Here is a 135953-nt window from a genome sequence, read left to right on the forward strand (position 1 = left end):
CATTTTCAATAATTGTTATGTCATAAAAGTGATATAGTAATATTGGGAATTACTGAATATTAATAAACGCAATTGTCAACATGAAAAGGTCACTGTATGACCTGACAGCTAGAATAATAGCAGCACAAGTTGCACAATCAACTTTCAGTCCAAAATGGCGGCGGTCCAGCTCAGCAGATGTCACGCAGCGTGTCCCTTCTTGGTATTATATACTCTACATCATGTGATGGGGGCGTTTCTGGAAGGCTTATACGTCATGACGCACCCCGCCGACATGCTACTTAATATCTGAGGCATGTTAAGAATTAATTATACTTTTGGAGCAGTTTCGTAAAGTGAACGTAGACTCCGGTGAGTAACAATGGCCGTGAATATAATGTTTGCTTACGTATGTTATGATGATGTTATGCTTAGTAGCCAATGTTATGCGCAAATTGTCTTACAGCCGCTCCAGGAAACGGCAAAGTTACACGTTGACAACCTTTTTTATTTTTTTTTATTTTTACAAAGGTCTCCATTCATAAACCTGTCTACCTGTATACTAGGCTACTAACCCGGATGGAACTGTTATATTTGGTTATAGCCTGCCGTTTCATATAATTGTGCTTACACTAATTCTTGAAGCCCACTGAAAATACGTAATTGCTGGTAGGCTATGAAGTTCCCTAGACAGCATGTGTTCAGCACTACAATAGGGAGAGATGTGTGCTAAACACGCTTGTGCACCAGGTAACGAGGTAAAGTGTCAGTGTAACTCTCATTTCAAAGACAAGATGAGATTGAAAAAAGGCAAATATATGTAAAAAAAAATGAAGAAAAAAACTGTGCAGAAAACCTATTGCACTGAACATTCCAACTAGCAACTGTGTCTGCGCAGGTTAATTAAAATTAAGAAGGCAAATATAAACTATTGAACAATAAAGTGTCTGTTCAGCAAGGGGGCGAAGGAGGGTCTGTCTCACCAGAGGAGGTCTGTCTGACCAGAGGAGGTCTGTCTGACTAGAGGAGGGTGTCTGACCAGAGGAGGTCTGTCTGACTAGAGGAGGTCTATCTGACCAGAGGAGGGTGTCTGACCAGAGGAGGGTGTCTGACCAGAGGAGGGTGTCTGACCAGGCTCTGTGCTGTGTTTGTTCTGCAGGGAGGAGTGAAGAGGCTGTTAGAGAGGGAGGGAGGGAGTGGAGGTGTGTGAGAGAGATGGAGAGAGAGCGTATGTGTGTCTCCAGAAGTTGGGGCATCACCCGATGGGCTCGTGTGTGTGTGTTTGTGTGTGTGTGTGTGTGTTTACAGTGTAACAGTGTGGGTCTGTGTTATTACAGGGAAGTGAGGGGCCGTGCCGTCGTGATGGCCGGAGAGGAGGACTGCTGCTCCTCAGCCAGCGAGGGGGTGGAGAGCGCCCCGCCCCTCCCCGTGGTCCTGGAGAGACGAGAGACGCCCGGCGAACCCTGGAGGACGGCGCTGGCGCGCAGGATGAGGAGGAGCTGCTCCTGCAGCCCGGAGAGGGCCAGGGAAGCCGTCCTGGGGTTCCTCCCCATCTTAAAATGGCTCCCTCACTACCGGCTGAGAGACTGGCTCCTTGGCGACGTCATGTCCGGGTTGATCGTGGGCGTCCTGCTGGTGCCCCAGTCCATCGCCTACTCCCTCCTGGCAGGGCAGGAGCCCATCTACGGCCTGTACACCTCCTTCTTCTCCTCCATCATCTACGCGCTCCTGGGCACCTCGCGCCACATCTCCGTGGGCATCTTCGGCGTGCTGTGCCTGCTGGTGGGCCAGGTGGTGGACCGCGAGATGGCGGCAGCAGGGTTCCTCTCAGAGGAGGGTGGTGGTGGGGGGAATGACACCGCTGCTGCTGTCCTATTGGCCAGCCTGGGGAATAATGACAGTGTGGGCGCCGGTCCCGTCTGTGATAAGAGCTGCTACGCCATCGTGGTGGCAGCTACCGTCACATTCACAGCTGGCGTCTACCAGGTGAGACTGAGAGGGATTTACAAGCGTTACAAGTACCGTTGAACTGTATTCAAGGATGCTTGTAACCGGTAAGCGTTTGATCCCTACTCTGCTTCCCCGGCCCAGGTTCTGATGGGGCTCCTCCAGGTGGGCTTCCTGTCCGTCTACCTCTCCGACTCCCTCCTGAGCGGCTTCGCCACCGGGGCCTCCCTCACCATCCTCACCTCCCAGCTGAAGTACCTCCTGGGTCTGAAGCTGCCGCGCGCCCAGGGCTGGTTCACCCTGGGGAAGACCTGGCTCAGCCTGCTGCAGAACCTGGCCCACACCAACCCGTGTGACCTGGTGACCAGCCTGCTCTGCCTGCTCGTCCTGGTCCCCGCGAAGGAACTGAACGAGCGCTTCAAGGCCAGGTGGGCGTAGTGTTGAGGGGCGTGGACAGATATTGTGCCACAAGATATCGCCATTTAAAAATGTGACGACGTGCTTTTAAATTTGTTTTACATAGGCCGAAATAAAGCGATTTGGGTGCCCAGAAAAGCGCTGTACAAACGTTACAAAATGGAACTATAGGGCAAATAACAGCATTGTTTTGTATATATTGCATCATTCATGTTTTGTTAAAAATATTGTTATAATATCGTATTGATATCGTGAACCCAATATCGTGTATTGTATCGTACAATTAGTGTACCGTCACACCCCTAGTAGTGCTGTATGTTAAATCGTCATAGTATCTACACACTTGATATCAATTGCAGGTGCACAAAATAGGAAATTATCAGTCATGAACTGAGAGAAAAAAGTGTTGATATTTGTTCATAGAGCCTAATAAAGTGTTGATATTTGTTCATAGAGCCTAATAAAGTGTTAATATTTGTTCATAGAGCCTAATAAAGTGTTGATATTTGTTCATAGAGCCTAATAAAGTGTTGATATTTGTTCATAGTCTACTAAAGTGTTGATATTTGTTCATAATAAAGCCGTCTGTTTGCCCGCAGACTGAAGGCGCCCGTCCCCTTTGAACTCTTTGTCGTCATCGCTGCGACACTTGCCTCTCACTTTGGGCGCTTCCAGGAGGTGTACGGTTCAGAGGTCGCCGGCGCCATCCCCACAGGCTTCCTGCCGCCCCAGCTGCCGTCCTGGTCGCTCATCCCCAGCGTGGCGGTCGACGCCTTCTCCATCGCGGTCGTGGGCTTCGCCATCACCGTCTCCCTCTCCGAAATGTTCGCCAAGAAGCACGGCTACCAGGTGGATGCCAACCAGGAGATGTACGCCATCGGGTTCTGTAACATCCTGCCGTCGTTCTTCAGGTGCTTTACCACGAGTGCGGCTCTGACGAAGACCCTGGTGAAGGAGTCGACGGGTTGCCAGACTCAGCTGTCCGGTCTGGTCACAGCTCTGGTACTTCTGCTGGTCCTGCTGCTCATAGCTCCACTCTTCTACTCGCTACAGAAGTAGGTCATTCATTCACTAGTTTATTCATTTAAACAATTTACTTTTATGCCGTATCTTTTCATTGGGTTGGTTCTGACAGCAAATTCTGTGTAGAACTATTGTGAACATTCTGTTTTGCTGTGGCTTTTATTTAAGAACTAAATATAATGATAGTATGGTGTTCAGTACCTGCTCAAAACTATGTGATTTTTATGTTTCATACTCCACATGCAGCTTGACAGCGTGAGCTGTTATTTACATGTTTGTTTATTTTCATACTCTTGAGTTGAGTTGCGTTTCCCTGTCCTGATTTGCAGGTGTGTTCTGGCGGTGATCATCATTGTGAACCTTCGAGGGGCGCTGCGCAAGTTCGCCGACGTCCCTCAGATGTGGCGCGTGAACCGCGTCGACGCCTGCGTCTGGCTGGTCACCGCGGCGACCTCGGCTCTCGTCAACACCGAGCTGGGTCTGCTGGTGGGGGTCCTGGTGGCGGCCTTCTGCGTCCTGGCTCGCACACAACGGGCCCGGGGCTTGGCGCTGGGCCGGGCCGGAACACGGGACCTGTACCAGGACCTGGCCCGCTACCGGGGGCTTCACACCCAGCCTGGCGTCGCCGTTTTCCGCTACGAAGCGCCCATCTACTACGCCAACCAGAGCCTGTTCAAGAAATGCCTCTACCTCCGGCTGGGCCTCGACCCCGTCAAGGAGAAGGCCTGCCGCAGGAAGTTAGAAACCAGGAAGAGGAAGCAGGAAGCGGAGACCACGTCAGGGGAGGGCGGGGCGGAGGGCAGGGCGAAGGCTACAGCAGCGGCGGAGCCCGCAAAAGTGTCCCTGGCTGTAAAAGCCAGTTTCCACAGTGTGGTGATCGACTGTAGTCCTGTGTTGTTTGTGGACACGGCGGGGGTGAACGCACTGAAAGAGGTACGTAAGGACTACCAGGATTTGGGCTTGCAGGTGCTTCTGGCGCAGTGTAACGAGTCGGTGCTGGAGTCGCTGCGGAGAGGGGGGTACTACCCAGAGAAGGGGGGAGAGGGGGAACAGCTGTTCTTCACCATCACTGACGCCGTCCATTATGCTCTTAAGAATTTCAGCTAAGAATGGGGACTGCGACACCTACTGTTAAGGGAACCGTCGTTCCTAAGGGAACCCTGGTTCCTAGGCGTTCCCATCTGCCTAGGAGAACGCCGGTAAAGATCTGATGCCTGCGCTAAAAGTCAAACAGCGCAGCAAAGGACTGACAGTGGAAACGGATGATTGTCCTGTAATACTGGTATCTCTTCACCGGAACATTCTACCGGGATGTGAAGGGAGTGTGTTCTTTGCTAGCCAACTATTGTGCTGAGTTCCAAAGATTATGCATTGATACGAACTTTGTATGTTTTTATATGTTCTGTAGTATATCTCACTCAATCTAAATGAAACCCAATGGTAGATGTGCCTTGAAGCAGAGGCTACTGAAAATCCAGAATTCACAAGTGATTTAATCTTTTGAATTGCATTGTGGAGTTTCTTAGCTCTGCCTGCCCTGAACTCAGTGTGAAACATGTCAGTGATAATTCTCTCCCTGTTCTGGCAGCAGTGAATGCTGCTTTCAGAAAATCTGTGATTTGTTGGCAAATACAAAATCACTTGGGAAATTATGGATTTTGGAAAGCCTTGTACCCAAAATAGCATTGCAAAATATTGTTTTCTTTTTGTTTTCTTTTTACAGATATGAATGTTAATCATGTTTTGCAGTTTGCAGGTACAATGTGTGTATATAGCTTTAAAGCTAAGATTATGAATATGTTTTAAACTCAGTTAACTGGCAGCATCGATGCACCAAAGGACAATTCCTGTTAGTTACATTTTAGAGAGAGCCTGATCCAGCTTTGACTGGGACCTTCTAAATATGCACATTCAACAAAACACAAAAACAAAGAAAAGTGCAAATGCTTTGTCCTTTAACTATATAACCAGAACCAAACTTTACACATAAGAAGAATGTACTTACTCCTGGTCATCATATCAAATCAAAAAAGCACAAATGTTGTGTTGTGTAACTTTGAAATTATTTATGCTTATTTTTATGCTTATTTATATTCATATCTTTTCATCTTGGAATGCTGTTGTGTGCTCTATTGGACTGTGTTATTTCCCCCCCAAAAAACGTCATTGTACTATTAGTCCTTTGTAGCTGTAGGAGTGTGTGAGTGTAGAAGGAGGAGTGGGTCGACACCAGGCCCACCGCCTGGTCCTAGTCCTCCAGGTCTGCTGCTCAGGGAGGTCCAGATGGTCCATCAGTGCCTGGGGGGTCCAGGGTGAATCGGGCCTTTTACAGACCAGTGTCTGAGGGGTCCAGGGTGCATCGGGCCTTTTACAGACCAGTGTCTGAGGGGTCCAGGGGTGAAGCAGACCCTTTACACACCAAAGTACAGCAGAGTCAGGAAGTTTACAATTACATTTTTATATTGTATGTAAAATTGCCATTTGTTGTGTATATACTCTTTCTTTTTCAAGTGAATGCATGCTTACACAAAGCCCAATTTGGACACTCATTGGAGTAGAGTTTACAAGGTATTTTATGATGAAAAAAAGGTTGTATTATGCCATTTCTGTTACTGGTAAGTTGGGCTTTTCTGTAAAATTGCATAATATGCAGCTATAATCGAGAGGGAATACAATTATATTACAGGTCAGAAAATGTCGTAAGGGACAAATCAAAATGCTGTTACCTCAAAAGCAAGTGCCTTTGTCTTCTGATCTTATCGTACAATATATCCTGAAGTGCCTCAAATGTCTCTCCAGCAAACGTACTCAAGAAATAAAAACGGACGTTGGCGCTGTCTGTCTTGTGTTGTTGTTTGTGTTGACCTAAGGCTCTCATGCAAATCAGTGGAAAGCATGGTCATATTAATAGCCTACTATTATGATGATGATGACTGATGATGATGATTATTATTAACCTATAATAATAATTATTATTATTATTATTATTATAAATGTTTATTCTTATTCTTATTCTTATTCTTATAATTATATAAGATTATTATTATATAATATAATTATTATTATTATTACCATATATATGATTGATTGATTTTATTTATTTTTAAGACAGGGACAAGGTACTGTAGACATTTACCCTATAGAATAGGGAGAGATGCACTGTACAAGGTTATAGCTAAACAGCTAATTTCCACCCGCAGTCCCTGGGCAAATAAATATACAGTCTTAAAATAGTGGGGCAAATAGTACACAGTAGGAAAGTTACATACATGCTGTAGATGGATATAATAGCCTTTCTCTCTGGGCGTGTTTTTTGGAGTGTGTGACTTTAGATCAAACTGTATTTCGGTGCGTCTTCTTCTAACCCGGCTGAGTCATGTCTTGCGCTCCGATGCGGTACCGCTGATCACTGCAGTGAAAAGCGTCCCGGCGACGTCCAGCACACACCCCTCCCCTCCCCTGCTCTGGGCCTCACTGCGGAACAAACACACCGCTTTAGCACCGTTCTAGGCGGAGGTCGAGGAACCACTTTTCATTCGGAGGAGGTAAGAGAGAATAACGTTACCGATCACCGGTAACTGTACCCAGGACATACGCATGTGTCCTCGCGATGTATCCCAACTTTGCTGCCTTATGTCACAAATTGTCTTTCGTATTTCGCATTAGATCATAGAGTTATCGTTTCAGTGGCTATTATTAGAAACGATTCTAGTAGAAATGTCATGAATGATCATTGCATGAAGTCGGGTTATCTATGGCGCAGATATTTGGACATCTGCCAAATCCGACTGGTCCTGCAGCTGTTTGGATGAGCGGCAGTATGCCCACACCCTTATTTTTTATTCATTTAACTTGCCTACCTAAATGTATATCACTTCCACTGACTGCCTATTGGAGATTGCATTTTAGAAACATTATGAAACATTTCTGCTTTGCAGTTCATTATGACTTCAGAAATGTTCTTGTCATTTATCTAGATTCTGTCTCTAGGGAAACTCTCCTTTGATTAGATATAGAATGTATTTGAAATGGATGAACTCATCATCACTGAAGCAAAATGTTCTAAACATGAGTGTGTTTTATCATCTTATTGGAATCAGCCCTCACTGTATCATTAGTACCACTTCTCATTGAGCTGTGACTCCTTCAGTACTCAGGGTTCTGTCCCCCGACCCGGCAACAACATGGGCATCGAGAGCCAGGACCCCCTCCCCCCGGCGGGGAACCTGTCCCCCGGGCAGGTGGGAACCTTCCAGAAGATGGAGCCCAAGACCCTGGGCGCCGTCCAGATCATCATCGGGTGTCTGCTGCTCTGCCTGAGCGCCTCTGTCCTCCAGCTCCACGAGGTCTACTTCACCGCCGACATCATGGTGTTCCTGGTGGTGGTGGTGCAGTCCGTCCTGTCGGGCTCCGTCCTCGTCCATAGCGGGCGGAGGCCGTCCCTCTGCTGGGTGAAGTGCACCCTGGTCCTGCACTTCGTCAGCGCCGCCTTCGCCACGGCCGCCCTGGGCCTGATGTCCAAGCACCTGCCCTACCGCACCGACTCCTACCACTGCCAGCACTGCCGGGGCCTCCCGCGGCACAACGTGCAGTTCTGCTTCCGCCGCTGCACCGAGCTGGTGGAGAAACAGTGCACCCTGATGGTCGACGGCATCCTGTGGACGCTGGTGATCTTCCTTGTGCTGGAGCTGCTGATCTGCATCACCGCCATGCTGTTCGGCCTCAGCGTGCTGGCCAGCGGGGGCGGGGGGGCGACCACCACGCCGGAGGGGGGGCGGCGTCCGGTCTACCCCCAGACCCGCCCCCCGGCCGCCGCCCCCCCCGCCGCCGTGCTGCTCCTCCAGCCGGCGGCCGGCGCCGAGCCTCAGCCCGACCAGGCCGACGACGACCCCACCCCTCCTACGGAGCCCCAGGTGGAGCCCATCCAGGTGGAGGTGGTGGTCAGTCAGGCCTAGCCGCTCTCTGGGGAGGCTGACCCCTGAGTCAGTCTTGTTTGTGTCCTCTCAGACGTATGATTTGCTAAGTATTGGAGCCTTTATAAGTATCACACTGATGGGAAATGTAGTAACTGTATGTAATCCTCAAAGCAAAATCCTCGAAGCCATATGATGTTTGAACACAGCCCAGGCCCGTAGCCAGGGGGGGGGGGGGGGGGGTCGGGTGGGTCCAACCAACCCCCCCTCACGACCAAAGGTCCCGAATTTAAGACCAAAGGTCCGCCCCCCGTCAACAACTCGCACGCCAATCAAAATAATCAGTCAGCACCCAATCCCCCCGTCAACAGTCAACAACTTGCCGAGCGACGGGATCTTCTAGAAAAATGCAATAAGGTCCGCTTGATCAAAACGAACCCCCTCTTCCACAAGGCTGCTACAGGCCTGCAGCTGCTGGATGTATTCAGGATGTTATTGAGGGTCTTCATGGGTGATAATGTAAATATTTACTGTATGTAGCTACTGTATAGCAGGTATAACAGGTGATAATGTAAATATTTACTGTATGTAGTCCAGCTATAGGATGTTAGGTCTCTTTCTTTGCAATGGTGGTATTACACATTTTGACACCAAATAAGCTTGTCTATATCACTATCAATGTCACAACTGTGCTCTCCTGAAGACTGCAGAACGCTTTTCACATCAAATCTTTAAAGCCCCATTATGTAGCGGTCCAGTCTTATGCACTTTAGCGGCCCCTAAAGGCCACTAGAGCCATTACAACCGCAGTACCATTGTCGTAAAACTCTGAGAGACGCCTGTTAAAACCTCTCACGTGTATTTGGTGACAACTGACAAGCTGAGGAAAACGGAGTCTGCCAGCAAATTGGAAGAGGAGAGCTAAAGGTAAAGCAGAACGTTCAAAACCCCTCTGTGGGAATGGAAGAGGTGCTGTTCTCGCTATAATAATCCAGCACACCAATAGATCGACTTTGAAACTGATATTTTAAGATGAAATCAACAACATAGTGGGGCTTTAAATGTCATGTTCTGTTTGTGCAGAAGGAGCTATTTTGAGGTGAATGTCATGCAAAGCACCGACCACATACAGTACCAAGCTAATGGACCAACTATGATACATGCATTGCTTTTTTATTACATCCCTGATCTGCATGGAAAGTACTTGTACTGAGCAAAGATTTCCAAAGAAAGCAAGGAATTAATGAATGTGGTGCTATTACAGACTGTTCTGTTGTATCATTATTACATAATGCTACTTTATGCACTTCATGCAGTGAGTGTTTGTGTTTGAACATCAGCTTGACACCCTTCCAGAGACCTCCGCTAGAAACACCGACAGTCTGCTACCTTCATACCTCTTACTCATTGTAAATAATTTCTTGCAGTAATGGGGTTTATTTTATACAATGTAGCATTTATTGGAAAATACACTTTTTTGATTTTCTTTTATATATATATAATTATGAGTGATGAGGTCTCTTTGAATGAAATATTCTGTCTGTCCTCTGCAATACTCTTTAAGTGATTGTCCCAATCGTTGATGCTTTTGCTCAGAATCAAATTGAAACATAATTGATTCTCGTTGCGACTCTACATCTGCCCTTACTCGTCACAATCCTCCTTATTGTTGTGTGAGAATTGTTCACGGTTCATGTAGCTGGTACATATGATGACAAATAATAAAGCACCTTGTATGAAACCATACCAGCTACAATCAGTCCAGTTATGCAGTGCTGTAATGAAATGCAGCCACTAGAGGGCATCATTAGTGAGAAGTGATGAAGTCCTAGAAGTGGAACTGGTTCAGTGTGTGTGATTGGCTGGGAAGTGGAACTGGTTCAGTGTGTTTGATTGGGTGGGAAGTGGAACTGGTTCAGTGTGTTTGATTGGCTGGGAAGTGGAACTGGTTCAGTGTGTGTGATTGGCTGTGAAGTGGAACTGGTTCAGTGTGTGTGATTGGCTGTGAAGTGGAACTGGTTCAGTGTGTGTGATTGGCTGGGAAGTTGATGTGTCTCAGTCCACAGATACATAAACCCAAACCCTATATATTTCTGTAACACCCAGTAACTACAGCTTGGTTGACTGCCTTGTCAAGTGTATTACGGATATAAATTTATGGATGTCACATAATTTCCTCCAATTAAACCAGGACAAAACAGAAGTAGCTTCACAATGTAACAGCCTTTTAATTTTGGCTTTACAACTACGTCAGTTTATTAAGTTTTCATATTTTTTCAGGTGAGAAAGTAACCATGTAGATTCCCCATGTGTGGTCAGTTTCTCTAAATTGCCGACCCTGCTGCAGTAACCAATAGCGACCAGCAGAGAACAGTAGCCTAAAGGAAAGATGATTGTGAACACTGTTCCACTACTAGACTAGACTACTGCTACACTGTTAGATGAACACTGTTCCACTACTAGACTACTGCACATCAGAGGCGTCATGCCTATAGAACTTGAGGGGGCACATGCCCCCTCAGATTTGGTTGTGTTATTATTTTTGAACATTTCTGTTATTGTTTGTTTACCATTACATTTTACAATGCATAGCTATGATTATTTTCTCTACTGAGCTGAATGTATTATTTTAATTATGTCATAGACCACCTCAAAAAGCCACCAAAACCTCTTTCAAAAAGCCAAACACCCTCTTTCCCGGTGGATTTGGTTTCTTCCAAATTAACACTGGACCTGGAAGCCCCCCCCCCCCCCCCTCGCCTCATCTCAGATAAACACATTTTCATGGTCTGCTTGCATACATTTAGATTAAGGTTGTCCTTAAGTGCTCAGGCCTCAGGCTGCAAGTGTGAGGGGGGGTGGTTTGCGCACTCAAGATTGGGATTCAGCTATAGGCAGTTCGGACCGGAAGTAATGAGTTTTTTTAAGAACTTCCTTTTACAAATTCTAAGCTGCTGAAGTCCAGACTCTCTCATCCGTAGAGAGTCTGGCTCCGAGACTACATGCTTTATAACTAAATGAATGACACAAATGAGTAGCATAGGCTAACGACTTCTAATAACTGAGTTCAAGAACAGATAGATCAGACAAACATTCAGATAGACATACAGAGACAGACAGACAGACATATAGATACTTTAATAATCCTTGTGGGGGGAAATTTAGTGTTTCAGCAGTGGAAGTACAGCGGAAAAGGATACAGAGAATATACATAATAGATTACATTAAATTACAAGAAATATATGCATACAGTATGCAGAAATATAGGATACATACACACTGTAAAACCCCAGGTAGAGAACAGTAAAACACAGTCCAGTCCAGAGCTATTACGCGCTGTGGTGCATTTATTCAAAAAAATACAAAAGAAAAAGATATAATGAAAACGGAAGTTATTGTTTGGGTCCGCTGGGCTTAAGATGGACCAGCAGGGATCCACGCTGCAGGAGGTTCGGGGCACAGCCTCAGCTTCTGTAGGCGAGAGGACAAAACATGAATATTCATCAACAGATGTAGTCAAACCGCACACACTGGCTCCCTACTCACTAGTCCATAGACTGCTGACTGCTTCCCCAGTTTGGCCTTTTGTGCCGGGGTGGGTCATTAGCTGATTGGCTGCAGCTGTTCGTTCTCCACGTGGCCTGAACTGAGCGATTGGTTGCAGCTGGGGGGGTAGGGTTGCCTTGGCAACAATGAAGGGCAGGTACACCCCGTTGAGCACCTGGCCACGCTGTCCGTGGTGCTGAAGTGCTGAGGAGGGTTTTGGGGCCACGCAGTGGGCAACCTCCCAGGGAGGCCACTGTCCATGGTGCTGAAAAGTGGATTTGGCCTCATTTATCATTGTGGATACACCCTTTTTCATTTACACCTGATTTTTGTACTTGCTTTTCTCCGCAAATAATGTGATGTATCATGACAAAACTCACTTTCTTGGCATGGGGATGTTTTCTGTTAGGACGTTACACAACATGACATCATCACAAAAGAGGCTAACGCCAGCTGTGTCAAACCCAGCTGCTAATAAACAGCAACGGTGATGCGCCATGAGCAGCTGCTGGTTTAACTATGAAAACTCTAAATTGTTTTGGGTCAGAGACATTAGGGTACGGACACTAAGAGGTGCGAAATGTCACAAATATAGTGGTGGTGCATCAAATTCTTTCAGTTGTGCGTAATGGGTAACCAATGGCTACAACAGTCCGTGCCCCCCAAGCAGTGTGTGGAGTCAACAACAACAACAACAGAGGAGGGCAGCCAACAGGCCGGCCAGCTCTCTCTCCCAGCGGTCGTCAGTTTCTGTGGACACGCTTGACCATTTCCAGGGTGGAATCCTGTCTTGTTGTGACGTCTTGCGCGAGTGACTCCTTCTTTTTCCCAGCAGCTGCAGTCGTGTTCCAAGCGCTGTCTGTGCCAAGTGTGCTAACTTCCTTTTCAGCGCTCCACCGCTACGCTAAATCTATGAAATTCTTGGCACACGTTTCAGCATGGTGCCTCTCTTCTGCCTTCATTACGCTCAGAGTGTGTGAATGCAGTTACTGGCAGTTACTGTTGTGCTAGTGAAGAGAGGAGGCCTATCTACCTAGGGGGGTCAGGGGTTTCTACCTCAAGAATATTTTGGACTCCATAGTAAAAATCTATGCATTTTTGTGAGTTTTGAGAGTAAAAAAAGCAGAAATCTGAGGTATAGAGACAGAGCCTGGGACCACACTGTCAAGGTGCTAGGGCTAGGCTAGACCACTGAACCTGGGACCACACTGTCAAGGTGCTAGGGCTAGGCTAGACCACTGAGCCTGGGACCACACTGTCAAGGTGCTAGGGCTAGGCTAGACCACTGAGCTTGGGACCACACTGTCAAGGTGCTAGGGCTAGGCTAGACCACTGAGCCTGGGACCACACTGTCAAGGTGCTAGGGCAAGGCTAGACCACTGAGCCTGGGACCACACTGTCAAGGTGCTAGGGCTAGGCTAGACCACTGAGCTTGGGACCACACTGTCAAGGTGCTAGGGCTAGGCTAGACCACTGAGCTTGGGACCACACTGTCAATGTGCCTAGGTGCTAGTGCCTTGCTTAACGATACCAGAGACTCAATTTACTTCGGTGATGAACAAAATCACCCTTGCAGTAGCTGCAAATAACTTTTAGGCTTTATATATACTGTAGGTTTTATCAAGACATGTAGCAGGGATTTGTAAGATTGGAAATATATTATTCTTGAAGTGATTTAATTTATTATTCATGATAAAAATGTCAATAATGTCACATCGGCCCTCTCCTGCGGTTTCGCTGTAGTGCTCCTCAGGAGGGTTCGTCCCCCCTCCTCTCCTGTGCTGTGGGGCGCCTGGTACACCCCATGCCTGGTAGACCCCATGCCTGGTAGACCCCATGCCTGGTAGACCCCATGCCTGGTAGACCCCATGCCTGGTAGACCCCATGCCTGCACATCGCCATCGGCCACGGATAACCTTTATCCATAAGGCCATTCTATGTAGACTCCCTGTTATTTATCTGTCAGTTGGACACCAACTGGGGCGGCTGTAGCTCAGTTGGTAGAGCGGGTCGTTCAGTGATCGAAAGGTCAGTGGTTCGAATCCCAGCTCTGACTGTCCACATGTTGAAGTGTCCTTGAGCAAGACACCTAACCCCAAATTGCTCCCAATGAGCAGGTTAGCACCTTGCATTGCAGCTGCTGTGAATGGGTGAATGAGAGGCCATTGTAAAGCGCTTTGAGTGCCGCTAAGGTGGAAAAGCGCTATATAAGTGCAGTCCATTTACCATTTACCAAGCAGATGGGGGCCCAGCTGTCCGAAATCACGACGAGTGGATATTTTGTCCGCCCTCGATTGTGTCCGTGTGGGCGGCTCGGTGACAGCATTGATTATCATGCGGCTGCTCGGCCTGCTGGAGTAGCGGTCGGGAGGGGGTGTAGTGCTTGACCATGGCCTGGAGGTACGAAGGAGCTGTTCCTTTCATTGCCCTGTAGGTTAGCGCCAGAGTTTTAAACTGGATGCGAGCCGCTACAGGGAGCCAGTGTAGAGAACGGAGAGGGGAGGTTGTGTGGGAGAACTTGGGGTGGTTGAACACCAGGCAGTAGTTGAACATAATTCTTGAATTTGTGAATTCTCTAAGGTGATTCTAATGAAATGCTTGACTTGTTCCAAGGAATCTGACCTCATCTGGTCTCAGGCTCCCTTCCCCTCGCTCATCCTTCTAATCCTGCAGAGGCTTCGTAGACTCACTCCCACTCTCACTCCAGAAACATGGACAGGCCCGGGGCTGTTGACCAATCATTTTCCAGGACGTTTGCATTCCACCCAATCCCTAGGCAGAGATCGTCGGTGAGGCATGGCCATTATACTTATCAGGCTCTGTAGGGGTGGTTGTGCAATGACGGATGACCCAGGTGCCATCAATTACATGGTTTATTTCACAATATATTTCACACTTTTCTTTTTCAATTTCACAAATAGCATTTCCCAGTTTTACATGAGTAAACTGACAATTATATCTAGGCCACTATCCAGAATAATCAAATAGAACAACTTAAAAAGGTTAACATAGTTAAACAGAACAATTTAAAAAGGTTAACATAGTCAAACAGAATAACTTGAAAAAGGTTAACATTACATTACAGGATGGTGGGAACAAGCAGTGGTACCACAAGCCGTTTCTACGTCTGTTGGACATCATCTCAAACGCTTCCCTCCTACCGGGACATCTCTCATCACTGGACAGCGGGAAGCCATGACTCACAAGGCTTTCCAGGAGGAGCTCGTTTCACAGCTGGCGTCTCCCAAAGATGGTTTCTTCACGGGCTACTTTTGATCATATGCCTACACAGGACACGTTTGATCATGTGTCTGTGCCCACGGCCATTGAGACTCTGACTGTCGACAAATTGGCTTCTGTTGGTCACCTGAAGTGTGGATTCTGCCTCATGGCGGTGGGCCACAGTAGAAGTGGCAGGTTTGTGATGTTCTCCTGCGTCTAGTCGACAAGAAACTGTTTTGAGAAGTGGCACCAAAGTCTGTGAAAGCAAACATTGTTGGTTATAGTGAGTTTATTTTCTCATTATATATATATATAATACATAAGGCCTGCAAAACATCAGAGACCGAGAGAGCAGAAAGGTTCAAATCAAGTCCAAGGTGGCCCTGAGGGATTACTGTTGAGCCTGGGATCATGAGACTGTGTTTGTTCATCAAATAAATGTCCAGCCTTTTTAAAATGAGCATTGAAGGCATTGGTCATCTCCTTTTTTCTTTTTTAATCTGTGATGACAAAGTGACTGACCCTCATCTTTTGAAGGGGGGGGGGGGGGGGGGGGGGCAGCTTTCTTATTTGCTTTATCAGAAACACTCTCTCAGTATGGTGAACTATATTCTCAACGTTTGTGACCACTGATATAATCGCACATATGGTAATGGTGATTAATCAATTTGATTAGCAATGCGCACATCAACAGCAGCATGTGTATAGATTTGAATGGGTGCTTAGCCCCAACTTCCCACCCATTAGTTTGATATAAGTAATAGGTCACAGTATTGATTAACCCCGGGGGAAACATTCCACCCTCCGTTTGCCCCGACTCTACAGGCCTCAGACACAAATAGAGTTATACCCCATCGGCCAACAGAAACCACAGGCAAAATCCAACCAACTCATTACAAACATACTTTTAGGTCGCATATGCAAAAAATATCAATAAGCAGACTGGTAGTTTGAGATTATAGGTTTACCCAGCAGGTTCTTAAAGCTAATATTGCTGAGACTGGTTCGCCCAAATTTTGCCCTCAATATATTTTTTTCATTCTTTATTTAAACAGATTAGTCGATTGAGACACACAGTAGAACTCCTTCACAAAAACCCCATGAATAACAGTATAAAACAAATAACAAGACATAAAAGAAACATTTCTACAAAAGTAATAACAAAAGAAACACTAAATCAAGAAAGCATGCATATAATAGTGAGTTAAAAGCCTTTACAGGAAGCAGGAATCTAGTTTGAGCTGCTCCTGAAGGCCGTTCAGGAAGGACAGAGCCAGAACACTGAAGGCTATTCCCTCTAGAGTAGCTGAAAGAGGAATTTCTAAAACCAACCTGCCCTTCGACTGTGTATGGTGTTCTGTGGTTCTGCGTTCTGTGTATGGTGTTCTGTGGTTCTGCGTTCTGTGTATGGTGTTCTGTGGTTCTGCGTTCTGTGTATGGTGTTCTGTGGTTCTGCGTTCTGTGTATGGTGGTCTGTGGTTCTGCGTTCTGTGTATGGTGGTCTGTGGTTCTGCGTTCTGTGCATGGTGTTCTGTGTTCCTCTGTAGCAGTGAATTGAGGTAGGAGGGCAGCGAGTGGAGGAGAGCCTTGAAGGGGTAGTTCAGAGTTTTGGACACAGGGCCTCATTTATGACTTTCTCATAATGTTGTTGATTGATGGAGATGATTTCTAGCTGCGCAAGACCAGACTGGGGCACTTCTGCTGGATGAACCACTCATGTGCGTTGTCCTGAGGTCCTTGCGCTCGTATGTTTTCTCAATAAACCAGACTTAACCTTTTTGAGCGAATCTTGGCAAATCCTTTTTGACTAGATCAGTTAAAAATCTTCTACAATCCCTGCTCCCTGCTGTCAGCCCACTCCTAGCACTACATAACCAGGCCTCTGAGTAACAGGAGGGCTGATCATCTGTTTGTCCCTTTCTCTCTCTCTCTCTCTCTCTCTCTCTCTCTCACTCACTCTCTCTCTCACTCTCTCTCTCTTTTCTACCCCCCCTCCTCATCTCACTCTCACTCTCTCTCTTTTCTACCCCCCCTCCTCATCTCACTCTCACTCTCTCTCTCTCATTTCTACCCCCCCTCCTCATCTCTCTCTCTCACTCTCTCTCTTTTCTACCTCCCCCTCCTCATCTCTCTCTCTCACTCTCTCTCTCTTTTCTACCTCCCCTCCTCATCTCTCTCTCTCACTCTCTCTCTCTTTTCTACCCCCCCCCCCCTCCTCATCTCTCTGTCTCACTCCCCCCCAGAGGCTTAATAATCAAGTTAGATCTCTCATTCTGGAGGCAGCCTGGACGCACCATCAGGACCAGCAGATAAAGATGGATGCTGGGTTGGATCTATGCCTGTGGAAATCAGCCACGTCAGAGAATGCGTCATTTATGAGCCATCCTCACATCTAATCTTACAAGCAGACATGGTTGATTTGAAAGCAGTTACTATGGGGGAAAGAGAGATGAACCATCAGGTGGGGTGAACATATAACAATAAGTAGCAATTTCCATGGAATGAAAAGCTGCTAAAATATTATTATAGTTTGGTTGAACAACTCAAACCCAATCAAACAGGGATCGGAGGGTTTCGCCCCTCCCTGCAGGGTTGGTCGGATCACGTGATAGGGTCAAACGGATCAAATGCATATATCCACAAAACAAGTAAATATTTAATGTTACCGGTGTATAATGATCATCAATGCTTATTTGAGAAGTCTCATCTGAATTCAACATTGTCATGATTCGTTTGACCCCGCTCTCCCCTACTACCACCATCCTCCATCTGCACCTATTGTATATTGTATATTGTATATTGTAATTGTAATTGTAATTGTTGATGGGCTTGTTGCTGTAAATGTTGATGGGCTCGTTGCTGCGCTCACTCGTTGCTGCGTGTGCTCATTGTAGCTCTCATTCGCTGCTGCATGCGCTCGTTGCTGTGTGCATTTGTTGCGGCGTGCGGTCGTTGCAGCGTGGTCGTTGCAGCGTGGTCGTTGCAGTGTGGTCGTTGCAGCGCGGTCGTTGCAGCGTGGTCGTTGCAGGTCGGTTGAAGCTTGACCCCGTATAGCCACTTTGCAGATTTAATTTTAGTTTGCTATTCTTGCATTTTGCCTTCAGCACTAGATTATGCTCTTAGTCACTTGGTTTAGAAAGGAGATGCACTTGTGAGTTCTGGCAAGTAGTACATTGCCTACGTAAAATACAATTATTGTAAGTTACTTTGGATAAAAGTGTCAGTTAAATGACTGTAATGTAATGTACTTGTTATTATTGCCAGAGGCAAACCAATCTAATGCTTGGATATAGACATCTGTTTTACATTACGTAGTCACAGGGAAAAATTGATTTAGAAATGATTTGACTGTGCGGCCACCAGCAAAGCCATTGTCCTCACAGGGACAGAACTGGAGCACACGCATCACCTTTAAGAAAACTTACATGGTGCACAAGATCACTAGCGTTTCGACAAGTGTCCTCTTCAGAGTGGATGACACCATCGTACAGGCTATTTCATTCTCATAAACAGTTTCATTTCTTTAATTACTGGCCTTTTCGTTAAGTAAATTGATTGATTCATTGATTTAAAACAAATAACAAACAAAGTATCAAGTCTCATTTCAGTTTTCTATAAAATCATTGATGTGTCAAAAGCATGGCGTGCAAACAGAGAGGTGCTGGAATAGCAGAGTTGCGTTCTCCCTGGCGTGACTTTGACAGAGAACCCTGAGAGATGGTAAGGTACATTAGAGAACCCTGAGAGATGTTCCAGAAGAGAACCCTGAGAGATGGTCCAGTAGAGAACCCTGAGAGATGGTCCAGTAGAGAACCCTGAGAGATGTTCTAGTAGAGAACCCTGAGAGATGGTAAGGTACATTAGAGAACCCTGAGAGATGGTCCAGTAGAGAATCCTGAGAGATGGTCCAGTAGAGAACCCTGAGAGATGTTCTAGTAGAGAACCCTGAGAGATGGTCCAGTAGAGAACCCTGAGAGATGTTCTAGTAGAGAACCCTGAGAGATGGTCCAGTAGAGAACCCTGAGAGATGTTCTAGTAGAGAACCCTGAGAGATGTCCAGTAGAGAACCCTGAGAGATGTTCTAGTAGAGAACCCTGAGAGATGGTCCAGTAGAGATCCCTGAGAGATGTTCTAGTAGAGAACCCTGAGAGATGTCCAGTAGAGAACCCTGAGAGATGTTCTAGTACAGAACCCTGAGAGATGTTCTAGTAGAGAACCCTGAGAGATGGTAAGGTCCAGTAACTGGAGGAAATCTGTTGTCATATATGTGGTCACATAACCCCTCACCCACAAGCAGAGCTTGGTTAGGCTCTTTCTTCTACTGTTGGTTGTGTCTCTGCTGTGATTGGTCATTGGTACCAGAGAGGAAGTGATGTCCTCTTCTCCCCCCTGGGTGCCTCTGTGGTGCATGGAGAGGACAGGGCCTTCAGGGACTCCCGAGTGTGTCACACGGGGGGAGGGGAAGTGACAGGGGCAGAGCAGCCCTTTGACAGCCATCAGTCCTGACAGAAGGCCCTGGGGGGGGGTGGGGTGGGGGGGGGCGGTCCGCTACAGCCTGACGATAAGCAGCCCTGACGGGCCGGACGGTGCTAACGCAAGCTCTCCCCGCGCTGCGCAACCTGGCCTGGCAACACCAGAACGTTGGCGTCTGAACGCAGTCTGAACGCAGTCTGAACGCAGTCTGCCACAGGACAGGACAGGATGGAGTGGGCTGTCTTTGTGACGGGGTTCATTCCATGTGTTAACATTTAGGCAACACTCAGAGGGAATTCAGAACGCAAGGAACAGTCAACAGAACATTTTTGGCCTGCTTGATGTCACGATTCACCAGCACATCATCAAATGTTATCTTTCTTTTTACAAAGAGCTCTTTCACGAGCGGCTGATGACTCTAGGATGACTTGAGTATATGCCGGAGGGAAAATGATACTTTCAAGGAGAAATGCGTTTCACAACAAGATCATCCACAGTTCGTGGGAAAATATTAGTGGTTTGTATTTTATCTGTCCTTCAGCTCATCTGGTTAAACTACAGGATATGTACCCTGGGCTGACCTTGACCCCCCCTCAACCTCCACACTTTCACTCTCCCACTGAGAAGAGCTATTTTGGTCCAAACAACCCCTTCCCACGATTTGACCCTGTAGTCAGTCACAGATCGGAGAGGCCTGGGATAGTTTTAAACCCATCGTCTCTCCACCATGATGCTTCAACCAGTGATTTTCAGGTTAACTTTGACTCACTGTGTCAGTGCTTGTGTGGGTGGGTCTCTGATGGGCCTACAAACGGACCAACTGTGACATAAGAAGACCCAATCAGTCTTTTGTGGGCAACTAATTCTGAAAAGGTGATTCAACAAGCCATTCAGATTTGCCTCCAGCTCCGACATCAGGACAGGACTCATTAGAGTTCTACTGCCCCCCATCTGAAAAAAAAAGAAGTTAACTAGCCATTCAAAAAAAATAGTTAATTAGCCATTCACAAACATCCTGCAGCATTTACATTGTTTGTTTGAACTTCTGGAGGCGTGGGCAGAGTGGTGCTGAGGAGAGCAGCTCGTTTAGATTTAAAGATACAGACACAGAAATGGCCCCAGAACAGGACTGGAACAGAGGCGTATGGAGGCGTTCTATAAATGCTTCATCAGTGACATTTCCAGCAAAAACATTGTTTTGGGGATGAAAGAGAAACATGTTTTGGGGACCCAAGAGACCTTTTTTTTTTTTTTAAAGGACCTTAAAAGGCACCTTTACAAGCCTCTTAAGGAGTTTCTCCCAGTCTGGGCTGTCTCCTAGTCTGACTCCACCCTCCACTGCACATTAGCTGCACACACAGTCAGTGGCCTCGCTGGGCTGATCAGAAAGCAGCTGTATTGTCCGTGGTTCAGGGAGAGGACAAACAAACAAGGCCCTGTGTTTCTGAGGGTTGGCGTCAGGTGAGCTGGACTTACTGGAAGACGCTGGTGTTACGCATGAACGTGTTTGTTTGCTTCCTGTCTGACTCCCCCAGATTTGACTCATTAACTTCCAAACAAGTAGCAGCCCCTCTGTCCCATGCCTGTCCTAGGCCTCTCCCTGGTCTGGGTCTCTCCCTGGTCTGGGTCTCTCCCTGGTTTGAGTCTCTCCCTGGTCTGGGTCTCTCCCTGGTCTGGGTCGTATGTGTTGGGCTAAGTGCGTATGTGTTGGGCTAAGTGCGTATGTGTTGGGCTAAGTGCGTATGTGTTGGGCTAAGTGCGTATGTGTTGGGCTAAGTGCGTATGTGTTGGGCTAAGTGCGTATGTGTTGGGCTAAGTGCGTATGTGTTGGGCTAAGTGCGTATGTGTTGGGCTAAGTGCGTATGTGTTGGGCTAAGTGCGTATGTGTTGGGCTAAGTGCGTATGTGTTGGGCTAAGTGCGTATGTGTTTATTAAACAGCTGCATGTTTACCATGGAGAGGTTGAGTCTGTGCACCCCGGCGGCATCTCTATCCGTTATTAAACTTCCCCCCTAATCACCAGAGATGCGTTGGGCTTGTATCTCCCCCCCTAATCACCAGAGACGGTTGGGCTTGTATCTCCCCCCCTAATCACCAGAGACGCGTTGGGCTTGTATCTCCCCCCCTAATCACCAGAGACGCGTTGGGCTTGTATCTCCCCCCCTAATCACCAGAGAAGCGTTGGGCTTGTATCTCCCCCCCTAATCACCAGAGACGCGTTGGGCTTGTATCTCCCCCCCTAATCACCAGAGACGCGTTGGGCTTGTATCTCCCCCCCTAATCACCAGAGACGCGTTGGGCTTGTATCTCCCCCCCTTATCACCAGAGACGCGTTGGGCTTGTATCTCCCCCCCTAATCACCAGAGACGCGTTGGGCTTGTATCTCCCCCCCCTAATCACCAGAGACGCGTTGGGCTTGTATCTCCCCCCCTTATCACCAGAGACGCGTTGGGCTTGTATCTCCCCCCCTAATCACCAGAGACGCGTTGGGCTTGTATCTCCCCCCCTTATCACCAGAGACGCGTTGGGCTTGTATCTCCCCCCCTAATCACCAGAGACGCGTTGGGCTTGTATCAGAGATGAATGTTCTGCCGCCAGCCACATGATTAATGTTGGCTCTTTAACAGTAAACACCAAATGTTCACAGCTTTTCAATCTTCTGTGGCGTCCCTGACGATAGCTATTAATCTCTGCCTGAACTCTGCCATATTCTGTTCCCTCAGCCCGAGGATAAACCTTCCAACTGCTGGTTTGAAAAATAGTAGTACCCGTAGAATTGTACGCTGATTCTCCGAGTTACATCTGCGTATCTTTCTTGTGAATAACTGACCCAATGAGTAAGGCAATGGAGTAAAATATACAAAGCAGCATTTTGTAACTAATTAAATTATATTGGGAATCCTGGAGAACATTTCAGAAGATTTGTGTTCCAAATGGGACCGTCAGCTCAGCTTCCATCAGAGGGGAACAGATCAGGACTGCGTTTCCCAGAGGCATCGTAGCACTACGTTCACCCTAGCGGTATGACGAACATAGCACTACGATGCATCTGGGAAACTCAGCTCAGTTCATTAATGCAATGAATGCTCGGGGTGATGCACAGAACATGGCAAAAATAGAAATGTGCCTGTTTAGAGGCTGGAGGACAGCCTGGTTCAATCCTATTAACACTACTGTACTGCTATTTCAAGAGTAGCACAGGTCAGAGAAAGGGATATAGGACACCCCTGCCAAGGTGGGGTGGCACGTACAGTAGCTCGGGAGGTAGAGCGGCCGGCGGCAGATTGGAAGGTCCCCGGTTCGACCCCAGCAGTGTGTCGAAGTGTCCTTGAGCAAGAGTTTCCGCCATAAAGAGCCCAATACGAAAAACATGCAAAAGAACAGATCTCTAACGCTGTCCGTCCGTGACGAAGACGGACAGGAGCACTTGGATTGGTCCCAGCCCAAGTTCTTTGTCTCCCAGACCGCCATCATGCAGCACAACCAACAGGCTTCCTACAGCAAACATGACATTGCGTTAATAAAAGGTATGTTGATGGTATAAGAAACACAAATCAATGTGTCTGTCTGTCAGTTATTGGTTAAGGGGTGTATAGTACAGAATATATGTTAATAGGCACAAATGAAAGGAGTGTCTAAGTCTTTGTGTGAGCTGCTGTTAGGCATCCATCACTATAAGTAGGCTTGTGTCTGTGTGTCCTCACTTAAACCCTCCTCTGTCAGACTCATTCCCCCTATGAAGCACAATGAGACCCAGCCCTTAGAGCAGTCAGAGAGACCGCTGGAGAGAGCACAGTGAACCAGCCCTAAGAGCAGTCAGAGAGACCGCTGGAGAGAGCAGAAGTGAACCAGCCCTAAGAGCAGTCAGAGAGACCGCTGGAGAGAGCAGAAGTGAACCAGCCCTAAGAGCAGTCAGAGAGACCGCTGGAGAGAGCAGAAGTGCACTCTGATGTCAGACTGATGTCAGCTCCTTGACATTTAGGCCTCGTCATTTTCCTCACTTTCTCTGCAATCTTAAGTAACACGAGAAGCGTCTGTCCTGAGAATCTCTCTCCTAAATGTCATGCCTGAGGAATGATGAAAAGGAGGCCCTCTCCTCTCCTAATGGCAAATCCACTCCATGAGGTATACAGCCCGGCAGGACCAGGGTATAGCCTGGAGAGAGAGGGACCGGAAGAGTATCTTTCTCAATCACGGCTCTGTGGTCGTCCCAAAACCACGGGCAGCACACATCATGTCACCTCTCTCTCTGTTCAGACATGAGGCTTACAGCATACTTATGAGGGAGAATGACCAGTGACGTCCAGGGAGTATGACACAAAGCTGTACTGTACGACCTTATTATTTCTCTCTCTCTCTCATCCTCTCTCTGTCTCTCTCTGGGGGAGAGAGAGAGAGGTATAGAGGCACTTAGCACCCTGCTCTTTTCACTTCAGTTCCACTGAGACGTGCAGACATGTTCAGCTAGCTGACTGGCATGAAGGTAGAGCAGACCCTCCACATCACTGACCTTTTGACCCTGTGAACTATGAATAGACATGCCTGTAGGAACAGCAATACATTAATGTTTCCATTTGCACTGGGTGATGGTAGTGTGTGTGTGTGTGTGTGTGTGTGTGTGTGTGTGTGTGTGTGTGTGTGTGTGTGTGTAGAGGGACACAGGGGAGGGGGGCACTGATGTACTACTCTGACAGGGACACAACCACAAAGCCTTAGGGGCTGTTAGTGTAAGATTTGACCTGGACTCGACTTCCCCAGAGCCTCTCTCTCTGCCTACGCTCCGCTAGAAACGAAACGCTCAGATGTGCTTACAAGGCTTTGAGTTAGAGGACGTGGGGAAAAGTGATCCTTAACCAATCTATTCTCAATTGAAGTATTTTAGAACCATTGTAGAGACATTCAATAATAATCTTTACTTAGAGACACCTGAATATGAAAGATACAAGATAAGACAAATATAAGGTAACATAGAGGCTGTGTTTATGAGCTAGTTATACAGTCTGTCATCTGAAGTTCAAATCTTTGTTGACGTATAAAAGAAAAAATTCTGTTGCATTTCGATAACCAGACTGCTGACCACAGATGGTGTTTACACAGAAATTATAGTGAAAAAGGAAGAAAAAATAAGAAAATAAATGAAATGTTGAGTGCTTCACCAAGTGAAATATCAAGTTGGAGTCTGGAGAAACACAGGGAAGAGATATTGAAAGGAAGCCGTCACCACACTATTCTCTATCAACTCAGTGAATATGAGGTGCACTTGAGCATCTGCTCCTTGTCAAACTCAAACATTTCCCCCTGCAGTTCATGATTGCAAAATGATTGCCTCTAGGTACAACAATATTTGTAGAACTGGAAAAATGAAGAAACCTAAAGAGAGGACTGTAACCAAATCCACTTGAAAATACCAGAAGGTACAAGAGGCTGAAATTGCACGGAGGACTTTAAGAAAAACCTAGTGGAGTAGAAAATAGATTCTTTGTAACATAGACGCTAATAGAAAGATTGGTTGGGCCATATGGTAAGAAGCATCCACATTCCACACAAGGTGAAGAAGTGAATGTTTTTTTATAGCATACAGACATAGCATGCAGCATTAAGACAAGTGCATCCGGGGAGACGAACAGGATAGCACAGCCATGGGACTTTGATACAGTCCAGTCAAGCTGGATGCTCCCCTCTTATCAAGACAAATTAGCCCCCCTGATTCGTCTGCACCTGAGCTGATGGGTCCCTGGAGGGTGTTTACATAGAGACGCCCTCGTCTCCTCCCACATCCATCACCACAGGCCATCTGCACTTTGTCAATACAAATACAGTACATAGACAAATTCCTCAATAAGAAACTGGGTCTGGTGTTGCAGGCTTTATACACACACACACACACACACACACACACACACGCACACATACACACTCACTTACACAAACATACGCACACAGACGCACACACACACTCACGCACACATGACACACATTCACACACACACACACACACACACACACACACACACACACACACACACACACACACACACACATACACACACACACACACACACACACACACACACACACACACACACACACACACACACCAGCACTCTAATGCCCCTGCTGTCTGAGTGTAGAAGGACTTGATCAGTGGTGTCAGTTGGTTTACACCTCAGCCTGCATGTGCCAGCATTTCCAACGGGAGACTGGACCAGCGTCTGCACCAACACAGCGCCTATTGATGTAAAGACACGCGCCGTTGGACATAGATTTCCAGATGCTCAGTCCAGATAACCTGGCGTTTACTGTAGGTTAGGCTACACTTTGCATGATGGACGAACTGGTTTATAAGCCGTGACACACGGAGACGCCGATGGACTTGATACAAAATCAACACAACTCTGATGTGTTGATTCAGTTACCCTGTTCAGCAAACAGCAGGGCTGAGTTTCCCAGAGGCATCGTAGCGCTACGTTCATCTTAAGCTACGGCGTTCATGATAGCGCTACGATGAACGTAGCGCTACGATGCCTCTGGGAAACTCAGCCCAGGTCTGTCTGCAAAAGTATCCAAGAGCTACAGGCCAGGGGACTCAACAGAGCATTGGCCTTATAGATCAAGAGCTACAGGCCAGGGGACTCAAATGGTAAATGGTAAATGGATGGTTCAAATCCCGCCTCCTCCAGTCCACATGTCGAAGTGTTGTTGGGCAAGACACCTAACCCACCTAAATTGCTCCCAATGAGCAGGTTAGCACCTTGCATGGCAGCTGCCGCCATTGGTGTGTGAATGTGTGTGTGGATGGGTGAATGAGAGGCCATTGTAAGCGCTTTGAGTGCCGCTAAGATGGAAAAGCGCTATATAAATGCAGTCCACTTACCATTTACCATTCAGTACTGCAGACTGTCATCATCTAATGTATTCTTCACAAATACTTCTGCACACAATCCTGCACACTGCCCTAAAGCAGCATCTGTAGCTCTTGGTCTCAGTGATCATAATAGCAACCAAGGGAAGTGAGGATGTGAGAATCACTAATGGTCAAAGCTGTGTCATGAGGAGGACCTGGATTTTACACCATATTTGTGAGATTATTCATCCAAATTGCTGACAAACATGCATCTAACAACCATAATGGCAAAATGTGCACCATGGATAAGTAGTGATTTAAAAAGTCTAATGATGTAATGAAATGAGGCGAAAAAAGTGGTTGAAACATCTGGATTAGCATCAGGTAGAGAAGGCTCCTGCAAATGAATAAATCAGATGACCGAACTGACTAGAAGTAAACTGAAAAAACATTACCAGAGTCAAATCAAGGACTCTAGAGATGATGGGGAAAAAAATATGGAGAACATTGAATGAAATAATGGGAAGGTTTATTATTCATTTATAGAAACTACCATTGCCAATTATTTCAATAATTGTTTCAGGAGAACTGATAATCAAATAATCTGCCAGCCACATACGGCTCCTCCTTATGAACGCTGATTGAGAACGCTATAATGAAAGATAAAAACTGTAATTTAGATTGTGTGCAGGGTGACAGCTCTGATGCTGATTGGGTGTAGCTGTCTCTGGCTAATGAGGAGCCGGCTGGTACAGATTATCTACTGTAGATGACAAACTGTTACAAAAAGCTTCTGCTCACATACAGTATCTACTTCAGTGTGTTACATGTTTAATGGATGTTTAATGTACAGGGTTTGCCTTAAAATCGGTCACAAGTGCACAATAAAGGGTTTATTAACCTTAATAAAGCACTGCAAAATGCATAGTACATTGCATAAGACGACATAGTCCTCCACGGGGCAGATGTTTCCAGTGTGCTCCCCCTTGAGGATAGGAGTGGTGGTGCAGTCCGTGCCTTACCCCGGTAGCACAGACAGATACAGAGATAAACATCTGTAGTAAAAGTCTTCTGCAGGGTCAGGTCAGGCTGGTGTGTGTATTCACTCCCATAAAACTTTGATCAAACTGCCATTACTGAGGCCATTAGCGGTGTTTACCCATGCTGTCGCCTGGCTGGTGGTCTGCTGGGTGTATGACTGTGCTCTGGCCTCTGGGTTTCACCCTGTGAACATCACATCAGTGAGCAGTGGGCGGCGGGGGGGTGTTTATGTGTGCAAATAAACTGTTTGGGTGGACAGTTGTCGACTGTTGATCTATTGATGTTGGTATGATAGCTTTGATGTGTCTGTGGGTGGTGTTGGCCCGAGCAGCCAGCGGGGTGCTGGCTGAGGAAAGGCCTTCCAGATAGATCCAGACAGAGAGAGAGAGAGAGAGAGAGAGAGAGAGAGAGAGAGAGAGAGAGAGATGGACAGAAACGCACAACTTCTACAACCAAAAGATGAACATGGCCCACTGGACAGAGAGATAACAAGCTAATCAATATCAATAGGCTCTGTCGACAAAAGGACCCGGAAAGCTCTCTCTAATAACCACCCAGGGTGATGTGCAATTATGAACAACGCAGCCTGCTTGCACATACAGGAATGGACGATTGACCTCAACACTGCAGCTGTAACACGCTTACCTTCAAAATGTAAGACAGTGTTTCACATAACTGTACGCCGATGTACACTGTTGCTATTCAAGCAATCATAATGCAATTGATACGTTATAATATAAGTGAGTAACGAGTGTGGAGGAGTCTCTGAGGTGACCGGCGAAGTGGGCTTATTAAAAACTATTGCTTTCCAGAAAAGTTGGTATCAGTTACTCACCGGCGGTCTGTTATGTAATCCTACAGACATGTCGAGACACGTTCCAGCCTGACTTTGACTTGTTTATGTAAGCTACTGTACTGTTGGTGTCAAGTCATTAGCTTAACCAGTGATATGGGCAGTAAATGGGAGTGCTGACCTCTTGAACGCAGGGCAGATATGGTGCTACTGTCTCCCTGTTCACAGCACAACCTGCTCAACCCTACTGTACCTAACCATGGTCTAATGTCCACTCACAACCTGCTCAACCTGCTGATGTAACATGTAACATGTTTTTGAATGATTTTTCATGGTGCCCACCCACATCCATTGTATGACCAAAACGGTGGTAGAGCAATATCAGACTTTCTCAAAAATGCTAGTTTTGTCAACGTTTTGATCTGAACCATTGTTTATGATCATAAGTAACCTTAAAACAGGGCTAAACATGCATGTTCCCTTTACTACTCCTTTAAGGTCAAGATAGTTATTAAACCTTACATTGAGACTTGGTCAAATATCAGTGCACAGTTCCTGTCTGAAACCTCCTGGTTTAATAAATATAGTTGACAGAACTGTTCCTACTTAAACGTTCCAGCGGCCGTGCCAGGTGTGGGTATTAAAGACCAGCGGTGAGCGGGGAGATGGTGTGGCTCTGGCCATCTGGCTCAGGTGAGGGCTGGTCCCAAGGTATGGCACTGGCCAGTGGGCAGAGATCGGTGTCTAGTAGCACTTGCTCTACAGCAACCGTGTTCATAACAGGATTCTATGGGAATACTTGCTCAGTCAGATCCAATATATTCCATATCTGTTGTGAATTACACTGACAGACGGAATTCCCATTTCGTTTCGCTTCATTATTCATTCTGAACAAGCTCCCATTGCAGCCTTCATCACTGAAGAGGGAGTTCTCAGTGATTCGTTCATCACCTAACCAATCATGTCGCACAGTTTAACACGCGTTGTGATTGGACACTGATTGGCCTGGTTGGAATTCCAACCGAGAAATCACTGTGGACGAGAGCGTTTCCAGACCCTCAATCGCATAGGAAAAGTGATATTCTAAAGAACACAGTAGTGTCTGCAAGAGTACACTGTCAAGAGCAAATGTGACACACAGATAGGCAGAGTGCAAGGAGAGAAATTACAAACACGAAATGACCCATACAGAGGAATACATGTATGCATTGATATGGCCTTCAAATATAGCCTTCATATATAGCCTTCAGATATAGCCTTCAGATATAGCCTTCACAACAGGACTTTTCAGAAGGTGTTTTTGTGGCCATCTTCTTCACTACACGCACACGCAACTAAGAGAAATATGAGGGTCAAGTGGAGATCCAGAGGATTGTGAGTTTCTGAGTGCCCCTTTCCTGGTCAAACCATGCCCTAGAAAAACACATGCAAGCAACACCTGAGGAAGGGCCAAGAGCATCATTGGTAGGATGCCTTGTACAGTATGTATATATAGATACAGTATACAGTTTATTACATTACACTCATTTAGCACTTTTACACTTTTATCCAAAGCAACTTACAGTAACTGCATTTAACATTAGTGTACTATTATTCACCAGAACTCACAAGTGCATCTTTTTTCTAAACAAGTGTCTAAGAGCATAATTTATTGCTTAAGGCAAAGTGCTAGAGTAGCAAACTAAAAATACAATAGGGGTTGGTAACATCATATACTGTATATACTAGATACACTGCATTTAACATGCATCCACATATTCTGGAGTATGGTGTCGTATAACTTGAACTCTTCAGAGACAGACAGAGAGAGAGAGAACAGGAGAAAGAAAGAGAGAGAGAGAGAGAGAGAGAGAGAGAACAGGAGAAAGAGAGAGAGAGAGAACAGGAGAAAGAGAGAGAGAGAGAGAGAAACAAAGAGAGTGAATGGGATGGAAACAGTCAGCAGGACAGAGAGAGATGGACAGAGAGAGAGACAGAGAGAGAGAGAAAGGGAGAGAGAGAGAGAGAGAGAGAGACACCAAGAGTACAATCAAGTCTCCAGGAGGATTAGATTAAAATAGCATGACACGATTGAAATGACTGACAACAAGAATACATTTGCATGGAAAGCAGATCTGATATGAAAGATAATTGTACGTTCATAGTTCTCTCACGAACATACTGGCAGGCTTCCATTTTTATGAATGAGTTTGATGTATCTGAGCCAGAAAGACCCCCTGTAGCTGTGCTGACGGTGTGTGGATAGGTGAGATGAGTTCAGACACACTAGAATGACTAAGACTGTGTAGGAGAGAGAATATCGGGCCGGGAAGGAATGACAGAAGGAAAGTGGTGGAGGAAAACTGAGACAGGTGAAATAAGATAAGAACAAAGAGCTAGAGTCTAATATAATATCACCAACAGCCTCTAACACATCAGCCATCTAATACATCACCACTCTAATATAACATCACCTATCTAATATAACATCACTAATCTAATACATTATCACTAATCTAATATATTATCACTGATCTAATACATTATCACCAATCTAATATATTATCACCAATCTAATATATTATCACCAATCTAATACATCACCAATCTAAAACAACATCACCGATCTAATACATTATCACTAATATAATACATTATCAACAATCTAATTCAACATCACCAATCTAATACATCACAGATCTAATACATGATCACCAATCAAATACATCACAAATCTAATACATCACCACCCTAATACATTATCACCAATCTAATATATTATCACCGATCTAATACATCACCAATCTAATACATTATCATCAATTTAATATATTATCACAATTTAATACATTATCGCCAATCTAATACATCACCAATATAATACATTATCATCAATTTAATATAGTATCACTAATCTAATATATTTTCACCAATCTAATACAATGGTGACTTAAGGGGAAAGGTTTTTTTTCTAATACAGTCTGGGTGAGTTTAGATAGCACTGAATTAGCATGCATTAAAGTTCCTCAGAGATCATTGAGCAGCTGGCATGTTAAACGTAAAACCATTCGCTCTTCGTGTGTGATAGCCTAATCCAGACCATTTTCTATGTGAGATTGAAGTTGGATTTACTAGCCTACATCTGACAGTTGGACGACGGAGATGCTTTTAGCACATCGTTACTGTGCGAGTCGAGAGGAGGGACTTCACGGCAGAGCTCGGTAGGAACGGGTCCGTTCTGTCACTCTCTAGTCTCCGCTCCGGTCCACCGCGCCGCAGAGCCGGGGTCCCCACGCGCGCCACGGAGAGCCTGTCCTTCGCGGTGCGCGCGCTCTTCCCGCCGTCACACGTCACTCGAGGCTCGCGGAACACAACCGCTTTTCATGAACGTTAGTCTAACCGTTTTTCAAAAACCTTAACCGTTTTTCAAAAACCTTATTGACTGACACGAATTTATTCACTATCTAGAACAGCATTCTGTTACAAGTCGAGGTGCTGGTTTCTCTCATGGGGATATCCTAACATGGTTTTGGGACCCGGCGTCTCCACTTGGAAATGGTAAGACAATTATTATTCGCATACTGTTCGTGGGGTACAACCAATTGTATGTCCTCTAAGTAGTGAGTGGGAAATTAATCCTCAAATTATCCCCTAGAAGACCTTGAATGAAAGTGAAACCTATAGGAACCGATATAGGTTGACACAAAGCAAGGAAGTCGTCCTCAACTTTTAGCCTGCATTTCTGTGGTATCCCAGTGTATTAATATTAATGTGTTTTGGAATACACGTGATGTGACGACTATTGGAGATTACCTCAAAACTGATTATATTCTGCTGTTAAATTCTGATTCCCATCACTTTTTATTGACCATATTGATTTACAGTAGGCTACGTGGGCTTGTGTTGATAATTATATTCTAACAGGAGGCTATATATAGTCTACTTTATTCATATTATTCACATCATTCAGATTATGTAACCACACTCTGGAATTCATAGAGCAATCAAGGTTAGAGGATGTACTTTGCTCAATGGCACAGTAGGCTACATCAGCAATAACTAACTTGGCTCTGATAAAATCCCGATGGTCACATACGTCTTCTTTCAGTAGTTCAAGTCTAACTTGACTTGTTTAATGTTCTTACAAAGCGTATGCTTTCATGTAGGCCTAGCATCTAACAGCTGGAAATCGATCTAGGCCCTAATTAATTTGATTAGCCCAGAAACTTTGTGAGTTTTGAAGGTCGTTGAAGAGAATTGCAGAAGTCATTTGCCATGTTGATCACATTTGCATTTGCTAGCTTGTTTAGGCTAAGTTTATTTCTTCTCATCCTTGTAAATCGAAAATCCTGTGTATCCTAGCCTACAGAGGGATATAAGAAGGGAATCATGTGTATATCCTGGGATATAATAAGGAAGTCATATGTAACCTATAACCTGGGATATAAGAAGGGAATTATGTGTATAACCTACAGAGGGACATACGAAGGACATCGTTTGTAAACCAGAGAGACATATCGGCTATGAAGGAATTCAGCAACAAATATTTTGGCACAAGAGTTACAGCTGTGGATTTAAGAATCCTATCTGTCATGTGTTGCACACTTGCAACATCTATTTAGGCCTTATAAACAGCATACTGTAGAATAGCTTTATTTAAAACAAAAGGTCAGTGCGGGCCGGCTGACATTGACCTCTCCCCCGCCACCAGCCGAGCGGCTGCCCTCTGCCTGGTTAGAGAGGAGCTTACGCAACCCTCCCCGGAGCTGCCGGTCAATGCGCCAGGCGCCCCGGGCAGCGCAGAGAGCCGGCGTTGGGATGGATGTCCTGGAATGGAGTCAGTGTCCTTCTCAAGGGATCAATTGACTCACACTGCATTAGTAACATCACTGAGCATCACCATACTCAAACACACACACACACACACACACACACACACACACACACACACACACACACATGCAGTACACACACAAACACATGCATTGATGTACACACACGCACACACACACACACACACACACACACACACACACACACACACACACACACACACACACACACACACACACACACACACACACACACACACACACACACAAAACAGAGTAATCACACCTGAGGATATTCCGAACTGCAGCTCCTGGCATCAGGATAGGCTGCCCAGATAGATAGCGGATGTGTAATGATTCTGGGCCATATATGGGCCCAAGGGCCAGATCTGACCTGTATATGGCCCAGATCCGCTTGCTATCTGGGTGTGACGAGCACAGTGCTGCTGTGGCCGTGGTCGGGCTCGGGGCTGTTTCAGGTCTCTGTGATGTGGATGACTTGCTAAGATAGAGCTCAGCTGGTAGGAACAGCCCCGTATGCTCTCTGTTCTCAGAGCTGTTCCAGGGTCAGCTGGTAGGAACAGCCCTGTGTGCTCTCTGTTCTCAGGGCTGTTCCAGGGTCAGCTGGTAGGAACAGCCCCATATGCTCTCTGTTCTCAGGGCTGTTCCAGGGTCAGCTGGTAGGAACAGCCCTGTGTGCTCTCTGTTCTCAGGGCTGTTCCAGGGTCAGCTGGTAGGAACAGCCCCGTGTGCTCTCTGTTCTCAGGGCTGTTCCAGGGTCAGCTGGTAGGAACAGCCCCGTGTGCTCTCTGTTCTCAGGGCTGTTCCAGGGTCAGCTGGTAGGAACAGCCCCTTGTGCTCTCTGTTCTCAGAATTATAAGATATCATATGAATACTCCAAATCAGAGCACATAATATCATAAAGAGAGTAAAGACCAAGCCCACGATGATCCTGAGAAACCCCCTTCATGGGCACACCAAGCCCACGGTGCTCCTGAGAAACCCCCCTTATGGGCACACCAAGCCCACGATGATCCTGAGAAACCCCCCTTATGGGCACACCAAGCCCACGATGATCCTGAGAAACCCCCCTTATGGGCACACCAAGCCCACGATGATCCTGAGAAACCCCCCTTATGGGCACACCAAGCCCACGATGATCCTGAGAAACCCCCCTTATGGGCACACCAAGCCCACGGTGATCCTGAGAAACCCCCCTTATGGGCACTCTAGGTTCCGGGCATTAGAGAACAAACTGCCCTCCGGCCCACAGGGGGGCCTCAGTGAGCATGAGGCGCTGTTGAGATGGCAGACTGGGATTGTGCTGGAGAGCAGGCGAACACAACAACAGCGAAGGCTGGCGCATGGCAAGAAGACAAGTCAGGTGTACACACGGCAAGAATAGACAAGAAAGATATCAGAGTCCGACCGTAAACTAGCGTTAGCCCTTGCTTATCAGGTTAAGGCTTACGAAATGGGTCAAGGGCTACATCCTGTATCTAGCCTACTTGTGAATCAGCTACCCTCTCAATGGCCTGGCTTGTCATTGTAAATCTACAAAAGCACTTCATGTCTAGCCTAATCTTCATTTGCATTAGGCTAGAACTGCCCTCTGTTGCCTGTTACGACATTCAGAGTATAGCTACATATATTTTTAAGGCTTAGGTTCCTTTTCTAAAACATAGTTCAGTGCCATACAAAATGCTATAGGGAATAATGTTGGTACCATTTGGGCATAATGTTGGTACCATTCTCTTTACAGTTAAAAATCAAGTGTTTTCACTGTGTGTCATTATTGTCCTGTCTAGGCTGTAGGCCATGTCATGTATCTAGGTGTGAATAAATCACTTGCATTCAGTAAATGAATCAGATTCAGGTTTTATTCATCACATGTATATAGTACAATGTACAGTGAAATGTTACTGCTGGCTCCATGATGTGCTCTAAAAATATTACAAATAATTACAAATGACACCATTTACAAATTATACAGAGCTATACAAATAAAGGTACCGGCATGGATGTATTATGTACATGCGATGAATATGAATAGGCCTGGCGCTACCGTGGTCAGTGGCCATGGCTGTCTGAATGAAAATGATTAGCCTACAAGTGTTCCAGATGTTTTGGGAATGTGTCAGAGCAGCGGTACCGTCTGCCCCTTCCTGCTCCTCCCCCTCCTCCTGGGTGAAAGACCCACCGGATGCTGATTGGCTCCCCCTCCTCCTGGGTGAAAGATCCACCGTATGCTGATTGGCTCCCCCTCCTCCTGGGTGAAAGATCCACAGTATGCTGATTGGCTCATTTTCCTCTCAAAGTCCCAACATGTCGGGAGCTGAAGCCACCAAGCCTTACCCCCACACGGTTAGATGCCCCACCAAGTCTTACCCCCACACGGTTAGATGCCCCACCAAGTCTTACCCCCTCACGGTTAGATGCCCCACCAAGTCTTACCCCCACACGGTTAGATGCCCCACCAAGCCTTACCCCCACACGGTTAGATGCCCCACCAAGCCTTACCCCCCCACGGTTAGATGCCCCACCAAGCCTTACCCCCCCACGGTTAGATGCCCACCAAGTCTTACCCCCATGGTTAGATGCCCACCAAGTCTTACCCCCATGGTTAGATCCCCACCAAGCCTTACCCCCCCACGGTTAGATGCCCCACCAAGTCTTACCCCCATGGTTAGATGCCCACCAAGTCTTACCCCCATGGTTAGATCCCCACCAAGCCAAAGCTCCCCACACTAAGATCCCCCTCACAGGGGCGGTGCATGCTCTTGGCATACAAGGCAACTGCCGAGGGCGCCGAGGCACTAGGGGCGCACAAATCTCCGCCAGCACTCAATAAATCTTCCGACAATTGGAATGGTCCACTAGCCCCCCCCCCCCTCCCCCCGCTCAACAGATCCTCCGACAATCACAAATGTCCGCTAGCACCCCCCAGCCGCTCAACAACTTGTCGGGGGCGCACTGTCGTTAGTTTGCCTAGGGCGGCCAATCGCCTTCGGCCGGGCCTGCCCCCACACTTAGATCCCCCACCAAGCCATAGCACCCCACGGTTAGACCCCCACCAAGCCATAGCTCCCCACACTTAGATCCCCCACCAAGCCATAGCTCCCCACACTTAGATCCCCCACCAAGCCATAGCACCCCACGGTTAGACCCCCACCAAGCCATAGCTCCCCACACTTAGATCCCCCACCAAGCCATAGCTCTCCACGGTTAGATCCCCCACCAAGCCATAGCACCCCACGGTTAGACCCCCACCAAGCCATAGCTCCCCACACTTAGATCCCCCACCAAGCCATAGCTCTCCACGGTTAGAGCCCCACTGTGTTCATCGGACTGAACCATAAACAATGTCTCACGATGACTGTGCACTGGGGCCAAAGAGATCCCACTGAAACATTAATCATGAGAGAACGTTTTTTCTACTCTTCCTAATAGCTCTAACTGTACAGTATGAATCATTTTTAATAATACATTGCTCTCTCTCTGTTTTGCGTGTCTAATATTTGTCACAGGAGAAAAGACCAAGTGCTCTCTGTTGACATGTTTTTGTAGAGAATCCTCATAAACCTCAGGCAAGCAAACAAACAAACGCATTAGGCTCAATCCACGCCAGGAAAACCTCTTATTTAGAGATGTTTGTACAAAGGAGACATAATGGCAGATAAATACACATAGACGCCATGCTCTTTAAGCTGTGCTGTCACCGTGATTCATTTATTTTCATACGGTCTACATAGCATCAGATTGATTTACTTAGTTCCTGCATTTAAAATGCTGGAATCCTCAATAAAAATAATAAATTGGGGACTTTTCAACAAGGCTGTATTTACACATCCAGAAAAAAAAGCATTATTAGTTAATCTGAACAGCAGACTGGAGTTAGCACATCTGAACAGCAGACTGGAGTTAGCAGGGGTGTGAATGTGTCTCATAAGAGGAGGTCAACTATGAACAAGGAACTAAGTCCAGTATAGATCAGCAGTATAGATCATATCCAGTATACCATGCCCAGTATAGATCATACCCAGTATACCATGCCCAGTATAGATCATACCCAGTATACCATGCCCAGTATAGATCATACCCAGTATACCATGCCCAGTATAGAACATACCCAGTATACCATGCCCAGTATAGATCATACCCAGTATACCATGCCCAGTATAGATCATACCCAGTATACAATGCCCAGTATAGATCATACCCAGTATACCATGCCCAGTATAAACCGCGTCTGGAATAAGAAATACAATTCTCTCAGAGCACCATGAAATGATTCCTGAAATCTGCAGGACGACTTGTGAAAATGCCTTTTAGTTGAGGAGCGGTCAGGGCTGGAATGGGGGACATATTTGGAATGGGGGACATATTTGGAATGGGGGACATATTTGGAATGGGGGACATATTTGGAATCGGGGACATATTTGGTAGCAGCCAGACAGACCGATTGTTTATCCAAACCTCCGGGGCCAAGAGGCCTGGTGATGTTTGTTTTTCTATGTGTGACTAATGGAAATCAATGACAACAGATGTGTAAAAACAAAACAGCCATTTTAGATTACGATATTGCTCTTTCCCTGAATATGTGTAAGTGCTTGTGGGGTGGATTTTAATGTATTTGTGTAATGGACTGAGGAATTTGCCACTTAGGATTGTGTTCACAGAGAAACTTTAGTCCTGATTACTTGCAGCCAGTACAGTTGAAGTGGCAGACCTCAGACTTCTAACCACACTGTGGGTTCACTTGAACTAGTTTACACTCCGCATGACGGCCAGGTGTGACTTTTCTGTACTGGTATGTCAATGTTCAACAAAGATGTCTGCAATTGAAACATGTTGTAGCTTTAATAAATAATGATAAAGATCCCCTTCCTCAAACACAACGCGTACTCTGCTGAGAGAGAAAGCAGCGAGGAGATTCTGATTCAGATATTTATGTGTCACATGCAAACGTACAGAGTACAATCACATGTTACTGACGGCTCTGTGATGTGCTAAAAAATGACAGGTAATCACAACTACACCAAAAATGCAATCAGGCTAAAGCTATAGATGAGGTGAGGAGAGTGACAGAGAGCAGTCAGGTTATAGATGTCAGATAATAGATGAGGTGAGGAGAGTGACAGAGAGCAGTCAGGTTATAGATGAGGTGAGGAGAGTGACAGAGAGCAGTCAGGTTATAGATGAGGTGAGGAGAGTGACAGAGAGCAGTCAGGTTATAGATGTCAGGTTATAGATGAGGTGAGGAGAGTGACAGAGAGGCTCAGTCAGGCTCAGTCAGTCCAGAGGACAGAGATGGAATCCAGGAAGCTGCTGCTGCTTCCACATCGATCCCAGCAAGTCTGGCCCTGCATAAACTCAGACAGTCCTCAGTCTGCACACGCACACACACACACACACACACACACACACACACACACACACACACACACACACACACACACACACACACACACAACATACACACACAGTCCTCAGCCTGCGCACACACACACACACCCCCACACACACAAAAACACACATACAAAGACACACACACGCATCCACTCGCATACACACACTCAAGGCGATGCTTTCATCTCCATATTTATTGTGCTCCATCTGAACTAGGCTCAACTAAACAAATCTCCACTTTATAATAGCGTGTGGAATGTTAAGGCGTTCCTGATGTTAACAGGAGAGCAAATCAACTCATCTGCCACTTCCAGGATGTAAAGTACAGCACCGACATTCATACAACCGCAGTGCTACGGCTGGACTGGAGCTAAATACAAGTGTCAATCACAACCAGCCAGCTGTTCTCATTCGGGACGTGAAGTAGAGGAAAATTAACACACAGTACTTCATATTTCCTGAGTCGCACCAGTTTTCTTAATGAATATTCATAGAACACCACAGCTGATTGGGAGAAAGGATCCCCAGACACCATGATGATTGTGCCCTGTGAACTGTGTGTGCAGTATAATCATCTTCTTTGTGCATTACACAATTGTTGCTAGGTAACCCATTTTTATATTGGCTAGTTTCTAACGATCTGTGTTCAATGCCGCCGGTTTCACAGTGCTGACATTATTTTCTGTCTAGACGGTTCTGGAGACGGAAGCGATCTTGGAGCTCCAGAGTGTAACTTTAGGAAACCGGACCCTCGTGCATTTCTAGACATAATCTGTACTTGTCATCACAAGTGCTTGGCACAGAGCACTGTCGCCTGGCACATGTGCACCAGTGAACCAGCTGCCCCTAGCCACACACACACACACACACACACACACACACACACACACACACACACACACACACACACACACACACACACACACACACACACACACAGCCGCCCCCGGCTCCCTCCAACGGCCTGGTCCTTTACTTTACCCCCTGTGGGCGAGATCTCCCCGCTGTTTGCTTTTCTGTGCTTCTGAGACTGGACCTTCACACTCAGAGAGGAAGAGACTGGGCCTTCACACTCAGAGAGGAAGAGGAAGAGACTGGGCCTCCACACTCAGAGAGGAAGAGACTGGGCCTCCACACTCAGAGAGGAAGAGGAAGAGACTGGACCTTCACACTCAGAGAGGAAGAGACTGGGCCTCCACACTCAGAGAGGAAGAGGAAGAGACTGGGCCTCCACACTCAGAGAGGAAGAGGAAGAGACTGGATCTCCACACTCAGAGAGGAAGAGACTGGGCCTCCACACTCAGAGAGGCTGGGCCTCCACACTCAGAGAGGAAGAGACTGGACCTTCACACTCAGAGAGGAAGAGACTGGGCCTCCACACTCAGAGAGGAAGAGGAAGAGACTGGACCTTCACACTCAGAGAGGAAGAGGAAGAGACTGGGCCTCCACACTCAGAGAGGAAGAGGAAGAGACTGAGACTGGGCCTCCACACTCAGAGAGGAAGAGGAAGAGACTGGGCCTCCACACTCAGAGAGGAAGAGGAAGAGGAAGAGACTGGGCCTCCACACTCAGAGAGGAAGAGGAAGAGACTGGGTCTTCACACTCAAGAGAGGAAGAGACTGGACCTTCACACTCAGAGAGGAAGAGGAAGAGACTGGGCCTTCACACTGAGGGAGGAAGAGGAAGAGACTGGGTCTTCACACTCAGAGAGGCCGGGGTGGAGGTGAAGAGACTGGGCCTTCACACTCAGAGAGGCCGGGGTGGAGGTGAAGAGACTGGGGCCTCACACGGCCCAGGCAGGGAAGCCTCCCGACGGCCCCTCACAGCCCCGCGCCCCGGTGGCACGGTCCGTCCACGTTTGCACAGGAGGCTGAGGGCAGAGCGGAGGGGATGGAGGGAGAGGTCTGCCCCCCTCTCCCCTCCATCCAGCACGCAGACACGGGTGCAGCCCAGACAACCAACCGGGAGGCTGTTTACCCACCGGGCGAGTGAGAAATCACCCCTGCTGACCCTGGCAGGGGTGGAGAAGCTCTCTACTACACCAGTATGAGATGGCAGCCCGGCCTGGCCCAGACAACCCTAACATGGCCTGGGCCAGACAACCCTAACATGGCCTGGCCCAGACAACCCTAACATGGCCTGGCCCAGACAACCCTAACATGGCCTGGCCCAGACAACCCTAACATGGCCTGGCCCAGACAACCCTAACATGGCCTGGCCCAGACAACCCTAACATGGCCTGGCCCAGACAACCCTAACATGGCCTGGCCCAGACAACCCTAACATGGCCCAGACAACCCTAACATGGCCTGGGCCAGACAACCTTAACATGGCCTGGCCCAGACAACCCTAACATGGCCTGGCCCAGACAACCCTAACATGGCCTGGCCCAGACAACCCTAACATGGCCTGGCCCAGACAACCCTAACATGGCCTGGCCCAGACAACCCTAACATGGCCTGGCCCAGACAACCCTAACATGGCCTGGCCCAGACAACCCTAACATGGCCTGGCCCAGACAACCTTAACATGGCCTGGCGCAGACAACCCTAACATGGCCTGGCCCAGACAACCCTAACATGGCCTGGCCCAGACAACCCTAACATGGCCTGGCCCAGACAACCCTAACATGGCCTGGCCCAGACAACCCTAACATGGCCTGGGCCAGACAACCCTAACATGGCCTGGCCCAGACAACCCTAACATGGCCTGGCCCAGACAACCCTAACATGGCCCAGACAACCCTAACATGGCCCAGACAACCCTAACATGGACAGAGAAAACACTCGCCTGGGAACTTCATTTCCCTCCAAACATTTGCCCCTGTGAGTCGAGTCCATGAAAGAAGTGTTCAAACGGGCTTATTTTTTAGTAAAATGTCATCCAGTATGATTGAAGATGATAGTGTCTGTCCTCACAAATGGAAGATATGACTGTTTACTCTCCCCATTAAGATGGATGTGAAGATACGGGGGGAGACTGTTCAAAATCTGTCTGGCCTCCTCGGATCTGGTGCATGACTCATGAGGCCTGATCACAACTGCACCTGAGAAAGTCCTTGATGTCCTGTAACATGTTCTTCAAAGTCATGATATATATTTTAATTGGTAAGTTTTAACAAGCTAAACTAAACTCATTATTTCAGTTTTTCAGACACTTAACAGTAAATGTTGATTTACATAAAATGTCACTTTGGATACAAATCAGTTTCATCAGTTATTATCTGGTTGACTCCAATTTAATCTGCTTTGCAAACTGATTTTCAACACTGATTAGTAGAGCAAAGAGAGAGAAACCAAATGTTATTTAGTCCTTTCATGTAACCACCAGGATAGCCTATTATCTGTTCAGGTTCAGCCCCCATCTGCACCACGGGGCCAGGGGTGTTCTCATCTTTCATTAGGCTGCTGGTCCAAGTTTCCAGTGCCGTGATGGATGGTTTTAAGATCTTTTGGTCATTATTGCTAGGTCTTTAACTACAAGAGCTTTTAGGGTAATGGAATGGAATAGAGCAGAATAAAACAGATTACCTGGACGGACAGGATATGAAATGGGAACATAATGAGCATTCCTTTGTGTTAGGACTGTATGATTCACCACTTCATGAAGGTGTTTCCTTTATATATACAACTCCCTGTATCAATAAAGGATAATATATCCATTTACCCCTCATATTATTTAGATCTTAGTACGTTATCTATACTATACACTTTCCCCTCATAGTATTTACATTTTAGTAATTTATCTAGAATCTACATTTACCTCATATTATTTACATTTTATTATTATTATCATGAATTGGATTTTATATAGCGCCCTTCATGATACCCAGAGCGCTTTACAGAGTCCAGTATTCATTCAGACACAGTCATACCGGTGGTGGTAAGCTACATCTGTAGCCACAGCTGCCCTGGGGCAGACTGACAGAAGCGTGGCTGCCAATCAGCCCCCTCCGACCACCACCAACATTCATTCACATTCATACGTTGCATGTCGCTACACTTCATTCATGGGTTGCTAGGCTGGTCAGGTTTGGCATTAGTTGTAGCTTTAGCTGTGTTTATTGTTATGGAATAGCAGGTCGTATCCAGGGGTGGTAAACTTGCTGAAAGAAAAAAGGTAACGGACACTTTCCATTTCACTTACGGTTCCAAATCCATGTTAACTATTGGATGTCATCGCTGTCCCTCCAAGGAATATGATATACCATTTGTAATTCCATAGCAACGTGATTTAGCACAGAGGAACTATAATGAAAGTCAACAGTGAGCAAAGCATGAATAACATATTTCTTTATATTTTAACAGAAAATGTGAGTAAAATGTGGCAAGTTTTTGGTCTTTGGCAAGCTGCCGCGGTATCAGTCGGATAATACACTCATAGGTGCGCTGTTATTGAAAAATAATGCACTTCGCGGTGGCAAGTGCATTAATTAGCAGCATTATGTTTCAATAACAGCGCACCTCTGGCTGTATTATCCCTTACATAAAGCACACGAGCGTACAGGGCAGCCCGTGGACTCTGCTTGGAAGCGAGCCCAGACTGTGGGTAATGGGTTGTAAAATTGTAGGGGGTGTTAGGTGGTAAAATATCACATCCATTAAATGAGGTGTGAGACAGGAATATGTGTTGTTGTACTTTACAAGGCCTCCGTGCCTCTGCTGGGTGTGTTGGGTCTGTTAAGTTGCCACGGGGCTTGATAACACCTGTGAGTCAACCCTCAACCATGTTGACCGGCTGTCACAGTGGCGCTGTGTGGTGTAACAGTACAGCTCAAGGAAATAGCTATTTCCTTTCATGGTCTTACTGACAGAGATGATCTCATCTTCACAATCAGAATTAGTTTTATTGCCATTGTAGTTTTTCAGCTTACTAGGAATTTGCTTCCGGGCGTGTTGCTCAACATGGAGACAACATTGGACTGGGTGCGGGAACGAGACAGGACAGGGCAAAGACAGGACAGGGCAAAGACAGGACAGGGCAAAGACAGGACAGGGCAAAGAGCGAGTACAAAATACTAGTGCAAAATAAGATAAGTTAAAAAACAATATTCAAAGTGTAGTGTGGTCAGTAGAGTGAGTGTGTGTAAAGTGTAATGTGTGTGTGAGCGTGTGTATATGGTGTGTGTGGTGTGATAGTGTGTGAGTGGGGTGAGCGTGTGTATATGGTGTGTGTGGTGTGATAGTGTGTGAGCGGGGTGAGTGTGTGTATATGGTGTGTGTGGTGTGATAGTGTGTGAGCGTGTGTATATGGTGTGTGTGGTGTGATAGTGTGTGAGCGTGTGTATATGGTGTGTGTGGTGTGATAGTGTGTGAGCGTGTGTATATGGTGTGTGTGGTGTGATAGTGTGTGAGCGTGTGTATATGGTGTGTGTGGTGTGATAGTGTGTGAGCGGGGTGAGCGTGTGTATATGGTGTGTGTGGTGTGATAGTGTGTGAGTGGGGTGAGCGTGTGTATATGGTGTGTGTGGTGTGATAGTGTGTGAGCGGGACGAGCGTGTGTATATGGTGTGTGTGGTGTGATAGTGTGTGAGCGTGTGTATATGGTGTGTGTGGTGTGATAGTGTGTGAGCGGGCTGAGCGTGTGTATAGGGTGTGTGTGGTGTGATAGTGTGTGAGCGTGTGTATAGGGTGTGTGTGGTGTGATAGTGTGTGTGTGTGTGTGTGTGTGTGTGTGGTGTGATAGTGTGTGAGCGGGGTGCGTCCTGTGTACTGTGCTTTCAGTGGTCAATGGCACGTGTCTCAGCGGAAAGGGGAAATAGCATTTAAAATGAAAATGACTATAGTGCACGTTTCCTCTCCTCCTCTACGCGTTGGACATAATAAGGAATATTATACATGGTCAATGAATATGAAAGGCCCTACTCAAGCCTTACATCCCAGATGCATGTTTTGCCATTTGATACTGTAGTCTTTCTGATTCCTTTACAGTATGGGTGGCGTCAAGAATGTTATCAACACATACATAATTAATACACTGACAGAATAAAGTGAGTTCCAAACCACTTGCATGAACTTCACAAGATGTCTGTGTTGGACCTGTTAAATCTCTGAATGAGTGGACTCCTAGGTGCGAGGTCTTAATGGTTTATCAGTGTATATTGATTGTTGATCTGTTATACAGTATCACCATCTCCAGGGGCCTGTTTGCTGTAGCAACGACTTTTACCATCATACTGCTTATGACACACAACACACATGTGCAATGGGAAGTGACACACAACCACACACACACACACACACACACACACACACACACACACACACACACAGGTACAATGATAACTGCACAGCACCCGAAACTGTAGAAACACAACTTTCTTGAGCAACCAACTATTGATCTGACTGTAGCTTTAAGATTTACAGAGCTGTTCAGAACACACTGGACTTTGTGTCCCGGCCATAATTTCTATTCAGAATAGATTTTCAATTACTTCTGTGATATGGAAAACATCCAACAGACTCCTGCCAAGACCTGCACCTGGGATTTCCATCTAGTCAATGGATGTGTTACTACTACTACTACTACTACCACATGAGTCCTGCCAGAGACTAGAAAGCCCAAATCTTACCCTCTGATCACAAGGAAGCTCCTCTAAATGGGGTCGGTACGTAACACAGTCACAGATAGAGACACAGCACTGCCGGATGGCTGCACACTGCAACCACATGGCGTGCGTTAGTCATGACGTGCACTAGCAGATTGCTCTCAGTACTCTGCATCCGTTCCTCTGAGCCCAGCTGAAGGCAGTGATGCCAAGCAAGCCAAGAGTCGTCGCTAATTAAAAGAGGGAGCTGGGGGGGGGGTCTTCACTAAGCAAGAGCATGAGGACCCCCCCGACCATCATCAAATTCAAATTAGCATTTAAATGAAATTCAAAATCCATTCAGGGTGCACGTGTGTGTGTGTGTGTGTGCGCGCGTGTGTGTGTGCGCGTGCGTGTGTAGTCTCCCAGGGAGAGAGGAGTGGTGGTCTCAGGGAGAGACTTGGACTTGTGACAAAACAATTGGTGACTTTAATTGGACTTGCCCCTCAAAGACTTGACTTAGACTCTAGTTCAAAGACTTAAGACCTGACTTGGACTTCCACAAAAAGACGTATGTGCATCCTGGAGGCGAGATTACTTTTCGCAACCCAGTTTAGCAAGAACCCCATAGAGTTTAGGGTTAGGGTTAAGGTTAGGGTTAGGGTGAGGGTGAGGGTCAGGTTTAGGGTTAGGGTTAGGGTTAAGGTTAGGGTTAAGGTTAGGGTTGGGGTCTTCCTTAACCCTAAACTCAATAGTGTTATCGCTAAACTGGGCTGTGAAACGCGTAGATGCATCCTGGAGACATTGGTGAGATTCTTGGTCAGAGAAACAAATACCTTGTAGCACTGTTAAAGCAAACAGTCCCATAACACAGTGATGGGATCCTAGAATAATGCTGCAAGGCTTTCTCTCACCATCTCATTCTGTCCATTTGTCAAAACATGTTAACCTTAGGACATGTCTAGACATGACATCAGTTCAGCACCATTTCTGCACCAATGCAAAGCGGGCTCTCCAGAGATGACATTCCTGTCCAGAACTTATTTTATCATGACAGCGTTTATGCGTGATGAAAACGAGAGCAAGCGTCTGGTTTGCTGTGAGGCTGCAGACCAGACCTCATGTGACCTACTGTACCTGTCCTCCTTCTCTCCAGCTTCCAGACAGTCCCGCTCACACACACTCTGTTGACGGCCGTAGGGTTCGGGTCTGTTGACGGCCGTAGGGTTCGGGTCTGTTGACGGCCGTAGGGTTCGGGTCTGTTGACGGCCGTAGGGTTCGGGTCTGTTGACGGCCGTAGGGTTAGGGTCTGTTGACGGCCGTAGGGTTCGGGTCTGTTGACGGCCGTAGGGTTCGGGTCTGTTGACGGCCGTAGGGTTCGGGTCTGTTGACGGCCGTAGGGTTAGGGTCTGTTGACGGCCGTAGGGTTCGGGTCTGTTGACGGCCGTAGGGTTCGGGTCTGTTGACGGCCGTAGGGTTAGGGTCTGTTGACGGCCGTAGGGTTCGGGTCTGTTGACGGCCGTAGGGTTTGGGTCTGTTGACGGCCGTAGGGTTCGGGTCTGTTGACGGCCGTAGGGTTCGGGTCTGTTGACGGCCGTAGGGTTAGGGTCTGACGCAGTGTGACACAACTCTGGCCCAGACCTGAAATACACAGTAACCTCAAATGGACACATCACATTCCAGATTTACCACAGTGAGCGCGACGACGTGCAGGTGAAGACTAATGTTAATTTGCCACTTGAGGAAGTAGGCTATTGGCTGGCTATTCTCCGTCTGTAGGCTACACTCACGGCTCACATTCTCTACGCTACGATCGGCTTCCATTATATTCTAAGTCATCTTCTATATCCTCAAAATCTGATAAATATTCAGCCATATTGCACACAATATTCCAGGCACCAACAAGCCGATCGTAGCGTAGAGAATGTGAGCCGCGAGTGTAGCCTACAGACGGAGAATAGCCAGTCTGCGCGCTGTGCGCATACGTGCTGGAGCAAGTGGGGAAGCTTTATGTCGTTTCTAAAGACGTTTCTAAAGATCATATTACAGAGGCATGTGAAAACCACAACACGCCCTCACTCTATGTAAGCACAACTATCGATTCATAAAAACAGATTGTTGAAAACAACCGTTTCGCGGCAGAAAATAGATTTTTTAGAAGCTGCATTCTCAGTGCCCTGTCCGCCGCCATTACATGGATATACTTGGCTTGTGCTGGATTTTACATTTGTTCTACAGGCCTCCGAATTACACCAAAGTTATCTCGGTGAGTCAAACGTCTTATAATATGCTGTAAATAAGGTCCAGATTATCAAAAACGAACATTCTCCTTTAAGCCTCGGAGCACCACTTAACGCCTACTTCACTCCGGGGAAGATGACTCAGTGCCAGGGGAGCAAAGGTTCTTGCAGTAGCAGAGTTTCTCAGCAGAAAATACTTTTTCCCATTCTTCTGACTGGATTTAGCAAAAGTTTGATTTATGTTTTGTTACGCTGATTGGCTGAGGGAATTAATCTGTCAAGGCAAGTACTCCAGCACTCAAATTATTCGGGGCAGCTGGAAGTCTAGACTCTATCGTGAAAACTACTTTTGGGGATGAGTCTGTCTTCCAGGCACACAGCTCTCTCTCTCTAGCTAGCAGAGGGCCAGCCCAGGCGCACCGTCACTCAGCTTGCATTCATGCAGGTTTTAAAATAGTATTTTCTCAAAGAGTCAGGCTCACCGGCCAATTGTCTGTTTGCTGTATAACAATGGTTCAGCAGGCAGATGAATCCAAGCTTCCTCTGGTAACCTCACAGCTTCCTCTGGTAACCTCACAGCTTCCTCTGGTAACCTCACAGCTTCCTCTGGTAACCTCACAGCCTCCTCTGGTAACCTCACAGCTTCCTCTGGTAACCTCACAGTCTCCTCTGGTAACCTCACAGCCTCCTCTGGTAACCTCACAGCTTCCTCTGGTAACCTCACAGCTTCCTCTGGTAACCTCACAGCTTCCTCTGGTAACCTCACAGTCTCCTCTGGTAACCTCACAGCTTCCTCTGGTAACCTCACAGCTTCCTCTGGTAACCTCACAGCTTCCTCTGGTAACCTCACAGCTTCCTCTGGTAACATCACAGTCTCCTCTGGTAACCTCACAGCTTCCTCTGGTAACCTCACAGCTTCCTCTGGTAACCTCACAGCTTCCTCTGGTAACCTCACAGCTTCCTCTGGTAACCTCACAGCCTCCTCTGGTAACCTCACAGCCTCCTCAGCACTGCGCACGTGGCCTGGCTTATGGTGGCGCACACGCACTCCACTAAAGGTTCAAGTTCCAATGAATGTTGGTGTGTGTGTTTCAGCGTTGCCGCCTCTCTGTGTTTCACTGCATGACAATGAAGATGTTTGTTGCTGTCGTGTATGTTGACACATTCAAATTCATTCTTCTCATTCTGGTCTGGATATCCATCGATTCAAAATGACCAATTAAGTGTTGTGGCGTCGCGTCCCACTACTAACACCCCTGTTCTTTCAGTGACTTGACTTCTCCCTCCCCTCTGTGTGTGAGTGACTCACTCCTGTATCTGTGCTTGCTTCTGCAGGGCGTTTCTGTATTTATGGGTACATGAATATCAGCTGGGGAGGCCAGATGCTGGTGATGGAGGAGGTCGACATCAGTGAAAGGTGAGTTTAGTCTCACCCTAACCCTAACCCTACAAATGAATTAAAGGGGTCCACGTTTGCAAAATGAACTTTTTCATTGTTTTTGCATGTATATTTAAGTGTCTGGTGGGCCTACTAACACACATAGTATGAAGTGAAACAACCCAGTCATTTTGTTGTGGTCAGCCGAAAGCCATTTAAATCTGTCACTTTACGTCACAGTCTAGCATAATGTCTTCGCACGGAAATTGCTCTGTTCTTGGATGTACTAAGCAGCACATATCGTCTCCCAAGCTCAAAGAACAGCAGAGCCGGTGGATACATTTTATTTTTGATGGCAACGTTCCCGCTGAAATTGACAAAACAATGGCAGTGTGTGCTAGACATTTTTTGCCCGATTGCTTTTCCAAACTCGGTCAGTACAATGCTGGATTTTCCTATAAACTCTTTCTGAATGATCAAGCAATACCACCTGTCCGTGGAAATTATGTAGAAACTGTAAGTAATTATGCTGTGTGTTTGTTTGCATATAGTACTAACGCTAGCTAGCTAACACAAACAAACTCCCCTTTTGCCTCAACCCGAATGCTCGTCTCATCATATGTTAGAGTAACATTAGTGTAATGAAATTGGTATAATTCTAGTTCATCGAACCGTCATTAAAAATGATCAAATGTTAAGAAGTGGACATTATTGGATTCCCCTTGGCCTACAGAATCTAACGTAGCTAGAGGTAACAGCATGCAACCGTGGAGATAATAACCTGGGCACTAACACTATCATGTTTAGTCAGGGAGAGAGGACAATGAAATGTGTCACAGTGGCATCGAGTGTGGATGGTCCAGGCTAGCAGCTATATTTGAGGTAGCATAGCGCCGTCAACAGCCCTCGTTCTCTAGCCTGCCAGCTTGCTCTTAGCTGAGCTCATTTGCATGTGAAAAAGCGCTCAATCTGATCTCAACGGAGGGGTATAGAGGCATGCTAGAATGCTTATTCTGAGTGGTATTTTCAGCAAAAATACTCAAAGACATGTTTTGGGGACCCCAAAGACTTACATGAAAGTGTTGAAAATTAGCATAATAGTACACCTTTAATGAACAAACAAAGAAGAATGAGTGAGTGAGCAAATTCATTTAAGCCTATATATTTTAACTAACTAATTTAAGCTTGTGGGCCCTATTTCTGTGCTAGCGCTAAGTGGCGTTCTGTTTTGTCCGTCACAAACACAACATTTTTCATTCACCCAGTTTGGCAACATTGGGTGCTCTGCAAGTCTGGTGTGAAATGATGGGTTGTATTAGAATGTGTTCATGGCAACGGAAGCAGAGGTCTGCTCTCCTGGACTCTCTCTTCTCAGATCCCATATCTGCTTCACCTCTTCCTGGGATTGGCTCTGCTGTCCTGTGATAGGCAGTTCTTTGTATCCTGAAGATAGATGAAAGAAAACAGCCTCATACTGGTGTCAAAAAACCTTGACCCTGAATGGAGAGTTCAGTCACAAATAAGCTTGCCTGATAAACTTGATCTGATATTAATTCTGTTCGTATGACTGATGTGATTGGGGTTTCCAGCTGGTTCCAAGCACATTAATCATTCCAGCAGGTATAGAGACGTCGTTGTGCTCTCTGGATTATTAAGCAGTTTACACTTCATGGTTGTTGCTAGTTTTTTACACTGGCAAACTGAGAGAACTGATTGCATATTCACTAGGCTCCTCCAGCTCATCATCACAACACGGCGTCCTGGTAATGTTTCTTCACTTGATAGAGTACATCTTGAAAAATGTCTAAGAACATAAACCAGCAACAATGGAAAGTCTGGCAGCGATCCAGCCTGCGGCGCATCTGTAAACAGTACTAATGCTGCCCGACAAAGCTGTCACCATCTCTACTGATAAAACCCATGACCCTTGAACCTTGCAGACAATTATCCATGTGTTTTCAGCAAACGCACGGAGCCGGCAAAGCATTCCTTCATATTTTTATTTTTCTCCACATGTTTTATTCATTCGAGTGTCATAATGTGTCATAGGTATTAGAACCCAGTCACTTGCTTTCACAACAGGATTCGCCAAAGAGGCTTTTGAAAGTATGAAGAGCGTATGCCCTGGTGTGCCACTGGCAATTTCTAACGCAGTAGAAGGAATAATGGCTTAAAAAGCTTCGAGGAGGGATGAAAATCTTCATTGTTTTGTGGAAAAACTAAATGGGGAATTTTCCATCTCAACGTAGGAACATCCTAACATCTGGTGAGAGGGGAGGTTAAGAGATGCTTGAGGAGGAGGAGGAGGAGGAGGAGGAGGAGGAGGAGGAGGAGAAGGAGGAGGAGGAGGAGGAGGAGGACTAGAGGAGGAGGACTAGAGGAGGAGAAGGACTCAGAGGAGGAGGAGGAGGAGGAGGAGGAGGAGGAGGAGGAGGAGGACTCAGGAGGAGGAGGAGGACTCAGGAGGAGGAGGAGGAGGAGGAGGACTCAGGATGACGAGGAGGACTCAGGAGGAGGAGGAGGAGGAGGAGGACTCAGGATGACGAGGAGGACTCAGGAGGAGGAGGAGGAGGAGGAGGACTCAGGATGACGAGGAGGACTCAGGAGGAGGAGGAGGACTCAGGAGGAGGACTCAGGAGGAGGAGGAGGACTCAGGAGGAGGACTCAGGAGGAGGAGGAGGACTCAGGAGGAGGAGGAGGACTAGAGGAGGAGGAGGAGGACTCAGGAGGAGGACTCAGGAGGAGGAGGAGGACTAGAGGAGGAGAAGGAGGACTAGAGGAGGAGGAGGAGGAGGAGGAGGAGGAGGACTCAGGAGGAGGAGGAGCGCCACCGTGCGATAGAAGATAGTCCTGTCGTTGGTCTATCTGCATTTTAATATCTATAGAATATACATGGAGATGAAGAGAGCACCTTTGCCTTTTGTCGCTGCATGTCTGTCCCCTGCGTGTCTGTCCCCATGTCCCTGTGTGTGTAGAAATGAAGAGGCCTGAAGTGTCTGTCCCTGTGTCCCCGTGTCCCCGTGTCCCTGTGTGTGTAGAGATGAAGAGGCCTGGAGTGTCTGTCCCTGTGTCCCCGTGTCCCCGTGTCCCTGTGTGTGTAGAAATGAAGAGGCCTGGAGTGTCTGTCCCCGTGTCCCTGTGTCCCCGTGTCCCTGTGTCCCTGTGTGTGTAGAAATGAAGAGGCCTGAAGTGTCTGTCCCTGTGTCCCCGTGTCCCCGTGTCCCTGTGTGTGTAGAGATGAAGAGGCCTGAAGTGTCTGTCCCTGTGTCCCCGTGTCCCTGTGTGTGTAGAGATGAAGAGGTCTGGAGTGTCTGCAGCGCTGCAGGGATTTCGGTCCTGAGGGGGACAGATTTACTGAGGTGGTCGGAGGCTGAGCTCTTCAACTTCCTGTTGGCTGGGTTGTGTTTACAGCTCACTGCTGCTCGCTCCTTCTGATTTCCTCAGCTGGAAAAACGTTTGGACTAAAGCATATGTTCCATTACCCAAAATGCATCACCTCATCAGAAGATAATGCATAAAAAAAAACACATAGTAATGCATTCAGATATGTTTTCTCCATTGTACAGATCTTTGTTTTTGGAGTATTTTGCCTGTATTTGGAGAGGAGATTAGTGAAAGTGAGTTGAATGATTCAAACAAAATTAATATGCGAGTTCAGGAAGCTGGGTCTTCTGTTTCAGGGACTGTGATGATATTGTATAGGTGCACAGATGCTTATTTAAAGACTCATCCTGTCATATCATCTTTCGTCTTCTACTGATTTTGGCATTGGTAAAATGTGTAATGCGCTGTAATTCTCACTGAAAGCTAGAATGACCGGCTCTATTAATTCATATCTGGCAAACAAGCAAGCTGGCAAAAGCAAGTGATCTTTGTTATGTCACTACTCTTAGGAGTTGTTTGTCTTGGACCCAGTGGACCAACTCGGGAGACGGGAGAAAATTGCGAAAACCCAGCGGGCAGTTTAATAATAAGAGAAATATGAATAGTGAAAGCAGTAGTCCAGCTGGGAGCTGGGTGTGGGTCCAGCTGGGAGCTGCGTCCAGGCGTCTGGCAGACAAGCTCAGCTCTGCTGGGAAGCCAGGGGTCTGGAGGCACGGAGGAGAGAGACGAGGCCAGGATGAGTACCATGCTAAATCACCGTGGAGGGTGGGGGCCAGGACCGTGGAGGGTGGGGGCCAGGGCCGTGGAGGGTGGGGGGCAGGACCGTGGAGGGTGGGGGCCAGGACCGTGGAGGGTGGGGGCCAGGGCCGTGGAGGGTGGGGGGCAGGACCGTGGAGGGTGGGGGCCAGGACCGTGGAGGGTGGGGGCCAGGGCCGTGGAGGGTGGGGGCCAGGGCCGTGGAGGGTGGGGGCCAGGACCGTGGAGGGTGGGGGGCAGGACCGTGGAGGGTGGGGGCCAGGGCCGTGGAGGGTGGGGGCCAGGGCCGTGGAGGGTGGGGGGCAGGACCGTGGAGGGTGGGGGGCAGGACCGTGGAGGGTGGGGGCCAGGGCCGTGGAGGGTGGGGGCCAGGGCCGTGGAGGGTGGGGGCCAGGGCCGTGGAGGGTGGGGGCCCTCCTCCTCAGAGCCCTGGCTCCTCCCCTCCTCCTCAGAGCCCCGGCTCCTTCCCTCCTCCTCAGAGCACTGGCTCCTCCCCTTCTCCCCTGGCTCCTCCCCGTCTCCTCAGAGCCCTGGCTCCTCCCCTTCTCCTCAGAACCCCGGCTCCTTCCCTGCCAGAATCGTCGCCCCAGTGTGAGGAATATGTTACATTTCATAAGCTCATTTATAAAGCCAGCAAGGGGGTGCTTCATTTGGAATATTTGGAATAGGTTATCAGGGCGACAGTCTTTGCAGGGAACAAACCGTCTTTCTCAACATTCTCTCTCTCTCTCTCTCTCTCTCTCTCTCTCTCTCTCTCTCTCTCACACACACACACACACACACACACACAACCCTACCTGCTGCTACCGTTCATCCACCAGTTTATTTTTTTAATTCTTAAAATAAAAGTGACATAAAATGTCTCTATTACTGGAACATTTTATTTATCCAGCTGAAACGGACATTTGAGATCATCTAACTTAATGTCTGGTCTCATCCCGCACATGCTCCGTTGGCCCGGTCCCAACTTCTCTGGTGGGAACGCAAGAAAACCGGAGGCATTAACAAGCTAGTTCACCCTCGCTTCGTCTCCGGCTCTCTCATCTTACAAACTTTCACTTTTTGTGTTTGGAAACACTGCATGTGGCATATACTATGTATTGGGACATGCTACACCAGTTTTTGTTATACTATGTAATATGAAAGTACACGATTCGGAACACAGCCCAGTTGAAGTTAGAGCATGATAGACGGTGATGGACAGGTGGTTCATCCAATTACCTGTCAAGTTGTTTTGAAAGTGCCTGCCCTTTTCCAAACAGTTTCCAATAAAGAGCTTCCAGATGGTTATGCGAAGCAGTAAGCTTTGAGAACATTATTCCAATTTAGAAGGAGAGAAAGGGGAAAATGCCATTTTATCTGTCTGCCCTTTGCCAAGGTGTGGAGGTATCCAAGCAACAGAGAGGTAGCCCCCGTCTATGATATGGCAGAGCTGGCAAACTCTCCAGAACTCAATTACCCAGCAGCCCTAATAGGGTTGTCTGAGGACAGGACATTTACATGAGGGAAAAAGAAGAAGAAGGAAGCTTTATTAGTCACCCAACACGCATGCAATGGGCCGACGCAGGCGACATTACTCACACACACTTTGAGCAAATTATGGGTAAAATTCATGGTGCCGACCATGGTGCTAAAATAGCCTATCAGCAGTTATGTTGCTTACATATCAGCAGGCCACCATTTATTGATAAATACACAGCACTGTCCATGGTGCTGAAATAGAACACCTAATTGTAATCTGCATTTCTTTCCATTCCGCCCATGTAAATTTCCGCTTGGATCTGTCTTGCATCTCCATACAGCCTATAGGGGCCCACTCTGAAGTCCCCGCCCCCTCTGCAATGAACCATTAGCTCCGCCCCTGCACTGGATGTGTGCTGATGATCGGAGTCATCATGCCCTTCATTCATAATAGATATTGTCTCGCTGTTACATTCACATTTTACCATTCATGCAAGTACAATTGCAGAAATCACCTTCCTCCCCAAACGTTTCTGCGTTGATAACAACTGAGACGTCTCTTCACAGGGAGAGAAAGGGTTCTGTCTCACATGTTGTGATCCCAAGTGTTTCCACCTGCTGCAGTCACCCTGGCAGAACCATGCTTTCCAGGAGGTTGCTAATCTCTGTCACAGATCATTAGCCCCGCCCACCACCCCGGGAGGGTGATAGTGCAGATCATTAGCCCCGCCCACCACCCCGGGAGGGTGATAGTGCAGATCATTAGCCCCGCCCACCACCCCGGTAGGGTGATAGTGCAGATCCTCAGTCGCCCCCACCAATCCACACCGCCACATGCTGCCTGACAGCAGGAGGATGGGGTGGTCACATGACCTGCCGCTCTGTCGGTCCGCGTGGGGGCCTCATGCACCGTGATCTGCGTAGGCCCTAGCTGGCACAAAGCCACGGTCAGATCCATCAGCTGCTGTGTGAGCAAACTCAAGACTTGAGCCACAGAATGGAAAACAATTGAATCGGTGTCTTTGCTGTGTCCTGAGCAGGGTTTGGGTGGCCTGCCTAGAGCAACATGTTATACTCAGAATAATCAAGTTTGACATGAATTCGTTTTGGATAATATTCATATCATATTGTTGTGTTAGTAGTTGGTGAAAAGAACATGTTCGCAAAAACCTAATTTGTCCGTTCATCTAAAGCTATGCTACCTAGCTAGATAGCACTAGCTACCGTCATTCGTGACTGGATGGCTATAGCCCTATATTGCGACAGGCAGTCAAATTAACGTAGTATGTAATGCTATCAAACAAGCTTAATATGTATTTGGAAACACTAGTATAAGGTTTGTTGGCATCGTTTTGATACCTGATCCGTTTATATGTTGCACTGCAAACAAGCAGAACAGTATCTTTCATGGCTGGCTAGCTAGATAGCTGGGTCTAGTCTTGCATGTTTTGGCTGTAGCTGATTAGCTTGTATTCCTGCCTCTGTTGCTTGGCAACTATTCACTGCTTGTGGAACTATATTGCTTGGCGGAAGAATCATAGACGGATCATGAGAAAATGTGCCCCTGGGCCTGTACGAGTAGAGGGCCCCCCCTCCCTACCAGCTCCCCCCCACCCCCCACTACAGCCCCCCCCTCCCTACCAGCTCAAGAACTGCAAAGGGCCCCCTGAGGTCTTGGGCCCCTGAGCCTGGGCCCGGTAATATGTCTTTGGGAAGAATGGTGTTTTGTTTTCAATAAATTATCGCATTTCATGTTGCTGTGCGTTTATTTTGTGAGATCTTACCATTTTAGTAGCCGTTGTATAAAAGCAATAAACCACCTCAGGCCGTGGGCTTGGCCTACAGTGATTTTAGAACAGCCAGGGAGGCTCTAAAATCAGACAGCCTCAAGTTGTTTATTACCTAAATATAGAAGAAAATGCGCACGGAACACAAGTGCCAGGACACACACACACTCACTCACTCTTAACCCAAAACGTAATGTGTGTGTGTGTGTGTGTGTGTGTGATATGTGAGTGCGGTGCGTCTATACAAGCCGCCAGTCTGAGCAAAGAAATGTTGCATCAGCCGGCCTACGCAGCTGTAAAGGAATACATTTCAACTCACAGACCACCAAGGTGGCAACCAATCAGCAAGTGAAACCTGCCTTTTATATTTCCAATCAGTCGTAGAGCACTCCTGGGCCTGAGCGTGGAGGGCCGTCACCTGACACCGCGGCAGGTCAAGCGGCCGGGCCGGTCGGGGGTCCCCAGACGCACGCCGTCTGTCTGGCAGGCTTGATTGAGTCGGCTAAGTGCTGATTGCAGTGCGGTGTTCAACTCAATTGCAGGTCAGGGGTCAAATATCTCTGACGACATCGGGGTACGGACGGAGAGACTTCCAGCCCAGCTGGATGTGTAGCCGTGAGAAGGCGGTAGCACTGCGGGTTTCCAGCCCAGCTGGTGGGCTGGAGTTTGACACTTTTGCAACATGATTCGATTCACAGAACTGTACGGTAGCCGCAGCTGTTTGGAAATTCAGTGGAGCAGGAGGGTGAACTTAAGATGGATCCCGTGCTGTGTGTCGTATCGCTACATGTATTGGAACCGATCAATGACTTTTGTCAAATCGGTAACTTTATGGAGATACTCCCTCTCCCTCCGGCATGACCACCAGAAACCCACTACACCTCCCATCTGCCCTCCTACAGTACCTCCTCCACTACACCTCCCATCTGCCCTCCTACCTCCTCCACTACACCTCCCATCTGCCCTCCTACCTCCTCCACTACACCTCCCATCTGCCCTCCTACCTCCTCCACTACACCTCCCATCTGCCCTCCTACCTCCTCCACTACACCTCCCATCTGCCCTCCTACCAGGGAGATGGTGGTGGACTTCAGCCTAGTGCTGTAGCAGCTAGGAGAGAACAAGCTAGTGATAGCCCCCCCTTCCACCCTTCCACCCTTTGAGTCAAACCACAGAGGGTTACAGAAATGTTTTGCTAATATCGAACATTCAAATGTATACTGCTCCTTCTCAGAGCTTGGCAGCTTCACAGCTCTTCTGGGTTCGCCTGCCTGCCCACTCAACCATGTTACCATGGGGATATATCCTAGAGAGAAATAGCTTGTTCAAGTTCAAAGTTGCATTTGCTCCAAGCACCATCATTCTAGTGAATGTGCCGTGAAATGTTCGCGTCTAGTTCCTCAGTGCTCAAAAACTCTCTGGTGAGGAGGTAGTCGCTCCTCCTGATCCTCTCTGAGCTGGTGAGGAGGTAGACGCTCCTCCTGAACCTCTCTGAGCTGGTGAGGAGGTAGTCGCTCCTCCTGATCCTCTCTGAGCTGGTGAGGAGGTAGACGCTCCTCCTGAACCTCTCTGAGCTGGTGAGGAGGTAGACGCTCCTCCAGACCCTCTCTGAGCTGGTGAGGAGGTAGACGCTCCTCCTGACCCTCTCTGAGCTGGTAGTCGCTCCTCCTGACCCTCTCTGAGCTGGTAGTCACTCCTCCAGACCCTCTCTGAGCTGGTAGACGCTCCTCCAGACCCTCTCTGAGCTGGTAGACGCTCCTCCAGACCCTCTCTGAGCTGGTAGACGCTCCTCCAGACCCTCTCTGAGCTGGTAGACGCTCCTCCTGACCCTCTCTGAGCTGGTAGTCGCTCCTCCTGACCCTCTCTGAGCTGGTAGTCGCTCCTCCTGACCCTCTCTGAGCTGGTGAGGAGGTAGTCGCTCCTCCTGATCCTCTCTGAGATGGTGAGGAGGTAGTCGCTCCTCCTGACCCTCTCTGAGCTGGTGAGGAGGTAGTCGCTCCTCCTGATCCTCTCTGAGCTGGTGAGGAGGTAGACGCTCCTCCTGACCCTCTCTGAGCTGGTAGTCGCTCCTCATGACCTGACCCTCTCTGAGCTGGTGAGGAGGAAGACGCTCCTCCTGACCCTCTCTGAGCTGGTGAGGAGGTAGTCGCTCCTCCTGACCCTCTCTGAGCTGGTAGTCGCTCAGTCAAGCGGGCAATAGTGTGGAAGCTGGGAACCTCTGATGCAGACACGTTAGAATGAGCTTAAACCAAAAAAACGGTCCACTGACGTGTGGGCCGCCCTCCTGTCTCCACAGCGACGGCATGCCGAAGAGGATCGCTCTCATCTGCTTCCTGTCTCTGGTCATGCTGATGAGCGTCCTGGGTAACCTGCTGGTCATGGTGGCCGTCTGTAGGGACAGACAGCTCAGGTGAGGACATGTGTGTGTGTGTGTGTGTCTGTGTGTGTGTGCGTCTGTGTGTGTGTGTGTGTGTGTGTGTGTGTGTCCATGGATAAAGGAGTGGGTCTACTGTGGGTCCATGGATGAAGGCATCGTGTCTCCTGGTCTTCCCACAGTCTAAACTAGGGCTCAGGGCTGACTGGGTCTCTCTATCAGGTCTGCCCCCTCCAGTGATTCCTTCATGTCAAGGTTCAAAACATCCTTTCGTTCTCTAGCGTTTTGTTCCTCCAGATGTGGAAGATGTGGAATTTTAAATGTGCCTATGTGTTTAGTACCTGTGTGCTGTGTGTGTGTATGCGTATGTGTTTTCTGTGGTGGTTTTTATTATGATTTTACTGCCTGTTCTCATATGTACAAATCTTTGGTCAACGTGAGTTCTTTTTAAATGTGCTTTAAAAAGAAACATGACGTAACGTTGATTTCTCAGCGAGCCATTTTTAGCGATCGAGCGAGCTCGTGAGTGGTTCGAGACTTTTATTAGTCATTAATGGAGTGCCCAGGGCTCTGGTCTTCTTCAAACTGTCACACACATACACACACACACACACACACACACACACACACACACACACACACAGAGACGCACACACATACACACACACACAAAACACACACACGTACGCACGCACACACACACACACACACACACACACACACACACACACACACACATACATAACCGCTAGAGGGCTTACCCAGTGGCTTCAAATCATTGACTGTGTGTGCATCTGTGAGACTGTGTCTATCTTTCTGTCTGTCTCAAACAAACAAACAAACAAGCAAACAAACAAGCCAACAGTATGTACACCATTTCTGGTATTTGTAGTTCTTTGCCAGAGTGCTGTGTGGATGTTCACAGCATGGCCCCATAACACGCCTGTCTGCTCCCCATGCAGGAAGATCAAGACCAACTACTTCATCGTGTCGCTGGCGTTCGCGGACCTGCTGGTCTCGGTTCTGGTGATGCCCTTCGGCGCCATCGAGCTGATCCACCAGAACTGGAACTACGGGGAAACGTTCTGTCTGGTGCGGACGTCTCTGGACGTCCTGCTGACCACCGCCTCTATCCTGCACCTCTGCTGCATCGCCCTGGACAGGTGAGCCTGTTCACACGCTATTACCGCCCTGGACAGGTGAGCCTGTTCACACGCTATTACCGCCCTGGACAGGTGAGCCTGTTCACACGCTATGACCGCTGTTATGACAGGACTAGGACGCGTGATAGACAGGACTAGGACGCGTGATGGACATGACTAGGACGCGTGATAGACAGGACTAGGACGCGTGATGGACAGGACTAGGACACGTGATAGACAGGACTAGGACACGTGATAGACAGGACTAGGACGCGTGATAGACAGGACTAGGACGCGTGATAGACAGGACTAGGACGCGTGATAGACAGGACTAGGACGCGTGATGGTCATGACTGGGACGTGTGATAGACATGACTAGGACGCGTGATGGACATGACTAGGACGCGTGATAGACAGGACTAGGACGCGTGATAGACAGGACTAGGACGCGTGATAGACAGGACTAGGACACGTGATAGACAGGACTAGGACGCGTGATAGACAGGACTAGGACGCGTGATAGACAGGACTAGGACGCGTGATAGACAGGACTAGGACACGTGATAGACAGGACTAGGACGCGTGATGGTCCTAGCGCGTTGAAGTAACACATTATCTTGTATGCCGACGACGTGTTGACATGGTTGGAACGATGATGGTGAGCAAATCGTCCCCCTAGCTAGCTAGATAGCAGCAGACAGGGTAATCAAGCATAAATTGGTGCATAAAAATTCAGCAGAATGCAGGAGATGGGAGGACCCTCAACCCCTCCCCCCACCATCGACCCTGGAAAGATATCTAAGGGGAAACCCTGCCTTAATTATGAGGCTCAAATATGTTTTGCGGCTCCAGTCAGATTTTATCTTTATTTTTTGGCCAAAAATTTATTTTTTGACAGTAAAGGTTGCTGACCGCTGCCGTAGACCAATCAGCAGGTTGGTGTCACTGTGGCGGCGCGTTATGAGACGATTGTGACAGAAACCCAGCGTGAAGCCTGTCTTTAGCTGTGACGTGAAGCCTGTCATTAGCTGTGACGCGTTGTCCCCTCGGCTGGGACGAACGCTGCTCCCTCTGTCATGAAAAGCAGAATGTTGAGATATGACACCTGATGACAGGTTGTTGCTAGCTTTCATAATGACCCCTGTCAAAAGCAGCAGCTGCAGCAGCTCCGCCCAATCACTTAAGTCGAAAAGACACCATTCACAGGCGACCGGGAACCCAGGAGAAAATGGTATGGAATTAAACCATCACCACATTCCGCTATTTATTCTTTCTGATGGCAGCTGCTATAATTGACTATAAATGATAGATTATTGACTTGCAATGTGCTGTGGAACATGACAGCAGTCCCATTGTGTGTGATACGCTAGCATGTTAGTCTCGGTGTGTGTGAGCTAGTTGAGAACCCAGTCTATGACACTGTACTGTAGTACACAACCTCACTTTGTTTTGCTCAGCTGAGCGATGGGCTTGAGGAAGTGTCATCACTCTGCACTTCCTGTTCAGGGTTGTGAACGCCTGACATGACAAGCCATGAGAGTAACAGTATACTGAACATTTTCTTTACACTCACAAATGGATTTGGATGCATAAAAAAATGTCCCCAAAAAAAATTTCCTAAAAAAATTCAACATAGAATCGTTGAAAGTTGTTGACTTCACCTGTTTTCCATGGTGGGTTACGGTGTGTTGTGCATCCTCTTGGTGGTTTGTGGTGGCCAGCGTGTGTGAGGCTAGCCAGGTGAAACAGAGGTCGTGTGGTTTCTGGGGGCCAGCGTGTGTGAGGCTAGCCAGGTGAAACAGAGGTCGTGTGGTTTCTGGGGGCCAGCGTGTGTGAGGCTAGCCAGGTGAAACAGAGGTCGTGTGGTTTCTGGGGGCCAGCGTGTGTGAGGCTAGCCAGGTGAAACAGAGGTCGTGTGGTTTCTGGGGGCCAGCGTGTGTGAGGCTAGCCAGGTGAAACAGAGGTCGTGTGGTTTCTGGGGGCCAGCGTGTGTGAGGCTAGCCAGGTGAAACAGAGGTCGTGTGGTTTCTGGGGAGCAGCGTGTGTGAGGCTAGCCAGGTGAAACAGAGGTCGTGTGGTTTCTGGAGGCCAGCGTGTGTGAGGCTAGCCAGGTGAAACAGAGGTCGTGTGGTTTCTGGAGGCCAGCGTGTGTGAGGCTAGCCAGGTGAAACAGAGGTTTTGTGGTTTCTGGGGGCCAGCGTGTGTGAGGCTAGCCAGGTGAAACAGAGGTTGTGAGGTTTCTGGGGGCCAGCGTGTGTGAGGCTAGCCAGGTGAAACAGAGGTCGTGTGGTTTCTGGGGGCCAGCGTGTGTGAGGCTAGCCAGGTGAAACAGAGGTCGTGGGTTGGCCTCCTGACAGCTGCAGTACTGACGCTGCTCCTGGGCCTCCTGGCGCCGTGACACACATTTGGTGAGGTGAGACGAAAAGCAGCAGCATTTTTCATGGCGCACACACACACAGACACACACACACACACACACACACACACACACACACACACACACACACACACACACACACACACAGAGCAATGCCTCATGTAACCTAGATTCACAAACATATTTTATGAATACATTCATGCTGTTTCACAGCCAAATTGCACTCATTAACTCGGGAGAAACAGCCATAAAACTGTGATGGATGAGAACATCCGGGGGACAGATGTATAAACGTGCTTTGTTCCAGACAGGTGACATGACTAAGGGACTGTTCTCTCCCTCAGGCGTGACAGTGCTGGACGCGAGTCAGTCCAGAGGTCTGGTTATTTATTTATCTCTCTGCCAGTCGATAGATAGTTCTACCGAAATTAAATATTAAATGACCTCACCAGCCACCGCACCTCATCAAGTCATAGAGAGAGCTGACAGAGGGTGAGGGGGTCAACGTCAGATCAACCAGGAGTCCGGCCAGTGGGCGGAGAGCTGGGGAGTGAGACTGACCTGTGGGCTGTAGTGGCTCACAGCCTGGCCCCCGTCCCCTTGACTCCTGCTCCCTCAGCCTGTCCCCTGGATTTCTGCTCCCTCAGCCAGGCCCCTGGACTCCTGCTCCCTCAGCCTGGCCCCTGGACTCCTGCTCCCTCAGCCTGGCCCCTGGACTCCTGTTCCCTCAGCCTGGCCCCTCGACTCCTGCTCCCTCAGCCTGGCCCCTCGACTCCTGCTCCCTCAGCCAGGCCCCTGGACTCCTGCTCCCTCAGCCAGGCCCCTGGACTCCTGCTCCCTCAGCCTGTCCCGTGGACTCCTGCTCCCTCAGCCTGGCCCCTCGACTCCTGCTCCCTCAGCCTGTCCCCTGGACTCCTGCTCCCTCAGCCTGGCCCCTGGACTCCTGCTCCCTCAGCCAGGCCCCTGGACTCCTGCTCCCTCAGCCTGGCCCCTGGACTCCTGCTCCCTCAGCCTGGCCCCTGGACTCCTGCTCCCTCAGCCTGGCCCCTGGACTCCTGCTCCCTCAGCCTGGGTAGAGCTAGGAGGAGTGGAGAGCTGCAGATGAACACCGGGACCAGGGGAGTGACAGATCTGGGTCAGTAGGGAGAGAGACAGAGAGAGAGAGAGAGAGAGAGAGAGAGAGAGACTGAAGGCTGCCCTGCTGGGATGGATGGAGGGAGGTCTGAGTGGATTCATGGAGAGAGAGCCTGCTGTGTAGAGCTATGGTGCTTTAAAATGATTTAGAACCCCACCAGGTTTCCTGTGGGATAGGAAGGAACTGACGACCACTGGGATACGAGTCAGCCTCTCCCCTCCAGGCTGCCTCCACCCTACTGTGTCTGTAGACCGGGGAGGAGCAGGTCTACCTCAGTGTCTGTAGACTGGGGAGGAGGTCTACCTCAGTGTCTGTAGACTGGGGAGGAGGTCTACCTCAGTGTCTGTAGACTGGGGAGGAGGTCTACCTCAGTGTCTGTAGACTGGGGAGGAGGTCTACCTCAGTGTCTGTAGATTGGGGAGGAGGTCTACCTCAGTGTCTGTAGACCGGGGAGGAGGTCTACCTCAGTGTCTGTAGACTGGGGAGGAGGTCTACCTCAGTGTCTGTGGACTGGGGAGGAGGTCTACCTCAGTGTCTGTAGACTGGGGAGGAGGTCTTCCTCAGTGTCTGTAGACTGGGGAGGAGGTCTACCTCAGTGTCTGTAGACTGGGGAGGAGGAGGTCTACCTCAGTGTCTGTAGACTGGGGAGGAGGTCTACCTCAGTGTCTGTAGACTGGGGAGGAGGTCTTCCTCAGTGTCTGTAGACTGGGGAGGAGGTCTACCTCAGTGTCTGTAGACTGGGGAGGAGGAGGTCTACCTCAGTGTCTGTAGACTGGGGAGGAGGAGGTCTACCTTAGTGTCTGTAGACTGGGGAGGAGGAGGTCTACCTTAGTGTTTGTTTGTTTTATTAGGATCCCCATTCGCTGCCAATTTAATGCCAGCTAGTCTTCCTGGGGTCCGCACAACAAAGCAACTCAATACAAGTGTCTGTAGACTGGGGAGGAGGTCTACCTCAATACAAGGGTCTGTAGACTGGGATGGAGGTCTGGATTTTCCTTTGTCACAATCTTGAGGTTTCATGTTAACCCAACTTCATTCAGAACTCACATACTGGTGGTGAAGATTCTCACAGAATCGCCCTTTTCCTGAGGTGGAGAGGGGCTGCTACCTGGATTGTTATTCTAGCAATGTTCATTGAAGCTATTATGCACAATTTCAACATCTGGCACTGTGCCGGAATGGGATTGAGTGAAAATGTCAGGCCTTACCCTCGACAGTTAACTGTCACATAAACCACTTTAAGGTGACAACAAGGGCCTTCACCTGGCTCTGCTGTGGACCTGTCACCATGGCAACCGTTTGTCCATCTATAACTCAGAACGCCCGGGCGTATTCTGGGATGGCGGGGAGACTGGAGCCCTGACTGCCTGAGCCAGGGGGCCACACAGCAACAAAGAGCCGGCGCCACTTAAACGATGTATCTAGTAACTAATGTATTTACTAACAATATTGTTACAAATGATGCAAACACATGTTCCACTGTCCATATTCATTCCCTGCTATTTGTGTAAAAAGGGTCCCAAACACAAATGTTGTCTAATATGAGTTGCATTTTATCATTCAAGCTTTTTCATTAAATGATCTTTTGTGTGTGTTCCCAGGTACTACGCCATCTGCTGCCAGCCGCTGGTCTACAGGAACAAGATGACCCCAGCCAGAGTGGCTCTGATGATGGGGGGCTGCTGGGTCATTCCCACCTTCATATCCTTCCTGCCCATCATGCAGGGATGGAACAGCATCGGAATAGATCACCTGGTGAGTCCTCACAACCACCGTGTGTGTGTGTGTGTGTGTGTGTGTGTGTGTGTGTGTGGAATAGATCACCTGGTGAGTCCTCACAACCACCGTGTGTGTGTGTGTGTGTGTGTGTGTGTGTGTGGAATAGATCACCTGGTGAGTCCTCACAACCACCGTGTGTGTGTGTGTGTGTGTGTGTGTGTGTGTGTGTGTGTGTGTGTGTGTGTGTGTGTGTGGAATAGATCACCTGGTGAGTCCTCACAACCACCATGTGTGTGTGTGTGCGCGCACATGCGTGTTTGTGTGTCGCGAGTGTGTGTGTTTTGTGTTGTGTTTTGTTTGTGTTAAATAAAATGATATTGCTCCGTGCAGGACATGATACTATAATTAGCAGAGACTCCTACTCCCATGATGCACCACCTGCCTTCCTCTGCTGCTTTTTAGAGTACAGTCATGTCAGGAGGAAGCTCCGTGGTTGATATGACGTCTGGCTCAGATGAAGAAGCGAGGGTGATGAGTTGAACTGGCAGATGACCGCACACAGAACCAGCTGGCCTGAGGGCTGATGAAATGACAGATGACCGCACACAGAACCAGCTGGCCTGAGGGTTAATGGAATGACAGATGACCGCACACAGAACCAGCTGGCCTGAGGGCTGATGAAATGACAAACACAATTTAGAGAGTGAGGCGCTTCATTGGTTTGTGTTAACGGCCCAGTCCTTAATATCAGAAGGATAGAAGATAACAGGAAGAGACTCATGAGCATTCCTCTGCCCTCCAGCAGTCCTTCTGAGGGGTGAACACAACATTTACTCTGTGACTAATGATGTGAGAAACCCTTCCAGCAAGTGGTCATGAGGATGTTCCTCTGATGTCCACGGACGTCATGTAATGAACCCTGAGACATTATGAGGCCCACAGTATTTATTCATCTACAATGTTGAAGGTGTTTGATGCTGGAGACCTTTTAAGACAAGACAACATCATCTGATTTAATTCGACACAAGGAGACAGCCACAATACAATAAAATAAAAAAACAGAAGGGCACAACTCTACTGAAATAAATCTCCAATTTATTGCCTGACAAAATATCATAGATACAGCAACGCTATACACATTGAGACATTTAGCATTCATCAATTTAATTCAAATTCAAACAAATAAAGTGCACAATAAACATGTACCACACCAATGATGAAGTGTCCCTTTGTGTCAGTGAATCAGTGGAAGCAAGTGTAAGAAGCTTAATTCTGTTGATAATACTGTGATGAGTTAATTTAACTTCAAACAACCGAGGTTTCCCTCATTTACTTCAGTGACGACGAGCTTTGATAAAAACTAAGACACGGAAATCAAATACATTCAATAAACAAAATGAATTGGACTAAACAACAGAAGTCAGTTAAAACTCCCGCTCACAGGTTGGTCCAGTCCAGTCATGAACGCCAGGCTACAGGGAACGGACAGACATCAACACTGTTAGGGCCTCCATGCTTTGGAACCAGACGCACGACTCAGGAGAACGGGAAAGAGCTCAAAACCCCAGGGGGGCAATTTAATAACAAAAAGGTAGACAAGAAAATGAGCAGCGCAACAACACGGGCAACAAATGCTGGAGCTGGTGAGGCTGCAGCACGGCTCTGCCAGCCTGTAAACAAGCGAGGTTACTGTACATGAAGAAGAGGTTCAACCAGTGAGACGCAGGGCCTTTCCTGATACTCCTCCTAATATCAATCAATCAATCATCAATCAAAGCTTTATTTATATAGCGCATTTCATACCCAGAGGCAACACAATGCGCTTTACAGAGAACAAGGGAGGTGGGCATACGACCCACCCCTACATATTCCAGAGGGAAGCAAAAAAACAGTTCGGTTATCTTATCTCTGAAGTATGCTGCAAATTCCTCACATTTGGAGGTAGAGAGCAGGTTGATAAACGGTTTGTGTTCATTATTACTCTAAAACTATCAGCCACTGCAGAGGTAAGATAATGTTTCTTGACAATGCGTTCAGTACTACGTTTGACTTACGATACCAGTGCTGTGAATAAATTGTCGTGACCATACCAGGACATGTTCTGAACGTCCGTTTGAGGACCCAAGATAAATATTATAGTGTTCTCAGGACGTTTTCAGAATGGCCCTAAAATAACGTCTTGCTCAAACCCTAAAATATAAATCCTGGTTTGTTAGGATGTTCAGATGATTGTAGATTAGATTATTAGGAGATTAGGAGGTAGATTATTAGGACCGAATGTGTTCATTCTAAACAGCCTCCAAGCCCCATGTCCCACAACCACTATAAAGACCTAAAGAATTAAGTCCTAATCGGACTTAATAAAGTCCATTCGAATTCTTTCCAGCTCTTAACTCTGCCGTACTACCTGATGAGTAGGAGGTGATTATGTTCATGTAAGTATCTATTCTGGACCACAAGTAAACAACACGTCTCTAGTCTGCCCACCAGGAGAGGAGCCAGAAGATCTGACGTTGTTCTCTGAGGAGCTCATTAGCGTTTCATATTGAACACAGCTAGCATGACGCCAACCAGGGCTGCCATGCTACCAGCTACTGATGTGCTCTTTAAAGACAAAGTGTATGTATCTATCTGTCTAATCGATTGATGCTTTGTTTCCAAAAACGATCCCTTTGCCTCCTCACAGCTGTGATGGTGAACTAGAAGCCGGGAGGATTAGCAGTAGTAGACAGGGATCAATGATCATTTTTCAAGCTTTTTTCTAAACCTTTTTCTTTAGTCTATGGAAATTCAACGGAATTCAGTTTGGTCAGTACTGTAAATTGTTTGTCGTTAACAGAGTGCAGTAAAGCTGTACAGCGGTGTGTGTGTGTGTGTGTGTGTGTGTGGTTTTATCTGATTCTCTCTAACTCCTCCCCTTCCCCCGTGCAGATAGAGGCGAGGAAGCACAGTGGCGAGGGCAGCAACTCCACGTCGTGCGTCTTCATGGTCAACAAGCCGTACGCCCTCACCTGCTCCGTGGTGGCCTTCTACATCCCGCTGGGCCTCATGGTGCTGGCCTACCAGCGCATCTACGTCACGGCGCGCGCCCACGCGCAACAGATCAGCATGCTGCAGCGGGCGGGGGGCGGGGCCAGCGCCGACCACCAGCGCAACCACCGCATGCGGACGGAGACCAAGGCGGCCAAGACCCTGTGTATAATCATGGGCTGCTTCTGCCTGTGCTGGGCGCCATTCTTCGTCACCAACGTGGTGGACCCCTTCATAGACTACAGCGTCCCGGACAAGCTGTGGGCGGCGTGTCTGTGGCTGGGCTACATCAACTCCATGCTCAACCCCATCCTCTACGCCTTCCTCAACAAGTCCTTCAGACGTGCCTTCCTCATCATCCTCTGCTGTGGCCGGAGGCGTTACAGGAGGCCCTCCATCTTGGGGCCCAGGGCCCCCTGCAACGCCACGCAGATCAACGGCTCCACGCACGTGCTCAAGTAAGTAGTAAGCAGTAGTAAGGGTCCACGCACGTTCTCAAGTAAGTAGTGAGCAGTAGTAAGGGTCCACGCACGTGCTCAAGTAAGTAGTGAGCAATAGTAAGGGTCCACGCACGTGCTCAAGTAAGTAGTGAGCAGTAGTAAGGGTCCACGCACGTGCTCAAGTAAGTAGTGAGCAATAGTAAGGGTCCACGCACGTGCTCAAGTAAGTAGTGAGCAGTAGTAAGGGTCCACGCACGTTCTCAAGTAAGTAGTGAGCAGTAGTAAGGGTCCACGCACGTTCTCAAGTAAGTAGTGAGCAGTAGTAAGGGTCCCATGGTTCAGAAGTGCTCTGACCAACACTGCTCTGCTATCCGATTCAGAGTTCATTCAGAGTCGTCTTGAGATAATGGTCCTCACTCGATGAATATAAGATCGTACAGCGTGGGGGCGGTTGTAGCTCAGTCGGTAGAGCGGGTCGTTCAGTTATCGAAGGGTCAGTGGTTCGAATCCCAACTCCGACTGTCCACATGTCGAAGTCTCCTCGAGCAAGACACCTAACCCCAAATTGCTCTGTACTATGAAGCAGTACTACCAGTACTACCAGTACTAAGCAGTACTACCAGTACTTCAATACATTGCTCTAGCATACTTCAGAGATTAGATAACCGATATTAGGAGGAGTATCACCCAGGAAAGGCCAAACCCAGCGTGGCAAAGTCAGGGGGGAAGCTGTACTGACAAGTAACACAGTGACACCTGTGCCAGTCGCAGTCAAATTAGATATCCAATATACGTTGTAAATGTTTAATAGCTTTGATACAATGTTGTCACAGTGCTATTTTTGAAAGGGTTGAGAATGTGTTCTAGCAGTATCTAATTGAAAACATGCAACTTTACTGTTCAGCAAATACCTCCCTTCCTCTGGAGTCTTTCGTGTAAACAGTACAGAGTTTAAAATACCTTCAGATTACACTATATAAATGACCCTGAAAGCTCTTAAAAACCTCCCACAATTCTCTGTTTTCTGCCGCCCTGCAGTAACATAAATGGTGGAACTATTTCCAAATGGCAGAACTGTCAGCATGTTCCACTAGGCCATAAACATGGGACTGAAGCATGCTGGGATGTGTAGGCAGCTGCACTCGACACACAGTTGATCCGTAGAGGGTGTAGGAGATAGGGTGGAGTCGGTGATAAGGTGAAGGAGATAGGAGTCAGTGATAGAGTGTAGTTGATAGGAGTCAGTGATAGGAGGTAGGAGACAGGAGTCAGTGATAGAGTGTAGGAGATAGGAGGTAGTGATAGGAGGTAGGAGATAGGAGTCAGTGATAAGGAGGTGACATGAGGGGGAATGCAGGCCATGTCCCCATTTGGAGGTACAGTAGGAGGCATGAGGTAGTAGATGGGAGATAAGATATGCTATACTGTAGGTTCCAGGCTCTGGAGGTTTGAAGCAGGCGTCTGGGAGTTAATGGTGTGAAGATAAGAAGCAACGCCTTGGAGATAGATAGGGTGTAGGGAACAGCTGATCTTCTGGAGGAGTTATCAGGTGTTGTTACATGTTGCTGTAAATGATATTATTAGCTTCTGCAGGAACAACTGATAATAGCCCCAACTAAACCTAAATGTTTCAACCCTAGATGGGCAATAACGCCTGACTGGGAACGGATATATTGCTTTCAAGGGGGCGAGTTGCAGGTAGAGAAGGACATCGTTGCATAATTCAAACTAATAGTTTGGAAATATTGTGGCTTCTTCTTTTCATTTATTATTTACTTTTATTCATCCAGGGGAGCCCATTGAGATTAAGGTCTGATTTCCCATGGTGGCCTGATTACCCAGTATACACCAGAGGCTCGATTGAGATAGAGGTGGACAGTCTGCACTGAGCTAACAAGCTAGCTACCGGTCCTCCTCTGCTCAAACAAACGCTACAGTTCACATAGGCTATTGCAGCAGAATCGAACCCGGGTCCGCCGCGCGAAGGACTAGACTTCATATGGGACGCGCCTTACCCAGTGAGCTACCGGGGCGCCCCGCTCATACAGTATTTGACTGTTCTCCCCCCTCCCGAATATTTTTTACAATATTCGTACGAATTTACTATTCGGGAAAAAGCTACTATTTGTGTTCATCCGAATACCGTATTTGTATTCGGGCACACCCCTAACACGCATACACACACACGCACATACACATGCATACACGCACACACATACACACTTGCATACACACACGCACACAGACACACATACACACACATGCATACACACACACACACACATAAAAACCTTCCTGGCAGTGACAGTGTGCAGCAATGCTAAGACAGACGATACGGTCCGTCTCAGAGGCATGGGGCTGCTGCCAGTGAGTGTGTGTGTGTGTGTGTGTGTGTGTGTGTGTGTGTACTGTCAGTGAGTGCAATGTTGCATTGGACATCAGATAAGTTTCTTTGTTGGGTATAATTCAGGCCCTGTTTGTCAGAGATATCCCAGGACTATACATCTTCCTCCTCACAGGCTCATCTGTCACACAGGCTGTCAAATAACAGACGATGGAAAGATTTAGACACTTAGATTTACAGAGATTAGCCTCAGCTGCCGGAACCCTCTTGTATTTGCCAATCTTCTTCTTCTACTACTTCTTCCTAGAAAGTCTGACTTCCCACGCATGAAAAATCACCAAAATGTGCACACAGGTCCAGCCCTATGCCAGAGGTCCTCAGATGGTCTTGTGGGCCAATAGTCCTGAAGATGGCGCTACAGCAACCGTCTAAAGTTTAAAACTTCAAAAAAATCATAACAAATCAGCCGTACATGCCGTCACTTTACAACCACCACCAACCTGTAGGTCCAAGTGAGCAGAAACTTCCAGATGTTTTGAGCTGGCAGGAATTATGAAGTCCATCACTCTGTTTTTCTCAAAAACTGTAAAACCTATCAAACTCTACTCCTATTTTTTGGTCAATTGACACCCCAATTGATACACAACACCTTCAGACTGTCCTCCCCAAACGGTCTTCACAGACTTTTGAAATATAAAAAATTTTGCCCAGAGTGCATAAAAATGTTTTACAGTACTGTATGCAGCTACTGCAAATACTTGCTCAATAAATCTTCCATGTTCATGAAAATGACCAAATGTTATTGACATAGTAGTAGTGTGAAATTTTTCTGAAAGTTTCCTCCAAAACTGTATTTTTTACAATATTTTGAAGTCTGTCCCCTAAAAACTACTGCTGTTCATATTATACATTATAAGACCAGAGACCCGCATGTATCTGTCTCCTTCTCCTTCTTCCTCTCCTCCGCAAAAGCATTTGTGCCCTGACCTGACCCAGCGCTGCATAGCAGCTGTTTCTTTCTTTCTTTCTTTCTTTCTTTCTTTCTTTCTTTCTTTCTTTCTTTCTTTCTTTCTTTCTTTCTTTCTTTCTTTCTTTCTTTCTTTCTTTCTTTCTTTCTTGCTGTCTTGCTTTCTTGCTGTCATGCTCAACATAGAGCATATGCAGTCAGTATAAAGAACTTCCTGTTCTCACTCAGTCTAGCAGGGATGTTTGGTTCTACTATAATGAACCAGAAACAATGCAACTCACGTGTGTGTGTGTGTGTGTGTGTGTGTGTGTGTGTGTGTGTGTGTTAGAGAGGGAAATAGAGAGAGAGAGAGAGAGAGAGAGAGAGAGAGAGAGAGAGAGAGAGAGAGGAGAGAGAGTGTCTGGAGTGTGTTGTCAGTAGAAGATAAACAAAATCAGCAACAACAAAACAGGAAAGATAGGAACCGGGGAAATAACCAGACGCTGGTATAAATCTGTCAGCTGCACAGCAACAGCATAGAATAGAATAGAATAGAATAGAATAGAGAGTCAGAGAGAGTGAGAGAATCAGGACCATCACCTGTGTGTATCTAGTGGCTGCATGCGTTCTCTGTGTGCTGCTCTCTTTTTTTTCTCTTTTTTTCTTTTCAAAGGTCTACTGTAGTTATCCCTGGGTGCTCTTTCTCAGTAGATATCTTAGTCATCCCAGAGCGTCTGATTTCATTACTTCCTGCTGGGGGAGGTTTTCTGTGCCTCAGCGTAATGTCTCTCTCCATGTGAGTGACCATCAGTCATCTAAGCAAGTTGAGATGAATGTCCTCTTGAAACACCATGTGGTTCTAACCTCCTCCTGCTGCTGTCTGTCTGTCTGTCTGTCTGTCTGTCTGCCTGTCTGTCTGTCTGTCTGTCTGTCTGTCTGTCTGTCTGTCTGTCTGTCTGCCTGTCTGCCTGTCTGTCTCTGTCTGCCTGCCTGTCTGCTGTGGACGTCACTGTTGAATGAGTCACCTGAATCTCGATTAACCATCTCTCTCTCTCTCTCTCTCTCTGTCTCTCGCCCTCCCTCTTTTCCTCATGTTTCTACCTGTTTATCATTCCTCTTCTCACCATCTCCCCTTCTTCCTCCCTCTGCCTCTTCTCTATTCCTCCTGCTCTCTCCTGTCCTCCACACCCTCCTACCTTCCTCTCTCTCTCTCTGCTGCCTTGTCTCTCTCTCTCTGATCCTCTCTCTGTCTCTCTGCTGCCTCATCTCTCTCTCTCTCTGCTCATCTCTCTCTCTCTGCTCCTCTCTCTCTCTCTCTGCTCCTCTCTCTCTCTGCTCGTCTCTCTCTCTTTCTCTGCTGCCTCCTCTCTCTCTGCTACCTCATCTCTCTCTCTCTGCTCCTCTCACTCTCTATCTCTGCTGCCCCCATCTCTCTCTCTCTCTGCTCCTCTCTCTCTCTGCTGCCCCCATCTCTCTCTCTCTCTCTCTCTCTCTCTCTCTCTCTGCTGCCCCCTCCCCTTTCTTTTGTCTCCCTGCTATCTGGACCTCTGCTGCCCTCTGTTTCCTGCTGTCTGGACCTCTGTTTCCTGCTGTCTGGCCCTCTGTTTCCTGCTGTCTGGACCTCTGTTTCCTGCTGTCTGGACCTCTGTTTCCTGCTGTCTGGACCTCTGTTTCCTGCTGTCTGGACCTCTGTTTCCTGCTGTCTGGACCTCTGTTTCCTGCTGTCTGGACCTCTGTTTCCTGCTGTCTGGACCTCTGTTTCCTGCTGTCTGGACCTCTGTTTCCTGCTGTCTGGATGTGTGTTTCCTGCTGGTGACCAGTGGCTGCTCTGCTGTCTCCAAACTGCTCCTCTGGTTCTGCAACACTCGGCCCGTTCACGTCTAACGCTGCTCAACCACCGCTCCCAGTGAGTCTGTTACACCCCAACACTAACCCTCTATCAACCCTAACCCTAACCACCCAACACTAACCCTCTATCAACCCTAACCCTAACCACCCAACACTAACCCTCTCTCAACCCTAACCACCCAACACTAACCTTCTCTCAACCCTAACCACCCAACACTAACCCTCTATCAACCCTAACCCTAACCCTAACCACCCAACACTAACCCTCTATCAACCCTAACCCTAACCCTAACCACCCAACACTAACCTTCTCTCAACCCTAACCACCCAACACTAACCCTCTCTCAACCCTAACCACCCAACACTAACCTTCTCTCAACCCTAACCACCCAACACTAACCCTCTCTCAACCCTAGGCCTAACCACCCAACACTAACCCTCTCTCAACCCTAACCCTAACCACCCAACATTTTTTATTTTTTATTTAAATCCATTGTCACAGCTATATCAAAGATACCTATGCGTTCGTTGAGAAACTGAAATCTATACAGGTCCCTACAGGTTCTAGGCTTCTCTCTATAGACATAGACTCTCTTCATACTGATATTGAGACCGCGCTGGGTCTTAAGATCAGACCAGGATGGTCTCACCAGGCTACAGAGACCGGCGGGTGAATTCAGATTCCTTTTCTATCCTCATTAGCACAACCGTCAGAACCTAGTGGGGGAGTTAACATAACCATAGAAAAAAAATATGAAACCGACTTTCTTTTTGCAAAATTAAAATGAACTAAGATTTGGTTGATTTTGGCTCTGTGCTTCTAACGTGCCCTGCCTGGAGAAGGGGGACTTACCCAGCCCAAGACCCTGCATGGTGCAGATCGCAGCGCCATTTCCAGAGCTATAAGCATCATGGTTGTCATAGCTCTTTGAATGGTACTGCCATATGTACTCAACTACCAGCTTCCTCTCAGCAGCAGAGAACACCAGGAGGTCCTCGATCTGAGTTCATATGACACCCTAAGCATGGCCATTATAAAGTGGATTACAGTAATCATCATGAGTGATTTCTGTTCTGGGGCTGGAGAGATGAGTAGACTGGGTAGATGGCAGGCTTAATCTGGATGTACGGTAATACGAAGGCATACATGCGTGTGTTTTGTGGGAAATGTCATTTGAATAATTTGGGTGAAAGTACGAATCTTTTCCGGGAGCTGCACCCTCACCGTCTCATGTTCATCAGAAACATCCCGTTACCTCGTCATCACGTGCCGCGGTCCGGGTTTGACTGCCATTCCAGTGCATTTTCACACGTAGAAGGTTGGAAAAACACGGTTACGAGTTTCCTGGAACGCGGCAATAGTCTAGACCTGGCTGGGATGTGTATGCACTTAGATTATCTCAGCTGTTACAGACGGACATGACCCTAACGAGCAACATGACCCTAACGAGCAACAAGACCCTAACGAGCGACAAGACCCTAACGAGCAGCATAACCCTAACAAGCAGCATGACCTTAACGAGCAGCGTGACCCTAACGAGCAACATGACCCTAACAAGCAACATGACCCTAATGAGCAACATGACCCTAACAAGCAACATGACCCTAATGAGCAACATGACCCTAACAAGCAGCATGACCTTAACGAGCAGCCTGACCCTAACAAGCAACATGACCCTAATGAGCAACATGACCCTAACAAGCAACATGACCCTAACGAGCAGCCTGACCCTAACGAGCAGCCTGACCCTAACGAGCAACATGACCCTAACGAGCAGCCTGACCCTAACGAGCAACATAACCGAGCAACATGACCCTAACGAGCAGCATGACCCTAACAAGCAGCGTGGGATGTGTGTGGAAATCTATCGGGGACAGAAACCCCATTAATGACCACGCCCTTTTGAGGGGGAGACACTATACAGGTTAAATAAAGCTTAAAGATATCCTCATGAATTTCTACCAGTTTAATCTGCACATAAAGCTAAATACTAAAAATTTAAAAATTTAAAAATTTTGTATTATACTTAGTCCTAAAAAAAATAAGTGTCTCTCCTTAAAAAGGGCGTGGTTATTTTCAGTAGGGTCCGTAGGGTCATATTAGTCCATAACAGTGGAGATATTCACTTAAAATCTAAGCCAGGTCCTAGACTATTAAGACAAGCCAAGAGAGCTGCTTTACGATACAGAGTGATGTCTGTACATGTGTGTGTTCACTGAATGTGTGTGTTTGTTGGGGATGGTATATGGTGTGTGTGTGTGTTTGTTGGGGATGGTATATGGTGTGTGTGTGTGTGTGTGTGTTTGTTCGGGATGGTATACGGTGTGTGTATTTGTGTGTGTTGGGGATGGTATATGGTGTGTGTGTGTGTGTGTGTGTTTGTTGGGGAAGGTATACGGTGTGTGGATTTGTGTGTGTTTGTTGGGGATGGTATATGGTGTGTGTGTGTGTGTGTGTGTGTGTTGGGGATGGTATACGGTGTGTGTATTTGTGTGTGTTGGGGATGGTATATGGTGTGTGGATTTGTGTGTGTTTGTTGGGGATGGTATATGGTGTGTGTGTGTGTGTTTGTTGGGGATGGTATACGGTGTGTGTATTTGTGTGTGTTGGGGATGGTATATGGTGTGTGTGTATGTTTGTTGGGGATGGTATACGGTGTGTGTATTTGTGTGTGTTGGGGATGGTATATTGTGTGTTGAAATAAGGACTTCCTTATTACTGTCCTCACATGAACTTTGGCCAGTGATTATCAGCTTCTGAACATTTATGGGTTTTTATCTGGCTCATATGAAGGAGATTTACTGCACACTCAGTAGGCCTCCTCTCTCCTGCTCCTCGTGTGTTTTTAGGGGGTCGCTGGGGGAGGTGGAGAGACCTCCTTATGGCTCCTTCACCCAGGCGCCACAGGTCAGGATTTTTCCCTGTACAAGTACAAGTATACAGACATGTACAAAAACACAATTTCCCATTACATCCTGCCGAACTTCACGGTAATTTATGAACATCATTATGTTTTTATTTAGCATTAGGCCATTTTCTCTCCTGCACTGTTACCAAGGATTTTCTTGGATTAATCAATACTTCAGGTGATCTTCTGAAAGTCTCCAGGTCTTCACATACGTATGAGTCATCAGTTAACTTCTTCAAATATGAGTCATCAGTTAACTTCTTCAAATATGAGTCCTCACTTAACTTCTTCGAATATGAGTCCTCACTTAACTTCTTCGAATATGAGTCCTCACTTAACTTCTTCAAATATGAGTCCTCACTTAACTTCTTCAAATATGAGTCCTCACTTAACTTCTTCAAATATGAGTCATCACTTAACTTATTCAGTTCACATGCTTTTTTCAGGAGTTTAGACTAACAATAGTCTCATTTAGAGATGTAACTGCCCCACTACCTGAGCTTCTCGAGTTAAAAAGTCTTGAGATTCTTCTTCATGGTTTCGACACCATTGTTGGTTGTCATGGAAACATTAATTGCATCAAGAGCATGAGCTCTGCACCAGTTCTTAAAAGGAACCAGAAAAAAAACGTAATTCTGTCTAATAATTAGATCTAGTCTCCCTGTCCTCTCTGTCTCAGGATGGTCTTCTCTAGAGCCCTGTCTCCCTGTCCTCTCTGTCTCAGGCTGGTCTTCTCTACAGCCCTGTCTCCCTGTCCTCTGTCTCAGGATGGTCTTCTCTAGAGCCCTGTCTCCCTGTCCTCTGTCTCAGGATGGTCTTCTCTAGAGCCCTGTCTCCCTGTCCTCTGTCTCAGGATGGTCTTCTCTAGAGCCCTGTCTCCCCATCCTCTCTGTCTCAGGATGGTCTTCTCTAGAGCCCTGTCTCCCTGTCCTCTCTGTCTCAGGATGGTCTTCTCTAGAGCCCTGTCTCCCTGTCCTCTGTCTCAGGATGGTCTTCTCTAGAGCCCTGTCTCCCTGTCCTCTGTCTCAGGATGGTCTTCTCTAGAGCCCTGTCTCCCTGTCCTCTGTCTCAGGATGGTCTTCTCTAGAGCCCTGTCTCCCTGTCCTCTCTGTCTCAGGATGGTCTTCTCTAGAGCCCTGTCTCCCTGTCCTCTGTCTCAGGATGGTCTTCTCTAGAGCCCTGTCTCCCTGTCCTCTCTGTCTCAGGCTGGTCTTCTCTAGAGCCCTGTCTCCCTGTCCTCTCTGTCTCAGGCTGGTCTTCTCTAGAGCCCTGTCTCCCTGTCCTCTCTGTCTCAGGATGGTCTTCTCTAGAGCCCTGTCTCCCTGTCCTCTCTGTCTCAGGATGGTCTTCTCTAGAGCCCTGTCTCCCTGTCCTCTGTCTCAGGATGGTCTTCTCTAGAGCCCTGTCTCCCTGTCCTTTGTCTCAGGATGGTCTTCTCTAGAGCCCTGTCTCCCTGTCCTCTGTCTCAGGATGGTCTTCTCTAGAGCCCTGTCTCCCTGTCCTCTGTCTCAGGATGGTCTTCTCTAGAGCCCTGTCTCCCTGTCCTCTCTGTCTCAGGATGGTCTTCTCTAGAGCCCTGTCTCCCTGTCCTCTCTGTCTCAGGATGGTCTTCTCTAGAGCCCTGTCTCCCTGTCCCCTCTGTCTCAGGATGGTCTTCTCTAGAGCCCTGTCTCCCTGTCCTCTGTCTCAGGATGGTCTTCTCTAGAGCCCTGTCTCCCTGTCCTCTGTCTCAGGATGGTCTTCTCTAGAGCCCTGTCTCCCTGTCCTCTGTCTCAGGATGGTCTTCACGCCTCACAGCCATCCGGCCACAAGTGGCTCATTGTTGTCTTAAACGCTGCAATGTGGCAGCAATTTTGGGTTCTGCTCCATTTAGGGGCTCGAGCACACGTCCTTGATAAAGTCCCGGGACATTAGGGTTTTCAAAAGGGTTTTCAAGGTAAATTTCATGGCCAATTTCTCTGCAGGAATTGCATTGGGTTTGCTTGTTTATGTGAAGAGCTCGTAATGGTTTTGGTGAGAGGCAAGGCTCTCGTGTTCTGTACCACATACTACACACATCTTTGAATGTAAGAATATAGTATTACTCTCCAGTGAGTCCTGCTGGGATTCCTGGGCTCTCTGTTGAAGCAGGGATGGCATTAGGCACGGGGGGGGGGGGGGGGGGGGGGGTGCTGAAATAAAACATGATTGGGGATGGTAGGACTGATGGTGTAGGACTATAGGACTGATGGTGTAGGACTATAGGGCTGATGGTGTAGGACTATAGGGCTGATGGTGTAGGACTGTAGGGCTGATGGTGTAGGACTGTAGGGCTGATGGTGTAGGACTATAGGGCTGATGGTGTAGGACTGTAGGGCTGATGGTGTAGGACTGATGGTGTAGGACTATAGGGCTGATGGTGTAGGACTATAGGGCTGATGGTGTAGGACTGTAGGGCTGATGGTGTAGGACTATAGGGCTGATGGTGTAGGACTGTAGGGCTGATGGTGTAGGACTGATGGTGTAGGACTATAGGGCTGATGGTGTAGGACTATAGGGCTGATGGTGTAGGACTGTAGGGCTGATGGTGTAGGACTATAGGGCTGATGGTGTAGGACTATAGGGCTGATGGTGTAGGACTGTAGGGCTGATGGTGTAGGACTATAGGGCTGATGGTGTAGGACTATAGGGCTGATGGTGTAGGACTATAGGGCTGATGGTGTAGGACTGTAGGGCTGATGGTGTAGGACTATAGGGCTGATGGTGTAGGACTGTAGGGCTGATGGTGTAGGACTGATGGTGTAGGACTATAGGGCTGATGGTGTAGGACTATAGGGCTGATGGTGTAGGACTGTAGGGCTGATGGTGTAGGACTGTAGGGCTGATGGTGTAGGACTGTAGGGCTGATGGTGTAGGACTATAGGGCTGATGGTGTAGGACTGTAGGGCTGATGGTGTAGGACTGATGGTGTAGGACTATAGGGCTGATGGTGTAGGACTATAGGGCTGATGGTGTAGGACTGTAGGGCTGATGGTGTAGGACTATAGGGCTGATGGTGTAGGACTAAAGGGCTGATGGTGGTTCTTATTACTGTTCTTATTCTGTGGTTTCCAGGCCATCATGAAATAGGCCATTTAATATCTAATCTAAAAACAACATTCCAACTTTTATGTTTTTGGACATAAAATCCCATCTGAGGAGCTGTTTAAAACACATGTAATTGGTCCCAGAGCCAGGAAGAGTTCAGAGGTTTTAAAGGGTCGTCCCAGCCAGATAATAAGTGGTTTTCATCTGACAGCAACGATAGTAAACACTTCTAACCCCCCAAATCCCCAATCCCCCTGCCCTGTGGTTTCATCTAGCGATGAAAACAAGCAATATCCAACTTCTAGCTCACTTTAGCCAGTCAGCAGACAAAGTTATGAGGATATGGAGCATAAACATTCATCATGTATTTGAGATTTTAAACATTGAGCTATGTAGATGCATTTGTGTATTGCCATGACAGTTGCTGTCACATATGCAGCGGTTTGCGGGGCTAATCGAATCAAACACAAACAAACAAACATGTTTATTGATCACACAGTGAGACCCACACACTTCAACGCCGAAACGCCCATCTCTTCGTCCTTCCCCCAAGGGCTGCTGGGAAGAGACAGTAGGCCGCGTGCACGAGCCCGGGGACCAAGCAAATGCTCAGACAGCGTTGTTTTTCATATTGGGTTCTTTTTGGCAGGAAACCCTTGCGAACACGGGGAGAATATGCAAATTTTATTTGGCAGGGACGTGCACTGGATGTTAGAGGGGCCAAAGTTTATAAAAGGACACTAGATTGTGTGGCATGTGAAGCACATTTTTAACTTAATTAGCAAAATATGTAAATGAATAAACAGAGTAGGCTACTACTAGCCATGAATAGCTGGCAAACTACCTCCCTGCATATCCTATGTTGCTGTGATTGATATTAGCCTATAGCTTAGATATATATAGCCTATACATTAGTCATTTAGCAGAGACTTTTATCCAAAGTGACTTAAATGTTGGTCAGTGCTACTACTTGCCAGAACTCACAAGTGCATCTCCCTCCTGCAACGCTCTGCTGTGTTCTAACTCTCTGCTGTGTTCTAACGTTCTGCTGTGTTCTAACTCTCTGCTGTGTTCTAACTCTCTGCTGTGTTCTAACTCTCTGCTGTGTTCTAACTCTCTGCTGTGTTCTAACTCTCTGCTGTGTTCTAACTCTCTGCTGTGTTCTAACGCTCTGCTGTGTTCTAACGTTCTGCTGTGTTCTAACTCTCTGCTGTGTTCTAACGCTCTGCTGTGTTCTAACGCTCTGCTGTGTTCTAACTCTCTGCTGTGTTCTAACTCTCTGCTGTGTTCTAACTCTCTGCTGTGTTCTAACTCTCTGCTGTGTTCTAACTCTCTGCTGTGTTCTAACGCTCTGCTGTGTTCTAACGTTCTGCTGTGTTCTAACTCTCTGCTGTGTTCTAACGTTCTGCTGTGTTCTAACTCTCTGCTGTGTTCTAACTCCCTGCTGTGTTCTAACTCTCTGCTGTGTTCTAACGCTCTGCTGTGTTCTAACTCTCTGCTGTGTTCTAACGTTCTGCTGTGTTCTAACGTTCTGCTGTGTTCTAACTCTCTGCTGTGTTCTAATGCTCTGCTGTGTTCTAACTCTCTGCTGTGTTCTAACTCTCTGCTGTGTTCTAACTCTCTGCTGTGTTCTAACTCTCTGCTGTGTTCTAACGCTCTGCTGTGTTCTAGCTCTCTGCTGTGTTCTAACGCTCTGCTGTGTTCTAACGTTCTGCTCCCCGCCCGCCAGGTACTCAGTCCTGCACAACGGAACCCACGCTGAGCCGGAGAAACAGTCCCTGCAGAACGACACAGAGTCTCAGGAGTCGTGCTTCTGACCGTGACCGAGCGGAGCTCCCCCACAGCAGGCTGGAGAGGGCCGCCCGGCCCCTGGACCCGGACCCCGGACCCGGACCCAGACCGGTCCAGACACGCCGAGGCCGCGGTCCGGCCCCTCCGGCAGTGAGACAGACAGCTAAAGAACATCTCTGGATTGTAATTCAAAGCCGCAGAGAGAGAGTTCATGACTGTGGGAATGGTTGAGCTGAATTAATGTTGCCAAAGCTGTTTGATATTATATTATTATGAACTTATTATAAAGATGTAATGTCCCTTTTTGCTTTGCTTAGAGGAAGAAAACACATACAAACCCTGTTCCCCTTCTGGAAGGACACTCCGAAAAGATGATCACTAAACGCCACCAAAATAAACCTTTGAATAAGCTTTACTGATCAAAGGTCAAAGGTCGTGCACAGACACAGGATTCCCATGCTCCATCCATTGATTAAGGAGCATCACGCTGCAACGATGACCTTGCCCTGTCTCCCTAGCAGAACAGACCCTGGACTCCTCTGGGAGGAATTGCACAATTTTCTGAGCTGAACGTAGAGACTAACTGAATAGATCTGTTCTGATAGGATAGGAGGAAACGCTTGACCAATATGAAGTGCATTATGAGCTGCTACGCTGCGTCGATCACTCCGCCCCCTTCCATACCCACCCTGACACAACGCAACCACACCGATAAGACGGATTGAGCAACAGTTCACCGATGCTGTGCTGATGCTCTTAGTGTGTGTGTGTGTGTGTGTGTGTGTGTGTGTGTGTGTGTGTGTGCGTACGTGTGCATGTGTGTGCGTGTGTGCGTGGCCAGTTTCAACTCTTAAATTGAAATAGCAATTCAATTCAATTCATGCTAATTATTTGAAATGCTTTTGGATAAGACTGATCTAAAGAAGCTTTTTACATGATATCATCTCAAGTCCTGAAGTGACTTAATTGAAATGTAATTGACCCCATACCCTGGCGTTTGTGTGTGTTTGTATGTGTGTGTGTGTGCGCGTGTGTGTGTGTGGGTGTGTGTGCACGTGTGCGTGTGTGTGTGTGTGTACTTACGTGGGAGTATAATGGAGTCTCCCTATCTCGTGTCCACACTGGGTTTTTCTCATCTGAAGTGACATCCCATTTTGTTCTCAGATCACCTCTCGCCTCAATAACCATGTGCCAGAATGTAATACAGTGTTCTTAGTGATTCAGATTCATAGACAATCCCAAGTTGTCCTTGAGATGTGGGCCGAAGCCCTTGAGCCAGATTTATAGCTTCACCTCCAAGTAAACGTTGGCTTTTTCACACGGTCTCATTGCTGCCTCAGCAAACCACTTTCTGGATATTGAAGTATCAATGACTTACTACACATAGCTCAGAGGGGGGGAAGGCAATGCAAACCAAATACTAGTGTGGTAGTGCTATTACAGTAGTACACTACAGTTAGGTACTATTACAGTAGTACACTACAGTTGGGTACTATTACAGGATGTCTTCAGTCAGAAGAACCACAACAGTTTCCATTTGAAGAAAAGCGTATAGACCATAGCCATGTATATCATTTTGTGGTCGTTATATGGGCCTGTATGAAGTTATACATTTGAAACTGCTCGCAACTATTTGTAGTCAAATTTTGAATAAAACCTGCATTGTATAGATTTGCACAGTTTAGCCTCGTACTGTATCTTGTGTAGATACATACAGGCACATACACAGTCAAGCTGGGCCATGGGTCAGGTTGAGTCTATCACACAGTGTTGAGGGCAAGGTTGAGTCCATCACACAGTGTTCAGGGCAAGGTTGAGTCTATCACACAGTGTTCAGGGCAAGGTTGAGTCCATCACACAGTGTTCAGGGCAAGGTTGAGTCTATCACACAGTGTTCAGGGCAAGGTTGAGTCCATCACACAGTGTTCAGGGCAAGGTTGAGTCTATCACACAGTGTTCAGGGCAAGGTTGAGTCTATCACACAGTGTTCAGGGCAAGGTTGAGTCTATCACACAGTGTTCAGGGCAAGGTTGAGTCCATCACACAGTGTTCAGGGCAAGGTTGAGTCTATCACACAGTGTTCAGGGCAAGGTTGAGTCCATCACACAGTGTTGAGCGATGTCCAGTGTTTAAGCCATAACTCATTTCATTGTCACTTCCTCACTCCAAAGTCTTGGATGTCAGAAACTCTTTTCCTCCCTCCTTCCCTATCTCCCCCCCCCCCCCACCCCTCTCTCTCTCTCTCTCTCTCTCTCTCTCTCACACGCAGTAATAACCTTACTGTACCTTAAATGAGTCGTTATTTCATGATGTTCATGAAATACCAGGGAGATTCTTTACAGAATGTTTTGGTACAATTTTTTTTCCCCAGAAACAGAAGGAGAAATGTATTTGGAATACACCAAAGCACCTCCTATAGATATAGATCAAATGTTGTTCGTTTATGGTCTTTGATTGGGTTCCTTAATGGTCTTTTTCCATTTACTTTCCAACTGTGAGCTCCTCTCATAATTGAAGCACTAGCACTTTTGTAATGTATTGATTTGAGAGATTAGACCATTGTCTTCTGGGCATGTCATAATGAGAGGTGTGATGTCATAATGAGAGGTGTGATGTCATAATGAGAGGTGTGATGTCATAATGAGAGGTGTGATGTTAATCTGTGAATTGAACCTTTTTGAACATCTGCTTCCCTTCTCTTCCATCCGTAGGTTTACCTTCCAGAATGATTAGATCATGAATGATCTGTGATGATGCTACCAAACGATTTCCATAAAATGTTCATTTGTATTATATTTCCTTACCTATGTGCTGTTTTGTAGCAATGCAAAGTGAAATGTAGATGAAGAAATCTTGAAACTGAATCTGTATTCCGTGCCCATTTTTATTTGTCAACTTGAATTCATTCCATTCAGCAAGTGATGATTTGTAATTAAAGTATTATATGAGGCCTATTCTGCTATGGCTATAAAGCGTACATAATGGTATATTTTTCTGCAAAGAGTACTCAAGAAGTATGTACTGTAATATGCATCTGTGTCTCTCCAATGGACTTAAATACGTAATTGCTTGAACTCCTTTCTCTTCTCTTCGTTTTAAATCTAACCTTTCCAGCAAAGTACAGAATCAAGATGAAGGTGAAAAAATAAATATGCTTAAAATATGCCAGGCAGGTATGCTATACAGGTGTGCCATGCAGGTATGCCATACAGGTGTGCCTAGAATCATAAAACAGTTGTTAGGTTCCTTAGATATTCAATATGAATGGACTGCACTTATATAGCACTTTTATCCAAAGTGCTTCACAATGGCCTCTCATTTACACACACATTCACACTCAAACCCAAGGACACTGGGAACGGATCTGCCAACCCTGAGGTCGTTGGACCAACCACTTGATCTTGAGCCACTGCCACTTCCATGAAACGAGTATGATCTCAGCTTGGGAAATATCTACTCACCAGCTATATATTCAGATTGTATTTGTCTCATGTATATAGAGTAGTACAGTGTACAATGCACAGTGAAATGTTACTGCTGGCTCCATGATGTGCTCTAAAAGAAAAATGACATATAATTACAAATCACACAGACTATCCAGACACCTTATGCCATAGATAGTTGCAAACCCTCCCTGTAAAAACACCTCTAGATTCTGCTAGTTTTATGCTGAGTGGGAGGCTATTCCACAGAGAGATCCCTGTGCAGAAGAAGGAGCTCTGAGCTACAGTGTTAACTTGTGACACCTTACAGGAGCGAACACTGGCCCTAAAGTTTTGGCAGCAATAGGTTCACCAGAGAGACTGATCTAGTTTAGCACTTTCTAGCATGTCCTAATGTGTTAGTGAGAGCGCTCTCTATCTCTGTAACATCCAGGCACCAGCAGTGCAGAATCATCGGCATATAATAGGAGCTTACACCGTACAGCCGCGGGTACGTCATTTACATATATTAAAAACACAAATGGGCCCAAAATGGAACCCTGAGGCACCCCACATACAATATCCAGGGGTTCTGACCTAACTCCTTCTACGTCACAGACTTGACCTCTCCTTCTACGTCACCGACTTGAGTCCTCCCTGTGAGCTAGGAAGTAAACCATTTGACGGCTGTCTCACTGAAACCCATGCATTGATGTTTTGACAACAGTATGGCATGATTCACTGTATCAAAGGCTTTCTGCAAATCAAGCAAAATCATGCCAACAAACTTTCCATCATTAATATTCTGTTTCATAACATCAAACGGATGAGTCAGGCAGGTTTCAGTAGAGTGTGCTGCTCTGAACCCTGACTGATGCTCATATACTCGATTATTTTTTTGCCAAATATTCCTCAACCTGTTCATACACCAGACGTTCAAAGACCTTAGACATGGTCTGTAGCTGACTTGATTTCTAAAATAAATAAACTTTTCACGGTCCGTAGACAGTTTTGACATCTTAAACTTACTGAAATAAAAATCACGTTTTCAGAAGACTAAGAATCTCAGAGGTCATCCACTTAGCGCTTCTCTGCTTAATTCCACTCTCACTATGCTTAAAAATGGAGTGGCCTGTTCTAAAAACATGCTGCATTTATGGGGTGGGGGGCTTTTGATTACTTAGACTACTTCTGGACTATTAAATCTAGATAAATCAAATAGACTTCAAATCATTTAATACAGCTAAACTGCTTCTATGAAATGTATAATTCAATCTGACATCAGCTTAATTAATTATGCTTTGAAGCTTTATGTCACTGACAGACGCAAGCATGAGACAGTTTACTTGTAGTTCAAAACATGTCAATCAGTCTGACTCGCCACTACTGTAATAGGCCTATCCATCCGAGTGTGTGTGTGTGTGTGTGTGTGTGCGTGTATTACAGGCATGTCAGGCAGGGGCATACTTTTAATCATTTTATGCCTATTTTGTTTTGTTTATTCACTGCTAGTGGTCCTATATAAAACCACTATGAACGTAATGTCTGGAGACCTAGTGTGAGATATCGCGGTACAAAACCAACAACCCATGAACGGACAGTAACGTTAGGTCTATAGCACTGTTCACACACAAAGTAGACCTAATCATACAGCACCCCCTAGTGGATTTCATGTTTTCTATAAAACCAGACTTGGTCATGAAGTTGGCTTGTGAAATAGGGCTATAGCACCACTGACAGGACTGCCTACTCTCACGCATTCACCATGACACACACAACTAACTGATCATTCACCATGACACACACACACACACAACTAATTCTGATCATTCACCATGACACACACACACACAACTAACTGATCATTCACCATGACACACACACACACACAACTAACTCTGATCATTCACCATGAGACACATGCATCACAAACAAACAATGAATATACATACACATAAACATACACACACACAATATACACTCAAATATCATTTCTTGCTGCTGTAAGGCCAACCAGTAGCCAACGCCGCTGCTGATATTACTCTTTTGTTAAAAACAACAACAACAACCACATTGTTTTTCCTAACAACTTTACTTGGTCACTTTCACTACTCTATCTGTGAGCCCCAGCCCTCTGGTGGTACAGGATACAACCGGAGTTTCCGGTGTGACAGCTTTTAAGTGTAGCCTACAACACGTTCGTTCATTGGTTTGTTTTCTTCTATGTGCCCGTTTATGATAGGCTGTGGTATTTTGTACCAGCTATGAAAACACTCCGTGCAACAACATAAAACGTTGAAAAACTTCCTCATGCGCATATGGATTTATAAACACAACAGCACTTTGGATGACATATTATCTCATTATTTATACACCCAAAGGCTATTTCCTCTCGAGAATAAATCAGACATGGACAAATACGCAATGTCGCCTGAACTGTATTTTGTGAAACGGAACTTTTATCAGTTGGATCGCTGCCTCATATCGGAAGGTAAAGGACAGGACACTGTGCTGTCATGGTTGACGGTGGCGTTTGAAAGAAGTCGAAGTTAGTGAAGTCCCCTGTGGTTCTAAAATGAGAGGCTTCAACACATTTCTCGGCACATGTCTGCTGATGTTTCCTCAGCTGACCTCCGTGAGAGGAGACATTACAGACGGCAACACTGAGCACCTGAAACGGGAGCACTCGCTCATGAAACCCTACCAAGGTAGCAAGCTAATGCTAGCTAGCTAACGTTAGGCTATCATATATCATATATAGCCATATATGTTTAGTTGTGTTTCTAGTCTGTCCGTTGTAGATGTGTGTAAGATATGTTTGATGATACAAACCAAAGTCCACGAAATGAAGTGATGGTCATGATGTTTGGTTTTGATTTCACGTTAGCGGCTAGCTAGCTCCTAGCGTATTAGCTAACTGTTCACTAGCCTAGCTAGCTAGCAGCAAACGTTACCTTGACATATTTTGATAAGTTAACTCTAGCTAGCGGATATGTATATAATAACGCCCGCACTCGGGAGTGGTCGTGGTCGTGAGGAGACTGATTTCTGGGCTTGTAGCGACATTTTAAACTGCAATGGGGAAGTAAACGACTCTCCTACAATAACATATCATAGAGAGTCTACCTTCATACTTTCAGCTTGTTATGTGCATATTTAGTTATATAAAAACGACCCCAAATCATCACTATGAATTCTGTGAAGTGTCCGAAAATATTGCTAGGCGACGCCCTGTGCACCAGCTCCACTACTTCCTGAAAGTCACTTGGCATCTTTATTTCCTGTTCTATATGATTGGATTAATTAATAAATCAGGTGTGAGGCAGACCCAGCGCACACCTGATTAATCACTTAATCCAATCATATAGGACAGGAAATAAAGAAGCCAAGTGACTTTCAGGAAGTAGTGGAGCTGGTGCACAGAGCCTATTCCATATTACTGTTATTCTGAGTGGTAGAGCTGCGGGTGTTACACCACATTCTGTTGAGCCAGGAATTACAGGGCTATTGTCAAACTCAGTAAAAAAACAACATAACGCCGTAGAAGCTAGCCCAACTTGTGATATTCCCACTATTTCTTTCTTTCTTTCTTTCTTTCTTTCTTTCTTTCTTTCTTTCTTTCTTTCTTTCTTTCTTATAGTTCTCCCCAATTTTTTGAACCTTAACTTGTTCTTCATACTTTGTGCTAGAAACTTCATTCAAACTTTAAAATGTTCATGATGTTTAGACAATTCAGGGATACATTCAGATTTTTTATTTTTTATTATTTTTATAGTTTTGTAGTAATTCAACTTTTAAAACTATTTTTTGTCTCATTGAAACGGCTTGAAACTGCTTTTGGAATGTTCAGAAACTTTGTTTTTAGAGTGGTGGTAGCTGTTGCTTTGAAAATATTCACACATTTTGTAAACTGCTGGCACTCCTACAGTTTTTAACACACATATTATATATTAAAATGTTCACACAACTGTGCTGATTCATACAATGTAAGTATCAAAGCTGTGTGACTTATAGTTTTCGCTGTGTGCTGATTTGTTCGGCAACTGCGCTCCTCATTGAAACGTATGCAGAGTGAGTCAGCAAATTCTGTGTTCTGTGCTTTGGTGCTGTAGAGCTGTGCTGCTGCGCTGTGGTTGCTATGGTGACAGTTCACTCAGACCCAACATCTGCCCTCAACACCTCTACAGCTGTTTTGTGGTTATTACCTTGCAAACAGCTCTGTCTTCTTGTATGTAAGCTCTTTGATGAAAAGGAAAGCTAATATAGTTATATTTAGCTGCTACAATTTCAAAATGAATTTTCCATCGTTTTACACTGAAGTAGGCCTGTTGCGCACATGATCTCCACCCTCTCCAGCTAATGAGTTAAGTTAGCCCCACTAATTATTGGCTGCTGTAACTACTAGCTAGCTAAATGGTTTGCCTTCATCTCAGTAGGAGAAAGTATTGAATTAGAAGAAGTCACTCTTTGTGGGACTGCATAGCAAGTTGACCGTCGCAGACAGCTAACTGATATTGGCAGGACGGATGACATACCTGACTTTCACGGACTGATGTGAGCTGTATTTTGCTACCAGCCATCTCTCTCACTCATACTTGGCTTTTATGTAGCGTGACATTGAAAGAGATTGGCCCCCTCATGTGTTTTCCAGGAGTTGGGACCAGCTCGTCTAGTCAGTGGGATTTCTGGGGAAGCACCTTGGTCACCAGCCAGTATGTCAGACTGACACCAGATGAAAGAAGCAAACAAGGATCCATCTGGAACACTGTGGTGAGGACCCACTGTTATAAACTATTAATAAACAAGGCTCTACCTGGAACACGGGTGAAGGCCCACTGTTATAAACTGTTAATAAATAAGGTTCCATCTGGAACACGGTGGTGTGTCCCAGACATGCATTAGCCCAAACCTAATCAGACTTAAAAACACTCTTACTGGAGATTGAGACCCTCTATTGAAAACAATATTCAGTAAACCAGCACCTACTATGATACAAATGCAGGATACAGAATGTGTGTACAGCCCTTCATGAGTAAAGGTCATGTTACTGTAAATGTTCTGCTCTCTGTGCAGCCCTGTTTCCTGAAAGACTGGGAAATGCACGTGCAGTTCAAAGTTCACGGGTCAGGGAAGAAAAATCTCCACGGTGACGGCATCGCCATCTGGTACACCAAAGAAAGACTGCACCCAGGTAACGCTGCAGGGTTCTCTCAGAACCGAGCCAGAACCACCGCCATTCCATCTCGGAGCTGGGCCAGCCTCAGCTACCAGCTCACCCTGCGCTGCATGTCTGCTTCCATTCAGGCCCTGTCTTTGGGAATCAAGACCTTTTTGCTGGCCTGGCTTTATTTGTGGATACCTTCCGCAATGACCTCCATGGGATGGATGTAAGTGTCTGTGCTGAGTAGCTCCGTGACTCATGTGGTTCTTTCATTGCAGGGCCTGTGTTTAGCAGCAATGCTAATTTCCATGGGCTGGCCATATTTATAGACACATACCCTAATGATGAAGCCTCTGACGTGAGTTTATGGACCGGACTGGATTATCAATAATTAGCATTTAATTTCAGCATGTAAGGATTGGAATGTATGGTTTTGTTTTGTGGCGTTTGACACTATAAGAATGTGTTTTTTATACTTGACATTTATGTTATTTCAACCCTTGAACACCAAGGCAGAATGTGATGACATTCTGTTAACTAACCTGCTCCCTCTCCAAACACACACACACACACACACACACACACACACACACTTGTATTTCAGCGGTCCTTCCCTTATATCTCAGCCATGGTTAATAATGGTACCATGCCGTACGACCATGGGAAGGATGGCCGTAACGCCGAGCTGGGAGGCTGCTCCGCCGAGATCAGGAACAAGGACCACGACACCTACCTGGCCATCCGCTACTCCCGAGGCAGACTCACCGTGAGAACCCTCTCATCATCAGCTCACCATAATCACCGTGTGTTAGGAACGGGACGCAGACTGGTGGTCTGAGCAGGACTGACGTCTTCAAACCGCTGCTTTTGTGCTGCGGCAGCCCACTATTTCTGCTTGTTATTGTTCTATCTTCTGTGCCTGCGGCATTCTGGGAAAATCTCCCCACAGTGCTCTTGTGCCAGCAGGATCCTTGGGCGGACACGGCCCTCGAATGCAGCTGCAGCATTTATTTCAAATAATTTAAAGAGTTAGCCCGCACATAACAGCCCACTTGACAAGCAATCAGTTGATTGTAATTGACTATAGCTACAGTTAATGCAGTGTCATGTGAGCAGAAAGAGTAATGTGTCTGTATTCATAACTACCTTTCCTGAATGGTTCCTCTCTGTCTCCCCAGGTGATGGTGGATATCGATGACAAGAATGAGTGGAAGGAATGCATCGACATCGGGGGAGTCCGCCTGCCCACTGGATATTACTTTGGGGCCTCTGCTGCTACAGGGGATCTGTCAGGTAGGCTACACTATATAGACCATATAGACCATATAGACCATAGGTCTGTCAGGTAGGCTACCCTATATAGACTATATAGACCTTAAGCCTGTCAGGTAGATTACACTATATAGACCTTAGGTTATAGATCAGTTTTGTTATAGCTCTATACTATGATCTAGACTTGAGTTATAGATCACTTATAGCTCTATACTATGATCTAGACTGAGTTATAGATCAGTTTTGCTATAGCTCTAGACTATGATCTAGACTGAGTTCTTGCTGTGTTGCAGACCATCATGACATCATCTCTATGAAGATGTACCAGCTGATGGTAGAACACACTGCTGAGGACGACAGTCTGGACTGGACCAAGATCGAGCCCAGCGTCAGCCTGCTCAAGTCCCCCAAAGGTAGGGCCCAGCGTCAGCCTGCTCAAGTCCCCCAAAGGTAGGGCCCAGCGTCAGCCTGCTCAAGTCCCCCAAAGGTAGGGCCCAGCGTCAGCCTGCTCAAGTCCCCCAAAGATAGGGCCACATAGAATCACTACTGTTACACATTCAATCACTTCACACCTTGGGCAAGCCTTGACATATTTCACTTGGTATGATTGCTCTTATGTGAAACCAATTAAAGTGCAAATCCTATTTGACCCAGCTCTACTCCTGTTCAGCGTTAGTTGACTGTTTGACCCTGGAGCAGGGAGGGGGGTGATTGAGAGGGGGTGACAGGATTGATTACTTATTTATTTATTGTTATAGAGAGGTGATAGGATTTATTAATTGTTCTAAATGGTTATTTATTGTTCTAGAGAGGGGGGTGATTTGATTTATTAATTGTTCTAAATGTTTATTAATTGTTCTAGAGAAGGCATGATAGGATTTATTTTCTCTCTGTCTTCCTTTTTAGACAACATTGATGATCCAACTGGAAACTTCCGGAGCACACCTCTAACTGGCTGGAAGGTCTTCCTGCTTCTCCTGTGTGCGCTGTTGGGAATCGTAGTTTGTGCTGTTGTTGGTGCTGTAGTCTTTCAGAAGCGACAAGAAAGAAATAAGAGGTTTTACTGAGAAAAGTGAGAGATATTCCTTGAATTAACTTTTAGAGAATACAGATTCAATGTGAATTTTCTAAGGATTGTACAAATGTTTATATTATTGAAGCACTGCAATGTAAACTAAAGGTAACTTCAACAGAAGACCATGTGTGATTCCTGGTCACCATGTACAGTAAATTACTTTGATGGAGGGTTGTTGTTTATTTTCTATTCCTGTTCCCAATCTTTTTTTTTGCTAAAAAAAATAACTTAGTAATAAATTGCTGAGGAGTTGCTTTCTGTTTTGAATGTTAACACATTAACTCAAATTCTCCCCCAAAAATGTCAACAGATTATTTTCAGACACTGTTAATGCTGTACAAAGATTATATATTTTACCTCTATTTTAAACTTTTGTATCTCTGGCTTCTGATCAGGCTAGTTTACATATGTATAGATTTTGATTGTTTCTTTTTGAAACTGCTCTTTGGGTTGAACAAGGTTGTTGGATTTCTTACTTTCATATGCTGGGAATTCATGAAGATTTAGCGTTTAGTTTGGTTTTGTTTTTGCTGACCCATGTGGACTGACTGACAGTGAGGATGTGGTCTGTTGGAGGACCACCACGGACCCACAGTCCACAGCATTCACATGAAGAACTGCTGAGCATATCCAGTTACATGTTAAATGTTGATGATGGAAAGCTGCAGGTTCTCTGTCTAGTTCTGTGAGCACCTGTAGGGTGCCTGGTTCAACTGACTCCGTCTCTGGGGTCCCCAGAACATATCTGAATATTTTTGCAGAAAATGTCACTCAGACGAAGCATCCTAGCACGCCTCTATACCCCTCTGTTTCAATCCTGTTCTGGATGTTTCTGTGTCTGTAGCTTTAAAGGACAAGCTCACTATTTTGGACTTAAGTGCCTATTTTTGTTCTGTCTTGCTTGAACCTGACGTGACTATAATTTTGCTGTTCGCCTCAGTATTAAGATACACTATATTGCCAAAAGTATTAGCTCATCTGCCTTTACATGCATATGAACTTAAGTGACATCCCATTCTTAATCCATAGGGTTTAATATGATGTCGGCCCACCCTTTGCAGCTATAACAGCTTCAACTCTTCTGGGAAGGCTTTCCACAAGGTTTAGGAGTGTGTTTATGGGAATTCTTCCAGAAGTGTATTTATGAGGTCAGACACTGATGTTGGACGAGAAGGCCTGGCTTGCAGTCTCCGCTCTAATTCATCCCAAAGGTGTTCTATTGGGTTGAGGTCAGGACTCTGTGCAGGCCAGTCAAGTTCTTCCACACCAAACTCGCTCATCCATGTCTTTATGGACCTTGCTTTGTGCACTGGTGCGCAGTCATGTTGGAACAGGAATGGAAGGAAAATTCCCATAAACACTCGTAAACCTTGTGGAAAGCCTTCCCAGAAGAGTTGAAGCTGTTATAGCCGCAAAGGGTGGGCCGACATCATATTAAACCCTATGGATTAAGAATGGGATGTCACTTAAGTTCATATGCATGTAAAAGCAGATGAGCTAATACTTTTGGCAATATAGTGTAGCTACAGTTGTTCTGCAGGCGCACACTTGGCTACAATGGATGTCAAGGGGGATAAAATCTAATGTGTCCTGTTCTGACATCAGAACAGGAAGGAAATCTGATTGGTTTGTTAGATCACATGTTTTCAGAATTTGTCTGGCTTCAAAAAACAAAAAGCAAATTCTTAGTGTGGCCCAAAGGGCACTGGAATGTCTCATTTAAAAAAGACATCACCTTTTCTTTTCCTTGAGTGGAATGTGATAATTCTGCATCAATGTTTTTGGGTGGGAATGTCCCGAAAATGAGTTACTTACAGCTCAGTCAAGTTTCATGCTGTACTGGTAATGACAAAATAAACAGCTTTCCCCAGGTTCATACTTGCTAGTTGAAATTAATTGACATGACTGTTCCAGTGGGCCATATTAACCTCATGAGACCATCCTGATTTCACGAGCTCACATTCTGTTTCTCTCGCAAATCAGTCTGGATACTCTCCATAGGGATCCATTTGTGCCAGATGACACTGGTAAGACAGTGGTTCAGCCCCCTTAGTTCTTTTGAAGGGAAATGTTAATGCTTCAGCTTACCATAACATTTTGGACAATTCTATGCTTCCAACCTCATGGGAACAGTTTTGGGAAGGCCCTTTTCTGTTCCAGCTGGATTAGTTAGTTAGTTTCTGTTCCGACTGTGCCCCAGTGCACAATGCAATGTCCATAAAGGAATTGGTTCGGTGAGGTTGGTGTGGAAGAACTTGACTGGCCCGCACAGAGCCCTGACCTCAACCCCATCAAACACCTTTGGGATGAACTAGAATGGAGATTGCGCGCTAGGCCTTCTCGTCCAACATGAATGGGCAAGAATTCCCCCACACACTCCAAAATCCTGTAGAAAGCCTTCCCAGAAGAGTGGAAGCTGTTATTGCTGCAAAGGAGGGACCAACTCCATATGATGCCTATTCATTTAGAATGGGATGACATAAAAGCTCCTGTAGGCTACTGTAGGTGTCCCAATACCTTTGTCCATATAGTGTATATTGCCCCCTGCACACAGTGAATGAGCTAGTGCACACCAGAGAAATGATACCTGGAACCATGAAGACTGGCAAGGTGAGGTAATAGAACTACAGTACCCACAAGCCGGATGCAAACTCTGATTGGACGATGTGCTGGCGAAAGGTTACGTGGCACTGCTGACTTGAGCATGCGCAGTTCCCCCAGCTTGGTCTTCACCGGCAGGAAGTCAAGATGGCGGCCGTGAAACTGCAGCCTTGTTTCTGGTCACTTCTACTTTTGAACGTTTTCTATAGTTGCGTGTCCTCCCTGTACTTCCACATCGGGGAGACGGAGAAGAAATGTTTCATAGAGGAGATTCCGGATGAGACGATGATCATTGGTATGTATATATGAGTCTGTCCGGGCAGGAGCTAACGTTAGCTTGCTAGCTAGGATAAGCTAGGCTCTGGCTCTTGTGTGCGAGGCTGTTGCTTAATCACATTTCCCTCAGAATAGAGGGGCTTAGTTCAATTGCATGACAAATGTGGCATTAGGGTATCGTTAAGGTGAGACCTTCAGGAAGTGACCTAGCTAGCTAGAGGCTAGCGAGACAGATTAAAGGCAGCTAACAGCCTCCTAACACGTCACTTATGTCAAACTGTCCTCAGCCTACTTCCTGTGTGTGTGCGTGTGCGTGTGCGTGTGCGTGTGCGTGTGTGTGTGTGTGTGTGTGCGCGCGCGCTATGATAGAAGTAACGTTTGATCAACAAATAACGATTGATTGATTGATTGATTGATTGATTGAACGTTGCTCTGTTTTGGAGGCCTAGCCTCTTGATTCACCTGTGTACATCACATCACATCACCACCGTTTTTCAGTTGTGTGCATGTTCTCTCTGGTAAAAAGAAAAGAAAAAGAAGGCAATGTCAATATTTCCACGCTCTTGTGCTGCAGGAAATTACCGCACTCAGCTGTATGACAAACAGAAGGAGGAGTACCTGCCGGCCACCCAGGGGCTTGGCATGTTCGTTGAGGTGAAAGATCCCGATGAGAAGGTGAGGAGGGGTTATCGTAAGACACCATTTTGTTCTTGTTCAGAGGCTGCGTTCGTTCAACCGTCGTCGTTGACTCCGCATCATTAATGGGTGCTGAAGTGATTGGCCCAGAACGCCTGCCGGGTGTTGATATTGATGTGGGTCTGTGTGTGTGTGCGTGCGTGTGTGTCCTGGTCCCCAGGTCATCCTGTCGCGTCAGTACGGCTCTGAGGGAAGGTTCACCTTCACCTCCCACACCCCCGGAGAGCACCAGATCTGCCTGCACTCCAACTCCTCCAAGTTTGCGCTCTTTGCCGGAGGAATGCTAGTAAGTGGCCCTGTGATTCCAGCTCCTTCTTTCTCCTCCTCTCCTCTCCTCTCCTCTCCTCTCCTCTCCTCTCCTCTCCTCTCCTCTCCTCTCCTCCACTCCTCTCCTCAGTTACCTGCTTGTCTCCTAACAGAGGGTCCACCTGGACATCCAGTCCTCAGTTACCTGCTTGTCTCCTAACAGAGGGTGCACCTGGACATCCAGGTGGGGGAGCACACCAACAACTACGCAGAGATCGCAGCCAAGGACAAGCTGACGGAGCTGCAGCTGCGGGTCAGACAGCTGGTGGAGCAGGTCGACCAGGTCCAGAAGGAGCAGAACTACCAGAGGGTGAGGCGGGCTGTGATTGGTCCGATAACAGGGGGGGGGTCTCTGATTGGTCTGATAACAGAGGGCTCTGATTGGTCTGATAACAGAGGGCTCTGATTGGTCTGATAACAGAGGGCTCTGATTGGTCTGATAACAGAGGGCTCTGATTGGTCTGATAACAGAGGGCTCTGATTGGTCTGATAACAGAGGGCTCTGATTGGTCTGATAACGGAGGGCTCTGATTGGTCTGATAATGGAGGGCTCTGATTGGTCTGATTCAGTATTTAACTTCCACTGCTGGAGTTCTGTGTATTTACCGTTATGTGTTCATGAGCATTTGTCTAAAGCCCAGTTCAGATCAAATATTGGGGACGAGACGAAACCGTTTTAGAAGCTTGCTGAGAAAAGTTTCAGTGGTGTGAATTACCCCGTGGGAGGCCAACTTGAGTCTAAAGAGATGCCACTTGTCAAAATGATGATATTTCAAATAATGCTTATGTATTTTGGGGGAAACATCAGTGTGCTGTGTGCTTTGTATGTGGTGCAACATCCCTCTAACTCCAGTGTGCTGTGTGCTCTGTGATTGGTCCAGTACCGCGAGGAGCGTTTCAGGCAGACCAGCGAGAGCACCAATCAGAGGGTCCTGTGGTGGTCCATCGTCCAGACGCTCATCCTGGTGGCCATCGGCTTCTGGCAGATGAGGCACCTCAAGAGCTTCTTTGAGGCTAAGAAACTGGTGTGACGCTGTCAGAGGCCAGACAGAGTGGGGTTCTCTATCTATGAATGCAGTACGTCAGTCAGGTGTCGTTCTCTCAAAGGTAGCCTGTGTGAAGACTGGCAAAGATGCTATCCTACAAACCTGATTATTTTTTAATACATTTTTTATTTTATTTTGATATGCCCCTTTTTTTCTGGAAATACAGACTTTGTTCAAAGTTGGTTTTATTTATGCTCGGCTGTTATCACCACATACTTGTATCTCTGGATACTTTTTTGTTGTTGTTCACAGAAGGGTTTTTATATTTGGGACTAAAACTCAGCATCCCAGTATAAACAGTAATATGATTTATGATGTTTTACAACCATGTCTGTTTCCTTCAATCGGAGTAGATTAGATTCCCTTTTGACAGGATCGTCCTGCAGCGCTGTTATCTGATGAAAATACCACTGAGGTGTCTGACAACAGGTGTTACACAAGGGGTTGTGTAAAATCAGTTGTTAAATTTCTATCTGGCTGATATTTTCATATCAGATAGAAGTACACACACACACACATACATACATACATACATACATACTACCCTTCCTAAACAAATGTGTTTTCAAATTATATACTTTGTTCTTAGTTTGTACTCATAATGGGTATGTGTTACTGGCCGATAGAGATCACCCATGTTGTTCAGAGACACAGAATGTATGACTTGACAGAGACTTTATTTTGGGGTGTTTTGTATACTAATCTCAACGTTTTGTTTTGCTGAACATTAATTTACATTGAACCCTGTGTCTGTCTTTCCATGTGTCTGCTGGTTAGTGCGTATGGCAGGGGGCCTTTTTAAACATCTGTGGTAGTGGTGCCAAGTGTCTGATTGAAGCTTTGGTTGAAGGTAACTTGTATTTGCTCATGGAAAATCAACATTCATGTGAAATACTATGCATTTGAGAAAAGATAAAAAGGACAAAAAAGTCTACATCCAATCCATTTCTACCTTTGATGCTTAAGACACCGCCAAAGATGTGTCAATATTACAATCTGTAGTGATCTACTTAAAATACTTCAATGTTTGAATTTCTTTCTACTGCATATTCAAGAGGGCTGCTTTGTGATCTTTAGCAGTGAAAATAATGTTACCCACATGTAAAGAAAAAGAAAAGCTTCCTGTGTTTGATCTTTCTTGTCTGTAAATACTCAGGTAGAGTTACTTTATGACTACACTGGTTGTCCCCCACCTGAGGAAAGCATGGAGGGACGTAGGTGGACCTGTGTGAGTGAACTGCTCCTGGAGGCTACGCTAACCTGTGCTGATCTAAGCAGTGGGTTAGTTAGAAGACATTTAGGCAGAGTTTTGGAGTGTTCCGGTGTTCTTTTGGATAGTCTGCTTCATCTGTGTTGTGTATTTGTCCTGTTCTGGATAAGTTGACCTAGACTTGATAACGTTAGTTTTTTTTTTCCCCTGCCCCCCCCCCCCCCCCCCCAACGTCTTCAAAGCCCAGTCATTGATTTAATAGACCATTATTTTTGTATCTGGCGCTGAATTGCAGAACGTTAACACAGTTTGGGTTATGATTCGAACGAGTTGGTGAAGGTTTGTTTTGGGTGTGAGGAGACTTTAGAAGATTATGTAAATGTGAAATATTTTCCAAATTTGCACTCAAAAATAAAGTTTTATCACCTTTGGATTGCTTGTCTTGACTGTTTCTCAAGCCTTGTCACTCAAGTCAACTAAACGTAACTTTTATTATTATCATTATTAATGTTAAGTAATTGTGTACATTGGATGCTTTGTATTGGATATACGCGTCTCTCACCTGACAGACGTATATGATAGGAACCTTTATCTCCGCTGACAATTTCCCGTCGGTGCGACATGATAGTGACACCCGTAGTTGGATAGCCAGACTAGCTTGTCTGAGAAAGTTTTCCTTGGGCAGAATACTTGCAAATGAGAACAATTTCGATAGAACGCCATTTAAGATGTGCGTGCAAAACTTGAACTAACGAACCGATGTATGGGTCTAAATGTCTAGAGATTTTAAGAGATCCACTGAGCTGTGTTTAGTGAGGCTAGCTAGGCTAGGCTAGCTCACCTGGCTCACGGCTACGTGTACAGTGAGAGCCACAGCTGGAGCAGCATGATGGCAGGTCGGCAACAGGGCTGGGTTATATCAACATCATGTAAATGGGAATCTATGATAATGTAATTTTTATGATAATTTGATCTGAATGATCGTCTAGGGACGAAGGTGGAAGAATGGAGAAAGACTTGAATTGTCTCACCCCATTAATGATGAGAAGCCCAGCCTAGCTAATACTAGACCAGCTGACTAGGAAGAAATCAAGTGTTACTGTAACGTTGGCTAACTGCTTAATTATCTAAAGCAATTGTTAGTTTCCAAGTTTGAAAATGATGTATTCATCAAGAAGAAAACCCGTTCTGTATTTTAAAGAAGACAGGAGGTAAGAGTTCATTGTATCAACTTTGCTATTTGTAACAGCATCTTGGGGGTCATACTTGAATAGCAAATAATGTGTATGGCAACCCAGCCCAAAGAATCTGCCTTAGTCATTCAGTGCACTACTAGCCATATCCTGTTTTCATTTAGAAGTGATGCAACTACACAATATATCCAGTCTACTAGTTGGCACAAGCAAACGGGAGCCTTAAGAAGACTCAGAGCTTCTTAGGTATAAGAAGGTTTCGGGAAACGCAGCTATTGCTGATTGACTTGATTGGCTGTCAGTATGAGTTGTGAAGGTGGGTCTGTGTCTTGATTGGCTGTCAGTATGAGTTGTGAAGGTGGGTCTGTGTCTTGATTGGCTGTCAGTATGAATTGTGAAGGTGGGTCTGTGTGCTTGCAGGTTTCTGTCTGGGAGGTGCACCGTGTTCAAGCTGTTCGGTCTGTGCATGGTGATCGTGCTGGCCTCGCTGCTCTGGCTGCAGCTGGGCTGCACCGGAGACATGAACCGGGCGGGCGCCGAGGGCGGGCGCCTCCCTCAGCAGCCCTGCCGCCCAGAGAGACAGGCGTCCACCGTGGACGACCCCTCCTGGGGTCCTCACAAGCTAGCCCTGATCATCCCCTTCAGAGAGCGCTTCGAAGAGCTGCTGGTGTTCGTCCCGTTCATGCACTCCTATCTCAACAAGAAGAAGATCCGCCACGCCATCGTGGTCATCAACCAAGTGGATCACTACCGGTGAGAGACTTGTGATGAGTCACCGTTCATAAGGGCTCAACGTAGCCAGTATTGGGATTATGACAGCGTGGCTCAATACTGAGGAAATCAATGGGAGGAAAAACAGAACTTCCTCTGAGAGTGTAGATGCTGATCACAACCTTTTATTCAAACCCTTGATAAAGAGATCTAATAAAATAAAGCTTAGAAGTAATGACCTGTATTCTATGGAGAAACCAGGCCAGGTCCAGTATGTTTGTCTACCGGCTAAGAACATTTATAAAGCAATAAATTACATTAAATTACATTTTCTGAGTAAGAGAGGCTAAAAACATCATGGGAGAGACATGTCAAATCTAAGCCTGTTGCTGCCCACTGAACAAGGAACACTGTCTATCTAAGCCTGTTGCTGCCCTCCTGTGGCCAAAAACGGTAAATGCTCTCATGGTAGCAACATAGAACTGCAGGTTCTGGGACCACTGCCTCTTGTGGTAGCAATATAGAACTGCAGGTCAAAAACGGGACAAAGGGAAAAAGGGACATTTACTGGACATTTGCTGTTCTAGCTGCACGGCTGGCCAGCCACGCACAAAAAAGTACAAAATTATCTTTCCTTAATAACAATGCATTGGCACAAACCATAATTCAACAGTTCACATATTATAAAAAAAAAGTATACAGGTTCTTTATTTTCTACAGTCTCTTGGTTGAGTTTGCTTTCCCTCCGCTCCCGCGTTCACACAGGTTCAACAGGGCGTCGCTCGTCAACGTGGGCTACCTGGAGAGCGGAAACGACACGGACTACGTCTCCATGCACGACGTGGACCTGCTGCCGCTCAACGAGGCGCTGGACTACGGCTTCCCTGAGGACGGGCCCTTCCACGTGGCCTCGCCCGAGCTCCACCCCCTCTACCACTACAAGACCTACGTGGGGGGCATCCTTCTGCTCACCAAGCAGCACTTCCACATGGTAACACTCCGCCCAGACCAGGGGTTTACTGAGAGTCATGGAAGGAGCGTGATAGATTGCGTGGTGTAACATGGGTATAATATTGGTGTGTAGCTAGCTAATATATAAGACTACGTTTTACTTCTATGAAACCTCGTGATTCTGGCTATGAAGCTCATTCACACAAATATGCTACTATAGACCACTTGAAGGGAGGGGTGATGGAGGGGTTACTGAAAATAATATTTGTAGTAAAACCAAATAGTTTTTGGAGTAAAACACTTGTGAAGTTGTTTGTTTGACTGTCTTTGCTGCTGCAGTGCAACGGTATGTCCAACCGGTTCTGGGGCTGGGGCAGAGAGGACGACGAGTTCTACCGGAGGCTGAGGACCGCAGGGCTCCAGGTAACCAGGGACACCGTCCTCGTCCCTTACATGACGCCTCTCACAGTACCACACCCGTGAGCTGGCCACCACTGTGAGGTCATCAGTGTCCCGAGCTGATTGGACAGCCCTAGACAGTCTGTTTGACTGGAGAATATTGGATCAGGAATACAGATCAGTATATCAATATATCGGTCAATGAATGAGTCAGTTGATGTTATTGTGCCGTGTGTTACTCCTGTTCCAGCTCTTCAGGCCCAGTGGGATAACCACGGGGTACAAGACCTTCCACCACATCCACGACCCCGCCTGGAGGAAGAGGGACCAGAAGAGAGTGGCCTCGCAGAAACAGGTAGGAATCTCCTCACGCTGCTACTTCCTGTTTCTCCTCATGCTGCTACTTCCTGTTTCTCCTCGCGCTGCTACTTCCTGTTTCTCCTCATGCTCCTCATGAAGGTTCTAACGGAGTTCTCTTTATTCTTCAGGAGCAGTTGAAGGTTCTAACAGGTTCTCTTTGTTCTTCAGGAGCAGTTCAAGGTGGACCCGGCAGGAGGGCTGTCTAACCTGCAGTACAAGGTTGAGTCCAGGCAGGAGCTGAGCATCAGCGGAGCGCCCTGCACCGTCATCAACACCCGGCTGGAGTGTGACCAGGCCAAGACGCCCTGGTGCATGCTGGGATAGCCCCGCACCCTCCTCTGGCCCTGACCCAACCCGTCATGGTCCACCACCAGACCCCATGGTGTCTGGCTGGCTAGATGACCTTTTAATCTGGGCTAAAGCTGTTGAAAGCCCCCCCCCCCCCCCTGTGGTACAGATGTAGTATCTCACCCTACCCACAACCTGAACCTTCAGAGGAGAGAACGCAATACTGAACTTGAAGCCGGCGTCTGGGGATTGGAGTCCCCCGAGGCGCAGCACGCCGAGGAGCAGCACGCCCTACCCCAAAGCACGTCCAACCAAAACGGACAGACCACCTCCATCTGGGGGAGGTTTCGCCCAACCTCTCTCTTCTGGTCATGTGATTCCAGAGTTCCAGCTTGTTATGCCTGCTGCTCCAACCCAGGACCGTGGATGCTCCATCTGGGCCCAGAGAACTAGTCTTCAGCCCGTCATTATTTTAAGTCGATAATCATTTTTAAGTTGCCGTTTTTATTATTTTGTTCCAGCTCCTAGCTGCCTGATTTGGCATTCAGAAGGGAGCAGATCTCAAAAGGTCAGGGATTCATTGGATTCCCGATGTTGAGGACACACAGGACGTGAGGCTGCTCTCTCATTTACTAGAAGAACCGCTGTCCTTGACCTGGACTGGCTGCTCTTCATGGACCCAGTAGTCCCTGTAGACGGCGTACGTCTCGCTCTCACACAATGATTCCTCAGAAGTTTTTTGTTTTGCTTTCGACATTGATATGCTCTAGATAAGCATGTCTTTCCTAAGACTCTTCATCCGGAGACTTTTGAGAACCATGTTCTCATTTTACAGTGTGTCCAGTTTGGATTCAGAGTGCCATGTTTGAATTATGAATCAGCTATTTATTTACAGTTGGTCTTCACCAGGTGGACAGGGCATTATGGGGGTTTTCCTTCTTTAGGTCAAGTGTTGGAAGCCTTTTGGAGTCGTTGCCATTAACCATGATTTTTAAAGGTTTTCTCATTTCATTTTCAAATGTCAATGGTACCATTAATGTATTTGTACAATAGTCAGTATTTATATAAAGTTATCTCTTATCAAATCTGAGGTTGTTTTTCCTCATGGTCGATGTATTCAATAAAAATCCATGCACAACCATCAGGACTATTGTCTCGGTCTGCCAGGTCTGTAACTGCAGATTATTTACAAGTATCTTTATTTGTCAGGTGCTCAGAGATACAGAGTGAAACATGCAGTGAGAAGAAAGCAGGGTGCTCAAGTCACTGTGCTAAAAACAACACATTACAATTAGACAAAGATTTAACAATAGGACGATAAAAACAATAAGACAAGGATAAAAGATGTAAAAAAAAAAACAGCAGATGTTGGATCTAGTAGGTCCAATGTCCTGTTATAAGGATGTTGATATAGGATGCCCTATCTTCATATTAATAAGTAGGCCCTATCTTCATATTAATAAGTATGCCCTATCTTCATATTAATAAGTCAGCCCTATCTTCATATTAATAAGTAGGGCCTATCTTCATATTAATAAGTAGGGCCTATCTTCATATTAATAAGTAGGGCCTATCTTCATATTAATAAGTCAGCCCTATCTTCATATTAATAAGTAGGCCCTATCTTCATATTAATAAGTAGGGCCTATCTTCATATTAATAAGTAGGCCCTATCTTCATATTAATAAGTATGACCTAGTACCTTCATATTAATAAGTAGGCCCTATCTTCATATTAATAAGTATGACCTAGTACCTTCATATTAATAAGTATGCCCTATCTTCATATTAATAAGTATGCCCTAATAAGTATGACCTAGTACCTTCATATTAATAAGTAGGCCCTATCTTTAGGCACACAATAGGAAATATCTCATTGTCCTATAATCCATGGAATGAGCATGTCTATTCATGGGAGTGGCTTTCTGATAGTCAAGATGCCTTTCATGTCTTAATATATATATATATATAGCACATGTTTTCCTGTTCTTTCTGATGAGCGGTAGAATAGCCCAGCCGAGCCCAGGGCCTCTCACCAGGCAGGGGGGGGGGCAGCCCAGCCGAGCCCAGGGCCTCTCACCAGGCAGGGGGGGGGCAGCCCAACAATCAGCCTCAGCCCCTGATTGTGGAGACTCCAACTGTTTAATACTTTCTTTCAGAGGCAGAAAAATCTGTAATTAAGTGCCAGAGGCAAAATTAATCGATGCTAATGGGAGTGTGATTCTAAGGCTAAAGGGGCCTCTAAAACTATTAATTATTTGCAGAGGGGTTGGGGAGGCCAGGGGAGGCCAGGGACAAGAGGCCTGGAGACGGGGCTGCTATTTGGGACTCAAAGGGATCTTTGGCCTGTGTGATTCACATGGGCTTGATGAAAGAGAGAGGCAGGGGGCTTTTGTGGGTTCCCTGAGCCCGCGATTAGTGCTCCTGAATGGGAGTGGCATCTGTCCCGCTGCCCTGGGACTCGATCTCTTCTGGTATTCCCCTCTCAGCTCCCCGAGCAACATGGAAGAACTGCAACTGACAGCATCCTGATGCACAGAGGCCGTCCGACCTCCCGGGTCAAAGGTCGGCCTAATGCTCCCTCTGTCAAGGTGTTTCACATGAGTAAAGAGCCTCAGCTTCAATAGAATGGAGTAGAATACAATAGAGGCAGAATGTTTATCTATGGGCTGTTAGAGACTTAACTAAAGAAAATTCCCTAGTGAGAATTCTGACAATCAATCAGCAATCCATGTTCCCATAGGCGCCTGACATCAAACAACGATAAATCAATCTGTAGGCTACTAACCGAATTCAATTAATTATTATCAACATATAATTTCGATTATTGACCTCAAAACTGTGAATGAACAATGTTCTTTTTTTACTGAGATGTCACCATTAGATTTAAAGCGTCTCCAAATCTACTCCAAGAAGCGTCTCCAGAACCACTCTGACAAAATGGCTGAGCGATACGCGGTCACGTCTGCGCATGCTCCCCACACCTCTGTGACCGGGCGTCGCGGGCAGGTACGGAGGCTGCTGAGTGACGAGCTCTTCCTCAGAAGCTCCCGCTGATCCCAGTCCTCAAACACGGTCCCAAAATGGTCCTCGGCGGTGATGAAACAAGTTCCTCTGTCACAGAGCTCCACTAATCGTTGGCTAATAGACCATACGCGCAGTGTCGCCACTGATTTATGGTAACTGCACTTTGATTAACCAGTCAGTAGATGATATTGGGGGAGATTATTTATTGCTTTCCGGGCGAAAATTCGCAGGTAGGCTCCAGAACAGAGGTCTGGGAGAGACGCTTTCTGACAGACGACCAGCCGGGCGAGACACCGCGAGTTATGGATCGATCCTGGACGGCTCAGCAGCCCTTCTGAGATTTACAGAGACACTGATTGGACTTTCACTGACTGTTTCCCATCACTTCGTCTATCCTCTTTTCTCGAGCTATATGTGTACACTTTTAACACTATGTATCAACATAGTAATAAGAAATGCTTTACAATCGAGTCCCTGGTTGGCAAAGACGCGAACTCTTCTCAGGCGGGGGACGAACCGATCCGGCCCACCGCGCTGAGGTTCACGGAACCACTTCACCCGGCTCCGTTCGGAAGTTGCTTCCAGAACTCCGGCAGGGCTTTGTACGGTAATCACGACATGGTGTTCCCCGAGCCGGGGACGCACACGAACAGCTCCGGGCTGCCTCTGCACCCGCTCCAAATCCCCTCGCAGGCTTTCTTTAACCCGCACCAGAGGGAAACATTGAATTTCTATCCGTGGGTTCTACGAAACCGATATCTCGGACACAGGTTCCAAGGTAGGCTGTGATGTGCTTTTATAAAACTCATGATGGCAAAGTAATTAATACATTGCCCAAATGTTGTATTGACAGGCATAGCCTATATGACTGATTCTTGATGCACATTTTACGCATGATATTCATTATAAATAGTTACATAGGCCTAGCCTACCAATGATCTGGTCCTCTGGAGTGATAGACTGTCGTTATTCATTTCGCATATAGATATTGTTGTGAAGTTGTTATGATATTAACATATTAACATATATAAAGCTTGGAAATAGTGATGTATTTAATGTAAGAGACGAAGACAATGGCTGCTATATGCCCAATCAAATTAAAGCGAAATAGGCTACAGAAGGCCCAAATACATTACAAAAGCTTTTCGCACGGGAAAAAGTTTCAGATCTCAAGAGATCTATGCGCAATTAATTGAGTAATTGTTGATAAATGGATAAATAATGGATTATCTATATTCTACAATTGATTGATTACAATTAATATATATATATATACATATATATCTATATATCTGTTATTGTAGCCTAATAACAAGAAATTCAAAGACCATCGGCAAATAGTCAGATAGATATTTTTTCATCTAGGTTTTTATTGTTGTCCTGTCGGAGTGTATTTATTAGACCATAACAGCCCTACATGTGTTCTGGGTAGTTACAAGAAAGACTATCTCCACTGCAAAACGAATTAAGACTTTCTTGTTGGAAAATGCACATTGGTAGATTGCTGTTTTTTTTTCAGAGATGAATTAGAATTCGCTTGAATTCTTAAGCTATTATTATTATTATTATTATTATTATTAGTAGTAGTAGTAGTATTTGTAGTAATAGTAGCAGTAGTATTGTTATAATAATACTACTACTACTACTACTACTACTAATAATAATAATAATAATTATTATTAGTATTAGTATTCGTAGGAGTAGTAGTAGTAATATTGTTATTATTATTATTATTATTATTATTATTATTATTATGCTAATTTAACTCAACAAACAAAAGATAAATTCAGGATTCAGAGATATTTATCGTAGGGCTACACTACTAACCCCATTTAAGCAAATTCAGAGTATAGAGAAATTGACTTAAATTGAAGAAACAGAAAGGACTAAAACCACACGTCAAACTTCAACTAACGACTAGAGTTCAGAGCGCTTTCCTTAGGTTGACTCTCAATCGCATAGACTAAGTGGTCCCTTAAAAACCAGTCTGTCAAAAAAGACACATGAATATTCAGTCTGCTTGACTGCGCGTGTCAGGATAAATCACACCGATATCTCAGCCTCATTCAGAAAACCTGCCACCTTGTTCATGAAATCTGATTTATTGTTAAAAGCCAAATTCAACAAACTAACTTGGTACACTTATTACACCAAGAAAATAGACTTATTACACCAAGAAAATAGACTTATTACACCAAGAAAATACTTATTACACTAATACATTTGTTTTATCTATAGTGTGGAGAGAGAGAGAGAGAGAGAGAGAGAGAGAGAGAGAGAGAGAGAGAGAGAGAGAGAGAGAGATGGGCAGTGTGTCTGAGGTGCTGTCAAGCGGGACAATATAAACAGGATGCTAAGTCTGTTCTATGCGTGTGAGCACCTTAAATCGTTAGGGTGCATTTCAGTGTGTACTCAGCTATCTCTAGAGAGTTTCTCATGACACATCTATATTCATTAGACATCTTCAATGACAGCAAATATGCAGAGGGGTTCATTTCTAGGCAAGAAGGTCAAGATTAGAGCTATTTTCCCAAGGTATCTGATTATTCAGACTACTAGGTCTACTCTGTTATTGTTCAGACAGACAGACAGACAGACAGACAGACAGACAGACATGATATCATATTGACAAGTTCATGTTTCCCATGGAAAATCATGTGATATTTTGAGTGCCAAGAAAATTAGCCTGAGCCATAGATAGATTTCTAGAGAGCTCCTTCAGACGCCTCCAGGCTCCCGTCCTGTCACCTGTGTGACGGTGACCTGGCGTCCCCGTGCTGAGTTTACACTCCGCTGCTCTGTGACAGACGACTTGCGTCGCTCCCTCTGACGCTGCTAGGGCCCCCTGATGCTGCTAGGGCCCCCTGACGCTGCTAGGGCCCTCTGACGCTGCTAGGGCCCCCTGATGCTGCTAGGGCCCCCTGATGCTGCTAGGGCCCCCTGACGCTGCTAGGGCCCCCTGACGCTGCTAGGGCCCTCTGACGCTGCTAGGGCCCCCTGATGCTGCTAGGGCCCCCTGATGCTGCTAGGGCCCTCTGACGCTGCTAGGGCCCCCTGATGCTGCTAGGGCCCCCTGACGCCGCTAGGACCCCCTGACGCCGCTCGGGCCCCCTGATGCTGCTAGGGCCCCCTGACGCTGCTAGGGCCCCCTGACGCTGCTAGGGCCCTCTGACGCTGCTCTGGCCTCTGAGCCTCACAGGGCTTCAGTAAAGCCGTCTGAGACCAGGAGACATGGAGCCTACTGCTGAGTCAGCATGTAGGGCCTGTTTACAGTGTTGGGAAAGAGCAACGCCATGTTAACTTTGAGCATAGTCCTTTGGGCATGGGGATATACAGTATACAGTAAATACATGATGGTTTGGGGATATATACAGTAAATACATGATGGATTGGGGATATATACAGTAAATACATGATGGTTTGGGGATATATACAGTTAATACATGGTTTTTATGATGGGCTGCGCAGACGGCAGTCAGCAGGACGAGCGATCGCAGCCGGACGCGTGTAAACAGAGCAGATATTCAGCAGCGCTGCAGGGGCAATAAGAGAAAACCTTCTCATCCTCATCAGTACAGTCATTACAGTTTTGACAAAAGGTTAAACTGCCCCCTGGAACAAACCCCCACCCTACTGAAGATCCTGACATCATTGTCGACCGCTGAGTGGAAGTGTGACTTTATTTGCAGTAATTTAGACAACAAGCTGATTCCATCCTGTCTGCTCCACATACATTTCACTGACATTTGCTCTAAATATCCAAATTCCAAATGAATGGGAAATCATAATAAGTGTCCTGAATATGCTGTAGTGAAGCTGCTTTCTCATGTCTTCCGTCCTCTCATTTAATTATGTCCTCCTGTCAGTTTTTGCATATGAATATGACTGGACGTACCCAGTGTCATATATTGTCATGTAGGTTTGGCAGGCGGCCGTTGCTCCAGCCCTCCCTGTGTCCCCACACTGCCCCCCCTGTCCCCACGCTGCCCCCCCCCACGGCCGTTGCTCCAGCCCTCCCTGTGTCCCCCACGCTGCCCCCCCTGTCCCCACGCTGCCCCCTGCCCCCCCCCCCCCCCACGGCCTCGGTCCAGCGGACGTTGCGTCCCGTGCTCTGAGGTCACGTTCGCGCCGCCTGGTCCTTTCAAGCGAGGCACAATCTTTTCATACAGCGGTCGAATCATTTCAAGACGTATTTGCTTATGTAAAATATTCATCTCCTTCATGCGTGATTTTAATAAACGGACGAGGAACCCAGGAGCCCAGATGTTGTCTGTGGTCCTGAGAAAGTCACGTACAGTCGGCAACACAATGACACAGAAAAACGGAGTCACTTCACTATTGTCTGGTGTTGAATGAAATCAGACATGGGCATGAGATTCGATTTGCTTAATTTCACATCACTACTTTTGCAACAAATGATTTTTGCATTTTTCCAACCTGCAATATTTACGTGTCTGGCGCTTGAGGGGTGGATGCTTTTTAAATAGTGCACACTAGCGCCCTCAGTGACTCAATGAACGTCTGTCTGTATACACATGAGTCTGACCAATAGGAGAGCAGAGACACAGACCTGAGTGAGATGGATGGACTACTGGATACCATTCAGGCCTTATAGGGGGTTTAATTATTGATGTTGGAAATGCCTACTTACAAAATATCATTCTGATAATTCATTGATATGAAATATAACATTTAGTTCACCTCAGAACAAATATGCATCTACGTTATTTCCACAGAGACATGTAATTTATCTTCTTTGTGAAACAATCTGATTTCACAGCATTAAACCAACATTTATTTGAGTTTTCATCAGGGAATCAAATATACTTTGTGTTTAGATGTGTGTGTCGTCTTTCATAAGTAGTTCTGTCTGTGTTAGAAACAGACCAGGGTCTTTATCCGTCACCAGAGAAGCCTGTGCTGTAGATGGATGATGCTAGCAGCCTGTGCTGTAGATGGATGATGCTAGCAGCCTGTGCTGTAGATGGATGATGCTAGCAGCCTGTGCTGTAGATGGATGATGCTAGCAGCCTGTGCTGTAGATGGATGATGCTAGCAGCCTGTGCTGTAGATGGAGGATGCTAGCAGCCTGTGCTGTAGATGGATGATGCTAGCAGCCTGTGCTGTAGATGGATGATGCTAGCAGCCTGTGCTGTAGATGGATGATGCTAGCAGCCTGTGCTGTAGATGGAGGATGCTAGCAGCCTGTGCTGTAGATGGATGATGCTAGCAGCCTGTGCTGTAGATGGATGATGCTAGCAGCCTGTGCTGTAGATGGATGATGCTAGCAGCCTGTGCTGTAGATGGATGATGCTAGCAGCCTGTGCTGTAGATGGATGATGCTAGCAGCCTGTGCTGTAGATGGATGATGCTCGCAGCCTGTGCTGTAGATGGATGATGCTAGCAGCCTGTGCTGTAGATGGATGATGCTAGCAGCCTGTGCTGTAGATGGATGATGCTAGCAGCCTGTGCTGTAGATGGATGATGCTAGCAGCCTGTGCTGTAGATGGATGATGCTAGCAGCCTGTGCTGTAGATGGATGATGCTAGCAGCCTGTGCTGTAGATGGATGATGCTAGCAGCCTGTGCTGTAGATGGATAATGCTAGCAGCCTGTGCTGTAGATGGATGATGCTAGCAGCCTGTGCTGTAGATGGATGATGCTAGCAGCTGAGTCGACATCGTTCAGTCAGTCATGCTACACACCATTTCCTGACTCCCCATGACAGTCAAACGTGAGCTGCATCATATCACATCTCCATCTCTGAGGTGAGGAAGTCCACACTAGAGCAGGTCCACTGTGTGGAGGTTCAGGACAGCACAGAGAGATCAAATGTCACTATTCAAGTCTCTGTTTTGAGTTTCAAAAACACACAAAAACTGTCCGAGTCAAATAAGAACAGGACAGTATGGTCCCAGGTAGGATACAAACAGTGCCTGTCTGCTGTAGTCTGTTTGAGTGTCTGTAGTCTACACCTGCTGTAGTCTGTTTGATTGAGTGTCTGTAGTCCACACCTGCTGTAGTCTGAGTGTCTGTAGTCTACACCTGCTGTAGTCTGTTTGAGTGTCTGTAGTTTACACCTGCTGTAGTCTGTTTGAGTGTCTGTAGTCTACACCTGCTGTAGTCTGTTTGAGTGTCTGTTTGAGTGTCTGTAGTCTACACCTGCTGTAGTCTGTTTGAGTGTCTGTAGTCTACACCTGCTGTAGTCTGAGTGTCTGTAGTCTACATCTGCTGTAGTCTGTTTGAGTGTCTGTAGTCTACACCTGCTGTAGTCTGAGTGTCTGTAGTCTACACCTGCTGTAGTCTGTTTGAGTGTCTGTAGTCTACACCTGCTGTAGTCTGTTTGAGTGTCTGTAGTCCACACCTGCTGTAGTCTGTTTGAGTGTCTGTAGTCTCTACCTGCTGTAGTCTGTTTGAGTGTCTGTAGTCTACACCTGCTGTAGTCTGTTTGAGTGTCTGTAGTCTACACCTGCTGTAGTCTGTGCCGCCGTAGCCACACCTGAGCATCAAACCAGTGCTTGCATGACTTAAGAAGTTAACCTCTACACACACTCACATGAGAGCCGGTGTCATACCTGTCTGTCAACTCTGAACTGTGACCCCCCCCCCTCCGCCTATCTCTCTCTCCCCCGTCCTCCCTCTCGTCTGTCAGGGGACGACGGCAGCCCGGAGAACCTGCTCCTCCACGCCGGGCCCTTCTCCAGGAAGCCCAAGCGCATCCGGACGGCGTTCTCGCCCTCGCAGCTGCTGCGGCTGGAGAGAGCCTTCGAGAAGAACCACTACGTAGTCGGAGCCGAGCGCAAGCAGCTGGCCAGCACCCTGTGCCTGACAGAGACACAGGTACCTTCAGCGGGTTGGGGTTCTGGGTCGGGGGTTCTGGGTCGGGGTTTCTGGGTCGGAGGTTCTGGGTCGGGGTTCTGGGTCGGGGTTTCTGGGTCAGGGTTTCTGGGTCAGGGTTCTGGGTCGGGGGTTCTGGGTCGGGGTTCTGGGTCGGGGGTTCTGGGTCAGGGTTCTGGGTCGGGGTTTCTGGGTCAGGGTTCTGGGTCGGGGGTTCTGGGTCGGGGTTTCTGGGTCAGGGTTCTGGGTCAGGGTTCTGGGTCGGGGGTTCTGGGTCGGAGGTTCTGGGTCGGGGTTCTGGGTCGGGGGTTCTGGGTCGGGGGTTTTGGGTCGGAGGTTCTGGGTCGGGGTTCTGGGTCGGGGGTTCTGGGTCGGGGGTTCTGGGTCGGAGGTTCTGGGTCAGGGTTCTGGGTCAGGGTTCTGGGTCGGGGGTTTTGGGTCGGGGTTTCTGGGTCAGGGTTCTGGGTCGGGGGTTCTGGGTCGGAGGTTCTGGGTCGGGGTTCTGGGTCGGGGGTTCTGGGTCGGAGGTTCTGGGTCGGGGGTTCTGGGTCGGGGGTTCTGGGTCGGGGTTCTGGGTCGGGGGTTCTGGGTCGGGGGTTCTGGGTCGGGGTTCTGGGTCGGGGGTTCTGGGTCGGGGGTTCTGGGTCGGGGTTCTGGGTCGGGGGTTCTGGGTCGGGGGTTCTGGGTCGGAGGTTCTGGGTCGGGGTTTCTGGGTCGGGGTTTTTGGAGTTATCGCTTTTCAGGTGTTCCAGGTATTTTGGTTGAAATGTTAATATGCAGAAGGTGAGACGACGCTAGATCGATGTGACGGAACTGAGCGGTGAGGAGAGTAGAGGGATATGAGGACATGTTTAGTCTGCCCCCACGCCTCCCCCTCCAGGCTCCGCCCCCTCCAGGCTCCGCCCCCTCCCGTCAAAATCACTTTCCAAACCAGGGAGGATGTTGTTTGTCTGCAGTAGCTATGGAGATGGGCGAGGCAATGCCAACAATGGCATATTTCACAATTATTTATGACCTAGTTTCCCAATCAAAGTCAGAACCACTCCAGTCAACGGAGATTTCTCAACAGTATCTTAGGTTTTTGCAATCATCTAAATTTGACGTATATAAAAAGTATATCGGCACTTCACATGGTTCACTGTTCTGATGGGTAGGCAGGTTTAGTACGGCAGAAAGCCCTAAAAGAGAACATAGAAAGAAACGATGATTTTCACTATAGATCCATTTACTAGATGATTATCTGAGGCATAGCATAGGGGAGGTGACAGTGCTGCTCAATCAAGTTTCAAACAAATAAGACAGAACAGCTTTTCATGTTCATTTACAGTAGATCATGTCTTTTGATCGTATAGAATATGAGCATATGATGCACACAAAAATAACAAGATATGTCATCATTTACACAAATACGTAAATAAAGATTTTTTGAATTTCCATAGACATACGTAAATAAAGTCTTCTCTGCGCAATAACTGATGCAGATGAGATGTGTTGTTGGAGTGAGGCTGTGTGTGTGTGTGTGTGTGTGTGTGTGTGTGTGTGTGTGTGTGTGTGTGTGTGTGTGTGTGTGCTGCAGGTGAAGGTGTGGGTCAGAACAGATGAGATGTGTTGTTGCAGGTGAAGGTGTGGGTCAGAACAGATGAGATGTTTTGTTGGAGTGACGCTGTGTGTGTGTGTGTGTGTGTGTGTGTGTGTGTGTGCTGCAGGTGAAGGTGTGGTTCCAGAACAGACGGACCAAGCACAAGCGTCAGAAGCTGGAGGAGGAGTCTCCTGAGGCGCAGCAGAAGAGGAAGGGGAGCCAGCACGTCAGCCGCTGGCGCACGGCCACGCAGCAGGACAGCCACGAGGACATCGACGTCACCTCGGACGACTGAACCGCCAGCATGGGACAGCCAGTCTCTCTCTCTCTCTCTCTCTCTCTCTCTCTCTCACACACACACACATACACACACACACACACAGGGCTCAACTTAGTCTGGTCCCATCATTCTACACCAAGGACCCATGTGGGACCCCTGGTGATTGTAAAGATCTGTGTTGGACACCTCCAAGAGTCGTGTGATTGGATCCTGGTCGGACTCTTCGATGGGCCGGTACCTGGACTCTGTAAGGGTTCGCTGTGTTGGTTATCTGACCCAACCTGAGGTTAGATGGACATCATGAACAATGCTGCAGACATTTTTTTGGATTGAAAAACAGACTGATATGACATTGCATGGATGCCAGAGGGCCGTGCAGGTCGACCTTTGACCTCAGCTCCTGGACAGACAGCATGTTGCTCCATCATCACAGCTCTACCGACCTCTGGAGAGAGAGAGAACCTGCCAATACACTAAGGTCTCCCTGCAGTAGATATGCTACTTCCTCATGTTGCACAAACACACATTTAACTAAAAAAGTCATTCCTCTGTTCTATGGTTTTTTGTTTTGTTTTAAATACCGACTGGATGCACAATGTGTGGTATTGGTGAAGCAACTTCTGCAAATATTTCTACTCTTCACGACTGGTGGGCTGATTGAATAACCCCTCCAAAACTTCAGATGCTAAAAATCATAGGTGGCATTTTACAAAGTTGGATAGCAGACTCATTCAATTATTTTGGCCGTTAAACTTGTTATTTATGTAAATTAGAACGAAAAGGTATTCTATGCATCAGAATGTAGCCTCCTGTACATATGGACGTGTTCCGTGTTTGGTTTTTGCTGCATTGGAACTAAACTGGCCTCTTGTTTGTTACGTCTTTGCATTCTCTACCATTCCATAATAAGTAGGGGGTGGGCATGCCAGCTCCACCACCACAATGACGAAAACATAGAAAAAAAGACTAAATATACCTCAATTCTACATGTATTTCAGCAACCATAACCTGGGACACCATCATAGCACTTCATGTTTTTTTTTTTTCAATTGTTTTGATATAGATGTTAGAAATAATGCACTATAATGATACTTTAATTTCATCTTCAACCCTCTGTCCGAGAGTGTTTCTGTAATTTCCTGTGTTTATATTTGGCCATTTTTGTTTGGAAAATAAAAACATCAACATAACAATTTTCACAACAGTGTGGATTACTGTGATGCGAGTGTCCTGTCATAAACTCGATCAGCGCTTATAAACGCAGTGGGTCTTCCTGAAATAACAGGCTACTGAAGGATGCCTTCATTTGAGCGTTTACGGCTTAAAACTCAATAAAGAGAAAATTTGAATGCGGCATCTTTTCTAGAGTGCCAATCGCGTTTTGCATGGATGGATGATGCAGCAATTGTCGGCAGTCGACTCAGTTTAGGCTACTGACACAGCTACAACTACTCCTAAACAAGGCAATATAACTAGTCAGTGTGAAATAACAATATATTGTTTTCATGCGCATTAGAGGTTAGAGAAGTCAGTCATATCTGCACCCCCTGAGCTTCTGGAGGAACGGACAGGAGGACATCGCGTCGTGCCACTTCATTCAATAGCATTTACACATGGAAAAACGTTTATTTTATTTTTTCACAATCTTGAGGCAGCATCATTAGTTCGTTACACTCAGTGCTCATCAGCACACCTGCATGCTTTGCTGAAGAAAAGGGGAAGGTTCGCACGATAGGCTGAATAAAAATAGGCCTCGCATTAAACTATGCAAAAGGCAGAGATGAATCTGCCTGGTTTCTATCCCTGCTCTCCTGCATGTGTTGAGGTTTGGGACGCACCTGTCCCCCAGCCTAGAGGTGACAGTTTATAACCGTTCACTGGGCTGTGAGACGCCAGCTAGACCTGATGTAGCCTCTATAGGCTCACTAAGTTTATTTATTAAGCCTAAATCGTTACTACTTCAACGCTTAGATATTATAACATACAGTTTAAATATAATATTTATAATTAGGCTATTTTGGCAACTTTTGGGACAACTAACATTAAATGGTCCAATCAAATTCAAAATGAGCCAAATTTACAAAATCAACGACATGCTGCCTTTTAATTGCCGTAGAGCGCCGGCAGCTGCCTCGGTATCTCACCACGCGCTGCGTTTATGAATGAACCGCAGACAAAATATTAATTAGACCTTTTCGCTTTCCGGGTAAAAATGAAATAGATTTAAGAAAAATTATTTTGACGAAAAATATTTTTGCCCTCGGATGAGTTGAACAGAGTGTGCCTTAATTTACACTGACAGAGTGTGCCTTAATTTACACTGTATCCTGTCCTGTCGTTTGCAACAGCGTGCCATTAGTCAAATTCCTAGTAGGCTATGTGCACCATATACATAATAAACGGATATGGAATCTAATATAGAACCCAGATCATCATTATTTTTCTGAGAAGCAACGAATTGAACGAAATAAGCTCCCCCGTGTTAGTGATGCTGCACAGGTGAAGAATATCAAGTCAACCCGCCTGTGAACTGACGAGGCCGGAGGATGAGGAGGAGAGACAGCAGGTCAACACCGCCTTAACCCGCCTGAGAACAAGAGACATGTCCTTACGAAACAGTCTACAAATTGACCTATTATAACCTACAAATAGACCTATTATAGCCTACAAATAGAGCAAGTATAGGTCAACACATATTTAAGTCAGCAGACATGTCAAATATCCAGATAGCGGATGGCCGATGATGAGGGGAAACATCTTGTTTTAGCTGTAGGTGATCTATTGAATTAAAGAAGCTCTGGGGGTTCAGCCCCTCCTCCTACCAGCTGGGAAATTAATTCATGTCACCTTTATGCGTTGTGATTTACACCTGCTAATTCCTCGAGCCCCGAGCCATCGGGAGGTGTTAGATCTGCTGCATTTCCATCACCTTTTTACAATAGACAGCCTCATTATCGGAGGATATGCACATAAGCTGTGAAGGAAATGGATGAGATGAGCGAACTATTCATATTCCTGGTAATTGGGGATGAACATTGTTTAGGGTTGAACTCAATTCAGACACGAGACAGACAGACATAGGCCTAGTTAAAATGTAAGCTACGTGACACAATATGCTTTTGTGATTTGCTTAAAGCATGGCCATGGCTATCAACATTTTAATATACATAATATAATTGTAAAATGTGCTTTTGTTTATATCGAGGCATTAAGAGTAGGCATGTCTTGCTTTATGATATCCTAGTGAATAGGGATAATGCACACACACACACACACGCACACACACACACACACACACACACACAGACACACACACACACACACACACACACACACACACACACACACACACACACACACACACTTATGTGGTATAAGATACATATACTATGTATACAATACAATACTGTTAATAAAATAAAAACTCACCATGCTGCTTGTTAACAAAGGAACAGTTTTAAACTCAAACATTTGCTGTCTACCTGCCTCTTTGGTGTTGCCATGGAAATAGTAAATTCAGAGGCGCAAAGCAAACACAATAACAGATGGTAGAATACATGCAGGGGTACAACACAGCGTGTTACACAATTTAAAACAGCACTGTGCTATTATAAAGATTTAATTTGAATGTGACAGAAGTTAATTTCAGATACTCCAATTTGGATGCATTGATTCCCAAGCATCTGTCACTCTGCACGGTCTATACTGTAATAACATGGGTTGAACATGAACACAACATTGCATAGAAGGCAAAGTAGAATCTGTAAATGCTAAGCCTCAGTTAACTCGCCCAACTTAACAGAACAACAACAGTAGCTCATTGTGTTTATCGTGTTAACAAGTCACACATCAGATCAACCATATCTGTGTAAATATTTTCCTTGCTGCTGATCAGTGTTACATGAAATAAAACAAGGCTGCACATTTAAGTGACAAATGCAACCCAGTATGAGAGCGTTTTACAGCAACCTATATTCTGACATAAAATTGATTAATCTACATGAATTACTGTCCGTTGGCGTAAAGCCTCATGTAGCGTTGGTCATTCTGGGAGTGTGACAGAGGCTCATACTCCACCTAACATGACTCAAACATGATCAACTGTGGAAAACCTTGCTGTGCAGAGTTCTATTTACATCATGTATTGTGCATGAGTCTGTCAAACACACTCAGTCAAACACAAAAGAAAGTCAAGTCCTTTTGAGTCCCCTGTTTAACGCCTCTGTGGTCTTTACTGTATTTGCAGATGTACATTGATGTAATAACTTAACAAATGGAAACATGTTTGTGTCCCTATTAGAGAATGTGCATCTATGGCTGATTGTCTGTGTATTTCAGGGAGTGTTGAGTGATCTGCTGCCTCTGTTTAGAGTTTGTGTGTTAAGTGAATGTATGCGCATGCATGTGGGCTTCACATTAAAGTGTCATAACGTGTTGAAAGAATCTCAAGTTCTTAATTACAATTTAAAAAATTTCAAGTAGGACCACATGAGTGATTGCAATAATCAGATATGACCTTTGACTGTGTGTGGGTGGGTGTGTGTGCGCGATCAAAAACAGGTCAAACTTTCTTAGATTGGTTGTAATTAACAATGCAATTAACATTGCTACTGATATAAATCAGACAAATCAAATCACACTTCAAATATCTATTGACCTTTCAATCAAGAAAATATTAGTGAAGTGTAGCACGTCATTTGATTAAGATCAATCAGATTAATTTAGACTGACAGTTACTGCATACTTCAGTGCCGTTTAGTTTAGTTAGTTTAGTAGGGGAGTGTGGGGTCAAGTTTAACACTTTTTACTCTTTTCTAAATTACTTTGAGATTAACTCAACTAGATTAGTTATGTTTTTTAGTAATGTACACACATCTATTAATTTGTCATATCATTTAAAAGTCTCCATTAATTACACATTAAAAGTACAATATTGATTTATTTTCCAGAAGTCAGATGTCACATGGGTGGGGTCAAGAGTAACACATTAAAAACAGTGGCAAATAAAACCATTAAGACATTTTATGGTTAACTCATCCTTAAAAACATTTTTCCTAACTTAATTCACCATGTATTAGCCTATTTAACATAGACAAACATTTAAAATTTATAAATGTAAATATAATCAAGCAGAACACATGAGAAAAGTCAAAATTGAATCATATATAATCGAAATTACAAAATGATTACAGTTTTTTAAATATCAAAGACTTTAAAACATTGATAATGTAACTGCTTACTCCAACTCTCGGCCCACCAACGTGATTGCCTACCCCCCGGGGGTTTCTTCCCGATGGTCTCGTGTTTACAAAGCCTGTTTATAGGTAGTAGTCTTGGTAGAAAACAGGTATAACAGAGTTGAAACTTCTCCTGCCACCCCACTAACAGAGTTGAAACTTCCCCTGCCACCCCACTAACAGAGTTGAAACTTCCCCTGCCACCCCACTAACAGAGTTGAAACTTCTCATGCCACCCCACTAACACCCCTCTTGCACTGGACAAAAAACCCACCAACACCCACTAACATCTGGGTTTTGTCGTCAGTATTTCTGATATTTATCACCAGCAGATTTTATATGGAGTACAGATGTCAGTGTGTGCGTGTGTGTGTGTGTGTGTGCTGGTGGGGGGGGGGGGGGGGTACTGTTGCTAGTAGTACAGATGTCACTGTGTGGGTGTGTGTGTGTGTGGGGGGTACTGTAGCTAGTAGCACAGATGTTAGTGTGTGTGTGTGTGTGTGTGTGTGGCTACTGAAGCTGTGGAGACAGGAGACAGGAGATGGGTGGGCACCAGTGATCCGACGGTGTTGTGACTTGACTCGGGGGAATTCCTCAGCAGTCACACCTTCAATCACATCCCAGGAGGGGATACTAGCTGCATGGCACACCTCTCAAGATAAGAGTGACTGTAAACTCCACTACCTGTGGATAGATAGAAATCTGTACACAAAAAAAGATAAGCCTCGATAACATGATCTGAAGAATTTTCTTTTGTTAATATTTGACTTGCCATTGGTGCTACGGTGAGAGACAGGAGTCAATCCTAGACATCCGACATCAAAGACGTGTCACCTCACCATGGCTAAAGCCCAGACGGGCCTGAGGAAACCAGCGCTCAGCTCTCTGACAAGGCTACTCCAAACCACCTCTGCTGCGCCACCTCTAGCGTGCTCTCTAACCCGAGGTGCCAACTTCGCCGTCAATTCTTCCTGTTTACTCCAGGCATCACGAGAGACCTGCCTAACTATCTGTCTGTCTGTCTGTCTGTCTCCTAAATGACCAGGTAGATTTGTAGCCCTCCAAAATTGCTGTGGATTTGATAACACCATGAAAAGACTACAGGGTGATTTACAACTCAAATGACATGCTAATGGCAGGTTGGCAAGGCCTCTGGAGCTAGTTAGCTACTTTTATAGACTGGAAGAGCCTGTTTCCTCACACACCACCTGTGTGCTCGACTGGGATTGGCTTGAGGGCACTTGAGAAAAGGAAAGCAGCCAGCCAATTACAGGGTGCTGCCAGTCAGGTCTGGGGGAGCAGCTGATTGATTCCCATGAATCAGAGAAGGGCTGTAATCACAGCGTAATGAATGTTGCAAATAAAACGAAGCTATTATCGGTTTAACTTCTCATCTAAATTGTTGGGGAAATTAACATTAAATTAACTGTCTGTGTGTTTTCGTTCATGTCGCTATGGGGATAGCATGGTCAGAGAAGTGGCAACAGACATTATCAATTTAACAAGTTCAAACAAATACAATATATCCACACGCACGCACGCGCACACACACGCACACACACACGCACACACACACGCACACACGCACGCACACACAAAGATTCTGCTGTGGCTAACAGATATTTTGGATAGTGGAGAATGTTACTGAACCAGATATGTGTGAGTGGTAAAACATATAAACATCCATTATTGAGATGTTTGGAACACAAACACATTTTCTCCATAGTAACAAATTAAATACAAATAGAAAATGACAAAAACGGACATAAATTATGAAAAACACACGAGCTGCTGCAACTGACTGCCTCTCACTAGCGTGCCGCCATGAGCTGCCTCATATGGGAACGCATCATCATAGTATGATCCATCACAATTAAGTGCACATACAACCTTTTCAGGCATCTGAAAAATTGCTATCACACAAAGTATCAGGCTCATAATAGACAACGGAACTACTCCCCAATACAGGAAGTACTCTCCAACACAGGAAATACTCCCCAACACAGGAAATACTCCCCAACACACAAACTACTCCCCAATACAGGAAGTACTCTCCAACACAGGAAATACTCCCCAACACAGGAAATACTCCCCAACACACAAACTACTCCCCAACACAGGAAGTACTCTCCAACACAGGAAATACTCCCCAACACAGGAAATACTCCCCAACACAGGAAATACTCCCCAACACAGGAAGTACTCCCCAACACAGGAAATACTCCCCAACACAGGAAATACTCCCCAACACACAAACTACTCCCCAACACAGGAAGTACTCTCCAACACAGGAAATACTCCCCAACACAGGAAATACTCCCCAATACAGGAAGTACTCCCCAACACAGGAAGTACTCCCCAACACAGGAAATACTCCCCAACACAGGAAGTACTCCCCAACACAGGAAGTACTCCCCAACACAGGAAATACTCCCCAACACAGGAACTAGTCTCCAACACAGGAAGTACTCCCCAACACAGGAACTAGTCTCCAACACAGGAAGTACTCCCCACCACAGGAAATATTCCCCAACACAGGAAATAATCCCTAACACAGGAAGTAATCCCCAATACATGAACTACTCCCCAACACAGGAAGTTCTCCCCAACACAGGAAGTGCATACAGCAGCTAAGTCCACTCCCCCAGGCTTTTGACTCGTGATGTCGTGAGTCTTCCTGTACTCAGCACACACAGCGGTGAGGCGTGGCTAGTGATGCTCTACTCACACAGTCACCACGCTATAGTACCTAACATTTACATTAGAAACGTTTTAGGCCACAATGTGTCTCAGTAACCTGCTGGCTGTACACTGTTTACAGTCATAACTGTACCAGTAAGCTGTTAGAGCCCAGTCCTTGACAGACAGCTGATGATTTAACAACTTTGTCTCCTTTGTTTATACCACCAACAGTTTTGCGTGGCGTTTATGCAGACTTATGACTAATTACTGCAAGTGAAACTCAACTTGTAGCCAAAGCCTCTTTTGTGCATGTTTGGTTGGGTGTAAAAATACCAAAGCTATTACAGTATCATATGCAGCTGATGATTAATAAACATTGACAAGTGCCTCTCTTTCCTCCCCCGCTGCCAGAGCCTCCCTTCTGACGAGCCAATCAGGACGACATGCCTTGGCATTTCCCAGACAGACAGAACCAACACTCGACAGCAGGTTTCCTACCATGCCATCACGCCAAGGAGCCTCTGTCTGTCTGTCTGTCTGTCTGTCTGTCTGTCTGTCTGTCTGTCTGTCTGTCTGTCTGCCTGTCTGTCTGTCTGCCTGCCTGTCTGTCCGTCTGCCTGCCTGTCTGTCTGTCTGCCTGTCTGTCTGTCTGTATCTCTCTCTCTCTCTCTCTCTCTCTGTCTCTCGGTCTGTATCTCTCTCTCTCTCTCTCTCTCTCTCTCTCTCTCTCTCTCTCTCTGTCTGTCTGTCTGTATCTCTCTCTCTCTCTGTCTCTCTCTCTCCCTCTCTGTCTCTATCTCTCTGTCTGTCTGTATCTCTCTCTCTCTCTCTCTCTCTTTTTCTCTCTCTCATTCACTCACCGATCACTCACAGAGCACTTCTCTTACCATACATGCCTTGTTTAGATTACTGTGGCAAGGGATCCTGGAAGTGGTCTCTTTTAACCCCTCTGTGGTTAAAAGAGACAGGAAGTCAGTGTGATCCTCTAGGGCTGTAGACAGGAAGTCAGTGTGATTCTCTAGGGCTGTAGACAGGAAGTCAGTGTGATCCTCTAGGGGCTGTAGACAGGAAGCCAGTGTGATCCTCTAGGGGCTGTAGACAGGAAGTCAGTGTGATCCCTTAGGGGCTGTAGACAGGAAGCCACACACACCCTGACACCCTCCCTCAGTCCACAAGCACACATATCCAGATAGAGATTCAAAAGGAATGTATTCATTGCACCACACGCATTTTCATCTTCAACTGTGGAAAACGAATGAAGACAAATGACACGGTGCGAGGGGCAGGGCTGGCTGTCGTCAACATGACCGGGCGGCGTCCTAACTGGCACGCCGCCCAAACCGCCGCTGTCCTACGGCAGCTAGAGGTGACGCGAGTTCTGGTAAAATTCTGAGAGGAACTATCATTAATTTACAGACAGACAGACCTCACAGGATAGTGACTTATAGACCGCTGGGGGCGGAGGGGGGCTGCGCTGCTGTCTAGTCAAGGCCTTTGTCACAAGTATGATAAGGTGGTGATTGATATAAAAAATGCCTTTTATCAATGTAAAATTGCAGGAGGGGTGGAGGTCTTCTGTCTCTGAAATGGGAAGCATTTACGGTACGTGGAAAAAGAAGCCTTTCCCCCAAGAGCGTGTGGATATACCCTGGATGTATTAATAGAATGGGATATATCCTGGATGTATTAATAGGATGGGATATTCCCATCATGCCAGAGGACTTTTTGGTATCTTTAACACTTGTTTCACAACACTCACTAATTGCTGCTTGAAGCAGTGAAGTAGAACATGTTAACGTCATGCCCAGGGTTACATTGATGCTCAACAATCTTCCAAGGTGCTTAACCCCTGTGTCCCTTCTCTTTCACACACTGTGCTTCCTCTTAACAATTCATAGTGGTATATTTGATACAGTACGGAGGATCGATAGTCAACATCACCATCATCCATGAACCATTAACATATGTTGTTATGTAGTAATAGATCGTCCCCATAACAATTCCCATATGGAGCCATTACCAAAAGCTTCAGTGATGCATTCACTCTATAATGGCTGGTTAATTATTTAACAAACTGGAATAATAGGTTTAAACAAAGAATTTAAAGCAGGGAACACATGCATAGCAGATGAAGGATGAATTAGCATTTCTGGCATAATTCCGCTGTTTCCCTCTCAAAGAGATTGTCATCGTTTACTTCAGCCTCACTAATTATTTATTCAAACGAGCTCCTTTGCTCGTTAACACACCTGTGCTCTCCTGCCTAATTAGAAGTGGAATCTTGTAAATTCCTACATCCGCAGACAGTGGTTCTGTTACCAAATATTGAGCAAGGTAGCATTGTGTTAATTAGTGTTATAACGAGTGGAGTGTACGCGTCAACGTTAGTTGATTTGCATGAAAACTGCAAAAACAAAAACTGTCTGTCAGTTGCCTGTTCACTGTGGTCCTCTGGACCGCAAAACAGCCGGTACTGTGATTCACTTCCTGCTGCTTCAAGCCTCCCAGCATTCTGACACCACAAAGAGCACTTTTGTTGTGCCAGAAGACAGCAGGAGATATAAGTGAAACAATAGCTAATTATAATTCAGAATGTTATACTCTGTTCTGTAAATCAACTCCAAAGTCACAGTTTGGTGATGTTCTTTTCATACGTTCGATGTATTTGCCATGGGCTTCACATAAAAAGTACAGTCTATATTAGGGAGGAGAATGTGGTTGGTAGTCCTACTTTTTACTTTTGATTGACGTTTCTGTCCTCAGGCCTTCTTCAAAATCAACAATAGTAGAACACTGGTATGTTATTTAGGCCACACACTAGCAACACATCTGAATGTTATATAGGCCACACACTAGCAACACATCTGAATGTTATATAGGCCACACACTAGCAACACATCTGATGGTGATTTTTGAAGAAGGCCTCAGGGCCGAAACATCAATCAAATAAAAGAGAAATGCATATGGAGCCAGACGGTGCAACACTTTTCTCCTACTCTCAAGTCAGTGATCAGCACCTCACTACAACCCTTGGTGTACGTTGTGTTTCTACATGCAAAAGATGTGGATTAAATACATCTTGCACCCTACATTCCCACCGTAGGGGGGAAGAAAGGAAGGCTTATCTTAAAAATTAGTTTAAAAAGTTGAATTTCATGAAATGCAAAAACCATCTCATGCATCAAGAGAACATAAACAGGAAAAAGCATTTTTGATCCTTATATAAAAATATAAAAACTAGGAATGGTGCTCGGAGAGACTGAAAGACAAGTCTTGTTAGAAAATGAGATCAATTTTACTGGGATCAACAACAAAAAAACGTTTGGGTCCACGCAGGGAACGTTTGGGTCCACGCGGGGAACGTTTGGGTCCACGCAGGGAACGTTTGGGTCCACGCAGGGAACGTTTGGGTCCACGCAGGGAACGTTTGAGTCCACGCAGGGACCTTCATCAGTGCAAAGTTTGTGCACTTTGATCCCAGTAAAATTGATCTCATTTTCTAACAAGACTTTCAGTCTTTATTTGTTTGTGTGCGAGTCCACTTTTGCTTTTTGTATTACAATAATCAGTAAATGTCCAGTTATATGCATTATATCCAAAGTATCCCCAACCTACTACACGCAGCATGTTGCTTCATTACACATGATACGGATGTTTACATGCTGCATACAAGGTTGGGGGTCAGGAAGTGTTACAGCAACATTAACAGTAATCCAGGTCCCAGGTTCAAAACCAGTCAAGCACTAAGATATTTGTTTCACACACCATAACCCCAACCTTACCTTGTTGCACGACCTTAACACAAACCCTAATCCTAACCCTAACCCTAACCTTAACACAAACCCTAATCCTAACCACTCAGAGTAGGATACCTAACCTTAACCCCACCTTGAACCTAAGCTCAATGACTAATCTTACAGGCTGTAACCTAATGGTTGGTTATAAAATAAGAATACATTAGGCTACAATGATAACATTTTGGACTGTCAGCTGTGTGCTTCAAGAGCCTACTACCTGAATCAGAGTACTAAACACTAATGATTATTTATGAACATTAAGTCAGCCTTACAATGGCTCAGACATAATGTAACATGCACGTAGAACCATGGAGAACCAACCACGAACGAGCGTCTGGAACACTGGCCAGGGGATACAAGTTAGCAGTACTTATTTGCTTAAAAAGAAAAACCAGGCCTCAGCCTCAGGCTATGGCCTCTGAGACAATGAACGCCAGAGCTTCTTCTGAGCTCCCGGAGCCTCTTCAGCACCAGCCATGCATGCTAAGCAGGAGGAGGAACCCACATCCTGCAAATTAGCAGGCCCATTTCCCTCCAGGAGTTTGGACAGCAGAGCGTCCTGGACCCCGGGGCTGGGAGGAGAGAGCGCCCGGTCACGGTGGATGACCAGGGCCGCGCGCCCCGGAGTCAAAACACGCCGGACAGAGTTATTACAGGGAAGGATTACCCAAATGACCTTCTGTGTTCTCTCCATCCCTGATTCATACGGTACATCTTTTTTCCTGTGTGACATTGGACTGATCTGAATCCTTCTGTTGGTGAATTAATTAAAATCAATCAAAGCAGATATTAATGAAAAAAAAGAAGTCAGACGTTTGTTTACCCTTAAGTTTCCCCCAAGGACGCACTTTTCATTCTACCTTTCTATGTAAATCTCTGAAGCAAAATACTGGAACAAGCAAGGCAATAATGGCATACGTGCTTTACATAAGATCAGTGAGGCGGAGAACTGCTCTGGGCTCCTGTGTCTGGTCTGGAGTTTAAGGTGGGAGAGGAAGTGCTCTGGGCTCCTGTGTCTGGTCTGGAGTTTAAGGTGGGATAGGAAGTGCTCTGGGCTCCTGTGTCTGGTCTGGAGTTTAAGGTGGGAGAGGAAGTGCTCTGGGCTCCTGTGTCTGGTCTGGAGTTTAAGGTTGGAGAGGTGTATTCCAAACAGAATAGTTCAGCCACTCAAACTTCTATATGAAAGCGGCAGACAAGATGGAGTTAACATCGCATCACTGAAAAGTTGTAATTATAAGCATATGCACCACAATCTGTTCTGCTATTTACAGGTTCACTAATCACCAAGCAAAGCAAATTTTCCACAGTCTTGCCTGTATGAGAACCCCCTCACGAATCTGGAAGGATTTCACGGGTAATAATTCATAGGCATTCGCTTATCTCACTCTAGGAGTCTAATTAACGCATCATTAAAAGCATAATTCAGATAATTATAATTTCTCACTTTTTAAATGAGAGCTAGGGAAGGCAAGGAGGGTGTCGGCGGAGCCAATTTGGTGAACGAAACAAACTCGGGAGCAGCGGGGGTGGGAGGCTGGCTGGACGGAGATAACTATGGCGCTTAAAGGACCACCGGAAAAACAACAACAACAATAAAAAGCATTAAGAGACCACACTGTGGCCCACTGGAGAGAGGCCCAGTCTTCCTGGCTGCTGGTTGTCAAATCAAAAACTGGCAAGTTTGATGCCCAATAAAGCTTGAACAGCTACGAACTGCTTGCTGATTTAAAATTGCATATACCCTCAATTAAATATTATTTGTGTTGTATGTTGACTGATCATGCATGTAATTAAGTTAATGGCCGAGTGTAAAGCACATGTAAATGCAGACCCTGGTTTATGGTGTGTGTGTGTGTGTGTGTGTGTGTGTGTGTGTGTGTGTGTGTGTGTGTGTGTGTGTGTGCGTGCGTGTGTGTGTGTGCGTGCGTGTGTGTGTGTGTGTGTGTGTTATGGAGGGGGTGTTTTTAGTTTTTGGTGTGATTGTCAGTCCCACCGCTGGCAGCCGTCCAATCATTCCACCTTCAGCCCTCCATCACAGATGACTCATCAGAGGTGTGACCAGATGAGCCTCTCCTATCTCCTGGGCTGCCTTCCCAATCGCATACTTCTACAGTACAGTGTGCCAAGAAGGGACGTAGCATGTCCCAATGCATAGTATGCCACATGCAGTATGGAAAAAATACCAGGATGTCCTACTACTACTACTACAATACAGTTGTATTTTACAGAGTGCAAGACAGCAGATTTTTCGGGCTCTTCTGACCCACAATCCTGTGCTCAGCGGAAATGACGTCACGTGTGAGAGTCACGCTGGTGGTGGAGGCGTGATGAATCCCAGCCATGGACGAGGTGGAGGTGTCTGTTCCGGAAGGTAGACAGATACGAGGTCGGTGCTTCACGGTAGTGACGTCATTCTCCACGGAGGCACACGGAGAGCCGTGAGAAGAATCTCGGACGCTCCTCGGGGGAGGCTGCTTTTGGGAACTGGTTGTGTGGAGGGTGAGGAGGAGAACCGTGGCTAGGACACATGGCTGAAGTAAGGGGAACCCGTTCTCCACTCTCCTCCCGGGTACTCAGCCCCCTCAGTCCGGACCTGAAAGAGACCGCCCTCCCGCGGGAATGCTGGAAGCGGGACACTCGGAAGGTTCTGGATGTCTGCGTGCCGGTAGTGCTCTGTCCACACCGGAGGTCATCCATAGCTGCCCTGGAGAAGCCGCTGCTCTGTCCAGGCCCCAGCAGACACTCCCGGGCCTCCTCACTCAGATATCCTTCCCCGAGAGACCGCGGGCTGGAGACACCACCATCTGGAGGAAAAGAGAGAGATATCTACTCAGAGAGATATCTACTCAGGAACACGTAGGTTTGTCTTTCCTTATCCTCTCTTTCCTTATCCTAATGTTCAGCAGATTCCAAGTATGTCGAGTGCCTTGTGAGGAGGGCAGAGGAGATGGACCAAGGTACCGTTGCTGATGCTCAGCTGGTCTGGGCTCTGCTGGTCTGGGCTCAGCTGGTCTGGGCTCAGCTGGTCTAGGCTCCGCTGGTCTGGGCTCAGCTGGTCTGGGCTCCGCTGGGCTGGGCTCCGCTGGTCTGAGCTCTGCTGGTCTGGGCTCAGCTGGTCTGGGCTCTGCTGGTCTGGGCTGGGCTGGTCTGGGCTCCGCTGGTCTGAGCTCTGCTGGTCTGGGCTCTGCTGGTCTGGGCTGGGCTGGTCACTGGCGGCGGGCTCCTGTGGGCCTGCTGGTGCTCCTCCAGATGGTGGGCCAGAGTCCAGCCCAAAACCTTCCACACAAGATGGCTGCTTTGGCACCCATTCACTCCCAACCGGCTGCACACACACACACACACACTCACACACACACACACACACACACACACACACACACACACACACACACCACCACGAAGGACAGTCACTCAACACAGACTGTTATCTGCTCTACTCTGTTCTATTCGTATCACATTTTGTATCCGTCTACTCCCGTTAATTTCTCAGAGCTAATTTATATTTTTTTAGCTCCTAAATATCCTAGAACATCTCTATTGGATGACTGGTATATAGTCCTTGCCCAAAGATACCTGACGAAAGAAAAACATTTCCTTCATTTGGTAAGGTTGTCATCACATTATGAAAACTGGATATTTTTTCTCGCTTTAAAAAACCAAATGAGTTGTGTTGTTTTTCTGAAGCGTGGAGCAGACAGAGGCAAGGACAGAGATGACGCCATGGTTCTCACTGGTCTGACCTGAACAGAAGACGGAGCGGAGAGACGCGGTCCAGCCCAGCTGAGGCAGCTCCTGTCACAGATGGAGGAGGGCTGAGTGTTGGGTGGGCAGCAGGACTGCGGTCCGGCGGAGGGGTGGGGAGGGGAGAGGAGGAGGGTGGGGGATGGAGGCTGGGTTCGGGTGGGGGAGAGAGGCTGGGGCAGAGGCTGGATGAGGCCCTGGGATGCTGAAGAGGTTTGGTGTTGGCTGCTGGTCTCTCCACTCAAGCGGAAGCACACCTCAACACGCCCTCGCCACTTAGCCTTCCGCCCGCGCTCAGAGAGGAGCGGGAACCACCTGCACAAACACGCCTTCATGTGTTTCCTGTTCATGCAACAGACGACTGTCTCAAGTCCCTGCGACGCGCTGCTATCTGGTGTGTTGCTATAGCTTGCTACGTCACAAGTAGCAAGCTATAGCATTTTAGCAAGTAGCATTTTGCTAAATTGTTGCTACATTGTAAATTGTTTGTACATGGGGCTCATTTAAAATACACAAGGGTCTCAATGTAACAGCCTCTCAACATAGAGATCAAATAGTGATACTGTACATCTATCTATTCTTATTGTTTAATCCTCTTTACTCCAGCATACTGTGGGAGTAAACATGTCACACTCACGCTTTCTTCCCATCATGCTTCTCTGTGATGATGTCATTCAGCTGAAAGCGGGCCACGCCCAGGACCTTGTCGGGGAGCAGAGGCAGGAGGGAGCGTCGGTGCAAGACGGCCAGGGTGAGGACGGCGCCGGGGTGGGGCGGGGTCAGCAGGGGGACGGAGAGCTCCGCGTTCCAGCACGGGGCCAGCGTGTCGTGGAGGACAGGCGTGGTGATTGGCCGCGGGCCGAGCTGGAGGCGGGCGTAGGGGTTGCTGCCGCCCCGGTAGGTCTTGGCCCTCAGGCCTGTTGCCTGGACGACAGTGACGAGCAGGTGGCGCCAGGGTGCGACCGCATTCTCCATCGCCACGGAGATCCTGAGGTCGGGAGAAGAGAGACGTCCCAGATCTACCGGAGATTGAACGTCTAGGAGTCGTAAGCCTAAGTAACTCTCGTATTGTTGACCTACACCTTGAGGCATGGGGTTCATTTGGATTAGAGCAATGTTAGGGGTAGGAATCATTCCTGGCCATCGTTCGTGCCCTAGACAACTGTCTCTACACGCAACCAATCATTTAGCTCCATACTTACAGTATGTCTCACAGCCTCATCCGTGGATTCAGATGGCACCAGAGCACAGAAGATTTGACATAGGCTACTGCAAGTGTTGGTGATGTCATAATGGCGCTCATAACAATTCCAGGATTCTAGAATTCCCATCCTTAAGATTCCGCAGCATGTCTGTTTTTATCAGAAATATAATCTCTTGAAGGATCATATGAAGGTGGATTATGTGGAAGCTCTTAGAAGCGCTGTAACATGAATATGTAAATATATGATATGTGTGTATAAATATGAGGAGCATAGAGATCAGTCTTAGACAGATTTGTCGTGGCAGGTAGTAAGCGATGTAGCAGGTGACGCAAAGTGCTGCAGTGAAATTAGGTTTAGGCTTGAAAATGGAATGATTAGGTCATGTTTAGGCATGATGGGTTAGGGTTAGGGTGGGGTTAGGGGGTGAGGACTAACGCAGAGTGGGGTTAGGGCTAGGGTGGGGTTAGGGGGTAAGGACTAACGTGGGGTGCATGTATGGTTATGTTATACACACTAGATATTCTGACCCACTTGATAAAGTGGTTCTGTTTACATTAGTTAAAGTCCTTCAGGTGCCGGATGGCCTGGGGGAAGAAGCTCCTCCTGAGTCCCTCTGTGTTCTCCGTGTGTGTTCGGTTCCCGTTCCCTGACCGAAGCTGAGAGAACAGTCTGTTGCCTGGGTGGCTGGGGTCCTTCAGGGTCCTGTTGGCCTTGGTGTTTGGTCAGGCTGTGAGGGCACCCGTGTTCCTCTCCTGAGCCCAGGCCAGGCCAGAGCACCGTTGTTGCGGTTCGGGACGACGTACACATTTTTCAGACGAGAAAAAGAAAAAGCAAAATGAGCGTTTAGCGCGAGTGTGAATTGCCTTTCACACCAGACAGATTTTCTGATCCCATTATGGCTCCAGCTAGCGTTCTTACTGCACATTTCTCGGCGCTTGTGTGGATTGCACATGCTCCGGTGGCCTAATGAGAGAGCATTAGCCAGGGGGAGAAGTGGTAATTAGAGCAAGCGTCAGGGAGGGGACAGATGGCATGCAAAGACAAGTCTCTTCACTCGCTCATATGGACTTATTGTCCCACATTGCTTCCAGAGAGAGATGGGATGGAGAGAGAGACTTGTCACTTCTTATTTTGCAGCATGTCATAATCTTTTGATAGATAAATTGAGATGAACATGTATGGGGAGGATTTGTTGTGTGACCATGACCACCGTTAGGCCTGCTTCTCCCTGCTGTCGGTCAGTCTAACGTCACGTTACCGGACGTTTGTTCTTCAGATCAACTTTCTTCACAGCTCTTTAACATTGTGCGTTTTTTTTACTGCTCTGTATCAATAATCACAAACTACTTCTGCTGAGGCGGCAATAAAGAGCAAAACATGGTGTGATTGTGTTGTCATTTCTCGTCAGTATTTTGCCAGCATTTTTACTTTCTCAGGTGTTGTTGTTGTTGTTTTTGTTGTTGTACTGTAAACCTTTTCATTAAAGATTTCTTCCCCAAGTCAGAAGTATACATACAGTACAGTGAGTTGCATGACTACCCTTTCTCACCTTCAGTAATCCCAGTTTGATTATCGAGTTTTGACTGTACATAATTATCCAGGGACTTTGTCACAATTTGAATGTGTTTTATTAGTGTGTTGTTTATGGTAATTTATTGTTCATGTAGTCAAATATTGCAACGTGTGCTGCATTTGCCCGTAGCACACTTTGAGTTAATTAGCCTGTAAGGATTTGTGTGGAAAAATGTGGAAAGTTGTTGACAGCCAATCATCATCTCGCGCCGGGGGGCGTGGTGTAAATAGTATGACAAATGCAACGTTGACAAAAAAACACTTTTCACCATGCCACTTGATTACATCAATTAGCCCAAGTTTTTGGTCTCTCATGCAGAATTATGACTTATAAAATTATATTTGGCGTAGGAACTGGAAGGTGAATTTATCAGGCTGGGTATTCCATGGGCCTGGGTATTCCTCAGGTCCAGTCAGGCGTCTGTGTGGTTCCTCAGGTCCAGTCAGGCGTCTGTATGGTTCCTCAGGTCCAGTCAGGCGTCTGTGTGGTTCCTCAGGTCCAGTCAGGCGTCTGTATGGTTCCTCAGGTCCAGTCAGGCGTCTGTAAGGTTCCTCAGGTCCAGTCAGGCGTCTGTAAGGTTCCTCAGGTCCAGTCAGGCGTCTGTGCTGCTGGAGGAGCAGCTCCGTCCCTGGAGCTCACACACCTCAGGTGCTGCTCAGCTCAGCTGTCTGGGACTGCAGGGTAACAGCACACACACCCCCAGCAAACACACACACACACACACGCACGCACGCATGCACGCACACACACACACACACACACACACACACACACACACACACACACACACACACACAGACACACACACACACACACACACACACACACACACACACACACACATGGTGTTCTCTCCTCCTGTCTCAGACTCCCTCCCTTCCTCAGTCTGTCTGAGGCCCCTGAATCAGCTCCCTACCAGGGGCCTCGATGGCCCCTTACCTCCCTCCCTCCCTCCCTCTCTGCCCCCCCACCCCTCCTAGCCTCCTTCCCTCCTCCCCCCTAACCTCCCTCCCTCCCCTCCCTCCTCCCTTCAACCTCCCTCCCTCCCCTCCCTCCTCCCCCTAACCTCCCTCCCTCCCCTCCCTCCTCCCCCCTAACCTCCCTCCCTCCCTCCTGTGAGAAGCCTAACCTCCCTCCCTCCTCCCTCCTAACCTCCCTCCCTCCCTCTCTCCTGTGAGAACCCTAGCAGCCATATCTTTCTTCTTGCTGTTTTCATGTGACACTCTAGCATCGCATTTTGTTTATTTTGACTTCCCTCTTTGTCAGTGCTTTTCCAACTCTGTCTTTCACACACACACACACACACACACACACACACACACACACACACACACACACACACACACACACACACGCACGCACACGCACACACACACACACACCTGCAGCGCCTCAGGGCTTGTCCATCGTTGCCACGCCGACACACATGCACACACTTTGTTTACAACAAAGTTGTCTGAACTGCAGAGCCGGTCTGGTGTGACCAGACACTCCGTCTGAGGCCCTGGACCACACGGGCATGACACCATGGGAACACAACGCTCACAACCTTACACGCTTATATATATATATATATATATATACACACACACACATATATACAGTATGTTACTTTATATGTTCATACATATATACAGTAGGCTACTATATGTTCATACATGTATACAGTATGCTATTATATATATATATATATATATATATATATATATTCATGCATACAGTATGTTACTATATATGTTCATACATATATACAGTATGTTCATACCAGTTTTTCAAGTGTTGCATTCTATATTGACGTGAAGTTCCATATGTGACTATTGTCATTTGTGTATCAATATCTGATCTAACACACCTGTGTGTATGTATGTGTGTGTGTGTGTGTGTGTGTGTGTGTGTGTGTTTGTGTGGAGGTGGGAGTTGTGGCTTGGCAGGAGAAGTGTCCACTCCCAGAGTGCTGTGCGGTGTGACGGAGGGGAGCCAGCCCTGGAGAGACCCCCCCCCCCCACACCCTCCTCCTCCTCCCCCCCCTCACCCTCCTCCTCCCCCCCACACCCTCCTCCTCCCCCCCACGGCCCCACCTCCTCCCCCACGCACCCTCCCTCCCAACGCCGCGCCTCAGCTGTGCGCCGGGCCCGCTGATGAAGGGGAAGGTGTGGGGCGGCGAGAGTCGATAATGAAGGCACCATCTTGTTGTCACCACAGATTGTTTGCTCAGGGCCTTCCGAAGTGCCGTTGTGAGCTCAACAAAAGCTGGGCGCCTACCCCTCCCACTCCCCCCCCCTCCTCCTCCCCCCCTCGGGCAGAGCAGCACCTCAGCCAGGGCCTGGAAGGTGTTTTTATTCTCCGCTCTTCCATCACCACCCCCCCCCCCCGATCGGCCTCGTTTGCTTTAAATGATCATATTTTGCCTGGTGACTGATTTTGCCTCAACTCTTGTTTTTCTTTTTCTTTCTCTCTCTACTTCTTGACTCCTTGCTCGAGCACTCTGAAAACCAGCGCCTAAAATACGCTCTCATGATACGCATGTGAAAACCAGCGCCTAAAATACGCTCTCATGATACGCATGTGAAAACCAGCGCCTAAAACACGCTCTCATGATACGCATGTGAAAACCAGCGCTTAAAACACGCTCTCATGAAATACATGCACAGTAGTGGTGCCTCAGTGTGTCAAACGTGCACAATTGAGATTAAAGTGAGTTAATTCCTATTTCCATGTAACGTCGGCATTTTCAAAGTCCCTTCATCGTGCCTGTATTCTTAATGGAGAGAGGCCAGGGGATTGGACGGACAGAAGAGGAGGATCTTGGGAAGCCTGGCAGGCTCTGCCGCAGACGGCCTCCTAATGAGAGACGCTCTACAGGGCTGCGCGTTCCACCCACTTCCCCTTCCTAATGACTTTATTAATGGCCTGTCTGTTCCCGGTATCAGACGCGGCTCAGGGCCTATCGGTCCCCGGCGTAACCCTCCCCTCCCAAACCAGAGAGGGCCGACCCCGGGGCCCCCAGCACAGCTAGGGAGAGAGGGAGAGAAAACAACCACTTGAGAGGCCTACGTCCGGCCGGCTAAATAACGTCGACCATTTCGAGGAAACCATATGCGTGGGCATCTGTTTCCCGTGACTCTTCGCAAAACTGCAGCGAGTCGTCGGCGAACGGGGCGGCGGCAGACGATCGCAGAGACGAGCAGGACTGTTTTTAAGCGGAGCGGCCATCTGTCCTCTCTCCTCTCCTGCGAGAGCTTTTCTTGGCGCCGTCGCTCCGAACTGAAAGAGCGTCTCTGAAGAGACGTCAGCGTCTCACCCAACTGTCGTCCCCGAGCGAAGGGCCGGTCAAGATAACAGACGACAGCGTGTGGTTGACAAATAAACTTTAGGTCGCACTCGAGAAATGTCACAGATCGAAATTTGCCAATGTGTTATACTGGAGTAAATATTATGCCAAACAATTTGGGCTTGTGTCAGGCAAAGCATTGTTTTGAGTGTCACAGAATTGGGTTTGACAGCCTCAGTAATGCCCTCCTAAATTTCAGCTCTGCCTCTAATCTCCGGCTCCACCCCGGCCTGCTTTGTCCCCACCGCCACAAAGACACAATGGGATTAGTAGATTTGGCAGCGTGGAGAGAGGGTGGAGAGAGCGAGCTCTGCGGAAATGAGGAGACAGGTTCATCAAAGCTTTCATCTCCGCCCCCTTCCAGAGCTTCAATGGCCGACTGCTAATGAGAGCTGCTACTATGGTGGAGGGGGAACAGGCTGGTCTCTCTCAGAGCTGAACGGGCTGGTCTCTCTCAGAAGCGCTGCTATGGTGGAGGGGGAACGGGCTGGTCTCTCTATGGTGGAGGGGGAACGGTCTGGTCTCTCTCAGAGCTTCTACTGATAATCCAAGTTTATTTCATATTATATTGTTGTGAAGATGTGTCTATGTAACCGAGTGACAAAGTGTCCTTGTGAGTCCCAGGTAGT

The 135953-nt window shown here is 46.8% G+C and overlaps 6 protein-coding genes across 7 annotated transcripts; all 6 read left to right on the forward strand.

Moving 5' to 3' along the window:
• Positions 1-1341: 1341 nt before the first annotated feature.
• slc26a2 (solute carrier family 26 member 2) lies at positions 1342-4501 on the forward strand (the record flags this gene model as incomplete). Its single annotated transcript, XM_084459569.1, is given in 5 exon segments — positions 1342-1965; positions 2071-2354; positions 2943-3398; positions 3696-4461; positions 4463-4501. Coding segments are annotated over 5 exon segments (2169 nt in total).
• Positions 4502-48535: 44034 nt separating this feature from the next.
• htr4 (5-hydroxytryptamine receptor 4) lies at positions 48536-81096 on the forward strand (the record flags this gene model as incomplete). Its single annotated transcript, XM_084459637.1, has 6 exons — positions 48536-48600; positions 58246-58359; positions 59286-59486; positions 64579-64732; positions 67628-68184; positions 81009-81096. Exons 1-6 carry the CDS (start codon positions 48542-48544, stop codon positions 81094-81096), a joined length of 1173 nt encoding a protein of 390 aa, XP_084315763.1. The 5' UTR covers positions 48536-48541.
• A 5901-nt stretch (positions 81097-86997) lies between these two features.
• lman2 (lectin, mannose-binding 2) lies at positions 86998-92169 on the forward strand. 2 transcript variants are annotated; one of them, XM_084459650.1, is made up of 8 exons: positions 86998-87200; positions 89144-89262; positions 89566-89683; positions 89797-89879; positions 90258-90419; positions 90832-90946; positions 91219-91338; positions 91832-92169. In XM_084459650.1, exons 1-8 carry the CDS (start codon positions 87068-87070, stop codon positions 91990-91992), a joined length of 1011 nt encoding a protein of 336 aa, XP_084315776.1. In that variant the 5' UTR covers positions 86998-87067; the 3' UTR covers positions 91993-92169. The 2 variants fall into 2 exon arrangements, with proteins under 2 accessions (XP_084315776.1, XP_084315777.1); XM_084459651.1 differs by lacking the exon at positions 89797-89879 and adding an exon at positions 89932-90011.
• A 2570-nt stretch (positions 92170-94739) lies between these two features.
• tmed9 (transmembrane p24 trafficking protein 9) lies at positions 94740-98566 on the forward strand. The gene is made up of 5 exons (XM_084459441.1): positions 94740-94896; positions 95452-95552; positions 95734-95859; positions 96043-96189; positions 96761-98566. The coding sequence occupies exons 1-5, from the start codon at positions 94749-94751 to the stop codon at positions 96908-96910; spliced, it is 672 nt and encodes a 223-aa protein (XP_084315567.1). The 5' UTR covers positions 94740-94748; the 3' UTR covers positions 96911-98566.
• Positions 98567-99107: 541 nt separating this feature from the next.
• Positions 99108-102491, forward strand: b4galt7 (xylosylprotein beta 1,4-galactosyltransferase, polypeptide 7 (galactosyltransferase I)). Its single transcript, XM_084459458.1, has 6 exons — positions 99108-99346; positions 99749-100081; positions 100805-101030; positions 101330-101413; positions 101640-101744; positions 101918-102491. Exons 1-6 carry the CDS (start codon positions 99294-99296, stop codon positions 102071-102073), a joined length of 957 nt encoding a protein of 318 aa, XP_084315584.1. The 5' UTR covers positions 99108-99293; the 3' UTR covers positions 102074-102491.
• Positions 102492-105495: 3004 nt separating this feature from the next.
• Positions 105496-113773, forward strand: emx3 (empty spiracles homeobox 3; the record flags this gene model as incomplete). The annotated part of the gene is made up of 3 exons (XM_084459502.1): positions 105496-105841; positions 111715-111902; positions 113606-113773. The coding sequence occupies 3 exons, from the start codon at positions 105496-105498 to the stop codon at positions 113771-113773; spliced, it is 702 nt and encodes a 233-aa protein (XP_084315628.1).
• Positions 113774-135953: the final 22180 nt, after the last annotated feature.

Source organism: Borostomias antarcticus (assembly GCF_949987555.1).
Source record: "Borostomias antarcticus genome assembly, chromosome: 28".
Lineage (NCBI taxonomy): Eukaryota > Metazoa > Chordata > Actinopteri > Stomiiformes > Stomiidae > Borostomias > Borostomias antarcticus.

Coding starts and splice junctions, on each gene's coding strand:
- lman2 (XM_084459650.1), top strand. CDS start 87,068: ATGAGAGGCTTCAACACATTTCTCGGCACATGTCTGCTGATGTTTCCT. Junction 89,684..89,796: donor CAAAGAAAGACTGCACCCAG/GTAACGCTGCAG, acceptor GCTTCCATTCAG/GCCCTGTCTTTGGGAATCAA. Junction 90,947..91,218: donor TGCTACAGGGGATCTGTCAG/GTAGGCTACACT, acceptor GCTGTGTTGCAG/ACCATCATGACATCATCTCT.
- tmed9 (XM_084459441.1), top strand. CDS start 94,749: ATGGCGGCCGTGAAACTGCAGCCTTGTTTCTGGTCACTTCTACTTTTG. Junction 95,553..95,733: donor TGAAAGATCCCGATGAGAAG/GTGAGGAGGGGT, acceptor CCTGGTCCCCAG/GTCATCCTGTCGCGTCAGTA. Junction 96,190..96,760: donor AGGAGCAGAACTACCAGAGG/GTGAGGCGGGCT, acceptor TGATTGGTCCAG/TACCGCGAGGAGCGTTTCAG.
- b4galt7 (XM_084459458.1), top strand. CDS start 99,294: ATGATGTATTCATCAAGAAGAAAACCCGTTCTGTATTTTAAAGAAGAC. Junction 100,082..100,804: donor AACCAAGTGGATCACTACCG/GTGAGAGACTTG, acceptor GCGTTCACACAG/GTTCAACAGGGCGTCGCTCG. Junction 101,414..101,639: donor TGAGGACCGCAGGGCTCCAG/GTAACCAGGGAC, acceptor CTCCTGTTCCAG/CTCTTCAGGCCCAGTGGGAT.